Source organism: Xenopus tropicalis, chromosome 8, assembly GCF_000004195.4.
Source record: "Xenopus tropicalis strain Nigerian chromosome 8, UCB_Xtro_10.0, whole genome shotgun sequence".
NCBI lineage: Eukaryota > Metazoa > Chordata > Amphibia > Anura > Pipidae > Xenopus > Xenopus tropicalis.
Window position 1 is genome coordinate 41,310,737 of NC_030684.2, and position 126,589 is coordinate 41,437,325.

Genomic DNA, 126,589 nt, shown 5'->3' on the forward strand with positions numbered 1-126,589 from the left:
TGTGAACTTTATAACCACCTTGTGTAACAGTAGAATCTATTGTGTACACATCACCAGTCCTGCATTCTAACCCATTGCTGCCCTCTAGAGTAACTGAATGTAATATACTAAGTCATCCCTCTATCAAGAAGCTAAGTTTCTATACTCAGTTCTTTATACCCAGTGGTTCAAATGAGAAGATATTAATTTTGACAAGTATAAAACCACAACAAATATTATACATCAACTGACCCTTATTTTAAATGATATATAGTAATAATATTTCTAACATGTAAGGTTAGCAAATGACCTGTTTGTCATATAAAGCTTGCTGCCATTTAAATGTGAGCATAGCTTTATCCATGTCCTCATTTATCCCCTTATTACAGCAGAACACACAAAAATGGATTTACTAAAGTATTGCAGCAAGGTTGTCTTTCCAGTGGAAATTTTACAGATCTTTGCCAGAATATATTTATTAAATGGTGAAAATGTACCTGAACAAATATGACACCAAATATTCTATACAGGTTAACAATGGTCTGTGAAATTTCCATTTGGTGAAATGTGGTCAATTCACTTTTTATTCTCTAATAAATATGCCCCTTTCTAGAGCGATACTATTTATAATAGTGTTCAACCTTCTCTTCTCCAACTGTCATAAGAACTAAAACTCCAAACACTGCCTGATAGCCATCTGCTCTGAGGGTCCTTGCAGGACTTCAAGAACCAAAGGGCTGCAGGTTGGACATCACTGCCACCAAAGCCTAAATGTGAATATGGACTGTAGCTGCGCTTTCCTACCTACAACTCTATGGGAAATAATGAAGGGAACAAAAAGTAAAAACAAAAAAAGGACTGGTCCACCCCATCCTGATGTTTACTTTTCAAAAGAAAAAAAAAGTCAGTCTATTTGATTAATTTGTAGGTTTCTTCCTCAAAGATCCTTTATAGCAGCATAAAAGGTACATTTGATGCACTTAATGCTTTTAGTTGTATCCATAACTTATCTTTCATGTTAGCTTTTCCAGCTTTGAAAACATCTCTTCATAAATGGTCAGATATAGCAGTGCCTAGAGTATATTACATAAACCCCAAGTCCACCCTGACATGCAAGGGGTTAACTTTGGCTCTTCATTGCACCAAAGCTACCAAAAATTGTGGAAGGCACCATTGTTGTATACACAATTGAACTGGATTTAACATAAAAAAAATATATTATCCTTTTTAAATATGATTAACCCCTTTCTACTGATGTGAAACCCCTTCCATGACCCCCGCCAGCTACTTTAAACTTTTGTTCCTTTAATCCCAAAAAGGCAGTCAAGGAGAGAAAATGTTTGAATTTAGTGCAAGCCTTTTTTCCCCAAAACAAAGCAACTTCTTGACAGCCAGATTTCAATTCTTGACATCCTCTGACGTTTTGTTAGCGGCAGTCATACGGTGCAATCCTCCTGGTTGATGGAATCACTTAGGTCTGATTACAACTATGGTGTTTCTCCTAGCTCACGGTGTTAAAGGTCAAGACCATCCAGCTGATGACAAAATAGAAGAGGAATATGGGATAGACAGCCAGAGCTCTGCGATTTGGTGGCTGACTGTCTGCTAAGAAGGCAGTGGAGGCTAAAATTAAAAAACAAATGTAAGAAAACTTAAACTTTTATATCACCACTATAATTTAGTACAACTAATGTATATTAAAGTAAACTAACGGGAATCAGGACAATAACTTTCTTATCTTTAAGGCAGTTTATTTACACAGGGGTGCCCATTTTAGCATAAAAACAAATCATAAAGGTAAATCCTGCCCTCTGGGCACTACCTTCACACATTAGATTAGTTCCCTCACTAACCTGGGCCCCTTGTGGACTACCAGTGGGAAAACACAAATGTTGGGGGTCACCCCTGTACTCACAACACGTCTGGGGGATTAGCTCAGCCTCCTGGCTTTCCTTTCAGCTCCTTTGATCCTCAGTCTCTTGGCAGCTTTCTCAAGTCTGGGCTCCCTCTGCTCCTTGCAGTGGCAGGAAGCACCCCCAGCCCCTCTGGGAGTCCTAACACAGAGAAGTATCCTTCCTGCTCTGTGAGAGTGCTACACACCTTTCTATACAATTAAATACCTTTCCACAGGACAGCCTTCCTGTGGAAAGTAAGCTCCAATAGGTGAGCTGGACTACTGGAATGGATCGCCTGATCCACTTGTTCCTTCCAGAACACTATAGCTTTCAGGACCAGGCAGCAAAACCCTTTAAACAGAGAAAACAATCTGTTTATCAACCTCTCCCTTAAAGGAGAAGGAAAGTCTAAGTCACTTGGGGGTGCCAAAATGTTAGGCACCCCCCAAGTGACTTAAATCGCTTACCTTTTACCCTGGGCTGGTGCCCCTGTACGGAGAACAGCACCAGCCAGGGTAGCAGCGATTGCTTCCTTGTTTGCTGCGCGCGCATGCGCAGTAGAGTGAAAAGCCGAACTTTGAACATAGAAGTCGGCGTTTAACTCTACTGAGCATGCGTCTGTCCTGGACTTTTGCCAGCAGGGCGAATAGGGAAGAAGGAAGCGCTCGCTACAGTTACCCGGGCTGGTGCTGTTTTCTCCTAACAGGGGCACCAGCCCGGGGTACAAGGTAAGTTATTTAAGTCACTTGGGGGTGCCTAACATTTTGGCACCCCCAAGTGACTTAGACTTTCCTTGTCCTTTAAAGCCTACCTCTCCCACTATGGAGAACTTAAAGGGAAAACTCACATTTTCTCTCATTTGTTGGGCCATTCTACCACAAAAGATACACATAGTAAGCATCCCCACACAGAAAAGAGTTACTACTAGCACAAATTGGTAGTTTAGTGAAGAGTTGGTACGCTCCTTTATTATATATATGTACTTACCAAAAGTGGACCAGGCAAACATGACTGTCACTACAACTAGTCTAACAATGAAACTTGCTGTTGTGTGACTCAATAGAAGCACAAGCCTGCACACCAGCATGGCCACAGTTAAGGGCAAGATGCAATAACCCAACACACACAGGCTTTGGAAGAAGGAGCTGTAAGGAAAAAACATGACAGTCATTAAATCATATTTCTTATTCAACTAAAAAGCTAGAAAATGAAGAGCCCTAAAAGCATTTACTTCCAATAATCACTTAATCTGAACGTTTGAAAATGTGGAATTGTTTCTAGAAAGCAGAAGTTTTTTTTTTTTTTAATCTGAATCTACCTGTACTTTTTCTGGTAGGACTCCTGAGAGTAATTGACAACTGCTATGTTTAGACAATTGATAATTTAAGGCAGAATACTGCAGTATTATTAGTATGCAGCAATATCAGAAACCAAAACACTAAAGAAAAGAAAATGGTTCTAAAGGTGTGCAAAGCATCCTCGTGTGCCATTATGCTTAAAAGTAAAACAAATAAGCAACAACATGCTGAAATTCACTGCAAACTAGGTTTGCAGTACTCATGACTAAATACACTGAATTAAACAATCAACCTCTGGTTAATAAAGAAAAAAAATAAATAATAATACTGCCCTAGATAACAGACAAACCATAGATTTTGTCATCAGGCAGTAGCTCAGGTTGGCTGGTGGTCATAAACTCTTGCCAATGATCAACTAAGAAGCTGGTTAATTAGGAGGTAATGATTTATAAATCAGAGTGCAATTATATTTAAGAAGTAAGGTTACTGTCACAGTATTTTAAGTATTGATAACAGACAAACCATAGATTTTGTCATCAGGCAGTAGCTCAGGTTGGCTGAGTTCCTTCAATATATTCTCTTATTTCACCCGTGTATTTAATTTAGATTGCCTCCTGTTATATTTTACCCAGATCAATCAACCTTTATTGTATTTTAACAAAGTTAACTTTTCTACTTACATTGTGGCCTAGTCTAGTACTTACATGGTTCCGCCAAGCAATTTGGAGTTTAGAGTGATAACTACGGCCCCAAACCAGATGATGACAAACACTTCGGCAAACTGAGGTCCTCCATCATCTTTGCTATCAGCATTGCCACCCTGTAGCATTCTGTGACAGAGAAAGACATAAACATTCAATTAAAGTGGCCCACTTACACAGTATTTTACTTTAGGCAAAACATATTAACTTAGGTATAATTCTCTTTACGTGGCTCCAAGATCCAAAGTTGTAAACACAGCGAGAGAAGCCTGGAGAAAGCTGGAAGGTGAGCTCTCAGGCCATCAGTGCAAATGTAGTGGTGTATATTTTTTTAACTGCCAGTAAGAAAATCTCCCTAGCTAGATACACAATTGAGAATTTCAACTGATACACTCATGTGTCATAATTGATTTGAGGATACTGTGGAACTTGTTCCCTTTAGCAATATCGTACCAAATACGTCAAATGTGGTAACATCACAAAATATCACATAACATTGTAAATATTTTTTCCTTATTCTTTAAGTTAGGCTCAAAATATTTGAGCAAAACATTGAACTTGATGTACAGGGTCTTTTTTTTCATCCTGAAATAAAATGCAATTATTTAAATTATTTCAGAGATTTCTTTGTATTAAAAAAAACTGTCACTCATAGCTATAATTCTCACTTGGCTTTTACGGCTGTGCACAAAGCATCAGGAAGAGACTATACTGAACCCATTATAGGATTTTGTGCATGTCATGAATATGTGTAGTTACTGGGAGAAACAGTTAAGTACTTACAAGGCAAGTGAGACACATAGCACCAGAGGACCCCACAAATCCCCTAAAATAAAAGAAAAGAACACGGACATTAGACTATAACAATGTGAAAAGTTTACTATTCTTGCTTAAAATATCGAACTGCTGATTTGAGTTTTTTGCCTAAACTCATTTTGCTGTGATCAACACATTTTAGTGCATGTAACTCTGTGGTGCAAACCAAACAGCTGTAATAAGGGCCTCTTTAGTTGTACCAAGGTGCCAACTGGCATGCTCACTGCCTCTGCTCCAATTAAAATTAGTCAGTCATACGCATCAAGCACCTCTTTGAGGTCATCATAATCGAAGAGAAGCAGTGTCCAAAAGCAAACAGGGGCAGAGCATCATGCTAGACAAGAAAAAAAGTAAGTAAAAGAACTGCAGTTATTTTATCTGCATGTAGGGAGAAAGGTATGTTATTCTGTGGGCTGTACAGAGTAAATAAAAAAAAAAAAAACTTGCTTTTTAGGAATTTTGATTTTACAGAGTTCCTGTCCATTAACAAAAGGTCACTTTTTTTTTTCCTTTGTGTCCATACGTAATGGCAAAGCATTCTAAATCCTAATAATACATAAATCAGCACTGGCCGATCTCAGCACTCTGAATTGTGCTGCACCTTATGATTTGTCTTGTGTGGCTCCATTGTAGCATTTCAAAATGAAATACTGTATGTAGCTTATGTGAATTGGAGAATGGATTCCAATAATTATTGTGTGTGTGTGTACTGGAAATAATGATTCTGCATACTTACAGTCTCTAAGAAGTGTTGTGCTCTTTTTAGGATACATAACATGAAGAAACTTGTTGCCAACAGCCTTCAGGTCCCGCATCTAGAAAGGAATTTAATAGGCTAATTTAATAATGTTTTTGTATGTACATTTCATTTCAATTAGAGAAACATGATAATTGAATACATTGTACATACTATGGTATCCTTAACTGGCTCATCCAGTGTGGAAAGATCATCCTCTTGTGAGGTTGAGGCCATTGGGACAGTGATCTCCCCCTCCACCGGAATATCTCCAGATATTGACACATTTGATAATCCTGCAAACTGGAAAAGTTCCACTTGTCACAGAGTATTCATTTTACATACCTTCAAAACATTTTAAAAAGCTCTTCATGCTAAAAACAGTGATAATGAATGCACAGGTCGGTCACCAGAATATGATGGGTATTGAGAACCTAGGCTATCCTGCAGTTAAGCAGTAAAAATTAGGAGGGCTTCACCAACATCCAGGGGGCAGTGAATATTGCCTTCTGGGCTGAACATCATGGGGGTACTACATATGAGATTTTGGTCAGACAGACTTTTCTGTCCCATAAAATCTCCTGCAACTGCACAAAATTTTGTGGGATGCTGCAAAATCGAATCCACGATCCTGTAATGTAAAATTGGAAGAGCTTTACATACATAACACAATTCATATCAATCCTTGCCCCAGTGGAATTTACGGCCTATGGCCCCTATTGCATTCACACACAGTAGGGCCAATTTCATCAGGAACCAATTAAACCCCCCATATGTTTTCAGAGTGTGGAAAGAAACCAAAGTACCCAGAGGAAACCCATGAAAGCACTGGGAGAACATACAAACTCCGTGCGGATGGTGTTCAGTATGGAATCAAACTCAGAACCACAGTGGTGCAAGGCAGCAGTACTAATCAAAAATGTAGCATCCTCTGTTTCCTGCTGACAGTCAGGTAGAGTCCAATGGCAAATCATAAATGCTGTTTACAGCTTAACTTTAAATATAAGTTATATTTTGAAAACTACATCCAACTGGAAGCAGATCTGTTAAAGCAAGGACAGCAAGTTCCATTTAGTTCTACCTGTAGTTCAGTAACTAGGGCTGAAATATATTCTGCTCTAACTTCAGCAGTGGATCATTTTTCCTGGGCCTTTTTATAGGTCTTCTTTGCTTTTCAGGGTTCTTCTTGCATGGTCATGTCAGGTATTGCTAATGATTAGGCCTGTATAGTGATTTTTTTTTTAATTTTGTAACAATAATATAACATTTAATTAAGGACAAGAAATATCTCAAAGCATCTATTTCAACTGTGCACACTCTTCAACTCAACTGCAGGGATCAGTCCAAAAACATACAGGCAGGTTAATGGGTTCCTTATATATTGATCATAGTGTGTGTAACTGTGATAGGACTGTAAGCTTCACTGGAGCAATGGTTCATGTGAATGATATATAATCTCTGTAATGTGCTGCAGATTGTCAGCACTATGGAAATAAATAAAAGGTGACAATAAGAAACTGAAGGGTGCAGCTGCTTTCAGTATCCAGTAAGTTGATTAGTTTACTACACAGTTAGGAAATGAAAGCAGAGATCTGATTGGGTGCTACAGTTCTATGCACTGGAGCAATTTAGCACCAATCAGCAGCTCCTACGAGCAGGCTACAGATGTTACTGATTTGTGTTTACTGTCGTTTTAAAGCAACTAATCGCTCAAAAATATACCAGGCAAAACGACAAAGTACTGAGGTAGACAATCTGGGGCCCTGCAGTAAGTGTCGAACTAATGCCACCCTCATATAAACAGACTCGGCAGATGCTCAAAATTTCCTATTACCCATGGTATTAGTTATTAACAATAATAATAGGGGTCGGACACTCATCCGATCGCTCCTGTTCGGTTCTCACCAGCTGCTTACTGCCACTGTCTCCAAATCCCTCTGTTTCCGCCATGTTTTCCTCCGCTTCCCTTTCTTCCTGCCTGGCAGCTGAGACGTGGAGTCAGATGTAACCACGTCACCTCGATGCGTCAAGCACTTCTTCCGCCTTTCTGTCGCTTGCTTTACACGTCACGTTCGACGCTTCCACGTTTCTATGGCAACGCAAGGGCAGGGATTGGGTTTAGCCGGCGCCTGCGCAGTTGTTCGAAATTTCTCGAGGCTATTTAGGAGACATTAGTTTAGGTATTTAGGCGTTGCGCTGTTTATAGGGAGTAGCGCTGCGCCGGTGTTTATGTATGTTTCTGCAAATCCACCTGGTTTTATTCTAGAAATCGAGGGTACTGAAGTGATATAGTGTATACATAAAACAATGGGCTGGACACTATTCGTACGTGTTACAGAAACAGAAAAAAACTCAGGAAAGGAGACCGATAAAAGGAAAAATGAGAAAGTTGAAAAAGAAAAGGGTAGAAAAGGACAAGAATATATAAGTAGAGAAGACCAAGGGGTTTGAGGAAAAGAAAACAAGGGTAATGGGTTGAAATAGTAGAAAAAAAGGTACTTGTAGAGGGGAGAATAATATTTAGAAAATAGGAATCTTTTCTGTGCTTCCTGGTGGGATTTTTGCACCTGACTATTCAGACTTTTTTTGTAACTTAAATTTCGTCTTTTACCATAAAGTATATGAAAAGTAAAACAGTGCATTGCGTTGTTTGTACAATAATGGTTATTATAGTAAATATTGATGTTAAACCAAGATTGCAATGATCGCAAAAAAGGAACAAATATTAAAGACTAAAAAGAACGTGCATTATAGTATCCTTATAGAATAGGGACCTTGTCCCTATCATTGGCTCCTTACTAAATATCCTGCAGAGGCCTTAGATTTGTCTAGGCCAGTGATCCCCAACCAGTGGCTCAGGGGCAACATGTTGCTCCCCAACCCCTTGGATGTTGCTCTCAGTGCCCCCAAACCAGGTAGTTATTTTTTAATTCCTGACTTGGGGGCAAGTGTTGGTTGAATAAAAGCACGATTTACTACCAAATAAAGCCTCCTATAAGATGATAGTGTGCGTAGAGGCTCCCTAATAGCCAATCTTAGCCCTTATTTGGCACCTCCATGAACTTTTATGATGCTTGTGTTGCTCTCCAAGGCTTTTTACATTTGATTATGGCTCATGAGTAAGAAAGGTTGGGGACTCCTGGTCTAGGCCCTCGTGTGTTAGATGGTTACAGTGAGAGTCTCAAAAGGGTCTCTGGTCCACATTAGGGGTATTCTGAAGTGGGAAATATGTGGTATCTGTTGTAACAGATTGGGCCCCCTGTTTAGATACCATGTAATATTCCCAGTTACCCCAAGTGTATTCATACTGTTGAAGCGTTAGTTATTTAGGCTGTTGTTTCCTTGTATTTTTTGTTACCTTTAATTCTAGAAATTAATTTCTGAATTGTTGGAGTATTTGTGGATTTACATATGGAAGTAATAGCCAATAGTGCAGCAGTTGTAATTTGGTTGACCATTTTCTAGACTAAGATTCAGAAGGGGGAGGGCTAGCAGCAGATGGGGATTCTTAGTATTAATATCTTTAGGACTGTTGTGGTAAGGTTGCTTACTGCTGACCTGTCTTGGGGCAGGACCCAAGGATGTGGATTATTGTAGCTTTTTGTATGCAACCTCTCCAGCACATGGGGCTGGGGAGATTCACCTGTGTCTGCTGCCCTATAATGCTTAATTTGAAGGTAGTCTATACCTTTATCAAAATCCTTATTTACATCTATTCTATGTTTATCATAAGTGTACAGTTACCGTTTCATGGGGTGATTCTAGACAAAGAATGAGTGGCACAATCTATTGGAAATGTTTTCTGTCAAACTGATAGGCTTTGGGTCTTAGTATGACAGTTGGTCTTTGGGTGAGTCAAACAGTAGAAGAGATATCATACAGACGGGTCCAGTGTTCTAGCTTTGCCCATTTTGTGGGAGCCCATGCTTGTAGCCAAGCTAAGGTTTGGCCAAGATGGCCCGCCAATATCTGGGACTGCTAGGCCATCATATCATTGGCCACTAGAGTCCCTTAAGCCTATACAGATTGTCCTTTACTTAGCAGTAGCATAGTTTTATGTTACTCTTAGTTTTAGGAGCACTTTCAAGACCGCGTAGCCCATGGCTGCAAAACTAAGTTGGCACAATACTGCATAATGCCATCACATTCAAAATAAAAAGATGCCAGAGACTCAGGTTCAGTAGTGGAATTTAGGTCTTTCCTTGTGAAGTTCCTGAGTGCGTATACATTACTTTTTTGGCTTGATCTACCAGTTCCTGACTTTCTGCTTTGTTCCTGACTACACTGATTGCCGCCAGCTGCAGTCTTTTGAATTCAAGAGACCCCATGGATACTGTGTACTGAATTTTCTGAACTCAGCTTCCTCCTTGGTCCTGACCTCAACCTTCAGCTAGCTGTTAAATAGCTGTTACCTGTCAGCAGAGGGCAACATTCATACCTGAGTGGGTGTTGAGTCTAGACAGGGCTAGTTAAACATGAGTTGTAAGTCTTAAAGCTGTGGGTGGTTTCTTCCATGTCTTCTGGGAATGCCCAATAATACAGGGGTTCTGGCAAGAAGTACTTAACTATACTGAATCAGCCCTTGCACTTCCCAATATACTGTCACCCAGACTATGCCTCTTGGGCATCACGGACACTTTGATGCTGAGATCCCCATGAAACTGTGTAATTTACAATTATTTTACTATGCCAAGAAAGCAATATTGCTACCTGCGCTGAACTTTTGGAAAAAGCTTATAAATTACTTTTTACCCAAACAGAAACTTGTATACTAATTGTGTCTCAGACTAGAATGGAAACTTCAGTCAGTGACGTAACTGCTTTAATGTAATGCTGATAACCTTGACACCTTTATGGTCCCAAATACAGGCCAATGAACTAGTGAATCAGTCAAGCAAGGCAAAGTTATTCCCAAATATCTCATGGTTGAGGTTCTAGACTGGGGTGAAATTATGTAGTGGTCTAGTTACAATTGAAAAGGCTTTGCATTCCAACAAACACATTAAATAGATATTTTACTTTTGAAAAAGCTTTGGCAAACCACGTTAAGGCAAATTCCTGTAACTGAATTTTAACTTTTTATACAATTTGTAGCCTTTTTAGATGTGCTGATATCTGTAGTCATAATGGTAGGTGTCAGCAGTACTTGGTTCTTTTGCTTTAACTCTTGGTTTAATTAAAAAGAAATTAAGTAATTGTGCTAAAAGGAAAGTAAACACCTAAAAACATCTTTGTGTATAATTAGCACTTGTACTTGTACTGAAATTACATTCTGCCTGTAGCTTTAGTTTAATACATTTCCTTTATAACGGGGCAGTTTGTTCAAAGCTCCCTGTCTACCTTTGAACAAACAAACCCCTTCCGTTTTTAAGCAACAACCTTTGAACCTTCTTTATTTAATTTAATGACATTAAAATGAATATCAGAAATACTATCTGGGACATACATACACTATTTCAAATTAAATAATCAATTCATATGTGTTTAGTTGCACCATGCCCTTTGTATATTTAATTCAGTTTTAATTAGTCTTCAGTGAACTCAGATTCCTAATCAATTCACTTTTCAGCACAAGTCAGTTTTTTTTAGCATTGTGGAATGTGGTAAAGAGGTTGTTTCCAGGTCTCTGTAAGACTCAAACTCAATATCAGCTGTAGACTAAAGCCATTTAGCAGGAAGTATATTAGTAATCTCAAAGATGGTGTTTTTTTCAGCTTTTTTGTCAGCTTGCTGAAGTTTTTGTTTGGCTTAGTATCTAACAGCTACAAACAGATGGGTGCTCTTAATGGAGAGAATGGGTTCCTCTTACAGGGAGAGAAGGAAGTTATTTTACATACTGACAGACCAAAGGCATGTAGTGTATGGTGATAATATAATGGACTTTGTCCTAAACGTTACCTTGGTTAGGAACGCTAACAATCAGAGTTCTTTATATCAGTTGACATACCAGTTACTTCAATCTTCTACATGTAAAAAAAAGTCTTCTGATAAGGAGAAGTCTTTGTTGTTTTGTGTCATATTATATCATTCCCTTTATCCTCTTCGAAGGCTAATTATGCAGACTAAATCAAGGTTTGACAGCATGCAAGACCTCCAGATGTTCAAATACAGCCCCATACACCTCTCATCTCTCATCCCATTCCCGACTGCAAGACTTCTGTCAAGCTTCTGCCTGTTTCTGGAACTCTCTGCCTCGACCGATCAGACTCTCCCCTTCCTTCCAAAGTTTCTAATCTTTCCAAACGCTGCTAAAAGACCCATCTGCTTAGGGAAGCATATTCAATGTATCTAAACTGATCAGACATTTATATATGTTTCATAAATCATCAATCAATATCCTTTTGTTTCAGTACCCTTAACCCCTGTAGATTGTAAGCTCTTGCGAGCAGGGCACTCCAATCCTATTGTTACTCTAAGGGGCTGATTTACTAATCCACGAATTTGAATCCGAATGGGAATAATTCGGATTGGAAACGAATATTTTGCGACTTTTTTGTATTTTTTGCAATTTTTTCGTCGCCGTTATGACTTTATCGTAAATTGTCGCAACTTTTTCGTAGCCGTTACGATTTGCTCGTATATTGTCATGACTTTTTTGTATTGAGCGCTCGTAAATGGCGGGCAAAACTTTTAGACTTTGCATGATTTTGGAAGTCTCCCATAGGGCTCAATGGCACTCTGCAGCTCCAACCTGGCTCAAGAAAAGTCACGATACTGAAGCTTGAATGAATCCGAAACTTTCGTACTCGGCACGAAGGCTACGAAAAAGTCGCGACAATTCGCGCAAGTCGTGACACTACGAAAAGTCGCGACAATTTACGAAAAAATCGCAAAATACCGATCATTATGAAAAAAACGCATTCAGACGCCTTTGGACCGTTCGTGGATTAGTAAATCAGCCCCTAAATGTCCTTGTTTGTTAAATGTTTTAAGATCCCTGTTTGTTTAAAGTTGTGAACTGATGCGTAATTTGCTATAAATAAATTATGATGATGATGAAACACCCTCCCTTTCATTTTTTGTGCATCTGGAGGGTCATAGCTTCGCCATCCCTTATTTAAATGAATATAGGGTATATTAATTTTCTGATGTTATTAGCTCTGTGAAAGGAATTGATTAACAGCAAAGCATTATTTACCCTTCTGAAGGCATGCAGGCTTATTTTATAATGAAAATAGTTGCCCTCATATTTTTATACAAGTACATTGCTTTAAAATGTTAGATTAATAATCTAAAGCAAAATAATTACCTGTTTCCCTGAAAGCATTGTCAGCCTCTGTTTGTCAGTACACTTTTGTGTTTGTGCCTCCAACACTTGTCTCAAAGTTAGGAATTTAAAAATAAGCACCTGATTTGAGAACATTCAGAGCAACATGAAAGAGGGTGGCGCGCAACATCTTGCTCACAAGCCATTGGTTGGGGATCACTGATTAGATGGTGTTTTAGTTGCTGTGTGAGCACCAGCTATAATTTCTTTTTAGGTGTAATTCCTTTTTCATCTAATAGTGGGCCAGTGTTGAACATTACCAGGACAAGGCTCAAATCAAAATATAAGAATCTAATAGGAACAGCAACAAAAGGTATGGAAACACCTGAATATGAATTGTAGTTCATACATCCAGCTTGCAGTACGGATTTTCAGTGATTTTCATTTATTCTTCATCTCCATGACTGAATCTTTAAAACATAGTTTCTTGTTTTTGTTTTTTAATTTAATTTTGCTATAATTGCCTTCCTGTATGGCACATTCCCAACATTTTTGTAAAATATGTGCAAAATATTTATTCTGCAAGAATTTATGGGGGACATGCAAAATTCGACAACTTTTATATATAGCATCTGTTCTGACCTCTCTTACTGAAGATGAAAGTCACCTAAACTAAACTTGATTTCCTATACATGTGACAAGACAAACAGAAGCTACATGTTCTAAATATTTGGAATAAGTGATATCCTTTCAGCTGTCAGAGACATGTGGCACCGATAAACTGATATAACTGATATAACCCTCACTCACCAAGTGATTCTAAAAAGGACCATCAAAACATTTCTCAAGACTAAAGTTGGAAGACACACTTGTTTGAGATTAGTTGTAAATAAACTATCAATTGCTAAACACCCCTATAGAATTTCACCATCCAGAATGTTTGATTCCAGTAGGTGTTATCACTCGTTTTCTGTAAGTCTGCCCATATGTTGTATCTTTTTATCAAAGTAGTGTCCCTTATTTTTTACCAGTAAGAAAATAAGCTTTCTGGAAACACCTGGCTTGTACTGAAATAGTTTATTCTATGGGGATTCCTGGTACAATTTTCTCTGCATGATGAGGTATATACCTGTATGCTATTTAGCATTTGCCCTTATTGCAATACATAATGACAATAAGTTTATTGAAAGCTAACGCAGAGCAGAAAATATTCTTTAAAAATAAATTGTCATGGAAACACAGACAGGAAAAGAAATAAGGAAATGTAAATTCTAAGTGGAACTGGAGGAGGAAGAAAGAGAAGAAAGTGTAGTGCCCAAGCGATTGTTACTCAATATTAACCAGAACAGTTAACTTTAGATTAATGAACTTTTAAGACACTTGTGTTTATAAATTTGGTCTTTTAGAGAATGTCAAGTAAAAATGTGACATAAAATAATGTGTGCTTGGGCTACTTTATTTTGCACTGGCAAAACAGCAATAGACTGCAGGTAGCTATGTCTGATTTGGGGTGAATATGTATTTGCTGTCCTAGATTCTTGAAACTATGACTGATACACCAATATTTTCCTATATCTGTACTCATTTTATTTGCTAAGGGGGGCTAAGGTTGGACCTTCAAATGGTGCTACAACCCCTGGCTTTGCAACAAAAGCAAAAAATAAGAATCAGTAGAAAATTCCATTATCACTGACTACATTACATTTATTTTATTTTTAGCATACAGGGTTGTAGAAAGGGTATAGACTTGTAAAATGCTATAAAACACAAATAGAAATAGATAATTTTGCAAGCTGCTTAGAGAGTGAAGGTTACTAAAGGATGAGGATCAAAAGGTTAGCTTGGTAAACATAATAGAAAAGATGATTGAGCTCTTTAGTACCATTATGCTAGCTAAACATCAAGTAATCATCAGAGAGACACCATAAAAATAAAATATAGCTCTTGATTTATATATGTATAAGAAGAGTAATAGACGAATAGTTATCTGCTTACGTTCATGACAAACAAGGCTATTGACTGCCGTAATGCTCAGATGGAAAACAGTATTGATAAAAAAAAGTCTGTCTGGTTCTTATAGAGCTATATGGGAAACACACTACTTAAGGCACACTTGGCAAGGACAGACAGACCACCTCTAAACATTAAGGGATGTATTTATTAACATTGGTGACATTGCCCATAGCAACCAATCGCAATTAGATTTGAACGGTTAGAGAACGAAAGCAAAGATCTAATTGGTTGCTAGGGTCAACATCACCAGTGATGTTTGTCTCCAGTGTTAATAAATACACCATTTAGTATTTCTGACTAGGGGACCAACTGCAACATCTGTTTTAGGCAGTGCATTTCCATTATATAAGTGCATAAACTTAAAACATATAAGGGGCTTCATAGTGTTGCTGGTAGCAAACTATATTTATAAATGCATGTTGAAAAGATGAACACAAAATTAGTTTAAGAACCCCATTTTAGGTAAAAAACGAGTGATTATTGTGTTCCTAAAAACTTCCTTATTTGCTTGCACCCAGAGCCATTGCATTGGGCCGGGTGAAGACACACAGAGCGCATTTTGACCCGGAAGCAGTTTCACCCTAAAATCCAATCCATGTGCCTGCACCTGGGCCGACACAATGGTAAACTCTTGACCTGTGTTTATCCACAGGCAGAGGATTGTCTGTATGTGGCAGTAGCTTAAAAATGTTGGCATAATTATCTGGACTGTGCAGACCAATAGAGAAAGAACTGCATTGACAGTGTAGAGCAGAGCAGTAATCACCCAGTTGGATTTAACAGCCCTCTTAATCCTTATCTGACCAAGCACAGATTAGATACCAGTAAAGGAGGCCACATGGACAGTCAGTATCTATTGTGGCATCATTAGTGCAAGCTGCAATGTTGTATGAGGTGTAGAGGGCAATGGCTTTTATCAGTTTTATAGGTATACAAACCAAGATATTATTCCAAGATAGAGTGGAGACCTACTACTGACAATTCTATATTATTATGTGGCATTACTCAACTAATATGAATGATATAAAGATAGATAGAAATAGTAACATAGTAGGTAAAGTTGAAAAATGACACACCCATTAAGTATAAATTAAGTCTTAGTAAAACCTGCCTAACTGCTACTTGATCCATGGGAATAGAGATAAGGATTGCCTCCTGACTGCACAATGGCAAATGGACCAGTCTCTGGATGTGCTTTGAGTTCATTTCAAAACATTTGTATTTCTTAATAAAAAGGCACCAACCCTCTTTTGCAGTCATTGAATGCATCTGCTAGTACAAATGCTTTGGGGAGTTCTGCAATTTCACAACTCTCGATCTCGGTGAAACCGGCTTTGACCTCTTCACAGACAATGAAGGAGAGCTCAACTCGCTCAATAATTCACTGCTTTAAGCATTGGGTGCTTTGCCGAAACACTACTGGGATGGCATACACAGCAGCGCGATTTGCGGAAATCGCCAAAGTTGCCTCGAGAGGCAACTTCAGGGATCGCGTCGCCGTGTATGCCATCCCACTGGCTATTTACATTTTTGCCGGTGGGATGGCATATCGGGGAGATTAGTCACCCGCAACAAGGGAGATTTGTTGCGGGCGACTAATCTCCCCGTGTAACAGAGCCCTAAGGGGCAAAGTTTTAGACAGGCCCTTTATCAAGTCTTTTGATCAAGCCTCTTCAGGTCTGCTGGAAGGACCTACATCAGAGTTTGTGTTCCTTGATAATTTATTTATTTTAGTTATCACACCTCACTGCCTCTTCTCTGTGGTAAACAATCTCATCTTGGACAACCTTTTCTATGAGACCTTCCATACCCTTTACAAGCTTAGTCACTATTTGTTGGACTGCATACTCTACATGTTCTCTTCATTTCTATTAAGTTCTTTACATCTGAGTTAAGCCACTAGGGGATCTTTTAATGCTTTTAGATTTATATCCTAAAGGGAATACATTTAGAATAGTAATGGTTTAATATTATTTTAAATTACAAGTATTTCAGGGAACGAGCGACAAATCTCCTTGTTTGCCATAACCCTAATGCTTCAACCATCTTTATCAACTAAAACTTCTTCCTTTATACTTCAAAAATCATGCTAAGCTTATTGGAATCCCAATAGTAGTAGGCCTTTTAAACAAGAATAGCCATCCACTGTTTATATATATATATTTTTTTTTTTTATAGTTTACAATAATGTGATGGGATGTGATGGGATGTTGGGAGATACAGGTGTAGGTGTAATATGTTTACCTCTTGCCAGAACCAGATTATATTTTATTAATAAATCTTCATAACTTTTTTCCACAGCCAGGAGTTGGGTGCCCCCATACTAATTACAATTTTGGGAACACAGAAAAGTACTTAATTCACTTTAATTTACCATCCGAGTAGCGAAGCATCAGCCTATACCACCCTGTACATGGCTGCCTTGGTACCGTCTTTTATCAGTAATTAAATTGACATTGACATTTTTCCCCAAAATTTTTAAATCACCTATTAAATCAACTTTTTGGATATTTTCTTAGTTGTTATAGACCAGAATCTCTATATTTGACTGCATTCTCCTGGAAAAAGCATGCCATGAACAATGATCCTAGAGGCAAATCCAGTGTCAAGATCCACGTAGTATTTAGACACTGTCATACAGTTGTTGGGATCATATCCCCAGAGGAGCCATAAGTAGGTACAGGCAGTTCAACTATAGGGAACCCACTCATTACTGGCGCCCTAAAAGATATATTAAATACTGTATGTTACAGATGTTGTATTTGTATTAGAATGTTGTTTTTTTATTAGATCCAAGTAAAGAGAGTGGAGTTGGCCATACATGCACCAATATTATCATTTGTGAGATCTGAATTATTGTCTATCAGGTTTTGTACCATGGCAATTGGTAGTCGATCAGACAAGTTAGAAAGTTTAGGTTGGTAATGATAATATCTGTGCATGTATTGTGTATCTGGTGATAGCTATGGGAGACCTACAATGCTAATCCTAACATTCATCATAAAAATCATATTTTTTCTCATTTATAGAACTATTCATAATGTCTACAATAATTTCATTAATATTCCACAACTTTTTTGTGGTTTTTGTTAATTTCCACAAAAAAGTTGTATTTTTCACTACAACTACGTCCATTCGGAATTCGTTCAAACTTTGGTATTGTGACTATCTTTTGGCCAGGTTGGATCCGTAGAGTGCCATTGAGTCCTATGGAAGGATACCAAAATCATACATTAAAGGTTTCAAAGCCAGAAAGGTTTTCGTGCCGCCTATGAACGTTCAGATCCGAAAAATTTTGTGCCTTGTGGAACGCAACCACAATATTTTCATGACATTTTCAAACATCAGAAATTATCGTGGTTACTATGAATTTTTTCCAATTGTGATTTTAACCACCCAAAAATCATGGTTTAATGAATGGGACCCCTAGGGGCTGATTTACTAACCCACAAATTCGAATCCGAATGGGAAAAATTCCAATTGGAAAACGAACATTTTGCGACTTTTTCGTATTTTTTGCGTTTTTTTCGTCACCATTACGACTTTTTCGTAAATTGTCGCGATTTTTTCATAGCCGTTACGACTTGCGCGAATTGTTGCGACTTTTTCTGAACCGTTACGATTTGCTCGTATCTTGTTGCGACTTTTTCGTATTGAGCGCTCGTAAACTGCGGGCAAAACTTTCAGACTTAGCATGATTTTGGAAGCCTCCCATAGGACTCAATGGCACCCTGCAGCTCCAACCTGGCCCAAGGAAAGTCTCCCATAGGACTCAATGGCACCCTGCAGCTCCAACCTGGCCCAAGGAAAGCCTCCCATAGGGCTCAATGGCACTCTGCAGCTCCAACCTGGCCCAAGGAAAGTCTCCCATAGGGCTCAATGGCACTCTGCAGCTCCAACCCGGCCCAAGGAAAGTCTCCCATAGGGCTCAATGGCTCTCTACAGCTCCAACCCGGCCCAAGGAAAGTCTCCCACAGGACTCAATGGCACTCTGCAGCTCCAACCTGGCCCAAGGAAAGTCTCCCATAGGGCTCAATGGCACTCTGCAGCTCCAACCTGGCCCAAGGAAAGTCACGATACTGAAGCTTGAATGAATCCGAAACTTTCGTACTCGGCGCAACGGCTACGAAAAAGTCGCGACAATTTCCGAAAAAATTGCAAAATACTGATCATTGCGAAAAAAACGCATTCGGACGCTTTTCGGACGTTCGTGGATTAGTAAATCAGCCCCATAGACTCTGTGTTAGACCATAGTACACCGGGGCACTGCTACCATGAGGTGAGAATCTTGCCTTAGGCAGCAGCACCCTACATGTTACAAGGGGTGGCAAAAGGCTGCTTCTAGTAACTTTAAGAGCTTACATTTTAGTTATTAAACCAGAACTTCTAGTGCAGGCAGAGCTCTGCACTAGTAATGTAGCCCCCTCCACCTGCTCCCATGCTAAATTTGTGGGCATAAGGTAGACCTAATATGGATCATATTACTGTAGAAAAGGTAATAAAAGTATAGTGGGGAGGTGGCTGGCATACAAAAGCAGGCACTAATAGATTGAAAAGAATTCTTTTAATGAGGTGATTTGGCAGTTCACCTAGTCATCTGTCACATACTTTTGCTGATAGAATTAAAATGGAGGAGTGACCTGAAAGTAAAGAATGTGTCAATGTGGTTTAGGCTGTGTTGGCTTTGTAAGCAAGTTATATTTCATTTAACTGTGAGAGAGTGAGAAAGCCTGACTGAGAGAGAGTCAGAAAGCCCAGTCTGGCCAGGGTGGAATAATAACAATAATAACAAAGCTCTTTCCCTTTCAGAGCAATCAGCGTAGATAACTCTGATCAGTACCATATCAAATGTCTTCTCTGATCTGTTAAATGTGCAGCAAAAGGATGGAGTATTCTTATTACAAGACGTAATATGGGTGCAACAATATGTCAGTATTTTTCTGAACTCTGCTAGTTAATCTGTTTGTGTTGTAGGAGTCTTCCAAACCTCTACCTCCTGTTTAAGATTTGGCCACTGCTTCTGAAAACTTTTGGCCATATTCACTTGTGGCTTGCTTGCAAATCTGGTGAAGTTTAAGTAGATTCCTTGCTCCACGAAAAGACCAATATCTGCTACTGTTTCTACATAGAACATATGAAATTAGTCTAAGCAGTTCATTCTAAGGTCACTGATTACAGAAGACAATGTTTAACAATATGGTTATCGGTTATTGTTTATACATTATTGTTTTGATTGGTTTATGTTAAATGTTTGAGATGTAAAGTTGATTATATAGGGTTGACACTATTTGTGTGATAACTAATAATTTAAGGTAGTGATCCCCAACCTTTTTTTTTTACTTGCTGGCCACACTTAGATGCAAAAAGTGTTGGTGAGACACACAAGCATGAAAAGAGTTCTTTGGGGATGCCAAATAAGGCCTGTAATTGGCTATTAGGTAGGCACTGCTTGAAGTAAAACTGCATCTCTCTGCTTCAAAAACATATCTCCAAACAAGCCATACATGCTAAGAACTATGTGCCAGACAGGAGAGCTTAAAGAAGAATGTCTGTTTGTGGGGGGCACAGAGTGGGAACTGAAGGTAGACTGGGGGTATACATGAAGCCCTATCCTGGCCTGAACTTTTTGGTCAGAGGCTACTTCTACCTTTCTTACCTGAGATTTACCCACCACCAGGTTAGATGGCAGTTTGGGAGTCCTCCCAATTCTCTCCTGTGTAGTGATGAGCGAATCTGTCCCATTTCGCTTCGCCATAAAATTTGTGAAACAACAAGAACATTTTTGAAATGGCAAAAAATCTACGAAACACATTTTTCACACGTCTTTTTTGTGCATGCAACAAATTTTTTCGCAGCAAATTTTCATGGAAGTTTTGTGAAACAATTCGCCTATGGCGAAATGCAGCAATTTGCTGTGAATCCATTTTTTCCTCGTGACATGGCTCTTTCCTCCACTGCTGGTTTATCTTGTACTCTCTTCCTGGCCTGCAGCTTGTCTTCATAGCTGTCAGCAGCTTGCTACAAAACAAAGAAACAGGTTAGACAAATTCCTTTGAAGTCTTTGGTAATGGCAGGCAGGGAGATTTCAAGCATTTTGTCACTGGCAAGGTATGATTCTGACCACCAACAGCCCTGAGATGGCCTTTCCTCTGTTCCCCCCAACTATTAATTTTTGCATTTCTACAAGGGTTGCATCTTGAGTGCAGAGAGGGCAGTTATGGCTCTTAAAGTTATCAGGAGTGATTTTTGCCACTGCTGGTAATCTGTAGATTACCACTGCCACCAGTGAAAGTGATTTACCTGAAAGGGGACTGTGGGAAAAGCATCTATCACTTAGCTGCACTGGATGCTTGCAGGTAATTCTGAGGAGCCACAAAATAAATACATACATTTACATGGCTGGAGCAAGTGCATTATTAGTCTGTGTGTGAAGGGGATTTCAGGCACTTTAATTTTATATTTTTTTTTTCAAAGGTAATTTTTTGTTACAACATCATAAAACAATAAAATTCAAAACAGTGTTTAATATACCGACATTGGAATGGTGTCAGTCGAGTTTAGGTCAATACAAGCAAGGATACTATTGCTAGGCATTGCAGTTGTCACTGTTTAGGTGGTTGTGTTTAGTTCTGTCAGGTCAGTCACACTTGATATGAGGGGGGTGAGCTATGTGTCCAGATTATCTTGGTTGTACCAGTTTCCCCAGATCTTATCATATGCACCCCTTGTTTTGTAAGTTAATTTAATAAGTGGAAGAGCTCCATCCACCAGCCTTCTCCAGAATGTTAGGGAGGGAAGGGTATCTCCCTAATATTGTATTTTTAAGCTACTAAAAAAGCTGCCTTTAAAGTGCCCCTTGCCCTATTACTCTTAAACCCAGCCAGGTTCACCACCTTACCCTGCCAGTAACTCCCTTTCTCAGATTACTATCCCTCCCTGCCAAGCTTGTCTATTGTTCAGCCTGAATTAGGGGCCCATCCCCACCCTGCTTACTGGTTCCCTCACTATTCACTATTTGCAAGCTGTGCTTCTGGATATAGCACTGTCTAGGAAGTGGCGCTTCCCTGAAGAAAGGAGTGGAAAGGAAAACTGTACTGTCCCTTTAAGAGGAGAGAAAGGCAGGAGAGGCTGAGAAGGAGGAGGAGGAGGAAGCTTCACAGTCAGTACAGCCACGAGCCAAGGAAGGAGGCACAAGGAAATCTGGCTGCAAGGACAGGGGACTGACTGCTGCTATCCTGCCACTGTCACTGAGGGATCCCTGAGCTTTGCCTTTCAGAGCGGCGAGCAGGACCTGAGGCACAGGGATGAGAGTAGAACATCAGGATTCCCCTTCCTCCCACAGCACTGTACTGCCAGCCTGAAACACAAAGAGCCATAGGGCAAGCCCTCTATCCCATCTGTTCCCTGCTCAAACAGCAATCAGGTAGGCACTTTGAATTATACATTTGAATAATATTCCTATCAAATTCATCTCAGCACCCCCGGGTTAACCCATTCTGTGCCAGGAAGCTGCAGTCCACACAATCTGAGCCATTGAATGACATTTGGTAAAAGCTTGTCCCTGATACATTGGTAACGGTGGCTTCTAATCCCCCTGCTGTACAGCCTGCCCCATTGATTGATGCTGCCGTACAAAAGGAAGCCATCCTGTGGTTCTCACTCTTGTTTGTTTATAATGTGATGATCCCTGTGGTGCTGCTTCTGTGTCACAGCTCAGCCTGCTCATATCCCCAGGAAGCTCAGGGTCTGCTCCTGCCTGGGCTTTCTGATAACCCCCTTATTCCAGAATAGCCTTCAGCTAGTGTGGGTGTATGCACGCCTGTTAGAAAAGATATGCTGGTTTATGGACAGGTCACATGACATAGGGGGGAATTCTAAATTTATTCACCAGATATCCCAATAGTTTTCTGTCAAAATAGTGCAGGATATGACAGTGCTGCCAAAGTCAAATATTATCTCCTTCCTTATGTAGTGTACATTTCATTCTGGTGCAGACAGCTTCTTCTGTGTATCCTTCTCCAGCGATTAGATTGTAAGTTCTTAGACATAAAGGGTTGTTGGGATTTGTAAAAAATTTAATATATGATATATATATATATATAGAGAGAGAAAGAGAAAGAGACATTTTTGCTAGGTTATACAACTGGTTGTATGTTTATAGTACAGTACATGGCAATAGACAGATAGATAAAGAGAAATAGATAAATAGTCTATATATTTGAATGTGGTTTATGAGGTAAGTCTAGTGTTCTTTCACAGTCTAGGTTTATGTACTGTTAAATATTATTCAAAGTATAATGGTCATGTTTCTCTGTCTTACTTCCCTTGATAAGGTTATTCATTGTTTAATTTTCTGTGCCCTTGGCAGGCAAATATGGGTCACTCACCTCTGGAGTTCAGCGACTGTTACCTGGATAGCCCCATCTTCCGAGAGAGCCTAAAAGGTTACGAGCAAGAGCTGGAGAGGACCAACAAGTTTATCAAAGATGTTATAAAAGATGGGAATGCGTTGATCAGTGCTATAAAAGGTAAGGAAGAAAAGGCTACATTGTGATTTCCAAACCCTAATTGACCAGGATAGGTACTAAAGGTATGGGATCTATTATCTAGGAAGTTCCAAATTACGGGAAGGCCCTCTCCCATAGACTTCATTTTAAACAAAAAAACTCTAATTTTTAAAAATGATTTCTCTTTATAATAATAAAACAGTAACTAGTATTTGATCCTAAGATACGATTAATCCTTACTGGAGCTGAAACAATCACATTGAGTTTATTTATTGTTTAAAATAATTTTTTAGTAGACTTAAAGTAATTGTGGATAGACCCCATATCCGGAACACCTCAGGTCCTAAGCATTCTGGATAATGTTCCATACCTGTAGTATGCATATTTCTCTAGATGGCATTTCGCAAATTCTAAAAACAACAATAAATGAAAAGACACCGGTAGTACTAGCCAAAACCACCCATACCTCTGGCTAGTGACTTTAGCAGCATCTGGCTGTCACTATCCACAACAGATACCAATGTGCTATTGACTTTTTAGGCAGTGACAGAAATTTAGGTCAGTGGTAACAAGGTGGTATTGGTGTTTTCTCTGCCAGAGGGGGAAACACCAAGTATGAAAAAGCCCAAGCTTACTCTAAATGTAGATGTTTTACCACAAATATTTTGTGTATTAAAAACAGGATCACAGGATGGAGATCCTTGGTAATTTCCCTTATAACAGTTGTATTTAAAGTGATATGTGAGTACAGCTATATTACATATATGTTGCTGGGCACACTTAACCAAAATCTCTTTATAAAGAGATATACAGTATTATTATTTTATATTACTATATTAATATATTCTATATATTTTTGCTCGTTACTATTCAGCAGTGGTCTCCAACCTTTTTTACCTGTGAGCAACATTTAAATGTAAAAATTGTTGGGGAGCAACACAAGCATGAAAACATTTCTTAGGGGGTGACCAATAAGGGCTGTGATTGGTTATTTGATAGCCCAATGATGACTGGCAGACTACAGGAGGCTCTGCTTTGACAGTACACATGGTCTTTATGCCTCCAAATCTTGTCTTTAAGTCAGAAATTCAAAAATGAAAACCTGCTTTGAAGCCACTGGGAGCAACATCAGAGGGGTTGGTGAGCAACATGTTGCTCACAAGACACTGGTTGGGGATCATGGCTATACAGTTATACAGTTATACACAGAGCAGTATGAGTAATAAAGAAATTCATCCCTCAGAGTTTAAAAACAAAGTATTGTGAAAGTGTGGCGACTGAAAGTGATTTGCATGATTCCCTCTCATATATACTAATCTTTTCTTTAATTACCCATGTTTGTTTTGATGGCGCTTTAGAGGTTTTTTGACAACTCCAGCTCTTCTTCAACTCTTAAGCTGGCCATATACATACTAATACAATAAAATCTTTCGTAACGATTTTCGCACAGTTTTTTAACTCAGAATTATTGTTTCGATAATTTTCATACCATGGCGATCGATCATTTATTTGACCCGTAAGGTTAAAAAATCTTGATCGGATAGCAATATACTCTGGGCATTTATTATGTATCGGATGATATCCTTGGGGGACCTATAATGAAAGTCACTTTAGTAAGATTGGTGTCTGCCAACTATTTCCTGTTCAGAACATCCTCCGATTTGTTACTTTTATGGCTTTATTGTACAATTTCAGTCTGAATGTTAGTTTTAGATTGTTGCATTTAAACGTTCGACTGATATCCGAATGCTTGTCGGAAGAAGACTAAAATCTGAATGTGTATGGCCAACTTTATTTGTACTATCGTAGGTGACACATTATGGAATATGCGATATCTACAACCAAGCAATGATAAAAATTGCATCTGTACTATTTACATTTTGAGGTGAAGCATTATGGCACATGGGGCATTTTCTCTTCTTGTGTATTTATCTGTTGCCTAGGATTGACATTATTGGAAACAACATGACAATGCAGGTACATGCAGTTATTGGCCAGAAAATGGTATTTAAAACAATTTTAGCCAGTGGGGTTAGCCTGTTTTCATTAACTTTCTGAGAGTTCCCCTATTTGGCCAATTATCCTATTAATGGCCAGTGCAGGCCCATCAGGAGACGGCCATTTGCACAACCCAATGCACTTCTTGCTCCCATCAGGATTTTCTCACCAGCACAGTAGATATCTGGCCAATCCCATGCTATATATTGGTCAGGAAGGCCATTGTTTTGGCCCCATACAGAGACCAGTAAGCTGCAGCTTCAGTCTGGTAGGCAACATTGTCCAGTGTAAGGCCAGCTTTACTTCCAGTTTTTAGTATGCAGTAGATTGGTATATGATTAGGTTTGTGGGTCAGATTATATTGAAAGTAATATGTGTGTGGTACCAATGAGTAGAATGGTTCATCAGAATTCCTCTGAGTAATTTCTGTAAATGAACGGGAGAGCTGGGTGTTACTCTGTAGGTGGAGCAAACTGCATACCTCAGGCTTTATTCACAGTGCAATTTTTTCTTTATTGCTCATAATTGGGCAGATAATCTTGTTAAATGAGCTGACTATTGCCCAGTTTTGCAGCAAAAATAGTTGTCTTTTTGGAGAGATGGTGCCTATAGTAGCAGTGGGAATAATAGCCTCTTGGAAGGAACTGTGGCTGTGGGATAGCAGGTATAGTAGGGAGAGATGGTGCCTATAGTAGCAGTGGGGATAATAGCCTCTGGGAAGGAACTGTGGCTGTGGGATAGCAGGTATAGTAGGGAGAGATGGTGCTTATAGTAGCAGTGGGAATAATAGCCTCTTGGAAGGAACTGTGGCTGTGGGATAGCAGGTATAGTAGGGAGAGATGGTGCCTATAGTAGCAGTGGGGATAATAGCCTCTGGGAAGGGACTGTGGCTGTGGGATAGCAGGTATAGTAGGGAGAGATGGTGCCTATAGTAGCAGTGGGATAATAGCCTCTGAGAAGGGACTGTGGCTGTAGGATAGCAGGTATAGTAGGGAGAGAGGGTGCCTATAGTAGCAGTGGGGGGGATAATAGCCTCTGGGAAGGGACTGGGGCTGTGGAATAGCAGGAATAGTAGGGAGAGATGGTGCCTATAGTAGCAGTGGGATAATAGCCTCTGGGAAGGGACTGTGGCTATGGGATAGCAGGTATAGTAGGGAGAGATGGTTCCTATAGTAGCAGTGGGGATAATAGCCTATGGGAAGGGACTGTGGCTGTGTCATAGCAGGTATAGTAGGGAGAGATGGTGCCTATAGTAGCAGTGGGATAATAGCCTCTGGGAAGGCACTGTGGCTGTGTCATAGCAGGTATAGTAGGGAGAGATGGTGCCTATAGTAGCAGTGGGATAATAGCCTCTGGGAAGGGACTGTGGCTGTGGGATAGCAGGTATAGTAGGGAGAGATGGTGCCTATAGTAGCAGTGGGATAATAGCCTCTGGGAAGGGACTGTGGCTGTGGGATAGCATGTATTGTCTGGTGAACTGGTTCCTATAGTAGCAGTGGAACTGTGGGAAGAAATCGGCTATCACATGGAATTGAGATCTGCTGATTGCTATAACAGCAGTACATAGGCACATGAGAAATGTGTTGTAATTATGGATCATGGTGTTCTGTTGCTCATTGTGGGGGCTGAAAAGCAGGTGGCAAGAATCATTGTTTTCCATCTGGGCTTTTGTTTTTGTTTTTTTTTTTGAGAAATATCACAGGCACAGGCATTTTATGTTGAATGCTTGAAATATTGCCTGTTATGTTAAATCCTGTAACAGAATCTGTTGGGATATCTGTTCTGCTATTGACATATAGACACCTGTAATAGGCATGGGCCCTTCAAGAAAAGGTTCACTGATTGACAGACTTCATCTTGTGAGCGGTTTGTGAATGGTCCCTATGAGAGGTGAAATGCCAAGAATCTTTTATTTAGTGCAGCACAGGGTGCAAAGTGGAAAAACAGATGCAATCCAACATATTTACTTCATTTTGTGTCCTACTGTGCAATTTAAACAATTGCTGAGGGTTTTTGTGCTTCAATTCAGAGTCCAACATTTGCCCAATGGATACAGGTCTGCCAGCGATACATGTTAGTACCCCCCCACCTGTACCCTGACTTGTGCATCATTCAGATTATCTATAATATGGTCCCATGTGAACTTGTCAGGAGAGGATTGCATCAAAAGCACAATGTTATTTTATTTATCAAAAGGACCAGCAGTGTTGCACAGTATTATCACAATAAAGGTGCATGCTATAAATAAATGCAAGGTTAAATTGCAACAGGCCTAAAGATCACTAACACACATTGGAGCCTCATAAAGGGATTACACACGGTGTACAAATTATGGGCAGCCTTTATGTATACTGCCAAGAAATCTGATACCGACACAACTCAGAGAGAAAGCGTGGGAAACCCCATGCACTTTATTATGTCACAAGGCATAGTTTGGGGTGGCCTTTTTATTTAGTTTTAATAGTACTTGCTGAGTTAAATTGCTACAGACCTAAAGATCACTAACACACACAAGGCCTCATAAAGGGATTACACACAGTGTAGAAATTACTGGCAGCTTTTATGTATACTGCCAAGAAAACTGATACCGGCACAACACAGAGAGTGAAAGTGGGGGAAACCCCATGCACTTTATTATGTTACAAGGTGTAGTTTGGGGCTGGCCTCTTCATTTAGTTTTAAAAGCACTTGTTGGGTTAACATCAAATCACTGCTTGGTTTCTTTCCAGAGCTACATTAAGTCACAGAAGCAAACAATGAGAATTATTTTATGACATGCGGGCTGCTTATGTTTTGTGTAGGCATCTTGTAGGAGGCTGAGTGGGATTCAGGCTGGCAGTGATTCCAAGAACTCATGTGCAGAAGAGGAGAGAAACATAGGCATAAACATAGGCCATATATACATATGGCAGTTGTCCTCTTTTTGGCAGGTAGTAGTGTCAAAAATAACCCTTCATTGCTAAAAGTTGCTAGCATCTTGGGAGCTCTGAGTAATTGCGTCCAAATCAGGAGTTCATTGGCACTGTGGCCAAGGATTTTGCATGTTCTTCTCATGTGTTTGTGGGTTTCTTGGTGGTAGTCTGGTTTCCTTCCACACTCCAAAAACATATAGGCAGATTAATTGGCTTCTGCAAAAATTGGTAATAAAGTATGTGATTGTGATAAGATCCATTGAGGCAGGGACTTTTATGTAATCCGTGTAAAGATTGCCATACAGTGCAATAGGGGACATTTTTTTATCTCCACTTTGAAGCTATTACTGTGAGGCCAAGATGCAATACCCATAGCAAACTATTAGGAACATTTACTGATCAGCTATTTAAAAACAAACATCTTACTGGTTGCTCTATTCTAAGTAACTATTGCTTTGGTCTTCCTTTTTTATAGTTTTCAAATGACGAGCCTTTCTATTTCTCCTCTTTCTTGTCTGCAAAATGTTGTCTGGGTCACTAACCCCAGCAACTAAAAAAAAACTGATTGACTGTAAGTCTAAGGTTATTATCATTCTTATTTTTTAATTATTTTATCTATGCTGTTCAGGCCTTCTCATATTCAATTATGATATCCCAGTTGCTATGTGTTTGCTGGGGTAATTAAGCCATAGCAATCAGCCCACTCTTCAACAAACTACTACTACTGTCTATATCACAATAAAGGTTAATTTAAAGATAAACTACCCTTTACTGCTTAAGTAGACTCTGATGAATCTCAAAACATTCTTAAACGATAAAAATATCTACAATTTGAATGGAGTAAAAAAAGGTCTGTAGGGAAATAACATTGTTTTTTCATGGAAAAATCCAGGCTAACATATTTTGGGAAGCACTTAAGCAGAAAGCCAGAGTTTGCTTCACATGTAAATAAAGGGTAAGTTAGGTATTAGATATTTAACTGATTTACCGACAACACTGTAATTTCAATTAAGATCAAACAATTACTGGAACAATAAGGAATTATTATATTCCCTCCTGCTAATGTTTTGGGGATTTCCAACTGTATTGTCCCATTAATACGTTTCCAATAATTTCCTGACCTTCACTGAGCTTTGAGTACAGGGGGATAATCCAGGCAAGCAAAGGAAATCTGTGTGGTTTTCTAGCAACAGAAACCTGCATTTAATGATACAAACTTCCTTCCTAACCCCAGAAAAATGAGTTCAGCATTTATTTTGCTTCTTACTGAAAAATGTTATTGGGAAAAATAGCAAAAAATATGTTCATATTATAGAATTCAAGGACCATTTTTTGCTGCCACATATTAAAAAAAGTGTTTTTTAAAATTTAGTTAAAAAAAGGAAAAAAGAGCCTTTATGTTTTCTATCCTATTTACTCATAGAAACTTTTGATCCATTACATTACTCCCCATCTATGATCTGCCGATGGCATTTACCTGTCACTGCACACCATTTTCAGAGGGTAAAGTCATACAGGTTTAGATATATTATCTGGAGTGCTTGGGACCTGTGGTTTTTTGGATAAGGGACCTATTATACCTTAAGTCTGCTAAAAATAATTGAAACATTAAATAAACTCAATAGGGTTCTTCTGCCACCAATATGGATTCATGCAGTTTAGTTCCCACCAAGTATAAGGTACTGTTTTATTAATACAGAGAAACAGGAAATTGGTTTTAAAAATTAGAATTATTTGCTTAAAATGGACTCTATGGGAGAGGGTCCCCACAATTCAGAGCTTTCTGGATAACGGGTTGATGGATAAGGGATCCAATGCCTGTATTTTCAAGCTGAAAAGCACCCCACGAATGCTATTCCTATCAAGCAATTGAAGGCTACATATTGGCAGCATATTTACTAGAAACACCATGTGTGACACAAGCTTAAGGGCTCAACTACACAAGTTTTATCATCAACCCCCTCTTGTATTTTTTTTGTCACACAGGTATCTGAAGATAGAGTGCTGGTACAGGTTAAACACAGTAATTATGCCAGGTGCAGCAGAATGGTTAGAACTTGTACCAGTATACCCAGACACCCTTTGGCACTGTGGGTGGCTGGGGCAGGCTAAATTACTGGTATAGATAAATGAGTATACACTCCTCCTGTGTATTTCAACTTACCGAAAAGAGCCCAAAACAACCACTGGCATCTCCCAGTGACATGAACAGGAAACATGCAACAGTCATTAATTTTCCATTCAATAGATGAGACTATGATGAGTTTTTGGTCTTCCTCTGCCAGCTTATATACACCAGCAGAGAATATGCTCTATGTGCCCATGGATACAGCTTAAGCCAGGCCTGGACTGGGATTCAAAGTGGGCTCTGGCATTTAATGTACACAGAGGCCCAAACAGCCCCAAGCTATACCACTAAAAATGATTGTCTATGGCATCTTACAGCAGCCCCTCTGGCAAATCCACCGATTGTCAGTATGGACTTGGCTTAAGCTCAGGAGAGCCCCTCTGTATACTCTTCATTACAGGCTGCAGCTCTGGAGCAGTAACTATACCCTGTTTTCTATTTTCCAGTGGCAGGCAAAAAAAGATAGAAGTGCACAATGGACCCTAGTGTGTGATTGTATAATAGAAACCTAAGATTATTAGCGCCACTGGGGCAGGGACTGATGTGAATGATGTGTGTTTTCTCTGATTATACATGTGGAATATCTAGGTGTTATATAAATAAAGCATGATAAAAACAATAATAAATAAGACTAGCTTTATCGTGCAGTGATAAGCCTTGTGTATACGTGTACATTCTGGATATATGGATCAGATATTTTCCTATGCTTGCTTAAAAGAGCCACATTTCTTAAAGAAATGACTGATGTTCCATATTTGGCATCAAGGAAATACATGAGCTGAGCATTTGTTGCATAAGATACTTGAAGAAATACAGACCTGTGTAATGTTCAAACGAATAGAAGAAGAGGTTACACATATGCTTCTATGGTATTTCCCCCTTTTATGCTTTTTTCCTGTGTGATCATTGCAACTACTGGATTCATCTGCAGACTCGTCTTTGAAATATCTGGGTTAAAGTAATCACAACTTTGTAGCTGAATTGCAGCACCCTTTCTTCTTCTCACTCCCTACTGTGACAGTCAAATCTTGCCACTATTGCCCATGCTATATCAGTGAGGCATTGGTCTGTGTGCCCAGCTGGAGATCTTGGGGCTGACCACTCATGAAGAAAGATTTGCAGCTAGTGAGAACCTGCTGGTGTGTCCCCATATATGACTCACTCTTGTTTTAATACCGTTTTTTCAAGTCACTTTTGATGCATTCAGTCATATCAAGAGTCATGTTTCCAAGACTTGGGTGTATTTATTTACCCACAGTGCAATTTTGCCATGCTTTTTCTCTGCAACGCACCATTTTTGACCCGCGTCATTACAGGCACAATGCGGGGAAATTGCCCACTGTGTCTGTGGATGTAAATGAGCCCTTCTCATTGAACCTTTCTTCTTCACTTGGTTCTATCATGTAACAATGTCCTTAACTTTCCCTTGCCCTCAGGTACTTGCTGAAAATACACCAGCTCATCTGTCTATTTTCTTGCCTGAAATACAGCCTTGTGCTTTGTGCTTTAATATGGCCATGGAACTCCTTTGTGACTTTTTATATCCTTATATTGTACAATAGGGGTACATTAATTCCAATATAATACACAAGACCAGGTCAAACCTAATCTTATATATTTTGTGTATACGTATTGCTCCTGCAAACTGCAAAGAGTAAATTTAGAAATAGGGCTTTATTGTGTTGTCATTTATAATCGATTATTACATAATTTGTATCTGTGACACTTGTGTCACATGACTCATTTAAGTGTGCTGATTGTAAAAAAACAATCTACTTCCAAATGCAAAATATAATATGTTTCAAGTATAAAAGTACTCAGTTTGCAGCCTTCAAGGTCATGGAACCTTATGTGTTCCCATAGAGGGTGTATTACTGCATATATGTGTGTTTGCATGTACATATATTGCAAAAGCAAAAATATATAGTTTTTTACCAGAATGTGTGTGCCAGTACTGATGCCTTGTAATGCTGTGCTTGCATATCCAGTTTTCCCTCTGATGAAACATGCAAGCAGCCTTAGTCAGCTACATTGGTTTTCTAAAAACATTGTGAATAATATAGTCCGGACCAACCACATGCACTTAGAACTTCCTTGTTTGGGGTTTTTTTGGGCACATTCCAGTGCAAGCAGCTATATTTATTTCCCTATACATGTGCTGAGTTGGTCTGAGTTTGTTTTTAAAGTATCATTGTGTGTATGTGAAGGAAAGAATTAACCTATGATTTGCCTATTTGGAGGGATTTCATATGTTTCAGAGCTGGGATCTGACACTTCTGGAGGGCCCTAAACAACTCAAACAAATGTTTCTTTTTTAAAAAACTGATTATGTTATAACTGATATGTCAGACTACACTGCCCTTGTACCAGAGGAGCTCCCAGTAGGGCCCACTGGGATTCCTATCAAAGGCCTATATAATACATTTAGTACTGTCTAAGGGCCCTGGATGCCAGGTCGTCTTGTGGGCTTTAGGAAGCTGAGTTTGATGCTCTATAAACCTAACTGACTACACTTTTACCGCATCATGTGTCATGTGGTCAAAGTTAAAAAAAAAAAAAGGAAGAAAGTTTTCTTGAAGAGATGAACAGATTGCAGGGTTTCAGATCTTCTTTTTGTTCCAATGCAACAAAAAGGCATATTTATAAATTCCCATTTCTTAACATTGCCAGGTGATACAGTAACTGTTGCTATACATAGTTTTACAAACTCATATTTTGATTATTTATTTCCTGTTGGCTATATAGCACTGACACATTTTACCCAGTGATTTACAGACATTATTCATTGTTCCCTATCCCAGTGGAGCTTACAGTCGTCTCTTATTTCCATGAGATGAAGCGCATAGAAAATAAACCTCTTCATGATAGTTCCTGATAACTCCCTGTTCGCGGGCGACTAATCTCCCCCATGTGCCAGAGCCCTTAAGCTACCATCAGGTTGGACAATATGTGAAATTTTGTATTATTGTGAAAACAGATTTGTTTGTCAAGAATGCTGTTTTTTTTTGTATGCTTTGCCCTTGCAGTACAGCAACGTAGCTAATGTCAGGTTTGTGTTTTACGAACAGGTCATTTGGCCACTATCTATATTGGTAATGCCGGTAACATTGCCCAAAAACCACTTGTATTTGACCTCTTTAGCAGAGGAGGAATTGTTCCATAAATGGCTCTAGCAGTGAAAGAGTTACCATTTCGAAAGGAGCCCCCTTGTTGGCGTCATTGCTGTGGAAGAGAGCGCCCTTTCAAACTTTACACTTGGAAAAGTGTGCTCTTATCAGAGTTGCAGGAAGATCAGGGAACCAACAAAGGGGATGCTGTATGTAGGGCACTCGCTGTCTGCTCTTGTCGCCTGCTAACAAGCAGAGCCTTGTTTACCTTCACCCAAGAAAAAAAGTTTTGGCCAGCAGAGTAACTGTGTGAGCAACTGGCTTCTCATTCACTGCAAGACCAGATGTGTTGTGACATGAACAGAATATGCAGCAGCAGACAGTGAGGGGCTACAGTCTGCCAGCTTCCTGCTGCCTTCGTCAGCATGCACTTTGCTATTATATATAATTACACATGCAAACAGGTTTCTCTTACAATCAAACTGACAGTTTTAGAAAGTCTAAATCCAGGCATGTGCTATTAAAATCTTTGCACATAGCTTTCCTTAGTATCCTGACGGTAGTGACCTTCTGCACTTATTGATGCCAAGATATGGTTATGCATGTGTGCAAAAAAGAACTGCTAATCACAGGAGCGGTCAACCATTGTAACACAACATGAGACCTACAGTATGGAAGCTGATAAAAAATGCTGGTACCACTATCTAACACCTTTGTAAAATCTAAGGTAACAAAGCCAGGCTAATGTCAGACGAGACATCTGGCGTATATTTTCGGCAAGCTGAAAATCGATTGCCGAAAATAGCGCCATCCGCCTTCTAACTGTGTCTGCACCCGAATGAATGAAATATGCTCGGGTGCAGGCACATGTAGCCGATATCTGCCGAAGATACGAAGTCTCATGTTTTTTGGCGGATATCGGCTACATGTCCTGCACCTGAGCGTATTCCATTCATTTGGGTGCAGGCCCAGGTAGGAGGCGGATGGCGCTATTTTCGGCTAGTGATTTTCAGCTTGCCGAAATATACGCCAGGCGCCTCGTCTGACATTAGCCTTAGAAAGAAATAACTCAATATTTAGCCCTCAATATTTTTTTATATGAAGGGAATGTTAATGAAATAAATCTAGAGTTGACCTTCGAAAAGGAATTGGTAATGTAGATTCTTGTGGATAATGGTAATAAATGGTGTTTTGTCTTCCCTTCTAATAATAATGCTTCAGTCATTAAATTATCCCCATCTCCCGGCATGAAATGACACAATTATAGCTCTGCTATCTTGGTGCCAAGGGTTTACAGGGTTAAGCAGCCAAAGGAACCTGAATTTCCTCCCTGGGCAGTAAATTGCAGAGCTCTGTCACGATGTGTGGAAAATCATGCGGCATTGTTCCTGTGAGACAGGTTTGAGGTTCTTGAGATACACAGCTTGTGGAGCTGGAAAAATGGCACCCGTCCATCAGGTTTAACCTTTTCTGTATGAGGGTGGGGGGCATGAACAGGCAAGCAAAAAATCCCCAAGCCTACACTATTGATTGCAAGCAGAAAATACTCTCAATTCCTTCCTGAGTCCAAACAGTAGTCGTATAATTTCCCGACACATTCTGTGCCCCTAAATACATCTCACTTGAAAGGTATAGGTGCAATTTATGCTGCTAGTATAATCAGTTTAAAACAACAGCTCTGTCTGGTATTCATTTGATGTGCTGACCACAGTTGGCAAAAATGTGGGTAAAAAGAGTAAAGTCCTGTTTTTAATTTCATAAATATATTCTGCCATTGTGGACCTTGAAAAAAACACCTGTTTGATACATATTTCTTAGGTATTTAGAGTGAATATAAAGCAAGCCTCTATACACATTGCCTACGTATACTGGCCCACAGGACAGTTGGTCTGATACCAGTATAGCTGACTTGTATGTCTTTCTTTTATGTATATTTGTTTAAATATATTAGTGTGAATGTACTTGTTCTCAGGCTACACCTCCTGATTTTGCAGTACCCCCCTCTTCTCTGATCTGAAAGGGGTGGCACTTTTTGGGTAGTGTAGATGACATAGACATATATGCATGCATATGTTTATTCATATGTCACTACTGGTCAGTGCAGCTCTGTACTTTTTGACAATAGAGTAATAGCACAGAGTAGATCAGTGACTGGCCTGAAATGATTCAGGTTTTTCAATGAAACGTTGATAGCTTTTGGCTTGACTTGAGTAAGACTGAATGCATGGACTGGGTAACCTATACCCAAATACACCAACAATAGCTTGTCTGAAAAGACTGTAGTTTGATTTATTCACATGTATGCTACATTAACATAATATAAACTCTCCTAACCAGAAAGAACCTACACCCTTGTAACATTTGAATAGCTTGGTGAACATATGTGCAAAGGCTGCTGAAGGCTACATTAACAGTTATCATGACTTACAATAACATTACTCCCCAACCAAAACCCAGCCTCAAGTCTGAGGCTAAGCCTTATTATTCCCCTTCCTGTTCTTTCACCACAACTACAAAACCCATAATACAGAAAGAAATCGCCAGCGCTCGGTCTAACCCACGCTGTAGTGTAGACCAGCTGCTAGAAACACACAATTGTGCCAGCGCTCGGTCTAACAAAACCCATAATGCCTATCACACTACCCAACCTAATGTCCATTTTTTGTCCCTCCGTCATGCCCCTTTACATGCTCTCTACATAGGGCTTCTTTCTTTATTAATAGGATAAGGAAATCTATGACTAGATTTTCCTGCTAAGGCAGGGATCCCCAACATTTTATACCCGTGAGCCACATTTAAATGGAAAAAGTGTTGGGGAGCAACACATGCATGAAAAAGGTTCCTGGGGGTGCCAAAAGAGCTATAGTTGGCTACTTAATAGCCCTTATGTGGACTGGCAGCCTAGAAAAGGCTGTTTGGCATTTTACTTGGTTTTTATGCAACCAAAACTTTCCCTTCTTACCAGGAATTCAAAAATGGGCACCTGATTTAAGGCCATGGAGAGCAACACCCAAGGGGTTGGGGAGCAACATGTTGCTCATGAGCCACTGGTTGGGGATCACTGTGCTAAGGTCTGTGGCTAATGACTCTTCCCTTTAAAGCAGAGATCCCCAACCTTTTATACCCATGAGCCACATTCTAATGGAAAATGTGTTGGGGAGCAACACAAGCATAGAAAAAGTTAATGGGAGTGAAAATAGGAGCTATAACTGGCCATTTGGTAGCCCCTATGTGGACTGGCAGCCTACAGAAGGCTCTGTTTGGTTTTACACTGGGTTTTAAGCAATCAACACTTGCCTCCCAGCCAGAAATGTAAAAATAAGCACCTACTTTGAGGCCACTGGGAGCAACATCCAAGGGGTTGGTGAGCAACATGTTGCTCACGAACCACTGGTTGGGGATCACTGCCTTTAAAGTATCCCACCTTCCCCCACTATTGTATAGAACTGCAGAGAAGAAAACATCTGAGCCCCATGTCTTGATAGCTGACTGAATTAGAGAGGTAATTAACAGAACAGAGCTGGTTACATTATGCTGTGTATATACTATGGAGGCTGAATTGTGCATGCATTTTGCCGTCTTAAATCTAAAATAAAGACCACGCTACTAAGGAGGATTATGTTTAGTTACAATATTTTATCTTGGAAAAACACAAAACTCCCTTTCTTATAAATCGCTGCACTAATCTGTAGATAAACAACCTCTCCATTTATGACTATCAGTCACTGCATTAGTCAGCTACCTGGGATAACTTCAGTGGTTATGCATTCATTTTTAACAGACACTTAATTTTCTTTTTTCTGTGTTTTGGGAGCTGCACTTCTGCAACAGCTGGAGGGTGCAACAGCCGCGATGCTTTTGCTCTTACCCTAAAAGCAGTTTGGATCGCTTAATTTATTGTATATTCACTGATATAGTGCATTTTGTTGTCCTGAGCAAAAATTGGGGTGCAGTTATGTTATTAACATTACAAAAACATTCCTATCAAAGTAGCTGGTTTAGGTATTAAATTACAGCCAGTGTCCGTGGTCCGTGGCAGTCTGTGGTTCCTCCCAGCCTTCAGAAGGGGAACCCTATATCTCAGAGACCCTTGGAGCAAATACAATGGCAAAGACTGTAACACGTCAGTAATAAAGTGCATGGCAGCCTTCTCTGCTAGGGAAAGTGTTCAGAGTTCTCAGAGAACCACCCAGAGCTCTCTGGAGAGGAGTCGATTATATGAGCACAACCCTTGGCCCCCAGTATCTGTGTGTATGCGTGTGTGTGTGTGTGTGTGTGTGTGTGTCAGAGCATGTGCTGCCCATATGTTCCAACTCCAGACTGCATTTGGAAAACTTCACATCCTTGGAAATCCTATTAACGCTTTCACTGCCAGAGAGGCACGTGTGCAAGCTGGTCACACCTTAGTGGAGTATAGGTGAACTAACAGGAATATATACAGAAAGGCATTGCCAGTTTGGAATGTGCTTAGTATATGGCATTGCTAAGCAGTTTGCAATAACCCAGGTGTTCATGTACAGTACAGGTGTGGGATCCCTTATCCAGAAAACCGTTATCCAGAAAGTTCCAAATTACGGAATGGCTATCTCCCATAGACTCCATTATAAGCAAATGATTCTAATTTTTAAAAATGATTACCTTTTTCTCTGTAATTATAAAACAGTACCTTGTACTAACTAAGATATAATTAATCCTTATTGAAGGCATAACAAGCCTATTGGGTTTATTCAATATTTAAATTATTTTTAGCAGACCAGTTATGGAGATCCAAATTACAGAAAGATCCCTTATCTGGAAAACCCCAGGTTCCTAGCATTCTGAATAACAGGTCCCATACCTGTAGAACTACTCTAGAACTCTCATTGTCCCAGCTGACAAATGGAAGGTGCAAAGTTGCATCAAGTCTAATAACATATAGCACCTAGGGTTGCCATGTATTTTGCAGTCTAATAATGGTCTGTGTGTGAGAGGGTCGGAAAATAGGCAGGCCAGGGATGGGTCCATTGTGGAGAGCAGGAACCGAGCCCTTTTAAGAGGTTATAGGGTAGCAGAGCAGGTCAGGGAAGGGAGGGATTTACGGAGTATTATAAATTTAAAGGTATTTACATTGTCAGTAAATTTGTAATCCCAGTCCTAGCTGGTGACTTGTACACAAAAAGAAGAATGATTGTCAACGCACAGTTTCTGCCTTTAAAAATAATATTTACAAAAAATGAGGTGTTAGTACCACACTTTGGGCAAAATATATAAGCTCAAATACTATGTCAGTCAAGGCGTTTCATTATATGTAACTGCTACACTGCTTATTAGCTATGGGGCTATGCAATTAAAGGCACTCATTTTCCTCAGGACCAATGGATGCTATGGGGTTACTACTACTGGGCAAATGTATTGCTTTTTATGACATATGGAGAGTGGTAGTCACTGTGGGGTAACACTGTGACTTAGTAAGACCATGCTGCACTTCTGTTACATTGTTTCAGGAGTCAGAAGCATCAGTGCAGAGAACAGCCAGATACTGCTTTTAATAGCAATTAGCTTTTGTAGGGATCCCCTTTCGTTGTGCCTGTATTCCTGGTAACGGAGATGCCACTGGTTAGTTTCTGTCTGCTAGATCCAGCTAACACCAACTTCCCTGTCTTGGCAAAGTCTCCCATTTTCTGTAAACTTACACTTTTTTAGTAAGTAAATGATATAATGTCCCTTTGGCATAGTGCAGTTCCTAAAATCAATACAAACTATCCTCCTGGTGAGTGTGAGCTGTCCTGATACATACTAATCCCTGAGCTTTTCCTGTAACTCTCCTGGAAGCTCTGGGAATCTCCCTGTGTGCAGAGGCAGACAGCTGGCCATCCTGAGGGGGAATCCCACTAGGCATGCCTGGTATGTGTGAAGCATCGGATCTGGCCGTAGCCAATATTAAGGCATTCCGGGAGCTCCCATTAACGGGCCCTCCTCCTTACAACACTGAGATAAATGAGTCTCTGAATGGCATTTGTTCCTGTTCCCAGGAGAATAGAGCACCAATCCTAGTGATTATAGTGTAATATTTATATTACACTGTATTGTAGCGTGTTGTATACACCTATAAAGCACTGTACATTTTCCAGTCAGCTGCTTCCTTGTGGCACTTCCCATTAAAGTCAGTGGGTACCAGCATGTAAATTGCAGGTACAGTACTAAGCAGTGACAAACTGCCCTACAGGCATATTACATGTTCCTTAGCATTTTTTTCACAACATACATTCTAGTTAACGGATAATGTTGTTAAAAGAAACATTATATAAAATGATACATGTGTAGTTTTTGTTTAGGAAAATGTGATGGTGCTGACGAGCCGAGGGATTTGCGGTACAGATTATGTGGTTTGGGTGGGGGATATGTGCCTAACTTATAAACATAGTAGGAAAATTCAAGGTTTACATGTCCTTAAATGCTGCAACCCTGAAAGGAGATGCTCCAGCAACAAAAAATAATCAGTTAATTAACTACAGGGCTGGCATGCTGTCAAGGTGGGAAGGTAACCAGTTCTGGGATAGCTATAGACATGCTGCATGGCAGAGCTTCCACCTACTAACAGTAAGCTTATTTACATTAAAGAACAGCCACTGCAGCCAATACTATTTTTACATTTTGGGTAATACACCTCTTTCTTTATTTGCATATTTACAGCTGAGGTGCTACAGCTTGGCCTTAAGCTTGCATTGGCATCTGCAACTGGATGTTCTGGTTTTAGGAGGCGCATCAGGTTTTTCAGCTATTTTTACCTACATAAAAGAGCCCAGTGTGTAATCACAGCAGTAAGTAAGAAATACTGTTCCTGTTTCCTTAGAGCTGTGCTGCCATACTGTGCTTTGCCTCTCCCAGAATTCATTAGCTTTGAAGGATATTACTGTAGCGCATTATACAAGCTGCACACATGGAGCATTGTTAGACACAAACACACATATACTGCTTAACAAAGCAGACCATTAACATGAGGTAAATATGATATGTTATCTGGAATGTCATCTCAGCTGACCCTACTGAAATCAGTAATATGTACACTATAGCTGATTAACAGGTCCGAGGCATCAGAGTCCAGACCATTAATACAAGACTTACATTTCCATGCAGAGGCCTGTCATTGTCCTCCTCTAGAAAACTAATAGGAAGACCCACAGCCTCAGTGTTGTATACTGTATATTCTGTCAAGTATTAGTTCCATTGTTGGAAAGCAAGGGTGTGGCAACTGGCTGATGCTAAAGGGCCTTGGAGTTTAGATGACCCAGCAGAGGCATAGGCTGATGAACAATTACAACCTATGGGCTGTTTGTAATACAGAGAGAGTTTGTTACATTCACTGAACATTTGATCATCTTCCCACATGCTTAACCAGGGCCCAGGTTGGCTGGGTTATTATTTTCGACTGGGGGAGGTTGCGGTTTGAAAAAATTAGCAGTGCTGGTAGACTTCCTTTTCTCTATATTAAAGAATTCATTGGTGCTAGTGCAAAAGAAGGGTCTAATGCTGCCCAAGTGCAACTTGGATGTACTTTCACCTTAGCTTTAGACTAATGTGGAAGGATTATTGGTTCACTTATGTTCAGTTATAGATGCAAACAAAAGTTAATTGACTCATCATTCCCTTTCGCCAAAATACAAGAATTGTACTATAATTCATCAACAAAATGGTAGATATACCAAACAAAACTCACCAAAATATAAACATTGGTCTCGCCTCTATGCTGGAGATGCATAGACGCCCAGGGACCCTAACACATCACTTTGAGCAAATCACTACCAAAAAGAATTACTTTCGGTTATGCTTAATAAAGCAAAAGCTCAAATTTCCCTAAAATGTAAACACACAGAAAGCACAACAATTAGCAATTTGTACAAAAAACTTGATGAGAACTATAGATTTGAGATGATTAAATGTAAAATATTAATTAAAAATTGTTGCCTCTAATTTAAAGAATTCATATACAGGTACATCCCTTATCCGGAAACCTGTTATCCAGAAAGTTCCGAATTACAGAAAGGCCATCTCCCATAGACTCCATTTTAAGATTTCCTTTTTCTCTGCACTTGATCCCTGATCCGGAAAACCCCAGGTCCCAAGCATTCTGGATAACAGGTCTCATACCTGTACCAGCAAATATGAGATTGCTCAATCAAATACAGCAAAGTCTTTCTTGGTTTCGCTGAAAAAAATGTGTTAGACATTATGAACCCACTTGATATTATTAATTTGCAGCATTCATGGCCTAAATATTAGGTTGAAACTTGCAATAGGACTAGACGTGTGCCATAAGTGGCAAAAAACATTAGGTAGGGATATAGCACTATTTAAAGGTTACCTGTTATTGTTTCTCTCTTTCATCTATTTTTCCTTATTCCTTTTTATAACCCTATTATCCTTAGGCTAGCAGCACACAGGGCATCTTGTCCGCTGCTGTAGTTCATCAGGAAACAGTGATAGACAAAACTTCTCTCTCTACCTATCACTGCTCCTAATGGTACTTAATGACAAGCTCCATGGCTGGCACACAGAGCAGTGATATGTTAGAACCAGGGGGATTGTCATTAGCGAAAAAGTAGCAGCCATGACAGGTGGAGAGTTTTTTGTCCCCTGTTTTCTGCTGGAAGGTAAGGACGGACAAAAAGCCACAAAATGTGCCACTAACCTTACTGTTTAAAAAAATTGGTATTATGTGAGTCTGTGTATGTGCAGGAACAAGATTAAGTATGTTTCATTATCCTATTAATTTAATGTGTACACATGCCTTCCATGGTAAAAGAGCATAAGCAGATCTAGGATAACTGCAGATTGCGTTAAGCTTGGAATCAGCTTAAACATATGTTGATTTTGGCATAATATATCATAATTGACATTCAGGGAAAATCTGTTCTGGGCTACAGAAACCTTGGGACTTTGAATCCTTTGATTATTCAGAACTGCCAAAGGGAGGCTGCAGTGCATTGTGGATCAGCTTGGCACAGGCACCCATAGTATGGAAGAGAGAGTTACTCTTCTCCTGCTGTCGTTATGTCTGTGGCTGGGAAGCGGCTCCTAATTTAGACATAAAGCTGTGTTTCTCTGAATGTTTCTATTCAGTGCTTCTCGCCTTCCGGAGGCTGAGGCTCAATGAAGCTTTTGAGCGCTATGTTTGCGATGTAACTCAGGGGTCCCCTCCATGTGAGGGAGGTATTATCCCCCGCATCTTGATTCACTTAGCAACACTGTGTGAGGCCTCTGTGATCTCCTGCCTGTAGGGCAGCAGAGTGGGTGTGGAGAGGGATGTAACCCTTTCCTTCTCAGAGAAGGCTGGAACAGTTGAAAGCAAGGTCACTGTCAGAGATCTGTTAAATAGTGGGGATCTGACCTATGCGGTTTGCTTATGTCATTGCTGCTTACTCATTCATGTAGGCAGGATGTGGTAGCTGCTAACATTACCCTGGGCCTAATCCCTCAGAAGGCAGTGCTGCTTGTGGCACTCTCAGGCGAGGCAGGTTCATTAGTCAGAGTATTTATGTATACCCAGTGCAGCCTTACTTGCCCCTGCCTATTTATACACAAACGGATTCAGCCATTTTGAACAGGAAGTAAAAAAATCTTTTTATGGCAGCACCAATAATAGCCTTTCTGTGGGCCGTACAGCTGTCCATGATATGGACTTTCAACAACAACAACAACTTTTTACACCTCCAACATCATTTGGCTGTCAAAAGGTGCTGGAAGCTATACGTTGGCAACTGAAGGGCAACAGTTCTCAAACAGTAAAGCTTTACTTTAAATAATAATAGTAATCATTTATTCTAGCCATCTTACTCTACAATACATTTCCTTTGCCTCTGTTACTCAGTTTTGTAAATAAAAGTGCAAAACTTGGTCAGGTTTAGTAATCAATAACAACTACAGAGTTTATGCTACCTGATGATTGCTTGCTATAGGCTACTAGACAGTAGCAGAATTTGGACCTTTTGTTACATTAACCCACAACAAACTTCAGCCTCTGCAATGTTGGTCTTCACCTTGTGTCACAAAAGCAAGTCGCACCTGTATGCCTTCCCCAAGACAGTGAAGCCTTTCCATCCAAATGCACCATAAACTACAGGAGTATAAATACCCATCTGTGTGCCCTCTTCCACACTACGAGGCCTGATCTTGGTACGCTGAGCCTATGGTATGGCTCGAAAAGGTTAATGATACAGTAGAAGCAATTCACACTGATTTGTGAGTAGATTATGTTCACATTATAAATGATTTTTCATTGACATATAGATCGATCACACTACTGTTTTTAGCCTGGAACATAATGTTACTGAGCACTTAGGAGCAAAAGAGCATACAACCACTAACCACCATCATGCTTAATGGTTAGAAGTGCATACATAATCTCAGTAATTTAACAAACCATGAAGGAATGGCTGCTTACCTTTCATAGGCACATGCTACAGTTAGCATAATTATACAGATACATTAGTGCTGTACAGAAGCGTGGAATGGGCTACAGCTGCACCTTTTAATAAAGTAAGGGGGCCCTCCTTACTTAGATTATTATCAAATCATTACCTTTATGCCAAAATATTTTAGTTTGTGTCTTAGAGAGCTTGCCATTTTAACCCTAGTGTTTTTGGCAGAGGGGAATAAAATGTGTACTGTTTGCTGAATATATAGTATTCACATTACCCGTATAGCAATTTTACTTAAAATTCATATTGTATATATGTACAGGTATGGAACCCTTATCTGGAAACCTGTTATACAAAAATTACGGGAAGGAAATCTCCCATAGACTCCATGATAAGCACATTATTCTAATTTTTAAAAATGATTTCCTTTTATTCTGTAATGATAAAACAGTATGTTGTACTTGATGGCAACTAAGATATAATTAACAAAACAATCCTAGTGGGATACATTTATGTTTACATGAGTTTTTTTAGTAGACTCAAAGTATGGAGATCCAAATTACAGAAAAAAACCCTTATCTGGAAAATTCCAGATACCAAGCATTCTGGATAACAGGTCCCACACCTGTATGACCTAGATATAACTGTTTAGCTATATGTTACTACTTGTATGCTTGGTGCCATGCATTTTTACAATACAGGTATGGGACCTGTTATCCAGAATGCTTGGCACCTGGGGTTTGTTTTCTGGATAAGGAGTAATTTTGTAATTTGGATTTCCATAGCCCAAGTCTACAAAAAAATCATTTAAACATTAAATATTCCAATAGTGCTGTGTATCCAGGGCAGCACACCTGAGAATCATGTAAGCTCAGTCCATTTCTTCACTGCCTGCCTTACTATATTGAATTTCATGCGCATGAAGGTTATTCTATCACAAATCTCTTGGGCCAGTGGGACCGACCAATGAAATTTTGCCCAGGGCCCACTGGTACCTTAAAGCTACAGAATAATATAATGACAGGTGCATTGGTTGCTCCTGTCCTGGTTACCCATAGCATCCAATTGATACATTACTGTTCAGTAAATATTGTCAGCTGATTGGTTGCAATTGGTTAGTAGAACAGAAGAAAGCTTTTAATTTTTATTAAGCTCCTCTGTCTTTTACTGTAATGCATGGGCTATTATTTTTCTAACTCTCCTAATAAAAATATTTTACATTATTTTCCATTTTTTTAAATGTCATTGAATAAAATGTTTGACCTTTAAATGAGCTTTTGTTATATTGTAGATGAAACCACATCTGTATATCTCTATGCAGGAGTCAAATTCAGAGAGGGGGATGCTGCTGAAGAGTAACTTGATTCTTTCATTAATGGTGCAGCAGCTTTTATCGACCTGTGTATGGCCAGCTTAAGCCTGTAGTTTTCAAGTTGGGTTAGAACATCAACGCAACTGAAGCCTATAACTTGAAAATAATTTCGTTGGGCATCCCTGGAAGGCCTCTGTGGCACTGCAGGCCAATATTCAACAGCTAAATCAGTTTATTGTTGCAGTAGATACCATAGGAATAGTACAGATCAGTATGCATTTTTAAATTATCGTTGCATATAACTTTTAGCATATCTTTAACCTTTAGCTTTCTCTCTCTCTTGCTAGGTTACTCCAGTGCAGTACAGAAATTCTCTCAAACCTTGCAAAGCTACCAGTTTGACTTTATTGGGGACACCATGACAGACGATGAAATAAATATTGGTAAGATCCAGTGGTTAACATCATCTTGGCCAAAATGGCTGATCCAACTATCGATTGGAAATGGATTAAAGATAGTTAGGCCCTGCTAGTGATTGCTTTTTTTTTTTTTACCACAAACTGACCTGGCACAGGGTCCTTCTCAGTGAGCACCATGGAGTAATTCTATTCTTCCACTTCATCATTCTTTACTACCTCAGGGTAGACAAATGTACAATAAAGTGAAAATTCTGGCTTTATTGTTAAAGTTCAGCTCTTTACATTACTGCCCATGCACATGAAAAGAGCAGGAAAAAGATTGCTCCACCTTACTCGCTGAGAAAAACCCTGGGCCAGGTCAATTTAATGCTAACAGGAGCACCAGCCCAGGGTTTCAGGTAAGTAAATACAATCACGAGGAATGCCTAACTTTTGGTACCCCTAATGATTTTAGTGTTTTTTCTCCTTTAAAATAAAGGACAAGGTGCCTGAATTTCTACACGAGTGCTGTTCCTGTTACTTCCTATTACTAAAATTCCCAGGCTAGCCAGGCGTAATGGTGAACTAACATGAAAATGAAAATTTTACATAAGCTTCATCTCATGGAAATAAGAAATGTCCTAAATATAATCAATATGTATAATCTGCACCATTCTTTATGGGATGTGGGAAGCTGGGCATGTATATGCATATGCGTTGGGATTGCCCTGATGTAAAAACAATATGGGACCTTACATTTCAGAAGATTGCCAAAATAAATACGCTACCTTTGGCACCATGCACCAAATAGCATTACTTAATGTATTCCCTCCAGATCATGCTTTCAGTGCATCCCAAATGCACCTAACCCTTACAATATGCACAGTATAAACTCTGTTTATATGTCTGTACACAATGTACCCAATATATTTGTTTTCTGTGTAACAATAAGAAAACCTCGAATGAACATTTCAGCACCATTTCTGACAGAATCAAGTTAGTCTCAAGAACCCATCTGTCAGCAATCTGCCTCTCTACATGCAGCTTTGTTTGTAACTTATTCTGAAAGACAGCACTAATACATTGTCCGTGAGATGAGTTTATATTATTATTTTATTTCATTGTCATGCTAGTTCCTCTTAAAAGAATAAAATTATTCTTTATAATATTTACAACATTTTTGCTCTATTGCCAATCGCTACACAGACACCTAAAGAACATATGATGATTAATGGCTACAACCAATACCAGTCCTGGGACCACCTCTTCTGTCTGTTATTTAGAGGCACTTTGTGGAATGAGTTAGAAGTTTTCATAAGCAATCACATTAGTGTAATTCATGGTCCAGCAAGTAAATAACATCATCTTGTGGTTCCCAATCTGTAAGACTGGCCTGGGGGGGGCAGGATCAGTGGTTGGGGGACTAAAGGTGGCCATACACGCTAAGATCCGCTCGCTTGGCGTGGGCGATATTGGGCTAATTCGATCAAATTAGAACGACGGGTATAGGTATCCGTCGGTCCGGGGAAAGCATCAACGAGCCCATGCGGTCCCCGATCCGACTAAATTTCAAAACTGCCCGATTGAGATCTGGCTGATTTTAGGCCAGATGTCAGTCGGGTAGGCCCGTTGTTAGTGCCCCTACACATGCCGATAAGCAGCCAATATCGGCAGCTAGAATTGGCCACCTTTATGGCCACCTTTAGCCTGAATTCCAGATTAGACTAGAGAATTCCTATTCAATGTCCTACTACTGCTGTAATCCATCGTTTATGAAAAAAAATACCTATGGAAGCTTTTTCTAGTTTTCAAGTTTATATTTTCACCAGTGATAAAGAGTTATTAGCTTTTAAGCTGCTGAACTCCCTGACCTGATGCTCAGCCTCTTTGCCCTTAGCCAAGGATTGCCCCTGCATTGTGGGCTTTGTAGCCATCAACATTTCCACAAGTGATTCATGATTCATACTTATACAAGGAGTGAATCATCTGGTCTGTAATTCAGTGGCTAAATTAGCACATTATATGTAGGAGCCTGTTGTATCATTACAATGACACTTTATATGAAGTAAAGAGCAAGTGTCCCATCATTTCAAAGCAGGTGTTACTTCTATTTATTGCTTTTTTATTGGGCAGTTATATTTAAAGACATCATTTGCTGAGGATGCAGATTATTCCTTCTCTCTATAATTGCATTCATTCTTTACATATGAGTGTGAGCTGCCATATTGCTTGCCTTCCATAGAAATGTGGGGGTAAACCCAAACATTACAATATATAATAATATTATAACCTATGTATTAAAATGATGTTGATGGCTAAAGCCTTTTTCCTTTCTTCTGTGCCTGTTTACAGTTCATACCTATTAGATCCCTATATTATATATTCTGCCTGGCACTTCCTTCTTTACAGAGAAAATAAGCAATTTCTCGTATCCTGGTTTATTTGTAAGTACAGTAGTAGTACTCACACTGTGTACAGTATATGGCTGCTGACACATAAGCAGAGTAAAATGTAACTGTGTGCTGGTATTACTACCTACAAATGCAACATGGTGAAAGAAATAGCTTAGGATCTGAAGAAGGGGCATCCATCAAATATCAAATAGTAAAACCATATACAGGACTAGCGCATTCCTAAAGTGTTGAAGAACTTCATTCTGATTGCTGGTCATAGTACGAATATTAAATAGGTGCATCTGCTAACTGCAGGTTGGAGTAATGATGATTAAAATTATTACAAGTACACAGGAAAGAATATTAAAATTTGTATTTTCCCTTCTTTTTCCTTTAGTTCCTGATAACTGATCCACACACACACCCCCTTATGTACTACACATGGCTGCTGTGGTGTATATTTTCTGGCGTGAACAGAGTGGGTTAAAGATGCTTGTGGCTCTGTACCTACGCCAAACTGTGACTCACAAACACACAGTTCAGCTGCACATCTCACATCCTAGCAAGGGGCCCGGCCTGGGTTTTCTGTCAGGGTGCCTCCCCAGTAAGCCTCAGCATGATATCGCACACATGAACAACTCTTGCAGTTTCTGAAATCCTCCAGAAATCCCAGAAATTCAGCAAATGTTTTGTTTCCATTTTACAGCTGCCGTATCAGATAAAGAAATTAGTTTTTTTAATCCCCCCCTTCCTTAATAGGGAACTGAGACCCTGCTAGATACTCAGCAAGCACACAACTCTTCGGGGAAGAACCAAAGACCAAGGCTTAGCAAATTGATTCCTAACTAGCATTTGACAATATTTAATTCATTATTTCTGACCAAATTGTCCACTGGTGCAATAATCCATCAGCAATTAGCGTTTGAGTAATTGAAATAAGATGAAACTACATTTCTTGTTGGCTGCTTTAGGTTACTGCACAGGCACAATGGCATTAGATGGGTGGACCCTTGTTTCACACACCTGTAAAGCTGTGCAAATCATCAACAATTAAATCCATTGTTGGTCAGTATAGTGTTCCTTTGATTTGACAACATGCACACAGATCATGCCAAAGGTTTGATTATACTGATTATATTACTTTCCATCCCAGCTTCTTAGCCATTTAGGAGGAGCAGGGTAGGCACACAGTTAGAAAATAAGGCAGTGGTTGCACACAATAACTCTATTGTACACTCTTTTATGGTGCTGAGATACTTTTATGTCCCTGACAGTAAGAAATGGGGTACCAGATGGGTCTGCAAATCCACCATTGCTAGACTTCAATTAAACATGCTGTAGAAGGTGATAGCTTACAACAGATGCTCCCAAACAATGAGGTTGGACACCCTATGGTGGTACAAAACCAAGGTGGGGCCCAGACTGAGCATCTGATAAGTTTTAATTTGCTAATTGATAAGAACTCTGGGCATCTAACCATATGTCGGATTGTTAAAGGGGTGGATCACCTTTATGTTAACTTTTAGTATGTAATAGAATGCCTTATTCCTAGTAACTTTTCATTATTTATTTTTTGTTATTTTTTAATTATTTGCCTTTTTCTTCTGACACTTTCCAACTTTCAAATGGGGGTCACTGACTCCCAGCAGCCAAAAACTGTTGCTCTGTGAGCCTACATTTTTATTATCATTGTTTATTTTTATTTCTTTCTGTGCAGGCCCTCTACTATTCATATTCCTATTTCTCATTAAACCACTGCCTGGTTACTTTAGTAAAAAAAGACCCTAGCATCCAGATAGCTTGCTAAAATACCAAATGGAGAGCTGCTACACAAAAAAAGCTAACTGATACACCCCGAAAAAATAAAAAATGAAGACCAATTGCTAATTGTCTTAGAATACCAATGTCTACAACATATTAAAAGTTGATGTAAAGGTGAACTACCACTTTAAAAAACGTTTTACACCCATTGTACTTTTAGTGGCTTGTGGCCAGTGCCCAAATACAAGCCAAGGCAGAGCATATTTAGGTCACTTCTTTTGAATGACAGGTTAAAAATCTAGTTTAATGCCCTGTAGTATCTTGCCCTCTTTTTCTGGGGCCTCTCTGTGCAGAAACAATTCAGGAACACAAAGATTTCACAGCCTGTTGGAGAATGCTGAATGCAACATCCAGCTATGTCATTAAATGGCCTGGGAAAACCAATAAAGCTTTTCCATTACAAATTTATGCTAGACTCAGCCAGTGTTCAAACTGGGAAGGGCAGCACCCGAAGGCATTACTAAATTGTATGTTTGTTGAGATAACAAATGTTGAGAAACATTTACCTCCTACTAAGACTCATAAGTCAAAGTCAATATATACAGAAAAAACAAATAGTGTACAAATGAATTAAAATAAACAAAATACAGTCATGTAACAAGAGAGGCTTAGAAGTCTTGCAATATGCAGTGTAGGCTACCTGCCTTATACCCAAAGGTTTTCTAATCGACCCTTCGCTTTTTTTCTCTTCACAGCCGAGTCCTTTAAAGAGTTTGCTGACCTGCTGCAGGAAGTGGAGAATGAGAGGATGATGATGGTATGATATTTCTCAATTTCCACCCAGAATAGAAAAGTCACTGAGGGCTTGATATAATAACATCTGTATCATGGTCCCCATATCATTGTATGTATGTAAGTTGCTTGGAAGAATTTCAGAATCTGGAGAATTCAATTGGGGCTGTAACTACAGAAGAAGCAGACTATGCAGGGGGCCCAATAAGGCTCTAATTTGAGCAATTTCAGTATACCTTGATAGAATAGATCAACTTTAGGGTCCCCAAACTGAATTTGCTGTGGGGCCCAGTAACATCTAGTTATGCCACTGAATACAATTATTCTACTAGTTAAGATTTAAAGAAACAGGTAAAAATGATCTGGCCCATTATGTGCAGCCACCTACCACTCCTTTACGTATACCATATACTGTGCTTCTTGTATACCATTCTTTTCTTGGTCTCATGCCTACTAAGGTACCTTTCATTGCTAACATTATTCATAGTTCCCCTACATCTCCAAGGCATTACCTCCTACATCAACCACTTGCATGGCAATTTCTTCCTTTGTCTGTATCCTAAAAGACAGTTTCTTCCAAGTCTTACATTTTCACTACATCCTCTCCTTTTTGAAAGTCATTTCCTCCTGCATCTTCTTCTGATTCTTCTTCTTGCAAGCCATCTTCTTTTGTTTTTTTTTGCAAGGTAAACTCTACTGTATGTCCTACTTGTAATCATCCTGTTCTACCTCATCCTCCTTCAAGGCATCCTCTCACCTGCCTGCAAATTATCCTTTGCTACATTTCCAATTTGTAAGCCATCCTTTCATACCTATTTGCATGAAATCATACTAACAAGTAACATAGTTATTAGGGGGAATGATGCTGAATCTATAATTGAATTCCTTGTTTTTATGCCATAGCTTCAAAATGCTGATGATCTACTGATCAAACCTCTGGAGAGTTTTCGCAAGGATCAAATTGGACTCACAAAGGTACACCCTAACTCTCGATAAGGCTGGGAAGCTAAGAGTGTATAACATGCCTTTAGCGCTTAGATAGTTGCTCTTATCTGATAAAGAGTAGGTAATACATTAAAAACTGTGGAGTATTAATGAGGTTAGAATATAAAACCTTTGAAAATCTTAGTGGCTCAGTCCCACATGCAGACTGGACTCACTGACCTCCAGGAATAGTCTACAGGAAAACCTATGGGAAAAATTATTTTGACAGCTGCCTCTTCAAAACTGGGAAACTTCACCACTGGAAATCAGTCGTCAATGGAATATGTCTTAAATACCAGTTTAGTGTACATTCATGGAGACTGTTACAGGGGTTATTTTTGCATTCTTTGCATTTTTAGGCTTCATGTGTGTCTAAATGTAAAACCTTGGCTTGACAGGAGATTATCATGCTCTTCTAAATAAAGGTATCTGAAACTGTAGGGTTCACGTAAGGCCCAGCAAGGCTTTAAGGTGGCCATACACACACCGATATTATAATAAACTTTGTTTAATACAATAATCGTTGCATGTATGGTGGGAGATGAGGCACTGATTTTGGTAAAAGCCTTGTATATCGGTTGCCTTGTTGACAGGGCAGGACTGTAATTTTTTATCGGACACCTTTGAAGGTGCCCAAACATTGTAGCGGTAATGCGGAATCATCAGATAGGGGTAAATAATTCCTTTGTTTCTACGTACATATGATGCTTGCTTGTGTACCCACCATGGGCTGACACTGGAAACTGGCAGTCATGGGTGGCACTGTTAGATTAACCAAGAAGCAGATTATCTGAAGGGTCTCTTGCTGACATGCTCCTGGTCTGCCCCCGTTTGGCCTCACACTGCAGTAGCAAGTCTGGCAAGAAAGTAGTCATGGAAGTTATTATCACTGCTTTTTATAATTGCTTTTGCCTTTTTTTTACTCTTTGCATGTATGCAGAACATACACATTTTTAACTTTTAGTAACCAAATGTATATTATACCAGGTGTTCCCTGGAAATCCAGTTTGCTGATACTATTTAAAAAAAAAAAATATAACATTCATATAAAGCAATATTATGCTGGTGGTAAAATTAAGTTATTTTGATGAGATCTTAAACTGTCAAGGCTGCAGCAATGCCAATCATTTCGCCACTCCTATGTTGGCATTCAGCCAGTCGCCATATCAAAATCAGAAACAGGTCAACAGTAATTCATAAACAGTTTGGAAAGTGGGGAAGTAGAGTTTATGGGACAAAAGCAAGCATATACCATATTGTACATTATGTAAACACACTTGCAGTGGCCATATATTAGCAGCAATAGATACAAAATGATTTGAAGCAAAAGGTTCATTAGGCAGAGTATAGATTTAATTTTTTCAATAGAAGTTATATACTTCAGTCAGGGTCAGACTGGGCCAGGGGGGGAACTGGGAAAGGTATGTATTATGTATGTGCACTTGGGGGGGTGGAGGCCCCTGGTGTGGCAGCCCCGGTGGGCCCTACAACCTCCCGGTCCGACCCTGACAGTAGTTATGTCTTTATTAGATCTTATCTGGGCGGGGTAGGATTTCTGATCGAGCCAATACTACAGTAGAACAATTTCTGCAGATACACACACATTTTCCCCTAGACTGCACAAGATGTATGAGATCATGTTCATATTCAGTTAAAGGGAAAACATCTCATGCTGCCTCATAACTACATACACGCCTTCCATGGGACAGCTGGTAGTAAACATAAAATAAGTTTAAAAAAACAAGTTTGAAGACATGATCAGTACTGTGCATTTAAAGTGGACCTGTCACCCAGACATAAAAAGCTGTATAATAAAAGTCCTTTTCAAATTAAACATGTAACCCAAAGTAATTTTTTTATTAACACATCTAGACCCATTATATAAGCATTTAAATGTCCCAGCTGTCAATCATATATTGCCTGACCCGCCTCTATGCCTAGGCATAGGGGTGGGGCAGCCAGTTACTTTCACTTTCAATTCAGAACTTTTTAGATGTCACTGCTCTCCTCACATTCCCCCTCCCTCCTCCCCATCTAATTGTGTAACCAGTGCATGGACATGGGTATCAGGTCCCCCCATACTGGCACAGAAACAAGATTTTGGCAGGATGCACAGCTTGCCTTAATAACAGTGTACACAAAATGGAGCCTGCCTGTTTTCTGCATTTGTGAATTCCAGGGCTAAAGGAAATAAGTTTAAAATAACTTATATAGTGTAACTGAAGTTTATTTTGCTTGACAAACACAATATAAAACAATTTGTAATCATTTCTTAGGGTGACAGGTCCCCTTTAAGGTGGCAGCAGGCCTTGTTTCATGGCACCACCAGGTATCATTGCTGAAGTTCAGACGTTGGTGCAAGAGCCAGGAGCATTCTTAAAAGTATGGTTTACAGATCATGATCCCCATGGAAGCGTTGTTTCCCTGTTTTGCTCTTTTTTGCCTCTCATACTGGGCCACCTGGAATTGGGTCCTGTCGAGACTCTGGCTTTGTTTGTATCTGAGAGTTGGAAAGCCGAAGATCCCTCCCTAATTAAGCTAGTGCTACAGAGCTGAGGGGAAAGGGAGAGGGCCACGTGTTGTAGTGAGGGTCTGGATCCTCTGTCAGGCCATCTGGAGGTTGCCAGAATGACTGATCAGGGAATTCACAACAGCCAAGAAATGCTGGAATTTGCACAAAATAATCTCCCACCTCCTCCAGCTTCATAACCCTTTCATTACCAGACACACACTATTCTGCTTCATGCATAGGCACCTATAAATAAAATGGGAAACAGAAGGTAGATGCTACATAGGACATGCTGCTTGGTTATAATTATGCATATTCTTTTATTGCACTGCTTGTCATATGTAATGTTATTCCTAGATTCTTTCAAGCACAGTGAATTTTTGACCATTGGAGATTAAAATGTTAACTTTTGTGCCTGGAGCAGGGTGCTTAGGTTACTTACCCAAGGACACAAGTTGTACCGGAATCAATACCAGGACCCAGAAGGGCAGAGTCCTCTGTAGACTTGCTCCACCCTTTTAATAAACTCAAGATATGTGGCATTATGTAGTACTGGACTGAATGTCTAAAAACTTTCCCATTAAAATGCTTCTTGTCTGCATGTGCTCAAAATCGGTTTTGTTGATTTTGTTCAGGATTAGACACTAGGGGCTGTGTCAACTTATAAATGTATTATCTAATCCAAGCCCCCATCACTTACCCTAGCAACAACATTTCTCTTTAAATCCCATATGGTTTACATCCATCTACAGATTTCTGAACTTTAATTTAAACGTAAGCAACCAGAAAAGAGGAATCAAGCATAACTGATTTCTGTGGTATCTGTTTCTCAACACAATCAAACCACATTTTTCGGCAAAAATATGTAATGCTAAAATAATGGATTTGTACCAACAACACCACCTGCTGGCCAGTTTTTCAACTGTGATGCAGTTGGGAGAACATGTCTGAAAAAAGAAAGAGAACTGTCCAGATTTCGCCGTGTTTAGGAAAGGAATCAGAAAACCTGGCTGACTTTTCTAATGTGTTTCCCAAACAGAGCAGCATTGGAACAGTTCTCTTAATTTCTTATGGCATGTTCTCCCGACCAGAGTCGGAAAATTGACCTGCAAGTGGTGCTATTGGTTTAAAATTCAATTTATTATAAAATGACTGTAAATTTCAAATGTGATTAGAATTTCTAAATGTTTCTTTCATACTGGGGCAGCGTGTACTTTTTACAAGTGATTGATGGGCAGATAACAGGGTATATGACAGTTTTAGCAATACAGATTGGCGAGTATAAGCTAGTGTCTTCCTCCATTACTGTTTCTTTGGCCCATTCAAACCCTTATGGTCAATTTTGTTTGATTGTTCAATTATAGGTGCTGACAATGCTGTTTTCTCATTAAGACTAGATCCAAAGCATTCCAGCAGCTTTCATTAACTGTAATAGCCAATTTAGCCATAGGATGTAAATAGGTAGGTCTGTGCACAATGTTCTTTTCCATTTCATAGGAACTGGAACACATATGTAAATTGTTATCAGCCTTGCATTGTTGAAATCCCTCCCTGCCCCTAAGGTGACATTAACTGGACAGAATGTCTGCTGTCTTCCAAAGACAATCTTATGATTTGTGTTCTATAATCTGTTAACTCTCTGTTGCTTGAGTAAAGTAATACTCATTGTTAGTTAGAAGTACACCAGTATCCATCTGGCAATGATTAGCTAATATTAATGTCAGCCATATGCAATGACAGGCTTTCTCTTGGATCCTTAATATTGCAGGAGCGAAAGAAGAAGTTCGACAAAGACGGTGAGAAGTATTATTCACTTCTGGATCGACATGTAAACTTATCATCTAAAAAGAAAGAGGTCCAACTTAATGAGGTGAGACACCATAAAATCTTATATAAGATCTGATAAAGTTTTATTTTATATAGACATCAGCTATGAACATACAGTAAAACAGGCCAATCATTTAATCTTTTTGAGTAGAATGGACTTTATCACACAAAATCACAAGATGTAGGCATAAGGACTAACTAGTTTAAGTAAGAGATTATCAAGGGCACAACATAAAGAACATAATGGTCAGACATTCAGTAATTCAAGTTGTTTTTGAGATATTGGGGTGCAGATTCTTTGGATGAGATGTAGGTAAAAGAAATGTTAATCCTGAAGACAAATCATTGGTAGATACATACGGTGCTTTTGTTGGTTTTATTACAGAGAAGAGACGTTCTGTCAGTCATGAATACTGAATTTGTAACTCATGCCTAATTTTTTCTTTCCTATAGGCTGACCAGCAAGTGGACAGAGAGAAGCAGAATTTCTATGAATCTTCCCTAGAATATGTTTACCAGATTCAAGAAGTACAGGAAAGCAAGAAATTCTGCATTGTAGAACCAGTGAGTAGATTCTGTCTTCACATTCATCAAGGGCTGTCATTGGAACAACCTTTTTAATTTTTGGATTAGGTTGTAATTTTTATAATATCTAAAGTCATCATTGGACCAATGGTTGCTGCCTACTGGGCAAGTTTCATGCTACATTAGACATACACATTTCATCATAATTTGTTAATGTTAATTCTCTCACCATCTGATCTTAGTGCACATGATCAATGGGATTCTGATGTGGACATCATGTTTTAACACAAAAAATACATGTTACAGTTTGCTTAGGTGACAGTGCTAGGCCCCTCTAAACCCCTGTTTAGTCCAGGTTGCCTGTTGCTCTCAACATTTATAAAACTCATTGTCTACTATTGATTGATCTAAGACAATTCCATTATGATTAACAAATAATTGATTAAGTTATTCCAAGTTAAATTCAAGAAGACACCGAGGGACTATTTTATAAACACTTGGCAACCAATCAAATGTTTGCTTCCATAACTAAGCCTGCAGCTGCCTGGAAAAAGCCAGACATTGATTAGTAGCTATGAGTTACTGCCCATGTTCAAATTTGTGTTTCTAAATGAGCCCCACAAACTTGTATCCTTGGTTACAGTTTATTTTCTTTGAAACTCAGACTCTCTAACATTTTTTCATTATATCTTGCATCTCAACTGTATGATGTATTGCTACTTATGTATTGTGGTTTCTGTGAGTAATGGACTAGACAAATTGGACAAGAAGGGACTTTTCTAGTGTTGCAGTAAAGTGTGTATTATTGTGTTCTTCCGTATTACCTTAAGTAAAGTCTAGGTGTTTGTCAGATTGAAGCATATTACTTTTTGTTATTATTAGCCATTCATCACTGTGGTTGGCGTGTTTCTATTCATTTTTTTGTGTATGCTATTTATGTTTTTAGGTACTGACGTTCCTGCACTGTCTCTTCACTTCCAACAATCTCACCTTTGAACTGACTCAGGATTTTCTTCCCTACAAACAGCAGCTGCAACTCAGTCTTCAGAATGTACGTGCTACACAGTGAATGGTGCAGCCAAGGGAGGGTCAGCATGGCATATCCAGGGCACAGCCTGAGAAGGCACAAATGTGACACAAGTGAAAGTGTCATGATTGATTTGGAAACAGTATACTTTCCTTAATGAGTAAAATCAGTGCAAAGTATATTACCATTTCCTCCGTCTGGTGCAGGTAGTAGTTTAAAGGAAATCTAAAGAAAAATTTAGGCTAGAAATGCTAGATCTTGTGTCTTGGGCTTTGGTTCCAGTCCAGGCCACCACAGACCAAACATTTAGCAGGGAAGATCTTTGCCTCTGAAGATACCCCCCCATCCCCCAGTAGCTCCACATCTTCCTATCTGCTGATTCACGTGTCAGGGGCTGCTCTCAGTTGCCTGAGAATAGGGACAGGCAATATACAGTATATATACTTATACAATTCCAAGGCTAATTAGTAATGAATTCAGATTAACATTTCATGGCAGCAGGAAACCAATCCATTCAGTATCAGAAATGATTAATAACTGACCCCGTCATTAGCTTTTATGAAAGATGCAACCCTACTTTCTACTTACTTAGCTTCTCAACAGCAGCCCAGAGCATACGGAACATGTGCCAAGTCACTCAAAAAGTGGCCTAATAATATCAGATAATGGGGAGTTGCAATGGACAGCTATGAAGGCATTAAGCATTAGTGTTATACAGCTGCTGAACCTCTAACCTGGTACAGTAAGTTCAGTAAAATAGCAACATCTTTAGCCATATTCTTTTTAGGCTATAGTTCTCCTTTAATTATACAGTCTGTGCTACCAGGCATCTGTTATACACTGAAGAAACAAGGTGAGTGCTGGAGATCTTAACACTTATGTAGTCAAGCTCTAATTCTGCAATGCCTACCCAAAGAAAATATGTGGCCAATCTACATCGCCTGCATTTTCTAACAATAACTGAAAGGAATCAGGCCATTTAGGTGACATTTTGGACAATGTTCAAAAACTTGCACTATTTACCTGGCTCGTGTGTTATATATAACTCCCTGCGGCCCAAGTGTGGATAACAGTGGTCTTATTTGTAAATATTTAAAAATGGACACATATACAGAAATAAAATGTATGCTACAATTTTGGTACAGTGCTGTATGCTTTTTACTTCCATTCACATCACCATTCCTTAGAGGCTCTTTACTTGCTTTACCCCATAGACTCGAAATCATTTCAGCAGCACCCGCGAGGAACTGGAGGATCTGAAGAAACGAATGACTGAGGCGCCCATGATGTGCAAGCTGAGGGGACAAAGCACCATTGAGGGATACTTGTACTCCCAGGAAAAACGTAATGTGGCTTTTATCCAGCACAATGATATGTATCACAAAAAAAGTACTTTAGATCTGCTGTCAGCGACCAGTTATTCCATCTCATGTGTGAGAATAGAGAGACCAACATGTTTTTTTAGGGAAAACTAATATTAGGTGCAAAGTTTCATCCATGTCTAGTAAACAATCTAGAGGTAGAATTTACTGCTCTGATGTTTCAAAGTAAATATTTGATTGGTTACTGCATTACTGAAATTGGTGCAAATGTTGTACCTGGTATTACAGTTCCCCTGGTTCAGTGTTTGCATTGGTGCAGGAGTATTAATATGTTATGGCTGTCACATGAATGATCTTTGGAAAATGTTCATATGTAAGTCAGGTGCAAAGAAGTGCAAAGTAAGCAATTGTGCTAGTTTTCGTAAATATTTGGCCAACAAAATCCACTGATTTCTTTTCAATACACATTGCTCATTTTCCAGGAACATGTAGAAGTTGTTTTGTTGAACATTCTGTTTTTTTAACTGCTTCTATGAGCTTGCAAGTGTGTTTACCCTCATTCTTGACGTTACTTCTCTCTCTTTTCTCTGTTGTTTATGCAGGGGCCCTTGGCATTACATGGGTGAAACATTACTGCAAATATGAAAAGGAGGGGAAGGTTCTAAGCATGATGCCTTTGGAGCAAAAACCAGGCTCCAGGCAGGTGAGTTTTGGATCCCTTCTATATACAAACCATAGGAGTGGAAGTCCCTCCCTTTTGAGACCATGGTATGGTGGATTTGTTTTCCTTCATTTAAAAGCACTATTGTTATGTTCATGAACATAGTAGGGGTGAAGACACAGAGTTACTTAATAGCTGCTACTTGTCACAGCTATTAAACATCAGAAAATACCCTGTCATTGACAATACTGATTATTGCTTCTGCTAAAACACATGTAGAGACAGTTTTTAGTAAATCATCAGCATTGTCTATTTCTGTAGCCGTGACAAGTAGCTGCTACTAGTAGCTCTGTGTGTCTTCACTTTAACACAGTTAGGCAGTTGTTTAACCCTTGGAAAGAAGCCGCAGTGCAGACCAGCACAATTCTGCCAATCAAGTATAGAGACCTGTGATTAGCGTAGCCTGTATATATATATATGTACAGAATAATACAATAAACTGAAGGTATAAGTCGCATTTAAAAGAGCAATTAGTTAAAATGCTCTTGTTAGGATTATATATATATAAAAAATTATTTAATTTATCTAATGGCGCTGTCTCAAACACTATTTCCAGACAGATCTTATTGAAATCCTACTGTGACCCTCAATAAGTCACTTAAAGGGGCAGTATACCCCCTTTTTCAACACTAGTTCAATGAATAGGGCTTGTGCTGAGCATACTTTTTGCCTATTGTTTTAATTAAGAAATATCTTTGGTTTTTTTTCACTGAACAGGGCAAAACCTGAAACTGAAAGTAAAGTCACATTCTATGTTTTGCTTCCAAGAAGCAGAACCAAAGCAAATCAGCAGTCCACTTAGAAGCCCTTTAAATAAACAAACCCCTCCCTTCCCCACTGCTACTACCTGACGTTTAAAGACTATAGATAAGAATATAAGAGCCATTAGACAGTGGTTTCTCAGTTGACTGCTGATTTGTTTTGACTCACTGGGAACAGAAAGTATAAAGTTGGCAACTGAGGTTCAGTACTGACAAGGTTATACACTTGGGTAGAAGTAACATGAATGCTCATTTGTTTATATCGAGGGCTTCTCAGTGGACTGCTAATTTGCACTTTAATTAAAAGGAGACATGATTACACATATTACAGGACATTATAGACAATGGCGGGATCTTTTTTTCACTTAGAAAAGAACAAGAGCCCCCAAACTTTATACTTAAGTGAAATGTATGTTCATTTGAAGCAGTGAAAAAGGAGATGGAAGCTGTATGCACGAATACAACATGTTTTAGAGAAAAATAATAGCTGCACATGTTGAACTGGCAGTGCAACTCTGTCCAAGGTTAAACTAACCTAAAATTCTAAAACATAGATAACCAAATAGCCATAATACATGATGCCTTGAGGCTGTGATGACAGATTCTATTAATACCTTTAAGAGTGGCTTGGATGATTTCTTTCATAGAAATAATATCCAATGATATTGTGATCTTAAAGGGGTGGTTCACCTTTAAGCTAATGTATACAATACACTTTTCAATTGGTCACATTATTTGTTATAGTTTTTGAATTATTTGCCTTCTTCTGCCGACTCTTTGCAGTTGTTAAATGGGGGTCACTGACCCCAGCAGTCAAAATACTATTGCTCTGTGAGGCTACAGTTTTATTTTTACTGTTCTTTTGAGTAACTTTCTTTTCTATTCAGACCCTCTCCTATTCATATAATGGTCTGTCATCCAAACCACTCCCTGGTTGCTAAGGTAACTTGGACCATAGCAACAAAATAACTGCTGAAACTCCAGACTGGATAGCTCTTGTAGTGAAAATGGAATAACTTAAAAACTACAAATAATAAAAAATGAAGACCAATTGCAAATTGTCTCAAAATATTACTCTCAAAGATGAACCACCCCTTTAAGACCTACATTTACTATAGGTATATAAATATAGTGCCTTAACTAGCGGTCACCGAATCCCCCTGCAAAAAAATTTTCAGAGACGCCTGGCGGGCTTAGCAGCACCAGCCCCCACCTACCTCCCCACCTACCTGATGTCCTTGACTGATACAGTGACCACATGAATTTTCAGTTAGAAAGTGGCTGGGAGGGGAGGATTTCGGTCCAGCAGACCCCACATTCTGCCCCCTACGACTCACCAGGGTGTGCTTCCTTTATAGTTATGTGCATGTATATATAGTTTATATATGTATAGTATATTAATATGTGTACCAATATGGACTGGGTGGTCATTTGGAGGGTTGAGCGGTTTCTTTTTTGTAAACCAAATTAATTGTGTAACTATGTGGCTTTACCTTCAATATAACATTTTAGAAATAGCAAAAAAAAAATATCTTTCCTATTTAAAACATAGGCAAAAATACTGTAGCATAATGCACATACTGAACTAATTTTGATCCCTTCTAATTGCCCCTGTTTAGGTGGGATTGTTTTATTTAGTGGCCACTAAAGGTCAGTGGCTTACCTGAAAGTGGGGAGGGGTGAAGGTAGGTTGTGAGCATGGTCATGGTAGATCCTGGGCGTTGCATAAATATCTTGATTTTTGTGCGCAAATGCATGTACATTTGCTGTGTTCCAGCAACCTATTGCAGCCTATCAGCAGTTAGATCTTACTTGTCTGTTGCAGTTACAATATTAGAATGAAACATCTTATTGGTTGCTATAAATTACAGAGCCTTGGCATACTTCCCCCCTTTTGTGCTTTACCCACAAAGATGTTTGAATTGGTTGCTTTACAGTGAATCCTATGTGAGGACAGCACCATATACTTTTGGAGTTTGTATATCCCCTAGTCAGATGATGGGTGAATCACTTGAGGTGGCTAAGTGGATCATGGCAGCCCATTGCAGATGTATACAATAACAAGATGCAGGATACATTATTGTATCTGTATTCTGTGACGCTCTAATCCTTTTTGTCTGCTGAAGAAAGCCTGACAGCTAATCCCCCTCCCCACCATCTGTCTCCTGAGCGCAGCTTCCAGGCTTCTTACTTTGGCCTTTCTCTCTCATGCAGGGGAACCAGGAGCTGACCCTCAAGTCTTGCATCAGACGGAAGAGCGATTCTATTGACAAGAGGTTTTGCTTTGATGTAGAGACCAATGAGAGGTAAGTTGTGAGGGTATTCTAATAAGGAAAGCCTTATAGTACACTCCTTGTCCGGACACGCATTCAGTCTCTTACTGTGCATCTTGCAGGGATTCCCCCCTTTCCTTTCATTGTTTTCAGTTGTTCTAGCAACAAAAAAAGATCTATGGGCCACAATATTTGGATCAGCAATATAGGTGTATGTGTTGCAATAAATGTCACCATTGTACATGTAACTCAAATCAGTGCTTATTTGTTGCAAGGAAAAAGCTAGAAGTAGTAAATCAGTTCAGCGAGAACAATGGAGCTGAGGAAGGGATATAAGTATTGTTGGTTATCTTCTGTTTGGGCTTCGTAGCTTTCCCATGACAGTATATATATAAGTTATTGTATAGGCTTATTAGGTTTTTTTCTGTTTGTTTTGTTAAACTTTCCCAATATACATTCATTATACATTTTCAATGTAAATGGAATTGCTATAGAGAGCAGTATCTGTCTAGCTACTCATATTCGCTGTGCTTCTAATTCTGACTTCTAAATCAATGAAGCAAAATCCAGCAGATTAACACACCTGGAGAAGGACTAACTATATTTTTTCAAAAGTCAGAACTAGAGAATAGAATGGGATAAACAAATACTGTGATAGCACTTTAAACCAATGAAAAGTATGCCTTAATATGTAAGGGGAAATTTGGTTAGAATTACAATTTTTTTGTTTTAGGGTCATGCTAATAAAAACTGACTTTCAATCTTTCTACAAAACTGTTGTATTTTTCAATCTGATTTAATTGAATAAAGGGATGCAATTTGTGATAATATAGGTTCCCATGTCTTGAATGACTTAGCTGAGCTTTACTTCATACTTAGCTTCGGGCCCGGACTGGCAATCTGTGGATTCTGGCAAATGACAGAGGGGCTTCTGTAAGATGCCATATATAGTCACTATTTATTGGACTGATAGGGTGCTGATTGGGCCTCTGTGTTTTTGCAAAGGCCTATTTTGAATCCCAGTCTAGAAATCCTTAGCTTTGTAAGAGACTGGTAGGAATTATTGCAGCTTCGGCAGACCATGTAGTCAATAAAAATCTAATCACACTACTGGGACAAAAATATTAAAAAAAATTGGAATCAGAAATATGCGCCTTCATTAAAACTATTAAGTTGTTAAGGTAAATGTAAACCCTCAACAAGTTCATGTAAAATTGCTCCCAGAACTCTATTATTTTGTTTCTGGTTTTGAAGATATTAGCAGTTTTTAAACTTCAAACATAATAATTATGAAACAACAACACCTGCTTTTGATTTTGGCTACACTTGGAAGGAAATTGTTAGTTGGAAAGTTTTTAGAAAGAAAGTGAAGTCAGTGAGCAAAGAATAGTCATTTGACGCTGCTGCCCAGTTTTAAGCATGGGAACACGACGAGACCTTCCTTTTCTCACTAACCTAGTTGTAATTTGACTCAAATGAACAGCAGATGGCACTGTTGATTTAGATTCATCTTATTAGCAGTCTAAAAATTGAAAATATCCTAAAAACTAAAAAAAACAACTAATGGAAATTGTTCTAAAAAGAGCCTGATTTGTGCTGGAGACATTCTTTCTCTACGTACAGATATATAACCTGTTATCTAGAATGCTCAGGACCTAGGATTTTCCAAATAATGGGTGTTTCTGTTATTTGGATCTCTATACCTTAAAGGTGGCCATACACGATTTTAGTCTTCTTTCGACGAACGTGCGGGTATCAGTCGCATGTTTAAATGCAACAATCTGAAACATTAAATTGTCGGATAAAGCCAATCAGTGGATGTTCTGAACATGAAATAATTGGCAGACACCAATCATACGAAAGTGACTGCCATTGTAGATTCCCCAAGGATACCGTCCAATACACAATATGCGCCCAGATTTTATCGTTATCCGACCAAAATTTTCTACTCTGTCCGACTGACTAAACGACCAATCGCCATGGTACGAAAATTATTGGGACGCACACGTTCCCACACAGAGTACATGTATGGCCAGTTTTAGTCTACTAAAAAATAATTGAAGTCTTACATAAACCCAATTGGATTGTTTTGCCTCCAATAAAGATTAAATATATGTTACCATCAAGTACAAGGTTTATTACTACAGAGAAAAAGAAAATCAATTTTAACATTAAAATCAGTCTATGGCATATCGCTCTCCTTTAATTTTGAGCTTTCTGGATAATGGGTTTCTGGATAACAGCTCCCATACCTGTATTTACATTTGTACCCAGAAGAGAGACAAATTTTCTTTTTTTGGCCTCAGCCTTGCTTTCATAAGAGACTATAGCAATAGTGCCATCTGCTGCATTAGTGACCTTTTGGGCACCGGCACTTTCCAAGTGATTATTGGCTGACGCATGAGTGCTCCTGCAATGTCCAGGCTTGGGCGCCTGTCTGCCAAGCTGCAAATGTTTCTTATTGTACAATATTATTTTTCAGAATATGAAATATATACATTTAGGTTTATGGTATAGGCCTGCTAGGGGGAAGGGTACCAAAGGCAGGAGATAATAAGAAATGATATGGGATGCAGCCAAACAACAGTTCTACTTTACCCACTTCTACACAAAGGGGTACATTTACTAACCCACGAATCCGAATCCGAATTGGAAAAATTCCGATTGGAAAACGAACATTTTGCGACTTTTTAGTATTTTTTGCGTTTTTTTTCGGCGCCTTTACGACTTTTTCGGAAATTGTCGCGACTTTTTCGTTACCAATACGATTTGCGGGAAAAAACGCGAGTTTTTCATAGCCATTACGATGCGCTCGTATCTTGTCGCGACTTTTTCGTATTGAGTGCTCGTAAGCGGCGGGCGAAACTTTCAGACTTAGCATGATTTTGGAAGCCTCCCATAGGACTCAATGGCACCCTGCAGCTCCAACCTGGCCCAAGGAAAGTCTCCCATAGGGCTCAATGGCACCCTGCAGCTCCAACCTGGCCCAAGAAAAGTCTCCCATAGGGCTCAATGGCACTCTGCAGCTCCAACCCGGCCCAAGGAAAGCCTCCCATAGGGCTCAATGGCACTCTGCAGCTCCAACCTGGCCCAAGGAAAGTCTCCCATAGGGCTCAATGGCACTCTGCAGCTCCAACCCAGCCCAAGGAAAGTCTCCCATAGGGCTCAATGGCACTCTGCAGCTCCAACCTGGCCCAAGAAAAGTCACCCATAGGGCTCAATGGCACTCTGCAGCTCCAACCTGGCCCAAGGAAAGCCTCCCATAGGGCTCAATGGCACTCTGCAGCTCCAACCTGGCCCAAGGAAAGTCTCCCATAGGGCTCAATGGCACTCTGCAGCTCCAACCTGGCCCAAGAAAAGTCACCCATAGGGCTCAATGGCACTCTGCAGCTCCAACCTGGCCCAAGGAAAGTCTCCCATAGGGCTCAATGGCACTCTGCAGCTCCAACCTGGCCCAAGGAAAGTCTCCCATAGGGCTCAATGGCACTCTGCAGCTCCAACCTGGCCCAAGAAAAGTCACCATACTGAAGCTTGAATGAATCCGAATCTTTCGTACTCGGCGCGAAGGCTACAAAAAAGTCGTGACTTTTCGCTCAAGTAGTAACGCTATGAAAAAATCGGCAGATTTTGCTCAACATTCGGAATGGCAACGAAAAAGTCGCCAAATACCGATCATTACGAAAAAAACGCAATCGGATGCATTCGGCCCGTTCGTGAGTAAGTAAATGTGCCCCAAAGTGTAATGGAAAGAAGTTCCTTTAATATATGAGGAAGATACATTAAAAAGTCCAATAGATCAAAGCACCTTAAGTCGGTGGGTTACTGGGGACCAGCATGGCCACTTTACATGGTCGATGCAATAGAGTTTTGCTTGAGTCCTGTGAGTTCCTTCTGCCATTAGATGTAGTGCATCTGCGCCTTCTGGGGATATTAAGGAAGATGCTGACACATTCATTGTTTGTAGAAATAAATTCATTAGGCTGTTTTTCCATCAACAGTAATTACAGAAATGGTTAGTGAGGCCAAAGAAACAGGACTTATGTCACGGCTCATAGCTCAGTAATTTGTTATGGTGGCAGGGCCAGAATAGCCAGAGGTTTAGGGTTTATGTTGTTTTGATTTGCTCCGCTTCATTACTTGCCTTGCTGGCAGCATGAAAATCTGTGTCATTCCTTCACGTGACATCATTTAACGTGTTTGTAGAGAGGGAGGGTTGTGTATTGTACAAGGCACAGAAAAGACTGTTTTTCCTTGTTTGCTTCCTGTTAGTGGCGTGGAACCACATATTGGGTGTGGGTTAGGCCTGTGTTTTGTAACTTTATGCCACTTTTTACCAGTCTGTCCCAAGGGAATTTTTTCTATAGGCTAAAGCAGAACAGTAGGCAGAGATCAGAAACAACCAGCTAAGTTTGCCTAGAGCCTGTACAATACCCCCTATATGTAATAAAGGACACACACTTTGCTCAGGAGCAGCAAACAATAAGATATTTGTTTTTAAAGGAAATATAAACCCATAAAACAAATGAATTTAAAATGGCTCAAAGTGCTCTTATAGGCACTTTTCCAATTTACATTAAAGGGGTTGTTCACCTTTGAGTTAGCTTTTAGTATGATGTAGAGAGTAATATTCTAAAACAATTTGCATTTGGTCTACATTTTTTGTTATTTGTGGATTTTTTTTTAACTATTTCATTTTTTGTTCAGCAACTCTCCAGTTTGGGGTTTCAGCAGATATCTGGTTGCTAGGGTTTAAATTACCCCACTCCAACCCAGGGAGTGGTTTGAATGAGAGACTTTAGACAACCTGAATATAAAAATAAGCTATATAAAGTAACCCTTAAGTTGAAGCCTTACAGAACAATAGTGCTTTTTGGCTGCTGGGGTCAGTGACCCCCATCTGAAAGTTGGAAAGAGATCTTTCCCCAGTATGCCCACCTTGAGGACCAGATAAGCTGCCAACCTGGTCTAAATGGATCCGATCAGCAGCTTAAATGTGCCTGTGTATAGTCACTTTATTTTTCCATGGCTTTCCTTGTTCTTTAAATCATTTTAAAAAAACAAGACAGAAAAGCAGGGTAATCCTTTTCCATTTTACATGGTAGATTATCCTAGTCAATTGCCGCCTCTTAGGAACCTGGAATTCAATGCAAGCAATATTTCCATGCTATCAGATGTTTGCACTACCAGGGCCGAAGGCCCCAACAGAGAAGGATAATTACTATTACATTGCTGAGGTGCCAGTAATAATGAATGGTCAGTTCTATGCCGTAGACCAGTGATCCCCAACCAGTGGCTCGGGGCAACATGTTGCTGACCAACCCTTTGGATGTTGCTCTCAGTGGCCCCAAACCAGGGAGTTATTTTTGAATTCCTGACTTGGTGGCAAGTTTTGGTTGAATAAAAACAAGATTTCCTACCAAATAAAGCCTCCTGTAAGCTGATAGTGTGCATAGAGGCTGCCTAATAGTCAATCTTAGCCCTTATTTGGCGCCTCCATGTACATTTATGGTGCTTGTGTTGCTCTCCAAGTCTTTTTACATTTGACTGTGGCCCACGAGTAAGAAAGGTTGGGCATCCCTGCCGTAGACAAATGGAAATGGACAAATGTCATGCAGTCAGGGGGCACTTAACAGGGGAATCTGTGATTCTGATTATATATATTTTTTATGTGCACTGACAATAAGGTTTCTTTCTACGAGAAAATGGAGAGGCATGTTTACTGTGTTAAGCACAGAAGGGGTAATTTACATTTACACGGACGCAAGTGCTGGATCCCGAAGGGGTGCAAAATGTTATCCCTACAGGTCTTAGCTCAGAACCCTTATGCCTATGGGAATGGTCAGTGAAAGCTGTTCCTTGTGCTGAATTAAAAATTCAGTTCAAAGTGCAGCACCAGCAACCATAAGGGTGAGGGAGTCCTGTACTTAACATCTGCTCCCTAGCTGCCTGGCTTATGTGCCTGAATAATGCCAGGGGCACCCATATTACTCATGCTTTGTATCTGTTTCACACACTTTTCATGCCCCCACAATTATTAGATGATTTCTTGTCTAAAGTATCTCTGTTACATAACTGTGAACTTTTCTTTCTCTCCCCAGGCCAGGAACGCTCACCTTGCAGGCTTTATCAGAGACCAATCGACGCCTGTGGATTGAAGCGATGGATGGGAAGGAGCCTGTAAGTATTAAGTACTAAGGTTTGAGTGACCTCTGCTGGTGAACATTCTACACTTACTTCACGGTTTAAAAATACAGCATTTGGCATGAGACTGAAGTACCTAAATCAATTATAAATCAGTATTTGATTCAAGGATCATATTCTATTCACATATTGGGCCAGATTCAATTCAGTAAGAAAAAGGTTTATCATTGATGGACGAGATTCAATTTGTGATGCAATTCAATTCAGATAAACGTGTCTCACGTTTTATCACATGAAAGCTCTATTGACGTCTTTGGAAAAAAACTGGAACTGAATTAGAAGAAACGTTTTTTCTCCTCTAATTTAATTTTATCCATGAGTTTTCATGTGCTAAACCATGAGATAATTTTTTCTCACCAAATTTAATCTGGCCCATTAATATAATTCCTGTAATAGCTGCTATGTATCTCATTCTCTTCTTTTGTACTGACTCAATACTGGACTGAATAACATTGCTGCCAGCAGGTAAAGCACATAGGAAACAATAACATGAATTCATATATTAGAAATGTGTGTTTCTTTCCAACAATCTACAGGGGATTAGAGAATAGTTTGTTAAACTCCACAAAAAACAGCCCCCTTACATTTTATAGACATTCCAGCTGTATATGTGCTGACTAGCCAGACTATCTTCTTCATCAGTCGCCTGGGATCCCAGTATATCAACAATACTATGTGGCTGATTTACAAAGCTTTAGTATTTTGCACTGAGCAGTGACAATGCAGTAACAATGTTTTAGCTTTTAACAGTTTCCATTAATCTTTAATCAACACATGCAATTTGCACTGGGGATTAATGTTACCGTGGGGATGCTAGAGCATGGTGCTGCTGCTGCTAGATCTCAAGCAACCTATAGAACTGACACTGGTCTGCTAGCTTAGTTATCAAGTTTAAGCTCCTGTCTAATCTATCAAAAATCAAGAATTGTTTGTTTAATGAGAACAATATAGAAAATGGTGTTGTGGTATATTAGCACTCTGGATAACGGGTTTCTAAACAATAGATCCCACAATATGTACAGATGAGCATGATGTGTACCTAACAGTGGAATATGATGTTGTCTCTTCTGCCATACCCTGCACTCTGTAATATTACTCCATGAGTGAGGCTTGCACAGGGCTGGATTACCCACTAGGCGCCCTAGGCACTTGCCCAGGGCCCACCTAGTTGTAAGGCTGGTCCTCCCCTGGCTTGAATATAAACATGGTGTACTGATTCAGTCGTGAATCGCTTAATTCACATCAGCAGCCCTTCCTGAGACTAACTCACTTGAGGGGTCTGGCTGGGGCTTCCTCTTCGACACCACGTGATGTCACATAGGGGAGTGAAAGGCCTATAAAAGGCACAGTCAGGCGAGCTGAAGCCTTCATTTGAATGCAAATGCCTGGAGTGGAACATAGCTCATTGTGCCCTCTGTCCCGCTGCATCTGTCCGTGCTACTGCCACCAATAATCCTCTCCCTCCCAAGGCTACTGTACATGCTACAGCTGAGCTGAGCAACTTAACATCATATCATTGTTCTTGCTGTCTGTGCAAGATAATTGTAAGAGCCATGATCCAAATCTGACTGGGTCTGAGAGTGGAAGGAAGTGAGGGCAGGTTGCAGGACCAAGCTACAGCTGAGCTGAGCAAAACGGCTAGTCTTCAATTATCTCATCTGGCAGCTAGATTAGAGCGATTCCATAGGAAAAATGTGCTACTGTGTCTTTTGGATATTTATTATTACTGATATGGCACAGGGCTTTATTTATAATGGGGCACCTGGGGGCCGGTGCCTAAGGGGGCAGCCCTCGGGTACATGTATTAAATACACCCCTGATATGGCGCCATTATATCCCGCAGCCCTTTAAAGAGTAAAGGGATACAAATAGTTATGTACAGTATACAGACCTATAGGGGGGAATTCACAAAAGTGGTGATATTGAGACAAAATAAAAGTGGAGATAGATTTGTCGGATTTTCCACCTAATTCACAGCCTCTATATCCACTTTTGTGAATTTGTCTTTTAAACAGTTTTCAGATTTGGTCATTTTCCCGACATTTTTTTTATGAATTTGCCTTTAGCTCTTAGTAAATCTGTCGGTGCCCCCAAACCCAGTCCCACAGCTACAGGAACCTTGGGGTAAGGATTTTACCAGCAGGATTTTGCATTTCATATGCCATTTGTCATTTCACTTTGGGACATTTCCTGAGGGGTAATTTTAGTTTGCCCAGGGAAACTATACATCATTTTTTTCAGGACAATCTGGGCTTTCTAATGTTTTCTATATTTCTGTGTAATTCAACTTCAGTAACAAGATTTAAGGGTCTAAATACCGTCTTCTCTAGTCCCAACTCATTACTGGTCAGCAGCAATTCGGCCCCCACACCAACATGCCCAGTGATAAGGGGCCCAACAGGACTAGGGCCCACTGGGTTTTTATCCAGCGCCCTGTTGGCCCAGTCCAACCCTGTACCCCAATATCCCAGTTTGGGTGCCAGTGGTCTTGTGCTGTTTGCTGATCACCAAGATGGCTGCTGGGAACAGGTGGGGGCCAATGCTGTCAGGCAGCTCTGTAGTTCAGGACATGCTATGGGGGCACAGATAAGTTGGGGCAAATGTTAGTAAAGGGATTAAAGAAGGGGCACTGCTGCTAAAACTAAAAATTTGCCTGGGAGGCTTTACTTTTCTTTTAATAAAAATGTTTACAATATATTCACACAAAATGTTATTATTGCCTTACTGATTAAGCTAAATCTAGCATAACAATGCAAATGTGAGGTAAAAACTTTTTAAATATAAGATATAAATTGCCCCTTCAACAATAGGCTGCTAATCCCCATTAATATGTTAATGATCCCCCAATGGGGCCCCTACCTTAGGTGTAAAATGGAGATGGGGTGAAACAAAACAAAAGAGCTTAGAATTGGTCTGAGAGAGTTACACTGAGCTTTACTCCATTTTAAAAATGTCTGGGAAAAATGTCAGGAAAGAATGTTGTTAAAACGTCGTATAAACGTTGTTTAAACGACAAATTCACAAAAGTGTCTGTAAACTTTCTTTCACCAAAAACAGAAAAGTGGCGGTTGAGTCGGAATTTAGGCAGATTTCTGTTTGTGAATCTGGAGAAAGTGTTTTTCACCACTTTTTCCACCACTTTTACTCCAAAAAAGGGCTATCTCCACTTTTGTGAATTCCCCCCATACAGTTACAAATTTAATCCCTATCAGTCAACATCAAGCTAAGAGGTCTCAGCCCTGGACACATCTGCCCCTTCAAGTTGTCTCAAGGCAATCCAACATCTCTTAACATGGAACACCCCTATAAAGTTGGAGTATGAGTCCTGATGGTGTTTTATAAACTGGAAGTAAAAAGTGTCAGTGTAAATTTGAAGATGAAATGACTTGATGGAATGTGACACGAGTTCAATGATTTCTGTGCATCTCTGAGGATCGCTGACTAGCGCTAGTTAGAAGTCTGATGCCATGATGAGAAAAATGAGTGGGTAGAACAGGGGGTTAAAATCTACTAACAGCACATTCCTTACATTACCATTGTCTTACTAGGAATGACTTTTTGCATTTATTTCCTTTTTAAGTTTAGTCCATGTCTTTTTGGTGCATGTGAATGGAAACTTTTGGATGAGAAAACTTTGGATTTTTCTCTGCAGAGATCATCTTAGAACTGAAGTTTTAGTGCATGGAAATTTGGAAACAAACCCACTTCAGATAAATACAAATTTGCCCTTGCCAAATCCCTTTGCTTAAATAACTTGAATATTAGTCAACTGTAGCGACACCAGCCAAAGCTATTTCTTTAACACATTATCCAGTGCCCGTGCTTTGTGTGCCAGATATCCAGTGGTCTACAGATTAGACAAATTTTTATTTAAAATCCTGATTGGCGGCATCATTTTAGATCTATTCTTTTGTCAGAAATATCTGGTTGTCTTATTAGGATGGTTATTCATCATTCAGGCACAGAGACTAGACCCATGCAAAGACTCTGACACAAAGGTTGAATAATATTAGTATTGCTGTGCCAGTATATTCGGTATTTTGTTTCCACAAAATTGTATATTTGTCATCCTCTATAGTACCAAAAATATATTGGGTAGAAAACCAGTGTTTACTTGAAACCTCACCCGTGTGTCAGTGGCAGGTGGAGTAAGTAGGGCACTTTGAATCACCCCTTGTGCCAGTGCCCAAACTTTCCTTCAAGCTCAGACTCTTGGAGTACCTATAAGAGCATTCACCCCATATGTTATACTAGTCGGTCTTCATTCTGAGCTCCCCTGTCTGTTGTTCCTTAGCCAACTTGCTGGGTTAGTCCCTGGGTCTGGTGAACTCTGCTAGACACCAATCTATGCCATGTTTTATTACATAGTTCTCTGGTGTGCTGAATCCATTGAAGAGCACATAGAATATTCAATAATCAAAGAGTGTTCAGTTATCATCTTTCTCATCTAAGTCATTCAGTTTAGAGTTCAGGTCCTTTATTACTCCTTGGCAGCAGTTTATGTTTTGTAAATAACCACATAGCCAATGGGTAATCCTTACCGTGCAAATTGCATGTGCCGATATAAGATTCTAAGTGGTTTATATCAAAACAGACTTATGCTCATCATGTTCAACTCTTAATAACCTCTCTATAAGATAAAAAAAAAACCTTACCCTACCCAAGTAGCCAAATGCCAGTGCATAAGGGTGGCATGCTGTCTCATTGGTTAGCACTGCTGCCTTGTAGTGATGGGTCTTGAGTTTGATTTGGAGTTGTAGTTTGCACATTTTGAGTGGGGCTTCACTGGCACTTTATATAAGTAGTCTCTATTTAATAGGCCAGTGTGTGTGGGGGGGTCAGTTTGGGCCTATGTGCTTGAAATGCCAAGGCCTATAGGTTTATTGGCTCCTGATGAAATTCACCCTGGTGAGTCTCTGTAAAGTTCTGAATGAACCTGGGCGCACTATATAAAGAACAATACATTAACCCTGGAGAATAAATTCCCTCCTTATCCTGGGCTCTAACAGGAGCTTTCAAAACATTTTGAGCCTCACCAACAAGTCCATCTTCTGGGCAGAGGATTTTTAAAAAACTTGGAACCCATCCTATGATGATGATGACCAATCCTTTCCTCAGTTCTAAATAGATAAAACTTTCACCAAATTGTTTAAATTGGGGTGTTTATTTGAGCAAATTGCCCTGCTTGTTATTGCTTCCCGTTTATAATCAAATAACAGGAGTCTAGACATGCTTTATTGCAGCGTTGACCTTCGCTCTCGGCGGGTCAGTTTTTGGAAGACCAGGGCTTTCCACTGTAAAATGAATAATAAAAACACTGAAGTGAAATCAAGAACAATCAATCCAGAACTAAATGGCTGAGTTATGAATGGAAGAGCTACAGTAATTCATTTAAGCTGTTATTATGCAGTAAATAGGATGCTAAACGTGTAATGAGAATATTCTTTCCCAATAGGCAGGGGAACACTAATATAAATGGAATTAAATAATACCTATTTTTTAATGTTACGCAGTCTTGCCTGCCAAAGAGCATTAGTTCTAAGATAATTAATTGACGTTTTGTTGAATAAATTATGGAAAGTTACACTCACCCAGCTTGGAAAGGCCGGACAACCTACAAATCTTAATAACCTATTGCTGTGATTAATCCATGGCAGTGCTGTTTATGGTCTGGCTGCACTTCAACATATTAAAGTTCTGATAATGGAACTGGCAGTTACATTATTCATTGTCTCTAAACTGCTAGTTGCATTATAATGAAGATTACATCTTGATCTTTTGTCGGCAGATATTCAGCCAGCACCATAAATATCTTCTGTTTTTCAGATTTGGCTGCAAATTGAAGTGGGGGGATCTTGACTTGATAATGTAACTGGCAGTATTATTACGTATTGTGCCTCTTATTATCTGTACATGAAAGCTTTTTAATCAGACTGTGAAATATAATATTGTTGGTCAGGAGTGCCAAGCAAAAGGCAGATCCAGTTTTGGACCAAAGGATAATGGAGGTTTAAAGGGTGTTGTAATAAAAGGCTCAAAGTTTTCCCATTTGTAGAAACTCATAGCAGCCAATTATATATGCAGTATGTATGACCAGTAATGCTACTTAGATAATAGGTTGCTATGGGTTACTAGGCCACTAACAAACCTTGTAACTTTTATGAAATTACCCAACTTGTTTGTCAAAGAAAAGGCCGCGGATGCAGAGTGAATCGTTTCACAAGGGAAATCGCTGCTCCATTTTGAGCCCTCCAAGCTACAAAAAGTACAGATATATAAAAAGTTTTCTGTATCAGCCATTCATAGTTCCAAAAATATCTAGATAAAGTGTGTGGGAGAGTCTGCAGGTTTTCAAAACATTTTATTTTTTATTCCAAAATTAATATTATGATAAATCATGGCTCAGCGGACCTCCTATAATAACCAAGTGCTAGGTGCTAAAAATGTCATAGAAAAAGCAGTTGTTGTATGCCACATAGTATCCTATAGCACCTATACACTGTAACCAGCACAAGACAAAACACTATATACTGTACTTCATACCTGTCAACCCAACTGGTTGACATGCAAATAAAAGAAGAAGATAAGAGCTATTTAGAATAATACCTATATCGAAAGGCACACACCTGGGCTTTAGAAACTGTGACCACAATTAATCATGCTTAAATTCTGGATTTAAAAAATCTATGCATTGTGGGTAAAAAAATGGCAGATTGCACCCATTTTTCCATTTCGTGCTGTGACTGTGTACTGTGGAAGTAAATTAAGCTTTGCGGGATCACTACTGTCTGCGTATGGTGTTGACAGGCTATTAGCTTAATTCATATTTAAAGAAATTCTAATTCAATGATGCAGTCTGTGGTGCTCTGCTATAATTAAAAACATGCAGAAATCCAGTGCTGATATCAGTGACTGACTGTGAAGGTTTATCTACTGAAATAATAAATATACTGTATGTAGTACAATAATAATCATTCTTCTAAATAGCTGTCTTTTCTGTCCATTCTGCAGATCTATCATAGCCCTATAACAAAGAGAGATGAAAGTAAGTACAATCTGCTTTCTATGTGGGCTGACAGTGCTGGACTTTCTCAGTGCCAACCAATTATCTATCATTATCCATCAGGCATTTACAGCAATAAATCTCATACTGTATTTTGTGCTGGAGTATTATCATATGTGTCACTAAATTACAATTAAAAATGGGGTTATGTGATTCCAACTGCCCACAGTCAGAGTACAGCATTCTTTATTCTCAATGACTTGTTCATGTTCTATGCACCCTATACACATTTAGGGCAGTTAATGATATACAAGCAATGGGCAATGGCAAGCCTGGGCATTGGGAAAGCTAGCGAGAAGTCATTTAATTACAAAGGGTTCATGTTTGTTGATACTAGAAAATGTCACAGAATTCCAAAGATCCCGTTTGTGTTTCTGCTGATCCAGAACAAAAGTAACCTTTAAATTAAATATGGCTCACCCTTCTTTTATGTCTGAATATGGCTTACAAGTGAAAAAAGGATGAGGAATCCTGCTTTAGAAGTAAATGGGGGTTTTTTTGGGTTTTTTTCAAATTTTTTCTTATTAAAGCTCTTTGGCTCTGCCTTTTTAATAACACGTTCTGGTTCCTGCCTATGAAGGCTTTAGAATCATGCTCTGTACATGTAACAAGGTTATATCAGCTAGACATACACATGGGGTAGTGTAAGATTTGCACAGGCATGCTTTGGGGTGCTGTCCGTTACTTGAGCTCGGGGACCAATCCACAATATACCGTATAAGTTCAATAAAAATCACAATTAAAGGCTGATTAGTAATAATTGGACATGAAAGTATTGAAATCAGTGCATTCTGATATGAGAATTGATTAATAATCAGCCCTGTAGCATCAGCCTCTATAACAGATGTAACCTTACCTTCTGCTATTGTGATTATTTCTACCAGCCCCTAAGCTTAGATTCTTAATAGCAGCCCAGATCGCATTCAAAAAGATGGCCTAACAAGATCATACGATGAGGAGCTGCCGTTGGCAAATTTAATAGCATGGATAATTAATGTATTTGGGCTGCTGAATCTCAGAACTGGTAATTTAAGTTCAGTAAAACATTTCTAGATATTTTCTTTAAGCATTGGTTCTCCTTTATGGCACAGGCTGCTTTAATCTGTATGTTACTTTATATCAGCATATCCTGACATATCAGAGACCCCAACAGTGGGCTAGATTAAAAAAATAGCTACACAGGAAAATTCTCCTAGGCAAACTGAACAACATGTAAAAATGCTTGGGCAGAACTAGGAAACATAACAGGTTGCATTTTACATTTTATACATGTATATTTGCAAAAAGATTTAGTATTAACCTACAAGTTCTAGGTTTAAACCTAGTAAATGTCTCACAAATTTTGTTGATAAAGATGTCCCAAAGCATTGGCTGATATAATGGACGTGCTTCTTACTAATGGTGGCCCAGCTGCAACATGTTAATTCGACTGCAAACTTATCGAAGTTCTCTCATTTCACAGTGGAACTAAATGAGGTGGGATTCCGGTTTGTCCGAAAGTGCATCAACGCAGTAGAGGCTACAGGTAAGGGGAAAAGAATGAATGTTACTTTGCAAAAGTAATAACATAGTATGTAGGATGGTTCTTATACAAGAATAGTAGCCTAAATATGAGAAACCTCATATGTATTCATATTCCAGTGGAATGTCTAATGGTATTATTTTTTATGCCTTCCCAAAACTTTTATAAAGATGGTACTGGCTTTATGGTTAATTCTTTTTGTAAGCAGCCATTATTTCTCAAACGTTGGACCCAACCTTCATTAGAACCTCTCTAAACTTTTTTGTTGTGCTACAGTACTCTTAGAAGAAGCCTAAAGGGGCATGTCAGGCTTGTAAAGGCCCTAAATCCAAACTGTCATAGGAAGGGCAGGTCCCTAAGGTTTGTTCTAGCTCAGAGAGATATTGATGTTTTATATAATCAATAGAATTGTGTTAGTATTACTAGTAATGAAGGGCTGCAATCTTATTTTTTAAGAAATTGCCTCTAAGCCAACCCAAGCCCTACATTACTTATATTGTATAATTCTCAAATAACGAAGAGGAGAGAGTTGCTTCTGTAGGTCACACCGAACTAGGGAGAATAAAATCCTTCCATAGGCTAGATTCCACTACTGACTCCAGGCCTGTGTCAGTGATAAAACTGACTATGTGCACCCTTAGTGCACCCCTGTTGGAAGGGGTAAGTTCTACTGGGTTTTGGTGGTTTTGAAAATGGGAACCCTTCATTTCTCATAAAAGTGGCAAATGTGAAATATAGGGCCACTTTAAAATGATGCTAGTTTAGGTATATCCCTGTTTTAACTAACAGGAAAATCTGTCCCTTTACTATACAATCCTCTCTTGATAAATAAACTTCTTTATAGATAGGACCCTAACCTCAATTTAGGATTTCTGCATATTCTCCAAATGTGGGTAACTATGCTAAAGAGTAGAGTCCAAGGCAGCCAAGTGACATGTATAAGACCCAAGCAACAAAACAGATAATCTGCATTTCTCTCTCCATATCTTTAGGGATTACATCAGAAGGAGTGTACAGAACCGTGGGGAGCAACATCCAAGTACAGAAGCTTCTCAATGCATTTTTTGGTAAGAAATGAATGAAGGGTTTATAGGATTAGGGTCCCCAATAAAGATTTGGTCATGGTTTGCAGTTACTTCTGATAATACTACTGGAATGGGCAAAAGGCAACAATCAAGGAAGCAATAATGGGAAATCCAAGCAGGTATTAATAGCAAGTATAATATGAATATAAAGCAGGCACAAAATGAGAATCAGTCAAGTTTTGCTACTTCTGTTAGTACACCCCTCATCCTAGTACTAATTTCATATAAAACACCTTATTAACATTCTAATATTTAATTATTAAAGACCATGTTTTTCAGCTATATTTCAGCTGTATGTAAATTGAGATCTTCTAAACCAGTATTACTTTAGATGAATTTATTCATTGGATTACAAAATGAGGGCCCTGCTAATATCTGGATATCTCCAGTAGTAATAAAGGCTAAGAACAAAGCATACAGGGTTATAGAGAGTGCAGCATGACTTATTAGTTGCCACAATCTTGTAAGGTTGCTGCTTGTCCTTAATACCAGTTTGGACTATGTTTTGGCCCAGTTGACTCAGAGGTGGAGTGGAACATGGCAACATGAGAAACAATTTATTTTGGATCAGTGGTCAGATTTTCATCATCACGTTGACTTCCTTCATCGTGAATCTCCTTCCATATTTCATAATGTGTTGCCAAGTCTGTTCTGGTTGTCATAGGTCTCTAATTCACTCTTAATATGTATTGGTATAGGGCCAGGTAGTAGGCCTAGATTGCACTTTTTCTCAGTCAGGCATAATTCATGATCAGACACAAGGTTACTTCCAGATTCAGTAACCCATAGTAAGCAATCAGATGTTTCCTCACAACTTCACACCAGTATATGGTTACTGCTACAGATATAGGATCCATTATCCAGAACCCCATTATCAAGAAAGCTCTGAATTACGAGAAGGCCATCTCCCAATAGACTTCGTTATAATCAAATAATTAAAAAAATAATAAAAGTACCTTGTACTTGATTCCAACTAAGATAATTAATCCTTATTGGAGGCAAAATAGTCAGTAATGAGAAGAGTTAGAAGAGTTATAGTATGGAGATCCTAATTACGGAAAGATCCCTTATTTGGAAAACACCAAACGTCCTGAGCATTCTGGATAACAGAATGGATTACTGGAACTGGGACAACATTTGTTCCTGTTTGTAGATGTGGCCACCTCACATTAAGCTTTAAAGAAGCATACAGTGTTGTTTTTGCTTAAGTACTTTACATCTTTTCTCTCAGACCCCAAATGCCCAGGGAATGTGGACCTGCAGAACAGTGAATGGGACATAAAAACAATCACCAGTTCTCTGAAGTTCTACCTCAGGTAGGCAAAGACATTAATTGCCAGCCCAGTGCACATGAAACCCATGCCTTGGTACATGCTTTCCATGGCGTGTAACACATTGCTTCCTGTAGTACAACAGGGGGTAGACATTGACCTGTTATTTCAGGTGGGGGGATGTAAAGTAAAATGGGCACAGCTGATATTTCTGCAGTATTGGTCATTGTGTTTTAAGTTAAGATTATGTAGTAAAATGCATATATATATATATATATACTGTATTTGGATTCTTCCCTTGTGTTTGTGTCAGCAAGTGGAGGAGAAGGGGGCAAGGGTTTAGGTGATCATATGCCCCCCCTCACATCATGTCAACATTTGGATAGATCCAAAAAAAAATCTCAGAACAAATCTCTCTTCTTAGAAATGGCCCATGGAATGCTGGTTGCTTAAAGTGGACCTGTCACCCAGACATGAAAATCTGTATAATAAAAGTCCTGTTCAAATTAAACAAGAAACCCAAATTAATTTTTATATTAACACATCCAAACCCATTATAAAGGCATTTAAAAATCACAGCTGTCAATCATATATTGCTTGCCCCACCTCTATGCCTTAGGCACAGAGGCGGGGCAGACAATAACTTTAGCTTTCCATTCAGCACTTCCTAGATGTCACTGCACATCTCACTTCTCCCTCCTATCCATCTAACTGTGGAGCCAGTGCATGGGCCTGGGCATCAGGCCCCCCATTCTATCACATAAACAAGATTTTGGCATGATACAAAGCTTGCCTTAATAACAGTGTCCACAAAATGGTGCCTGCCTGCTTGCTTTGATTGAGTAATTCCAAGACGGAAGGAAACAAGCTTTATATTATTTATACAGAGTAAGTAAAGTTTATTTTGCTCAACTAACAATATAGAAAATAATTTGGACTTATTTCTTAGGGTGACAGGTCCGCTTTAAGCTGACGGATAAGCAACGAGCTGGAAAAGTTGAATGATAGAGCTTCATTTCATAGAGATATACATTTGATACATCTGGTGTTGAAGAGTTTGTGTGTTTACTAACTCTTCCTTGCCTATAAATCAGTGTTCTTTGGGCTTAGCTGGGGGTTCTAATATGTTTCAGTTTATTGTATCATACTAAAATGAATAATGGATTCTTGCATGTCTGAAATTTTTCTTTTTTATCCCAGGAATCTATCAGAACCAGTCATGACCTACAAACTGCACCGAGACCTTGTGCTGGCTTCAAGTAAGGACCAACTCTTTCTCTTAGCCACTCAGTCATAGCATGGCCTAAATTTCTTATTTTATTACAGCTGGATTAGATAATCTATCTGGTAAAAATGGGTTGAATAATAATAATAATAAAATAGCCGGGATCAACATCAAATATGTAGGAGTATGGAGCTGTCTCAGAGGGTTTTTTCCCTTAAACTCCAATACATTACCCATGATGTGCACTGGGAACACCGTATAAGCTTAAAGGAACAGTAACACCAAAAAATGAAAGTGTATAAAAATAATTAATATATTATATACTATTGCCCTGCACTGGTAAAAGTTGTGTGTTTTCTTCATAAACACTACAGCAGTTTATATAAATACCCTGCTGTGTAGCCATGGGAGCAGCCATTTAAATTGAAAAAAGGAGAAAAGGCAAAGGTTACTAAGCAGATAACAGATAAGTGGCAGATTCCCATTGTATTCTACACAGTTTATCTGGTATCTTCTTACGTAACCTGTGCCTTTTCTCCTTTTTTCAATTTAAATGGCTGCCCCCATGGCTACACAGCATTTCTATTAACTAAAGTAGTCTTTCTGAAGCAAACACGCAACTTTTACCAGTGCAGGGCAACAGTACATTATATTTTAATTATTTTAAAACATTTTTTATTTTTTAGTGTTACTGTTCCTTTAAGCTTTGTCCTACACTGGATCTGTGTGATGCCTGTTTGTAGACATGATTAAAATGTACATGTAGATCTTTGCACTCACCCATGTCAATATATTTAAGGAGACTGAGATGTTTTCTATATTCTGCCCTCTCCTTCAAAGGAGAACTAAAGCTTAACAAAGAAGTAGAGGAGAAATGATGAATATTAAAGTTTGTGGTTCTGTATCACCCCACAGCCCTTTTAGCAGTAAAGATCTGTGAATCCAAACATGCCCCAATAGCTCAATATTTCCTTTTCTGCTGATTCGCCGTACATGCTCTGTGTTGCTGTCAGTTACTGAGCTTAGGGACCGACTCACAATGTTCTGTATATATAGAATATAAATGTCACAATATAAAGTTTATTTAATTTATTAAGATTCTCATTACATGACCTTTAAAAAAAACAGCTCAGTTTTCTTCAGAATTTAATAATCAACCCTGTAGCTTCAGCTTATTTGACAGGGCAGCTGCATTTTCTGCTTGATGATTTGTGGGAACTTCTAAGCTCAGTGTCTCAACAGCTGCTCAGAGCACACTGAGCATGTGCAGTGTCTCTGACATTCCTAACAAAGTCATCCTTGGTCTTGCCAGTTCTGTAGCACGCTATCTATCTATACAGTTCCCAAACCTGCATTCATATATTATCACCAGAAGACCCAAAGAAATGGGAGAGGGGTTGTTTGTTTGTGTATAATGATCCATAGAAATGAGTAGAACATTCTCTGGAGGTGACCAAGAATTAATATTTTTTGAATATATAAATATCTGTGGATTTATAAAAAGGTTAAGGTTGTTAGAGAGATTTTTAAAGACTTCACAGGCCGCTCAAATCAAGGACAGGCTGAAGGTCAGACTGAACATGGATAAGGAATAAAGTGATGGAATGAAATGTTCATCCTTCATGTTTCTTCATGTTCATCTTTATTCTGCTACTTGCACTCAGTTTCCTTCTCTAATTCTTTTATTCTATCACTTTAAAGGAGAAGTAAAGGTAAAAAGGTAATTAAGCTTTATCAGAAAGGTCTATGTAAATACCGTCATAAGCACTCACAGAAACGCTGCAATGAGTCCTCTATCAAAAGAAACACAGGAATTCTTGTCCCCTTTTTTGTAAACATGTTCTTCCGGTATCGGACTTTCTCTCTTAGAAGAAAAATCCTTCATTCCGGGAGCCAGAGTCTGTGCAGCTCTCTCCTGTCTCCCTTCTCCTGTTCCCCCCTCCCTTAAGAATTCATAAAACTCACTTCCCCCTCCCTTAGGAATGTGTGATCTGAGCTACCAGCCTCTAGAGCTGCAAGCAGGAAGCTAGGAAGACCAAACTTAAAATGGCAGCTGCAATCTTTAACAATCAGAGGGAGCTTTTAGGGCTCTTTACTCGGGTATGATAATGCTTCCTGCAGAATAAATATAGTGTATAGTAGAGAGAAAAAGAGTGTGAATAGCAGACTGAGGATAATCATGGATTAGGACTAAAATGAAATAATTAAAATATTAGAGAGGTGGAAACTTAGTGCAAGTAGCAGACTGAGGATGGGCATGGAACAGGAATCAAGTGATAGAATGAAAAGATTAGGGAGAGAAGGAATCTCAGTATAAGTGGCAGACTGAGGACAGACATGGATCAGGAACAAAGTGAACAATAGCCTAGAATTACTGGGTTGCCTTAGTTACTGATTACTCATTAGCATTTAAAATAGCTTTTGTTTGTGCTTTTCAGAAGACATATCTAAATAATTATAGCCACCAAAGAATAATATCTAATTTCTTGCCCATTTAATGTGATCCCTGTGTGCTTACGCTTGCTATATACAAGTGTGTTGAGCACAGCAAAAGTAAGAAGTTCATCATTGTAAGGCTAATGCAGTGGAACTATTCTATTAGCATGCAAAAATGTATCCTATCTGATTGCATTTAGGGAGTGCAATGTGTTTAGGATGCAATGCAATTTCTCTTCCTTGCCTTGGCAACTACACACCTATGAAAAGATTTATATGGAATTCTGAAGAAAAGCATATTTTGGCTGCATTAAATTAGCATTTGGAATAGCTTTAGCGGCTTATGGTATCTATGGTTGCCACTTGGGCAGTGACGTCCGGGGTAAGGTTATTACATGGCAATCAGCGATAAAGGAGTCAATTTTTAAGCGAAACGGAAAAATCAGAAGCAACTGCACCAGATATTTTCTAAGTGTTTGGTGTGTAAATGATGTATGTGCCTTATTCTTTCGGTGCAAGAATGCTTTACCTACTGCCACAGGACTTTGAGGGAACCCTAGAGCTAATGCCTGGTCCGGAGGTGGCAGTAGCTTCAGGGTTTCACTCAGTTTAGAATGGAAGGCTGGAAGGACTGAGGGGTACCAGCTGCAACTATATGGAAGTGCAAGGAGCGCATTTTAATGCAGGTACCTTTAAAGGGGTGGCTCACCTTTACATTAACTTTTAATAGCATGCCCTATTCCTAGCAACTTTGCAATTGGTTTTTATTATTTATTTTTTTTATAGTTTTCTAATTATTTGCCTTTCTCTTTTGCCACTTTCCAGCTTTTAAATGGGGGTCACTTACCCCGACAGCCAAAAACTATTGCTCTGTAAGGCTACGTTTTTATTATTGTTGTTAATTTTTTTTTACTTGTCTTTCTGTGCAGGCCCTCTACTATTCATCTCTCATTTAATCCACTGCCTGGTTACTAGGGTAAAAAAGACCCTAGCAACCAGATAGCTGCTATAATACCAAATGGAGAGCTGCTACACAAAAAGCTAAATAACTGAATCACCAAAAAAAAAATGAAGACCAATTACCAATGTCTGCAACATATTAAAAGTTAATGTAAAGGTGAACTACCTCTTTGTTGAAAGAGATTTTACAAACAACTCACTGTGGGTAAAAGTGTACGTTGCTGCACTTGCGGATGTAAATGAACAACTTTAGTGCCCCGTTTAAAACTCTTCTGATTTTGAAGTATCCTGACATGTTTTTATTTTTTCTTTAATCAGCAGACCCTGGTTATATAACAACTAGAAAGAGTAGGAGCCAGCAATACCAAAATGATATTATCTGCAAATTAAAACCCCTTTGTAAATGATTTTCCATTTCCATAATGTCTTCGGCTGGGCTATTGTGCAAAACTGCAGCGTTCAAATGTGACCCCACCAAATGTCTAGATACTAATATATATTTTTGCAAGACTTCACTAGCAACACTGCATTAAGGCAATTTAGCACCTGCTCATATATAATAATAAATCGGGGCAAAGACATCCACCACGGTGACAGTAAATATGGTGTGACGGTCATCAATATCATGCGGTTTTCCCTGTACAAGCTAAGTGCAGTGCATTTATGGCTCTCTGACTTATTTATTCAAAGTAGACGAAGCCTTTCTATAAAATATTTCCCATGTTATTTGTTTTCCAAACTGTCTGGCTGCCCCGGGGGGAGAGGTTGGTTTATATTTTTTATTCAGCAGCAAAATGTATGCTTCTGTGCTTCTTCAGTATGCTTCTAATTTATTTTGTGCTCTAATCCACAATGCATTTGCGTATTTAAGGGCAGATCATCTTTTCCGGTACACCTAAAGAATTTTTTAAGGAAGGTTCTGTCTCTTTTCATAATATTCCAGTTATTATGGCAGCACGGATGAGGGCATGCCATATTTTAGATTCATAGTAATAATGTCCTTTTGTGCCCCATGGCTAGTGTGTTCTTCATTAAGAACTGGCTGAAGGATGTAAGATTTGATAAATTGTGTTCATCTGCACCCTATTTTCATGAAATAGACATTGGGGGTCTGTTAGTTAAAAAAAATTGCATTAAAACTTGAAAAGCCTTTTTGTTTTATAGCTGAAATGTACAAATTGGACATGCCTGGGCTTTCAAAACCTTGGGTAATTAAAGAGCCTGTAATGGTTGTGCTGAAATTCCCTTTGGGGGCTTTTCACATGTGTCTGCAATTGGGCGGTCTACATTCGCTCGCCTTGGCAAATGCTTTATGGGGAGACCTGTCAAAACAGACTGAAAGAACGGACAAGTAATGATACATTTTAAAAGCGAAACATTTGTTCATCGGCTTAAAAACACTCGGCCTTCACTCTTGTGCTTTTATATGCTCTTGGAACTCCTTGGTGTAATATTCTAATATCTTACAGTGGGGGGGTACAGTATTTCCTATATAATGCATGAGTCATGTGACATAAGTTACAATCATCATTAGTGTATAGAACTGATGACATCACTGAGCATTGTGCATGGGATGGAATCAAAGTGCCAGGCAAGTAACTTTCAGGTTAATGTAATAAAAGTCACAAGGTATTTGCTTTAAAATAGACAAACAGTAATTCCTACCAGCTGACTTATTGGTATGGGTTACTAGACCTAATTCCTACCAACTGACTTGTTGCTATGGGTTACTAGACCTGCGTCAAACCTTAACATTTATTACATTAATCTTATGGTACCCCAGCATAATGTGTGCCCGTTTAGAAATGACTAACTTGATTAATCTCAGGTTATATTGTTTAGTATAATAAAAGGTTAAAATGAGCCTAGGTCCAGTTGCATGATTGCTTACTATGTTTTACAATAGCAATTGAATACATTGCGCCTTTTATTACATTGCCTATTAATCAGTGATGGCTACATTGCAGCCATTGTTCTACTTGCAGGAATAATGGGATACAGTCATATGATAAAACTTATCTTTTTGCAGAGTCTGAGAATCTGGATTATCGCTTAGGAGCCATTCACTGCCTGGTGTATAGACTGCCAGAAAACCACAGGGAAATGCTGGAGCTCATCATACGTCACCTGTCCAGGTAGTTATACCAAACGCAAGGTCATGGGTAGCAATGCAGTCTGGGTCATTTATAAACAAGGAGCAAACTAACAGTAGCTATGGCAACCAATCAGATTTTTTTTTACTTTCAGCTGGTTGGGAAAATAGCTATCATTTATAAAAATAGCTAGTTATTATGGATTACTGCCCAGGTGCAGATTAGCCCAGTGCAAAGCTCTAGAATGTACTAATTTAGCACAAGTGCAATGTACAGGCCCTAAAGACACAAGTGATCCCTGGAATTAACATCAGCATCAGCCTTGAATTGCCAGTAATTTCAGGGTTACCTGTGTTGCATCCACACACACAACTTGTTCAGTGAATTCGGCATTAACAATTTATTGACCCAATATTCAAGAGGTGATACCAATGGACTCCATTTAATTTTAAATGTGCCCTGAAAAAATGAAATGTAAAAAGAAAAAAACAACATTTAGACAGAAGAGGGAGCCAAAGTACATTAGTATTAAAAGTCCTAAAGAAATCTAGTAGTATAGCTTTACTTTATAATATTGGCCCCACTTGTGGGTTCAGTTACATAGCATCAACATATATATATATCATATTTGCTACAATATCATAAACAATATATTCTGTACACTTCATACACTTTGGGGCACATTTACTAAGATAATGTGACACGATATGGTATAAATTCAGAGTAACCACGATCATTTCTGAAGTTCTAAAATGTTTTGAAAATGCTTTTATCGTTCGTACAAAAATATCTCAATTGTGTTTCGAAAAGTCACAATATTTTCATGCCGAAAATTTGTTAAGCCACGAAAACCTTTCTGGCTTTGATGCCTTCCATGTCTGGCTTTGGAAGCCGTCCATAGGACTCAATGGTACTCGACAGATCAAACCTAGTGAAAAGACAGTCCCGAAGAAAATGTAACCAAACCGTTAACGAATTCCAAAATGTTCATATTCTTTGTGCATAGTTTTTAGTGGGACTTTAACGAAAACCACAAAAAACTCGTGAAATTTTAACAAACTTTTTGCATACATTCCAAAATGTTCTATAAGTTAGAAAAATAGGCCCCTTAGTGTATTATATAGGACAGGGTGCTGTAAGAAAAAATGTTTATTATACATACATACTGGGTTCCCCTCTTCTGAAATACTTATACTGCTACACGTCCATGGAGTTATTCAAATACAATAAAAACATCACAATTATACATCACTTACATCAGTTCCTGTCCCAGTGGAGCTTACAATGTCCCTATCACGTACACACTGTGTAGGCAGATTTATCAGGAGCCAATTAACCACATTCATATCCCAAGGCACCAGGACTCGGGACAATATTCACTTGCTCTGCCGGCACTAAAGTTATTTCCAGAGCTCCATAAAGGCTGTTTGGGTTAGATGAGTAGGGCCTGCACATTGCTGCCTCTAGCATATTGTTGTGTCTGCATCCACTGAATAAAACACCATTCTTTTTTATGGGAATGATAGATCTCCTTAAACATCTGTGTCTTATGGTCTGGTTTTCTCCTTTAAATGTTTTATACTTTTATACCTTTTTGCTGGCAATGACTTTCACTAAGTGATGATATAACAATATTATATATTAACATTCCCCCAGTTTTTATTAAAAACAAAAAACTGCATAGAGTGCCATGTACTTGTAAATAGGAGATTTTACTGCAGTAATATGGCATTTGCCATGGTAGTTCTTCACCAATTCTCAATGCAGTCAGTTTTAGGCTTGGCCAAATATACTCAGATTTGATCAGGCAGTGTATCCGACTTCAACCGTACTGCCCAACCATCAATACTTCCTGCAGTTCAGACAGCCTGACAAGCAGAACAATAGTTAGATGGCTATACACAGGCTGACTGGGCAGATGCTGTAGAGGTTCAGCATGTAGGGTTGCCTTTAGACCCATTGCCACTGGGGAAAACTACAAATGTTTCTGCATCCCATGCGTAGTCTTTTAGCATATCTAAATGGTGCTCCAAACACTCTCTTCTCCCATGTAACTGATCCAACACATATTTTGTAATCTCTGATGTTTAATTTAAGTTCCAAACCCTTTGTCCAAGAGCTGAGCTATAACTACTGTCTCCAGAGAACTCCCAAATAACAACAGTAGAATGCTCTAATTGCCTGCTTAAGAAATTCAAAATAAACATGACATAAACAAGGCCCTGTATATGATGCCCCATGTCATTTTAAGCAAATATAAGTATAATTGCCACCAAGAAAACAAGACTGTTTTTTTTTCTTGAGAATTGACTTCACTATCACTCAATATTTAGGTTACCTTGCGTCTGCCTTCTCTTCTCGTATATCCTTTTCGCTTCAGCCACTACTTAATGACCTTTCCATCCAGCCCTTATCTCATGATCGAGTTAGTTATCTCTGCTGTTCCACACGTCTGTCCTGAATTTGAATCTACATTACATTAGTTTTTAGTTCATAGTCTGAAGGTAAAAACAGCGATGCACTCCGGGAAGGTCAAGTCTGGACTATGACTCCAAAAAGGCCCTGGCATTTCAATTACACAGAAGCCCAAACAGCCCCCACAGGCACACTAATTAGTGACTGTCTATGGCATCTTACAGCAGCCCCTCTGGCATTTGCTAAAATGTACAGATTACCAGTCTTGTCTTAGACCAGTGATCCCCAACTAGTGGCTCGGGGGCAACATGTTGCTCACCAACCCCTTTGATGTTGCTCTCAGTGCCCCAAAACCAGGGAGTTATTTTTGACTTGGGGGCAAGTTTTCGTTGAATAAAAACACGATTTACTACCAAATAAAGCCCCCTGTAAGCGGATAGTGTGCATAGAGGCTGCCTAATAGCAAATCACAGCCCTTATTTGGCTCCTCCATTAACTATTATGGTGCTTGTGTTGCTCTCCAAGTCTTTTTACATTTGATTGTGGCCCACAAGTAAGAAAGGCTGGGGACCCCTGTCCTAGAGAATGAATTGGAATAGGAGTAAAACTTATCCCTACTAGCATTTGTACATTGGCTGGGATGCAATTAGACCTCTCTTTTCCTTATTGTATTAAATATATTGCCTTGCTCACTATGCACTGTCATTCTCCTTTCCAGGGTGTGTGAATTTAGCAGAGAGAACCTCATGTCCCCATCTAACATGGGTGTGATATTTGGCCCAACCTTGATGAGGGCTCAGGAGGACACAGTGGCTGCCATGATGAACATCAAGTTTCAGAATATAGTGGTAGAACTTCTCATTGAAAACTGCAAGAAGGTATGTAATCTATTGGAAACCAAAGCCTGTGCACCCATGGAATTAGATAAGGCCAATTCATGCACCCAGGGAACCACATTCATCCAAAAACTGTGTGGAAACCATGGATTTGCAGTAATGCATTTTACGTTGGATTTTTCTTGCACCATTCAGTGCACGTGTGTATATGTATTGCACCTATCCTTTTATACCTTTTTATACCCTTTGTACCTATCCATTTAAATCTTGGCATTACATGTTCAACCACCCACCATACCACTATGATAGGTTTCAATATTCACTAGAGTGGGCAGTGACACCATACGACAACATGGTAAGCGACGACTACGTGCTTATTTGCCTAAGTAACAGGTGCCCTTGTAATGTAACTAGAAGCAAAGCATATTGTCAGTATGGATCTATGAATAAATCAATAAATATTATTATATACGATTAATAAAGGAGAGGCTGGGGTAGAGAGTGTCTCTCTGTTTTTTTATAGATCATCAAATGTGCCAAACCTCTCATTTTCTTGGGTGTGAACATTAAGCTATGACATTCTTCTCTTATAGAGGTATTGTTTCAATATGCAACCTTAGGAGCCAGTTGTTACCAACCAACAGATATACAAGTTGCTTTCTTATTACAAGTCTGAATTAAGGCAAGGAACTTCTTCTTCTTCCTGCTTTTCTTTTCCTGCAACATTCAGCAGATGAATCTATGTCAGAGACTTTCTTTCTCTTATTTGTTACAATGAACAGGCAAACAGTGCCACTGACCTTCCAGTCTGCAGCTCATCAGCATCGCCATGTACTGTGAGGGAATGTTCATTTTGGGGTGGCCGCTCCCTCCCTTTGTCAGATGATACAGCATTCTGTTTCTCTTCACCTTCTGCCAATGAATAGGACTTGATTTCCCCATACAGGTATCGGACCCCTTATCCGGAAACCCATTATCCAGAAAGCTCCGAATTACGGAATGCCTGTCTCCCATAGACTCCATTTTAATCAAATAATTCAGAATTTTAAAACTGATTTCCTTTTTCTATGTAGAAATAAAACAGTACCTTGTAATTGATCCCAACTAAGATAGAAATAATCCTTATTGGATGCAAAACATTCCTATTGGGTTTAATTAATGTTTTATTGATTTTTTAGTAGACTTAAGGTGTGGAGATCCAAATTACGGAAAGATCCCTTATCCGGAATGCCCTTGGTCCCATGCATTCTGGATAATTGGTCCTATACCTGTATTAGGAAACACCTGCATGAAGGCTTGTGTGGTTTGTTTGTAGCAAAGCCCAGGATCTCTTGCTGGAACCGACACTTATCCTAACATGCAGTAGAAATTCTGGTCCTAGACAAGTCCTCAGGTCAATTAACCTGTTACCTACAGACATCATATTCTGTGGCTTTGGCAAACTCACGGTATTACTCCAGACAACAGAGTGATCATACACTTAATATGTATTCATGTGTACGGTATGCTGGTATTTCTGTTCCACTGTGTATTTTTACTCTTAATAGTTCTGCTTAAAAAGTTCCAAAATGTACAGGTTGGCAGAAAAACCAGACTCTTGAGGCAGACTTTATTTAGTGTCATCTCAAGAGGACAAGCCTTATGCATTCTGTGCCTTATAGCATATGGCATAATTAATTCTCCACTACCTCTTGCCCCATCTGCACACCACCTGCATTGGGTCAGATACCCGGGGGTACCAGCAAGGTGCTCGATTTTCAGGCAGAAAGTACCTGATTCCCTGAATTTACGGGTGGTGCACAGGTACCCTGGCTGGGATTGCAGACTGGCATCCACCCCCCACCTTCCAAGGTTAAAAGTAATTTTTTCTCCCTGACCTGGCTGATCCACCTCCACAGTAAGGCCCCCGGGTAGCAATAAAAGTTTGGGTAGTGGGTGTAGGGTTGGGTAGCGGAGATAGGGGTGCTTGATAGCAGGTCTGGATTGGGCACAGGTCTCTACACCACCATTTATCTTTTACGGAACTACCGGGCCAGATAGACTTCCAGCCCATCCAAAGACAAATATTATCTCTAAAGGTGGCCACACACGTGGCGATCTGACGATGTTTTGTGCGACCATCGGTCGCACGAAACATCGTCAGATCCGCCACACACCGTTCAGGGCTGAAACAGCAGATAAGGAGGTAGAAACAATAGGATTTCTACCTCCTTCTGCCGATTCAGCCCTGACGGCAGATTTTGGTCAGGCACCTTCTATGGCGCCTGATCAAAATTTTCTAACCTGGCCGATCGGCGAGTCGACCGATTTCAACAGCTTCCTGCGATATCGGTCGACTCGCCGACATGCCATACACGCACTGAATATCGTACGAAACGAGGTTTCGTACGATATTATCGGTGCGTGTATGGCCAACTTAAGTCCCAAAATGCTAGATTTGTAATCAAATGTTGTAGAACCATTTCTCTGCGCTTAAACTATTTCCCATGCCTGATTCCATTTAAGAAGTGGAAAGTTCATCCTCTTTCACTCTTTACATAAGCATGAATTAAGCAACAGATGGAAGGCCGCAGGTCTCCCATTTCTGCTTTAAACAAATTAGAAAGAAATATATAATTTTGTGAGAAAAGATCTACTTAGCAGCACTAAGCAAGCCATGGGGGATTTCAGCTTCACAAGCCTTTAACTAACAATAATGCTGGAGAATTCTGCTTTAGCCGTCCTCTGTGCCTTTTGTGCAGTCTAATGAATACGGAAGTTTCTTATTTTATAATTTGTTACCAAACCAGCGGTATATTTTGATCTAACACTGCTTTGCCTGGGCATTTTTCCAGTACTAATACAGTAGAACAGACTCTCAGAATGTGCTATGCAATCTATTATGGATACATCAAGGGAGAGTTAAGCTAACAACCTATTTTTAATAGAATTTAAAAAAGCGTTTGAAGCGGATACAGTTAGTGATCATAGAGGGTAATCTACTATGTTGACACATCCCTGCTTTGGCTGCAAAGAGGATATTACTTTGATAGCAAAACCAGTTGTATTTGGGGTTAGGATGCAGAAAAAACAGGATTTGCAACTGGCTACAGCCAAATTGGCCACATTTTTAAGGGCTTATTTACCATTGAAAGTTCTTTTGAGCAGCTGTATTTCTATATGTGCACTGTATATACCTAATTATTGTACAGCGCTGCATAATATGTTAGCACTTTATAAATACATGTTAGTAAAATAATAGGCATAGTTCTCATCAAAATGCTATCCACTATGTTCTTCCTCCTACTCGCACTTATCTATAGTAGTACAGGTATGGAACTCGTTATCCAGAATGCTCGCAACCTGAGGTTTTCCGGATAAGGGGTCTTTCCGTAATTTGGATCTCCCACCTTAAGTCTGCTAGAAAATTATTTAAACAGTAATTGAACCCAATAGGATGTTTTGGCTCCAATAAGGATTAATTATATCTTAGTTGGGATCAAGTACAAGGTACTGTTTTATTGTTAGAGAGATAAATGAAATCATTTTTAAAAATGTGAATTATTTAATTAAAATGGATTCTATGGGAGATGCCATTTCCGTAATTCGGAACTTTCTAGATAATGGATTTCCGGATAAGGGGTCCGATACCTGTACCAGCATAAGCTTTTTTTTTTTGGTGTGCCTTCCAGTGGCATAACTTGAAGCCACTATGTTTGGGCGCAACTTGAATGACGGCTAGAATCTCAGCCATAAAGCTGGACAGAGCTGCTGCTTATACATGGTGTTCAGGGGTGCTGCTACTATGAGGTGCCAGCGCCCTGCAAGTTACCAGGGGCGAAAAAAAGCTGTTCCTAGTAACTTTGACAGCCAAACTTGCGGTTTTTAAATCTAGTGCAGATTTTGGGGGACCCAGGAATGCCCCTGATGGTGTTTTTGCTACAATATGAGAATACAGGCACTGGTGGCATCTGCTCTTTTTCATTCCTGCTGTCTCTATGCACATGAGGGTGCTCATCCATTTGCATGCAGTTTTATCCCGCACAGAATTTTACCTTTGCATGCAGTGGGCATTAATATGCTTTATATTTTGGAAGCAATGCTGCATTTTTTAAAAATGTGTGAAAGTGAATTCACATTTCCCAACAAATCTTCAGAACTTTTTGATATACAATACATTCATAAGTCCATATGTTCATAAGTTCATGTGAAAATGTCCTGTTACTTACATATGATTAAAAAATTATCATTTGTAACGTATAAAGGTCAGATTTGAAGCAATTTATAGTATATTCATATCCACGACAGTCTATATTTTATTTAAAGGAGTTACTGTGCGAATAGGAATCCTGACAAGAGGCAACCATCTGAATGAACCAAAATCAAGAGCAACTTGCTAAAGCATAGTCAGTGAGAATGAACAGCCAAATGAACTATGGGAAATGTCAAAGTACTATGCCCCTTCTAATGGTTTGTGCTGTTATGCCATGATGTATATGTATGTATGTATGTATATCTTTATTTATAAAGCTCTACTTATGTAGGCAGCGCTGTACAGTTGAATGCTTATAATCATGTAAAAAACAGAACTGTACCCAAAACAAATGTCATCTCTGCTCAGTGCATTACTCCGGCACTACTACTACTATGAGAAATGGAAGTAAAATGTGCATGGTTCCACACACTCCCCTTCTTGCATCTTGGGATCTCCCCACAGAGACTGTATTTTCGGTAACAATGTCATTTTGTCTTCTACAGATATTCTCCGGACCTCTTGATGATAACTGCGGCCCCCCTGTACCACCTCCCAGAATAACTCCCCGAACCCACATACCTATAACCATCTCTAAGCGGCAGGCTAGAGGAAGGAGTGGACTGCAGCTTGGTCAGAGCGAAGAAGAAGGTAACCTGGATTTCCTATTTGAATGATACTGTAATTTTATACAAATATATTAAATATTTGCAGTGGGATTTCTAGTGGACACCTAGGGGACTTTAGGATTGTTAATTTAGCCACTTTTTACTAAATTGTTTTGTTGTGAGTTACTAAGGTAACTGCCAGCCACACTACAATCTATGAGAATAACCCATAAATGATCCCAGTTAAACAGCTTGGGGGTGTAATGTAGCAAAAATGGCAATGTTTGCGCAAGGGCTAGGATCCCATAGCAATTAGTCATCTACTGGCCACTTATAATAAGCAAATATCTTATTGGTTTATGTGGATTTACTAGACTTGATGTGAATATTGTATTTTTTAACATACTTGTGTTAGAATCCCTGGCCAGGTATTTAACCTAGACCAGTAGCATGAAGAGCATGACCAGGATGGCTACTTGTCTGGTCCATGGTTCAGCGAATAGGAACATACAGTGTATAGCCATTAAGTGTTATTAGGCAACAACATATAAAAGGGCCTATAGCTTTCATTTACTCTCTTTTCATTCTACTTAAATACTCTTGGTTTGGTATTATATATTTGCATGTTTATATGGGTGAATTATGTTGAAGTGCTTCTCTCAGCTAAAGCATTCTATATAGATAATCGTCGGATGCCAAGACTTATAATTTGGCTAATATAATCTGAATTATTGTATTATCATATTGCTGTGTGACTTTATATTTATGCTGAAAACAGAGAAACTAAAAAATTGAATGCTGAGTTTGGATTTGGTATTGAATCTAGATCATATCCGCTACACAGGGAAGAATATTCAGTTTCATTTTAAAGATATTTCTTTGGAGCATCATTTTCATGAGTCATATACAGTATATAGAGTATTTAAGGGTTTAAGTTTCAGTCTTTCAGTCTGTGTAGATTCATGGAGGCAGATGCAGCCTGGGGCTCCTGGTATTACTCTCTGTATGACAAACATCAGAATATGGAGAGTTATTTGGAGTGACTGTTGTGGGGAATAGGAAAGACCTGCTTTTTTACATTGGACACCAGTAAGGAAGGGGAGGCATCAGTGTATGGCCCATACAAATAAATATTTTAGGTAGGGTTTCCCATACCAGTAGTGCTGGAGATAGAATAGAGTCACTGATATCCTCTGTGGAGCTATAAACCCAGCCTCTGTGAAGGAACTGGACCAGTAGCATTATGAGGATATCATTTAAAAAAAAAGAAAAGAAAGTACCCCTCTTATTGACATGAGTTCATTCAGTTGGATTTATGTGAAAAAATACATTAACAGTATATCAACTTTAAGATATTATATAATATCTTTCTATATATTTTTTATACAGACATACATGAGTCCTCAGATTTAGCGAAAACCATCTGCCTCTGACTCGTAAGAAGGAGCTTTTGACTTCTCCTAAAGGCGAGGAGTTAAAAGTAATCTTTCTGCACTCTATACAATGCAAGTTTCCATAAGCACACCCTTATTAGGGCCTAGAAGGATTGTGGTGAGTGCAAGGAAACACTGGAACAATGAAAAACACTGGAAACCCCATACTTACCCCCTAGTGCAGGCAAGGGTTAAGGGAGGGCTGCCCTGAATGTCAGTGCACTGCATCAGGGACAGGGCCAAGTACAAGATGCATGCCTCTTACTAATTATTAAATGCCTGTAATAAAAATATCACATTTTTACAGAGCGCTGGTAAGGCCCCATCTAGAATATGCTGTTCAGATTTGGTCTCCAGTGCTCAAACGGGACATTATTGAATTAGAAAGGGTCCAGAGAAGGGAAACTGAGCTGGTAAAGGGAATGGAAAGTCTCAGTTATGAAGAAACACTGGCCAAGTTGGGTCTGTATAAAAATATAAGGGGATCATATAATAACTTCTCTAGAAGAAGGGAGGTTCCATTTAAATATTCAGAAAGGATTTTTTACTCCCTCCCTGAATCAGTCGTACTGGCTGATACATTAGATAGCTTTAAGAAGGGGTTGGATAGCATTTTAGCAAGTGAGGGACTGGTCCAATTGCCACCTTTTCCCCTCTGCGGCAAATTAAAGAGGCTTCAGATAGGTTTTTTGCCTCCTCTGGATCAACTAGAAGTTAGGCAGGTTATATATAGTCATTATGTTTGAACATGATGGACGTACATCTTTTTTCAACCTAACTTACTATGTTACTATGAAGCTACCTACTGCAAAGTATTATTCTGGCAAGAACAATATAATACACTCAGTATTAGATGCAAATACATACCGTTGGAACAATTGTATTGTTCATTGCTTATATCATGTCCTTGAATCCCATGTCATTAATTTCTTAATTTATTCCCAGCCTTTGTGCTCTGTTTGTCAGCAGAATGCTGGAAATTGTAATTAATTCAGCAACATTTAATGAACCGCAAGTTGGATATCCCTGTCCTACCTTATTTTGAACAGGGTAACATCTCTGATAATAAAGTGGGTGGGTGTTCCTGGAAGGCAACGTTCCCACTAATTTTTTTGTAGGATGTTGCCTAAATGATCTTTGTGTACATTTTTTTTGGAAAAATGCGCACACAGCAGAGGGTAGATCAAAACCTGAACTAGATTTTGTCAGTGGCGCAGTTTTTATTGGCTGTGCTGGAGTCATGTGAGTGCTGGACTTGTAGAAAACATTGCTGCATTGCTAGAAACTTGCTGTTAGACCTGAATCTTAAACACAAACACTGACCGTGAAATGATTGGATCCACGGGGTTGAGTTGAGGATGTGCTGATGGGCGTAACCACATGCCTGCTTCTGATTAATGGCTCCCCTTTAAATGACCTGATTTTATAATGACTGATGGCTCATTTTACAAGTCTCATCATCTACTGTCTGTCTCTTGTAAATTTTACAAACCCTCATCATTTTTTTCCTCTCGTTCCTGTATACTGGATGAAGATTTGCGCCCTTCTAGTCCTATAAAAATTAAACATTTTGGAAAGTTTTGACAGACTGCAAGACCTTGGGGAACAAGGCATACATTTTTGTGATCAGAAGATGGAATATATTCATATTTAAATTTGTATTTAAATCAGTATTATACCGCAGCTTTGTAAAATGCTATAGGCAGAAGGTGCTCAGTTAATGAAGAAATGGAGATGTGGTTAACGCTTTGTCAGCTGGCAAGGCTGCTAATAGTATGGTATGGAATAGAAGCAAGCAGGCTGACTGTAAGTACAAATGTTTTGTTGGGTGTCAAAGAACAATGGACAAAGCTATACAAACGACAGACCATGGTATTAGTATTGATGTTGGTATATATGGTTTATGTATATGAGTGTATAGATAGGTCAGTATAGGTCTGTATGTGAGTGGATAGATAGGTCAGTATGGGTCTGTATGTGAGTGGATAGATAGGTCAGTATGGGTCTGTATGTGAGTGGATAGATAGGTCAGTATGGGTCTGTATGTGAGCGTATAGATAGGTCAGTATGGGTCTGTATGTGAGTGTATAGATAGGTCAGTATGGGTCTGTATGTGAGTGGATAGATAGGTCAGTATGGGTCTGTATGTGAGTGTATAGATAGGTCAGTATGGGTCTGTATGTGAGTGTATAGATAGGTCAGTATGGGTCTGTATGTGAGTGTATAGATAGGTCAGTGTGGGTCTGTATGTGAGTGTATAGATAGGTCAGTGTGGGTCTGTATGTGAGTGGATAGATAGGTCAGTATGGGTCTGTATGTGAGTGGATAGATAGGTCAGTATGGGTCTGTATGTGAGTGGATAGATAGGTCAGTGTGGGCCTGTATGTGAGTGTATAGATAGGTCAGTATGGGTCTGTATGTGAGTGTATAGATAGGTCAGTGTGGGTATGTATGTGAGTGGATAGATAGGGCAGTATGGGTCTGTATGTGAGTGGATAGATAGGTCAGTATGGGTCTGTATGTGAGTGGATAGATAGGTCAGTATGGGTCTGTATGTGAGTGTATAGATAGGTCAGTATGGGTCTGTATGTGAGTGTATAGATAGGTCAGTATGGGTCTGTATGTGAGTGTATAGATAGGTCAGTATGGGTCTGTATGTGAGTGGATAGATAGGTCAGTGTGGGTCTGTATGTGAGTGGATAGATAGGTCAGTGTGGGTCTGTATGTGAGTGGATAGATAGGTCAGTATGGGTCTGTATGTGAGTGGATAGATAGGTCAGTATGGGTCTGTATGTGAGTGTATAGATAGGTCAGTATGTGTCTGTATGTGAGTGTATAGATAGGTCAGTATGGATCTGTATGTGAGTGTATAGATAGGTCAGTGTGGGTCTGTATGTGAGTGGATAGATAGGTCAGTATGGGTCTGTATGTGAGTGTATAGATAGGTCAGTATGGGTCTGTATGTGAGTGTATAGATAGGTCAGTATGGGTCTGTATGTGAGTGTATAGATAGGTCAGTATGGGTCTGTATGTGAGTGTATAAATAGGTCAGTATGGGGCTGTATGTGAGTGTATAGATAGGTCAGTATGGGTCTGTGTGTGAGTGTATAGATAGGTCAGTATGGGTCTGTATGTGAGTGGATAGATAGGTGAGTGTGGGTCTGTATGTGAGTGTATAGATAGGTCAGTGTGGGTCTGTATGTGAGTGGATAGATAGGTCAGTATGGGTCTGTATGTGAGTGGATAGATAGGTGAGTGTGGGTCTGTATGTGAGTGTATAGATAGGTCAGTGTGGGTCTGTATGTGAGTGGATAGATAGGTCAGTATGGGTCTGTATGTGAGTGGATAGATAGGTCAGTATGGGTCTGTATGTGAGTGTATAGATAGGTCAGTGTGGGTCTGTATGTGAGTGTATAGATAGCTCAGTATGGGTCTGTATGTGAGTGTATAGATAGGTCAGTATGGGTCTGTATGTGAGTGGATAGATAGGTCAGTATGGGTCTGTATGTGAGTGGATAGATAGGCCAGTATGGGTCTGTATGTGAGTGGATAGATAGGTCAGTATGGGTCTGTATGTGAGTGGGCCTGCAGCAGAACTTTTAAAGCCATAATGTTAGTTCACACAGTCATCTGCTTGTATTGCTTCAGAAAACTGAAGATCAGGCTGCCTGCATTTCTGAAGTAATTTCATAGGAACTGTCTGAAACCACCTGCCTGCCCCAAGGAGTGTTCCATGTCCATCTGAAAACATGGCACCTTATGGCTCCTTTTCTGGAGCAAGCTGGTGGGGATGTGTCACATGACTAATGATGTGCGATAGAACCCAGTATGTTATTAAATGATCCACTTTGTCTTCAAACCTGAGGGTTTCAGAAATAAACAACCATTTGCAATTTTAATTTTTTGCCTGTTTAGGAGGCAGTTCAACACATAAAAATCTATTTCAATAGCTCTGTAGAAAGCAAGCATGCAAAATGCCCATATAAGTATGCACATTTTATAATGTCATGTCTCAAAATCAGTCAGTAGCACAGTGCAATACTTATTAGACTTATTTTTCATACATTTACTGAAAAATGCTGTTCTGTGCTGGACTTGTGAAGTCCAGGTGTCCAGCGAAGTGTACAAAAATGGGACCAATCCACCATATTTTTTGCACTTTGCATCCTGTCCTGCACTTTTAAAAATTGCTGAGGTCTCTGTGCCCCAAAACATGCTCCCCCCCCTTGGATACATCTCTGCTTGCATTTGCCAGCACTGTATTCATGAAAGAGAGAGGCATCTAGGTATCCTAGCACCAGATTTTTAAATAAGGACCACTTTTGCATCCTTAGGGCTCTTGTTGGGGTCATGTAGTGACCATTAAACTGTTGTACAGTAGAGTTCTCATTGAAACACCTAAAACTGGTAAATGTGTAAGCTGCATCTTGTTTGCAATTGGTGCGGTTCACGGGGAGGCAGTTCATTGTGGGTAAAAATATGTAAATTTGAGCCTGTTCTTTGCACTTTACACCTTGAACACCCCCAATGCATTTTGATAAATGAGCTGTAATGTGTTATACATACCTCTAGTTTTAAACCCTGTATGATAAATGCGATGGTTTTCTTTCAAGATCCTCCAACCAAAACATGGTGTGCTTGCCCAAATGCCTGGAACAGCAAAATAACCCCTTAAAATATGTATTACTTGAACGTAAACAGCCTAATATGCTCAGATTTGCTCAGAAGATGAAATAACCAACTTCTAATACTTATATTGTTTTTCAGAAAGTTGTCCAAATCTCCAGAAAGTTTAGATATATTTTTCAGAACCAGATCTCACATAGGTTCTGGCAAACTGAGGAAACTCGGCGCCTATGAATGAAATTTATCTAAAGTCATTAAATTCCGCACATAAAAATATTTTTAGAACTGTGCAATATGCAAACAGTACATTTCTGTTTTCTGATTTGTCCTATTGAAAAGACACTAAGCATGTATTTACTCCTAAGGTTCATAGTGCCCACAGCATTGAAAAGCTTGAAAAGCACTTCAAAGCCACCACCCTCCACTCCCTATCCATTTGAATAGCTTCTTTACATGGACAGAGACACAGCAGCCCTGAGCTCATGAACACATAGGGGTGAAAGCCAGGTTGCTGGTCAGTGGCGTAACTAGGTGTCACTGGGCCCCGCAGCTAATTCATTTGACCTATTCTTCCAAGATATATTGAAAATGCTTTATAATTAGAGTCTTACTGGGCCCCCTACACTCCTGAGCCCCCTGCAAATGCAGATTCTGCTTCCTCTATAGTTACACCCCTGTTGCTGGTTGCCCAACACTGTCCTACAGAAAGCCTCCATCAAACTTGCCATTGTCGCAGTTCCCTGTAATATCCATACATGGTTAATCATCATCATCTTCCCTGTGCTTCAGACACTATTTATTAATTTACTTGGCCAGCATGCATGCATAAATGTAGAGGGAGCCAGACTTACAGACTGTCTGAAAATGGCATTTTTGTTTCCAGCATTACTGCACAAAGCACCGGGGCCAATGAAAACACAAATTATTTACTTCCTCGTCTAAATGTTTTGTTGAGCCTCTGATGCCTTATTTGCTCAGAGTAGCTTCCCCCTGCATTGGTTAAAATGACCATGATTGTTCTTTCTCAGGATCACTGACCTGTTGTATTCTCCCATTCCTTTGTATTTATTTGTTTCCATTTATTAACTGCCTAATGTTCTGCATTGTGGAGACTCCAAATGCCAGGAAGAAACATTTTTATGTCTTATCTTGTTAACCTTATCCTTGGTGGTTTGGAGTTATTTAAATGGATTTGCAGATATTAATCGAGTTATGTAATATAATGTTTAGAGACCTGCAAAATGTGCGTTAATGTGCGTTAGTCAATGCTTCATTCAGTAGAGGCAGGTGGGGGGAAGCACATAGGCATAATCCCTTCTGCTCTGGCTACCTGTCCCATACCTTGTGTGTCATTCAGAAGCTTGTAGTTTGGAATCCCTGCCGACAGAGAGACCAGCAGACAATGAAATGGATAAAAGTAATAGATGGAAATTAAGAGGCAGGCCAGAGCAATAATAGCAAAGGGCTGGCTGTAATTAAAGCTGTGCCATCTACTGAAAAGAAGAAGAATTGCAGTTAGGTTGCAAACCCATTACAATGCTGGTCTTGTAAATAACTTGACAGATGCCTGACCTTGCCCATTTCCATTATCCATATAGCAGCTTGCTTTATCTATTATATTTTACTATATTGTGGGTTTAAGAGCTATAGTAAACTTAGACCAAAGATTTTTATAAAATGTAAAAGGTCCTTTTAGCAATATTAGTGCAAAATCTCACAGGTGTAGTAAATAACAAACCCTGCCTAAATCATTTTCAGTTTGTCCATTTTCAGTTTCTTCCATCCTCATCAGACATAGCCTCCTAAATCAGAAGCCTGGTTATGCATTTTATTCCTCCTCTCTCCAGTAATGTCATTCTTGCTGCTCATTGGGAGCGATTATTTCCAGCTCTACCACATTTCTCGTCAAGCTTCTTGCATTACTGTACATGTATTTAATTGTGCTGACACTGCAGTATTTCTTTTAGCACTGAAAAATCTCCTATGCAGCTGTTACTTAGGGTCCTCCGTGCCAGGATTTCTCCTAAGCCCCCGCCCCTGTTCCTCTTACTGACTGATCCTTTTTACATTTTTTTCCCTAATTTGGTTTCTGGTTTAGAATCTTATACTGAAACAGTTTGGCTTATTTATGAAAGTAATACTGTTGCAGCCATGATGTGCCACCACCTTTATGACCCTGGCTCAATTACTCGCCTAATCTTTATACCAGGTATTCTTAATTTTTGGTTAGTTTGATAGTCTATGATAGGCTTAACACCTCTGATTCTTCACCTCAGATTCTTGGTAACTTCACACATACAAACCACCATGTTAACGTACATGCCACCTTTTTAGTAAACCCCTATATATTCCTTAATGAATCACATATGGTCAAAATCAGGGGTCCTGCATTTTTATAATAAGCAACCAAACTTTAATATGGTCTTAGCAGGCGTCTTTGCTCAAAATGGAATATCTTCTTGGTTGACCATAAGATGGATGAGGCGGCACCTCTCTGGTAGTTCAGTGCATGATCTTGGCCATAAATAGAGGTGTGAAATACAAATGAGCTCTTCACCTGGTGAAAAAATATTTCAAATAAAGTAATAATCATGTGAACTGCCAAACATAGGCTCGTGTAGCCTGCCAGTTGACATATGGGGTGCCAAATTGCCAATCAGAGCCCCAGGAACATGTTTCATGCTTGTGTTGCACCCCAACTCTTTTTTACATTTGAATGTGGCTCACGGGTGAAAAAAGTTGGGGATCTGTTTTCTAGAAAATTGGTGACACACCTATAATACATAAGTGATACAGTTATTCCATTTACAATTTGTTCTCCTTATCAGATGAGCTTCCAGGACATGCATTGAACGGTTCCGTCACAAACAACCATGAGTACCCGCTTCCCTTGCAGAGGAAAAAACTCCTTCCCAATCTTCAAAGGGTGGATACACCAAGTCAGTCAGATTCTAGTTCTGATGTGGATGTGGCCAAGATGGTTTCCAGGATTCAAGATGGAAGTGGAAAGGCTAACACTAAGCAATTAAATGGAGATCTGCCTGTATACTCAACAGCGACTAAACCTTCTGCTCTTCATCCTAAAAGAGGTCCAACCCGTCCAGCAGTTCCCAGAGAAGGTACAACAGCTCATGATATAATAACCGTGATATGATATTTGATAAATCTGACACTAATGTAGGTAACAGAGTTCAAAGGATTGTCAGGTTTTACTGTAACTGGATTGTTTTACTTTGCAGCTGAAGGAGATAATGTTAATAAAGTGCGAAGCCCAGGAGAAAGGCCAGTGATTTCCCGCCCACCAACCAGACCTCCAGATCCTCCATGTAGGGTAGCGCTACAAAAACAGGAGCCAAGGACGGACAACTCATCGCTAGTGAAGGAGGACACCCCTTCATCTGTGTGAGTGTTCCATCTCTCATAGAACCTTGATACAGAGTAAATTGACCATTTTAAATGAATTCTGCACTGGCAATGTAAAGAATCACTACATCAAACGGAGGTGTGATCCAGCATACTGAGCACTGCTTAGCTACAACACCATGTATTATATTACATATTCCAAATAATAGATCAGTTTCCTAATTTTTATCTTTCAGGGTGGCCTCCCGCACAAAATTCTTTGAGAATGCCTCGAGACCCAGAGTAAGGTAAGAAATAGAACAAGTAAAGTTTTTTACACATTTCCTTTGTATAAATATCCTTACCGCTAAATGGAAGACAGTTTTCAATCTTAAATGACTAGAGCAGAAAGTAGAAAACAAAAAAAAAGATTTGAAATGAAGGAACTTGTTCAACAGCACAGGCCTGGTGTCTTATTCTTGTACCCAGTGAGGCCCAAGGTGAGCACAAACGGGACTGGTATCACATCTATGCTCTATTTATGGAAACCAAATTTATTTCAGTTGTTGTGCAGCCAGTTCGAGACCTTTAAAATAATAGCAGGCTGCTTGTAACAGAAGATTGTAATGTTACCTAGGAGATGTAGGTCCTTCATGATTACAAATTGGCATGTGTTTAGGGAATTAAAATCCCAGTCCCACAGTAAGAGGCCGTTTAGGTTCCTATCAGCCCTGATACATAACCTGATCCTTCCAAGTATTTTTTAGTAAAATCACCCTAAAATCTTGATCATAAATCTAAAACTAGATTTTATTTAGCCCCTGCCCTTTGAAGTCCTTCTAAATAATACCAAAAACCCCTAATCATTTTTCTGTTCCGCACAGCCCACCATCCCCTCCCAGCCGTATCCTCACAGAAGAAAGCTGAAGACCAAGGTAATTACCTTTATTTGTAAGTTGGAAAACCATAGTTTGTGTAAATGCTATGAAGTTTCCCTATTACAGATACATCATAGGGTATTGCTTTGTGTCTTTTCCTACAAGTCTGTTCTTATACATATGACTAGGTACTGTTGTAGAGAGTAAATCTGACAAATCTGACAAGAATAGGAGCAGGAAACTCCTAGTACAAAACTGCTTACACAGACCAACCTTACATTGTCTAATCAATCATTCTATGGGTAGAATGGTCGCATATTTTGTCATTTGACCATCCATTAGGGGGACTAAAGAGAATTCAATATGTGTTTGGGCCAAATATCATCAATCAGACCTGAGCAGTTTTGGCTTCTCTACTTCTATATTTGCTGAGGGTCCATTCACCAATGCAGATTCATTTTTTTGCTTACTCACTTGTATGTTAAGACAGATTATTGAAACTTTCAAGCACATTTGTTGCCAAAGGAAATACGTGAAAATTCAGTTGCTAAGAACAGCTTCTGTTTTATATTGATTTATTTATATCGCCAGTTTGTTCACATGCATGTGACTGAGCTTGAAGAGCTCTAAAAGTCTTTGAGAACCAAGGGTTTATTTTTATCATGATATTCAAACTTGAATGAACCTTTACTGCAGTTGCCTTTTGGAATACAGCAAGGCTCACGAGTTCTTCTTAGCACATGATTTGGCATGATTGTGTTCATGAATGGTGCCCCATGTGATCCTTTTATCATCTATAGCATTGATCCCCAACCAGTGGCTCCAGGGGCAACATGTTGCTCACCAACCCCTTGGATGTTGCTCTCTGTGCCCCCAAACCAGGTAGTTTTTTTGAATTCCTGACTTGGGGGCAAGTTTTGGTTGAATAAAAACAAGATTTACTACCAAATAAAGCCTCCTGTAAGCTGATAGTGTGCATATAGGCTGCCTAATAGCCAATCTTAGCCCTTATTTGGCTCTTTTATGGTGCTTGTGTTGCTCTCCAAGTCTTTTTACATTTGACTGTTGCTCACGAGTAAGAAAGGTTGGGGGCCTCTGATCTATAGTAATTCCCTTTCTCCTGTCAGTTACCAGCACCAATAGTAATTGGGGTTTCATACATTTCTGTTCAGGTTTGAAATAGGCTGGGCTAAATCAACTTTGTAGCCTATATGAGCAATAGAACTTCTAGTTAGTCCAACCTGTAGCCAAACAGAGCAGGTCCAGTGATTTAGATTGTACTGTGTTTTCTGTTTTTAATTTTTGGTTTCTTTATTTGTTAGTTAGGTCTTCTGGCTTCATCTTCTTCCTATTCTTTTAGAACAAAAAATGTTTTTATTTATGCAATCAACTTCATCTAGAAACAAGTTTGACACAATTTTTCTGTTGTTGTACCATTGTTGACTCACAGTTGACCTATGTATTGTCAACATTCTGATTGGCTGCAAATTGTTTCTTGCTCAATGAACTTCAAAATTGGTAATGGAAAGATGTTCTTTTCCTTAGGAGTGGATGTACATTGTCCCTGGCTGGTCCAAGGAAGGATGGCAACCTGTTCAACATTGACCCCTGCTGGCTCCAGTGGATGTAAATAAAATATATATTGTCCACCAATATGTCCTTTAGGAAGTTATTCTCCTGAATGCCTAAAGGTGTTACAAGGAAACAAATACATTCTAAAAGCTCGAGTGTTGCAGCGGAAATCATTAAGACTACAGCATGTTCTTTTCAGTGGGTTACTGCCCTGTGCACTAGCGGAACCCAAGTTGGCCTTCATGGTTGGACAGGTTTGGAATACAAGGGAAGAGTAAAACGGAAGAAAGCAATTATTCATGTCCTGTGCTCTAGTACACAAGAAGAAACGTTTTATACTTGAACATTCCAGCCATGCTTTCATATTATTAGTGCATATGCTAAAAGCTACTCCATACAACAGCATCAAGTAGGCAACAGCCCTCATCATTTGTTGCTTGGTCTTCTGAAAGAACTGTCTATGGAAATCAGACCAAATAGGACAAATGAAAGGACTATGTCTTCAATTTTGTTGTCCTGAGAACTTCTAGAACTTTTTTCTGTGGAGCCAATACAGGCTCTATGTTTCAATGAAGGAGAAACAAACATTTGTAAATAACTGAGGCAAGTATTTTTCTGAGACTTTAGTTGTTGTCTGGCAGACAGAAACAAGCCTAAAGTTCTTTCCGTTTACCTATTCTTGCAGTTAAATCAGAGGTTCCCTTTTCCTGCATTGGTCTCTTGGTTTTATTCAGCAGCCAATCAGAATATTTTTATTTTTTTCTGATTGAGTACAGATTTCAATCACCAAGAATACTGCTATTTTGACTTGTATTGTGCCTTAGTAATATTGTAGATTGTGTGCACACTTGGGACATTTTACATTTGGGACCAAAATATTACTATTAGTAGTACATGCCTCAACCTCTTGTTTTTGATAGGGCCACCCTAAGCTTTTCAGTGCATATTCAATTTGTGATATTTTATAACATCACGTTTACAGTCATTTGTGAGTGTTACATGTACATAATACTTAGAAGCAAGATGGTTTTCCTGCACAACCCACTGTGCCCTGAAAGCTAGCCATGCAATTGGCTGAAGTCCTTCCTCAGGAATGCAGACAGGCCATTGGTCTTAACTAGGAATGGTAGATTTTTTTTCTTCTTTAGCACACCTTTTCATAACAAGTTCACAGTTTACTTACTTAATGCTTATTAGCAATTTTTAAAGTTTTTTAAAAATGCTTCCAAAAACAGAATTCCTAACCGCTTACAGGAGAATCCCCCAGAGTGATTCCCGCAGCTTATAAAGACATCCCTTACTTTCCCGACATATGTAAAAGCACCACACACGATTACAGTCTCCCTCTGTCCTTGGGAATCACTGAAAGGAGTTTATATAAACTGTGAAAAAAAAATCACTTTCCCTTTAGCCATCTGTAAATATATCAAGGCTGGCAGTAAGTCTGCCGTGAGGTTACAATTCTTTAGCAAAAATAATATTAAGGCAAAGGACAGACATACTGTAGATAGTACCAAATACCCCGTTTCATATCTAATGTCTGTCTGACATTTCATCATTTACATTGGTATATAAAGCATCTCACTTATGAGATTATTTAGAAAACAAAAGGTTTGTGGACCAAAAAAGCAAAAATATACTTTAGTTATAAGTGGGGTTTATCTTAGAAGACAAAGCAGGATGAACATGGCTAGTACATAATATTTGCTCCTTACCTATTTGTATTGGTACAAAGATGCTCTGATACTCTACAGCTTAATAAAGAAATATAAATGAAGGCTAAATTATGATTGCAAAGAGAAGGACTTTCAGAATCCAGCACAATAATGCTGCTTTTTTTTTTTAATGTGGATAGAGCCAGAATGAATTTTCCAGTGCTCTTTGTCTGCCCTGATCGGCAGCCATTTTATTCTTGTTGCTTTTCAGTGCACTTTTCTTGCATTGTAACAGTTCTGTGAATAGTTGTGTAAAATTTCCTTTGTACATTTTTTTAGTGTTTTGTCGTTTTTATGAAGGGTCGGGGTTTTCAGATGGTTTTAATGGAGCACGTGAAGGATAAACTAAATAAACCGACTGTTCCCTGGAAGTGTGAGTGTGTGATATTTGTAGCAGTGAGTAGTCCTTGAGACTGCATAGCATTTAGCATTGGCTACACACTAATGAAAATAGCTCAGACAACTAAAACAAACTGAAAGAAATATACAATGTTTTGTTTTATACCTAATGGCCATTTTTATTACAGAACTTGAATTCTTGAGTCACCGATCCAAAAAATGGTGGGGGGTGCCAGAATACAGCTGCAGCTCTGGGCAGATCTGTACTTTGTTCTGCATAAGTGGGTGTGGTTAGAGCAGACAGGGGAGTGGCAGAATTCATCTTGTATTTCTTTTTTAATAAAAGGGGTACATTAACTTCTAATTGTACAGTAGAATAATGCTTTGTACTTTGGAATACCTGTGCTGCCATAGCATTTGGGTATCACCGTGAATGGGCTATAAGAACATTTTGGATTTTCTTTGGTCATCTAGCAATGCCAATGCTCCATGAACTGACATGCCTTTTCTGGCTTCTTATTAGTGGATTATAACAATAATAAGGGAGGAAATGTAATGTTTGTGACCGGACAACATGAAATATTCAACCTAAATAGGGATCTTATGAAAAGAAACTCACATCATTTATATAAGTTTAATAAATAACCTGGGGAAGTTTTGAATGTGCCTTTGGGGGTTTAGACAAGCCTTACCTATCAAAATGGCCAATAACTGAAGCATTCTTCAAAGACAGCAAGCAGAGTGCTATGGGTTATGTTCTATGCTCCATGGTAATGGATGTATACATTCCTACCTCCCAAGGGGGATCAGTTTGCCTCCCCAGGCAAGTCCATATGCCCAAACACACCCTTAATCCGTCTGAAATTTGGCATACCAAATAGTGGCCATTGGGCAATAAGCTCATCCAGATAGAAAGTTGGTGAACCAGGCTTCGGCACTCCAAGCCTCTCTTTTTTAATACAAAACAATATGATCGTGGCACAGTTGGTAGATAAACACCATGTATGTCAGGGTTGGTATTCTGCATACCTAGCACAATTCTGCAGAGAGGCAGTTTGCTGTGCTAAAAGGTTGTAGGTGTTCTTATTTTACATTTTTTGGAATGTTCCCGCTTGAGTCCTTATCAACCACTGCCTCCAAATTGTTAATGGCCTTAGAGGTATTAATGGAGATAGATCTGATTAATGATTAGTCTAACCCTAAGAAGTGGGGCAGCCAGCAGACCACAGGACAGCTGTCAGAATGCAGCAGGTTAAAGGAGAAATAAATGGGAGCTACTAATATTTTGTCTCTACTGAGTATGTTTTCACTTATAATGATCTCTCCTCAGGTTTCACCATTATAATAAGTTCTGCCTTCTCTCTCCAGTTCAGCTGAGTCAGTGCACACACATATATCACTCTACAGAGCCTGTTAGGTCACGGACACAAACAATGTTAAACACTAATAATTCTGTTTGCCCGGGCTGCCAACTGTGTTCTAGATGACTAAACTCATCAGCGGAACAGAAAAGATCTCTCATCATGACTTCTCTGAACTTAAGGGAACCCTACCGCCCTTGCTCCATAAGCAATGAATTACTGTAAGGCAAAACCGGATGAACATGCCACACGTCTCCTGGTGCCAGTTAGAGTTATGCAGTAAGGAGATAGGTTTGTTTCATAGGAGCACTTGAACCATGAGAACAATGGTACCAACCAACAATATCTGAACTACAATGCCCAGCGAATCTTCTGTAAAATGAAAACTACATGCAGGCGAAATGGTATGTTATATATATATATGCAATGATGCAGACCCTGAATAAGAAATGTCTGATACCATATAGATTGGTACCTTTGACTCATAGGTACTGCTATTTCTAGACAAGTAAGGCTCCACACATTCTATCTTTATACTCCATGCTTGCATTGAGTGGTTATTCTCTTACACCTCTATTCCATTTATTACACAGTGGTTACTACAAGGGCAGATGAAGCCTGAAAGTGCAAAAGGTTGGACCATTGCTATTTCAATCACAACATCAAATCAGCTGGGCATAGGTGGTGATGGGATATATGTAGCAAAAGCAAAGTCATCAGTGAAGTTGTAGAATTATCTCCAAGAAGCAACTCTACAGGCAGATACAGAGGATAGATTCAAGAAAGAGTGGCTAGTGTTTTGTACTTTGGTGACAGGAAGGAAATTATGAAGACAGTATCTGGGTGATCAAAAAGAAATTAGCTAGGAATGATTAGAGTTGGACCTGACCTCATCCTCATATTAACATCAGCTATTATATAAAGGCATACGTTGCGTAGTATTGCTGGACTGCAGCTATACTAAATTAAAGAGGATCCAAATAAGGGTAACTAAGCTGATAAAGGCATACAAAAGATAGAAAACAGGGGACTGGAGAATGTGCATTGATCAAATCTCTAAGTAATGATGTATCTACAAAAGAAAGGGGTTTCGTTAATGCAGATTCGCTCATCCCCTGTTTTCTAAGTAGGTATCTATGCAAGTGCATGTATTTTCAAAAATGGTTTTTTTGTTACAAAGTTATGATCATAAAGGTGTCAGCCTTAGAAAATATGACAGGAGGAAAAAGTTAGGGCCACCATATGGGGTTTACCTTCACGTGGTATGGTGGCTTGTCAATGTTATGGTCAGAACTTTGTATCTAAAAACCCCGGCTTTTGTAAATATATGCACTTGCATAGATACTTACTTAGAAAACAGGGGACAAGTGAATCTGCATTAATGAAACCCCTTTCTTTTGTATGTTAGAAGCTAATTTGCCCAGATCATTTGCACTTCCAATGTACTTGTTTTTACTTGGCCTTGGAGTGCTCCCACAGCCCCCTCTTTTTCAGCTGGTAAAGGGTAAGCAAAGTCTCAGTTAAGAAGAAAGACTGGCCAAGTTGGGGTTGTTTACACTGGAGAAGAGACACTCAAGGGGATATGGCAACTATGTATAACTATATATACACATATTAAGGGATCATATAATAATGTAACTTATGCTTTATTTACCACAACTCCTCCCAGCAGACACAAGGCCGCCCATTCTGATTAGAAGAAAGGAGCCTCCATCTAGGTATTCGGAAAGGGATTTCTACAGTGAGAGCTGTGAAGTTGTGGAATTCTCTCCCTTAATCAGTTGTACTGGCTGATACATTAGATAACTTCAAGAAGGGGTTGGATGGCTTTTTAGCAAGTGAGGAAATACAGGGTTATTGAAAATTCCACTTAGTACAAGTTGATCTAGAGACTGGTCCAATAAAAGGGTTTTTTTTGCCTTCCTCTGGATCAAAGGCAAAGATAGAAATTCCTGAATGGAACAGTTTTAGATCCATCAGTTGAGGCATAGGCATATTCTGACAATATGGTCACAGCTGAGATAAAGCTGGTTCCAGGTTGCCTTACCCTTCACAATAGGCCATAATTTTGCACTGCCCTTTTCTCACCTATGTTTTGGGGATCAAAGTGCTGGAATTGTTTGCCATTATAAGGTGTCAGAAGAACTTAGATTTGGATCATTCTGCGCAAAGGGTTCTGTGGCCATTATCCCTGGCTTTGTTTTATGGGCTTATACTTAGCCCAAGGCATTCTCTATACAAAGCCAAGTACCCTTTGCCATACAGTAAAACGTCCAGATTCCCATCCAAGGCAACAAAATACTGTATATGTGTGACATACACAAGCAACGTTACACTTGCTATGGGCTAATAAGCTCCATGAATTCAGGTGCTGCTATTTTAAAGAAATTCTTTCACCTCATAAAGAGTTTTCCCAAATTAAATATGTCGAAGAGCTTGTCCAATTAATTAACTTTTTACCTGTGGTAGCTCACAGCAACACTGGATGTCAAGAACCTGAGTGCCAGTGCCATAGAATCTATGTATTCAGTGTTTAGTCTTGTTAGTCCAGCACACATGGCCTGGCAAGATAAAAGACTGCTGGCAGCAAAAGGGTTAAACAAAGTGTCAGCCCTCCAAAAGTAATTGCACCTTTAGCGGGTCACCTGGCGGCAGATAGTAGCCGCAGGCCAGACTTGGCGCTGCAGACAAAGCAACCAGTGTTTTGTACTGAATACATTAATGAATTACCCAGGGATTAATGCACAGTCCTGTTTATAAGAAGGTTTTGCCCTTTACTGATTTTTTCCCTTAGACCAAGAAGTATGTTTGCTAAGTTCTTTAATACATTAATGAGGGAGCTGCCGTGTCATTTGCCTTGAATAAATGAAAATTAAAGAACAAACAAATTAAAGGGCTTTGTATACATTTTAATAGAAAGGACTGTTAACTCCAAATCTATTTGCTTCAGAAGCTCTTATATACAGTTTTTAGAAACCAAATTGACTGTAGCAATGTAAGCAGCCATGTTGGGCCCAGTAGTGCTGTAGGGCCTGCACTTGTGTTACTACATTTACTGCACAGATATAAGGGGTCATTTATTCTTAGTAGCTCATTCAAAAAGAGCTTTTGTCCAGGGTCTAAGGTCTGCATCTAGTGCCGCATTGTGCTGGCAGAAGGGAAAGGCTCCATTGTGGGCAGCGTCTGCCAGTGCTCCCTAACTGAATTGGATGAAACACAAGTTAGGAAGGAAATGGAAAAACACCTAAATACTAGAGTGCTGTGTGGAACTCTTGAAACCCAACCCAGACTCCCGACCTGGACCCGAAACCCGCACTTCTATCCGCTTGGACCCACTACCTGACCGAACCTGCAACTGCCTTGATCCATGACCCCCCGACCACCATTAAACAGTAAGCACTGGTGCTTCAAACTGGAAGTAAAATCATCAGAAGTAGGCGGGGGTAGTAAAAAATGTTTTAAAAAACTAAAAAAAGGAGCAAAATATAGATAATATAATGTAGAATAAGAAATACAGATAAGATCCGCAACTATACCTGCATCCAGAAATCCTACCCACATCCCGCAGGGTACCCACTTTCCTTACGAGTAACCTGTGGGTACCTGACCAACTGCAGGACCCATCATGGCTGCTGAATGGATGCAACTTGATATTGATGGGACACGTGTAGGTCTTTGCATTCTATTTTGGAGCATAGAGACCTGTGGCAATTGTACAAATTGCCCAGTTGTACAAAAGTAACTGCAGTTTGTACCCTGCCCTGCTGTTATTAAATGATCTATGTGATTTCTATATTTACTGCATATCTTGTATTTTCAGTTGTCAGTGTCACGAGTTTTCCATAGAAAAGCAATCCTAGTAACGATCCAATGTGAAAAAGGGCTAATTAGAAATCGCTGTTCTGTAGGACCCTAATACTTTTTAGCAATAACATTGAATTAAATAAGTATCAAAAAAATGTCAAACTGACAGCAGCCAGTGTTTGTGTGAAGCAGTTTGCTGTCGGGACTCCCACGCATTCCATGTCAGATCTATTGTGCTCAGCAGGACTTTGGTTAATAAATATTCATGGCTCGGGACAGGGACCACTGTGCAAGGAATCACATATGGGAATGATGTGTTCAACTGATGCAGAATGTTTACATGTCAAAGTGACCATTTTCTATAAATGCATATTAGGTATGTTATTTTCTGTTATAACCAACCGTGACCTTGCTTTTAAAACCTTTAATAAAAAGGGTACAATTTCTCTTTAATTGAAAAGTCCTGCATTGATAATGGAAGTTGCCCCCTTTTTAAAGACCTTGTATTTATATTAACATTGAATTCTGCAATAATGTCCTCCAAACCATATATTCCTCTGCTCCCCTGGCACCCCAAGTGGCACAGTAGGGCTGAGTGTAGCAGGAAGCCAGCTGAATGGCTGTATATGACTTTGTGGCGGGCAGAGGGCACTGTGCAGTGATATTTTCCTATTCCTTGATTAGTTTTTCCTATCTGTGTTAACGCTCCCTGTAAACAGTTCTGACCCTGAACTTTCTTAGCATTTTATGAGAACAATTATAACAAAAATGATAATACACGACTGGAGAGCTGAAAGCGTGCTTGTGGGAGCGAGCTGCTGTCATGCTGGGAATGTCTGTCTAGCCAATGTCTCACATCCCACGGTTCCTTTAACCAGGGTCTCTCGGCTGATTTTTAAGCCCAGCAGCTAAAATGGCAATCATTCTCAGACTGCAAGGGCAACTATACCATCATTTTCTAAAGGATAGGAATGAAGTATTGTTTTCCCTTGGTTTCTATAAAGATGTTAGTGACCCAGCTTGCAGTTCTAGCCTTTCCAAAGTCTCTCAGACTGAGTGATCATGAGAGCCATACCTTTGAATCCCCATATAATAATCCCGACCTACAATAATATCAAACTCCCCTTGTAAGAAACCATTAGTGACTAGCACTGGGGTACAACCTGGTATCACTAGGGGCAGATTTAATAGAAAACAGTATATAGGACTCCAAGTTTGCTCATAGACAATAAGGAGGGATACCGTATATATATTTTGTGCATAATGTCTCTTTAATGCTTTTCCTTTTCATTTTTTCCATCCTACCAACCACTCACATAACTAGTTTCACTGAAAAAAGCAATACTATGCAGTGTATAGAGCTCAGTCCCATGGCTGAAAAGGGAAGGATCACTGAAGATAGGAAGAATGGATTATGGGTAGGTGAAAGTAAAGTGTCACAGTCTGTGAAATTTCTGGAAGACAAATTTCCTAAAGAGTGATAGAGACAGTGATAGATCAGGTTAATCTGGTTTGAACGAAAATGCAAAAATGATGGGAAATATTGCCTTTTATTAAAATGCTCTTTGTAGCCAGGAAACACCCACCAGCCATCTGCTAAGCAGTGCTTACCAACTGTATGGTTGGAACAATGGGGGACCAGTCTTAAGGGCAGTTGAAATGTGGCATTAACGCCTCTGTTAGGGGCTAAGGGGAAATCTAACCAAATGTCTTACAAAAAAGGAGTCTGAAGACATCTATGCTAAGGAGCAGACTGGGTAACTATAATAAAAGTGAGAAGAACATAATAAGTTGCGCAGAGGTTTCAGAGCACCCATGTGTTGTTCCTAATTGCCTTACATGACATGGCGCTGTGCCATCTCCATATGTTCAGCCTAGCAGTTGTACAAGTTGCTGCCAATGTTACATACCCAGCGTATATAATAAATAGCAATTGCTGCCTTTTTCTGTCCTAAAAAGTCACAAAGACTATGCTTATCTTTATTTCAATAAAAAAAAAATTTTCTAAACTCCTTTCTTCCCATTCTTTTCAGTCCATGTATCATTGCACTCCTCCCTCATTAGTCTGTACCTTTAACATCCGCTACATATTGCAGAGGCTCAACCCCATTATGTGAGCAGAGACTTTTGTAACTTGCGCCTTGCTCCATAAGAACTGCATTGGGAAGGATAATGTTGTTGCATTCGCAAAAGGCATTAGTCAGGGTCTCCCTGATATTAACACCTCTGTCTCTGCACCAACCATAGCTGTTTGAATGTTGGAGACTGCTGAGGGCAGTAGGAGAGTGTCGGAATAAAAAGGTAAATAATTCCCAAACCACCAAAGAAAAACAAATATCAATTTTACAGTAACTACAGTATACACCAAATAAAAAGATAATTCTTAGGTGGATATCCACTTTAATAAAATTGCTGGAATGCATCTGACCACCTTTCCTACCCAAGCACAAGAAGGCCATTGAGTGTACTGTATCCATATACATAAATACACAGACTTCATCTGAATCAGGCCCAACATTTGTAAAATAAAAAGCCTGACAAACTTGGCTAGTGTGTTTTTCTAAAAAAGACCAAACAAGGCGGGAAGCGCTCAGTATCCTATTGAAGCCCTCCATCCATGTCAGTGCGGAACCCAGGCTACTTTGGTTCTTAACTGGACACCTAGGGGGGAGAATTCCCAAAAATTTATGTAAAGGAAAATGTCATAAAAATTAACAATTTAAAAAAAAATGTAAAAGTGCTATTGTGTACAATGTTTTTGAGATATAGTCATACCCACAACATTTGTACAGACATTTTAATGCTAAAATGTAGGGGAAAAATCTCAGTCTGCACAGAGAAGATTTTTTGGCAATTTCTAAACAGAGATCTGTTCATATCTATTATAGAGCAGTTCAAAGTATGCTGGATCTGGAGGGGGAATACCCCCCTGATGGAATGTCTAAGTGATAAAGTGGAAAATTGGCAAATATTTGAAAAAAAATGGTGAATTGGGTCAAACTTCTGTTCTGAAGGAAGTAGTTAGAGCTATTCCTAATCATTTAATATCCTTATCTTGGCAGTGGAAATCAAGGTTAGCTTGTACCTGGATACATTTTAGGTTGCAGTGCCTGAGATGTGGAACTATTTATCTTATATCATGATACAAACTTGAGCTGATCTAGAAATTGACTGAAATACAAGGCAAGAAGGTCTTGGATGAGCTCAGTAAGGAGGGCATAGTCTGCACACATGCACCAAGTTTATGCTCTACTCCCCTCTGCTCTACTTTTATGTCCTTTATCCGTGGATAATATCATATAGCATTTGCCAGAGAGTCCTATAAAAGCTAACTCCATTAGCACACCCCTAATGACAATCTTTTGGGTACGCTATCAAAGCCCATGAAGAATCTGTAGGGTCACATTCCTGATATGTTTGCTCAAGCCATGTTGACAAAATAGCAGTACTTGTATCTTTTTACAATAATTCATTTATCTTATTTATTTGCTTATTTTTTATTTGCAGGCAAGTTCCTCTGAATCAAAATCGCCCATTGGATACTATGAATTTATTTGCTTTAATTAGCCTCCCCAAAGAAAAATCACCCTCTGCCAATGCAAGGGGCACATTTGATCAAGCAGACTCTTCCATTCTCTCACGACCATCTTTCATTAACTTGAAGACCTGACCACCCCAACCTATTATTCTCTGTTCTTCTCCAATTTTCCAAGTTATTTGGCTACTCTGCTCTGAGCCTTTTGGATAATGTTTCATGGTTGTTCTTGTATAACGTGGTTGCGTGGTGTCAGTTGTGAAAACCTCCAAAACGTGGCAGCCATCTTGGAAGCTATCACTATATGGCCAAAAAGATGGAGCTGATATCTGTGACTCAATGTGCTTCTGAATAAACTAATGATGCATTTAGAACCCATGTGGTTATTGTGCAACATGATTGGCTACTTTAAAATGAAGCATTAATGTTTTCTTTGTAAAGCTAGTAAGCCATACAAAATACATTCCTCTCCAATTAAACAAGAACATTATGGAACTGGAGAAAGTCCAGAGGTCTCCAGCAACAAAACCTCTCATCAAATATCCCAATAAAATAGCACTTAGGGAATAATGACCATAGTATGCCCTCATTTGTAATCAGCCTAAAGTAATAAATGAAAGGGGAATCGCCAATAACTCTATAACTACATTTTAAGGAAGTGGATTTCAACAAGATAAAGAAAGTGTCTGCCATACATAGCTGGGAATCTGAAAAGATAAATACTAAAGATAGGGACAAGGCATTTAAATGACAGTTGACAAAGAACATCAGTTATGCATATTTAGCTTAGACGTATATAAATGAACAAAAGCAAAATGGCTTCAAATGGACTTATAACAATGTGATATAAGGTATTATTTATAGAGATCAGAAATAAGAAGTTCCACAAAGTGGCAAGTCTCTATGTTAAACCTGTGCATATAGAGTTGGGCAGTTAAGAGACCTGGTAGATAAATGTGCTAAGGCATACATCTTAGTCTTCTCTCCCTTGGCTGTACTGGCCCATATCCCTCTGCTCTCAGGCAGAATAGCATTACATTTGTGATCCTCTCCCTCAGATCTTGCAAGGTGGAGCAAGGGGTAAGGTGACAGATAGTAGCAAATATTCCTCATATGCTGAACACTGAGTTCTCTGTGGGTTGATGCACACCCCAGGTGTTTCTCCCAGTGTCTGGGGCTGCCTCAGTGGTGCTCCATGGGATTGTACAGAATCCTTATCCACTAGGGGCTAGACCTTCTTAGTGGAGCATAGGCTGCTCTTTTTAGATATCCCTGTCTAACACCAGTTTGGGGTTAGGTAATAAAAGGCACTATGGCAACCAATCAGCAGGCAGAATTTATTGATCACCTGTTCCTGGGCAAACTTAGTGCCTTTTATGACATAAGGGTTCTGGAGTGGTAACTTACAGAATCTGCTATCCACTGTCCCACTATTCATGGGATCCTTTTTCACAACATCACTAAGGGTCCTCCTTTCCTTAGAACACAGACCTTTTTACTGGGGCACTATGGTCCAGGCTCCCCAGTAACCTCCACTCCCTTCTGAAGTTTAAAGAAAAAGAACACATAGGGGCTGATTTACTAAGACACGATTTCGAATCCGAATTGGAAAAATTCCGATTGGAAACGAACATTTTGCGACTTTTTCGGTAATTTTGCGATTTTTTCGTATTTTTTGCGATTTTTTTCGGCGTCTTTACGATTTTTCGTAAAAACGCGAGTTTTTCGTAGCCATTACGAAAGTTGCGCAAAGTCGCGATTTTTTCGTAGCGTTAAAACTTGCGTGAAACGTCGCGCCTTTTAAGTTTTAACGCTACGAAAAAGGCGCGACTTTGCGCGCAAGTGTTAACGCTACGAAAAAATCGCGACTTTGCGCAACTTTCGTAATGGCTACGAAAAACTCGCGTTTTTACGCAAAAATCATAAAGACGCCGAAAAAATCGCAAAAGATACGAAAAAAATCGCAAAATTACCGATCATTACGAAAAAAACGCAATCGGACGCATTCGGCCCGTTCGTGGGTTAGTAAATGTGCCCCATAGTGACTACCCTTCTTAAAGACTAAGGACACCTGACCCCACTGACCAATTAGAGAACTGCCAGAGAAATGTTAACCTGGAAAGGCAAACAACTCCCATTTTCTAACTATGAACAGTCCCAGCCCTAAACTTGATTAACACTTCAGGGGAGGATTTAAAGAGGTGTACAAGACCTTTACCCTCATAGAGTCACAATAACAAACATATTACAGATTATCATACAAAACCTATGGTGTTCAAGTGTATAACAAGGGCATTTGATTCAAGGGAGGCAAATATTATTTTGCTTCTTTATAAATTATATTTTGGTGACGCCATGACTAAAAAAAGGAGAGAGGGTTATTTAGCCTATAATGAATGGCTGGATAAACCGGAGTTCATCATTTTTACAACAGAGGTGCCTTGGAAGGATTTTAATGAAGCTATACACAATTAAATAACAACAATACAAAAATGTGTCCTTAGGCTATTGGTGCCATTATGCCCCAAAACTTGCTTGATACAGTTGTGACCTAAATACACACCTTTAATCACAGACTTGCATTGCTCACAGGAACTGAAATTCATTAAGAAATACTTTATTTTTGTACATAGTATTATTTTGGCTCCAGCAAGAAGTAAGGAAGGGTCCAGTGCTCCTGTGGAACCTCACCGGCCAGGGACCCAGAGAAAGAGGTAAGTAGTACCTTGCAGCAAGGCTGTCCCTGTGCCCAGACTCTGTATAGTAAGAGCAGGAAGGTAGGCAACAGGCGTACCCAGTGGCCTGGGAAACCTGGTTCTGTTTTAATGATGATAACGTTAGGAATTGTAAGATTGCTGGAGAAGCTATACTGGTTGCATAATTCCTATGTCCCTTTCATATAAGTAGTTAGACCACCTTAGGCCACACATATATGCCTTTTTGCCATATCTCTATCAATAACTGTTTCCTGTCCATGAAATGAAAGATACACAAGTTCTCTGCAACCCTGCTTGTCACCTTATTTACACCTTCTTCTATACCAGCCAGCCTTGCACATGGTCATATGTCCATATATTCTTATCTCCCAAACAGTAATCAGCCCCTCTGATCCAATCACACTCCTTTGCCAGGATGCTCCCTAGAGTGGCTAATTTACTAAACCACTTTGCCACAAAGGAACAATAGTCCAATTACATTTACATTATGTGCCAGTGTCGCCCACTAAATGGCTAGTATTGTTCTGGTCCATATGATAAAAAAGCTATAACAAAGCATCCAAAAACCTAAAAACAATCTTCCTCAAAAATCATAAATCTTATCTGAACTCTTGAAACACTTGGGCATCGTATGGCTAGTCACTGCCTCAATTTAGCCAGACCAAGCTCTTGTCTGGCTTCTTGTATCAACTCCCACAGTAGAAGCTCTGTGGGAGTTGAATGTGGCCAGCCTGCCAGTTAGACAATGGTTCTGTTGGTTAAGTATTCATTCTGAAGGTATAGTTTTCCTATAATGTATTTCTGTTTTCCTCACCTGAAGGCTCCTGAGGGGACAGGCATTCCAGCAAATCCACCACCCCTGCTAAGATGGGGCTCATAGAGGAAGAACTATGGGATCCCTTCCCTTTTATAGACCAGGGAACTGAGATGGAAAAGCAAATTTTTCTGTTACCGACTTACATTACATTCCCCCCTTATAACTCTATGTTATACACAGGTAATAAGCCTAATTTTTTGCATAGGGGCTTGGAGCGTCAGCACCACCTGCCTCATTGTTAGTCCCAACCTGTGAAACCCCCAAGGCTACAGGATAAATGTGCTTAATGTATGTGGCAGTGGAAAGTGTTCCAATAATTCACACTATATTCACATTTAATATTAGATCCCATTTTAAGTTTAAATATAATTTCAGAATATTTTATCATCTTCTTCGTTGCTTAAATGTATTTATTACAATTTAGTGAATTGCCTGGAGACAGGAACGGAGAATGTGCTGAAACCCAATCCTGGCCAATGGGATTTGTAAGTTATTAAGATTCCAGCAGCGGCAAAAGGATGAGAAACACGTCAGTCTGAGTACATTGCTATCCCTTTGCTTATCCCTATTGTTACTACAGTACAGATGCATCCAGTCTGGGGGAACAAGAGTTAATAAGAACTTCTGCCTAAATAAACTTTTCTTTGGGTCTTACAGGGACACGTCCTCTCCATGTCCTGCCTGTCCCCTTCCCTTGCATTCCCCGTGCCCACTGATCGGATCTCAGAGGTGGACATTTAATAATGGCAATTCACTTTTATTTTCATTTCCACAGAAAATCAGGGCCAAATCTGTCAGTGAGTCAAAAAGGGACTTAATTTACTACCCCAACTGGAGGAAGGCAGGGAAGGGAGTGTTTCTGGCGTCCGGAACCCCATCATAATTAATTGGAAAGAAAATTGCTTTAATATTCTAGGAAAGCGAAATGAAAAAGATTCCAGTTTTATCTCCGAGATCCATTTATGGCCCCGAAATAGAGATTAAATGACATGAAATGGTTATTGTTGCTAATAACTCAGGCGTGCAACTTTTAATTGATGGATGAAAAAACTACGCTTTTAATGTTTTCTTTTTGGCAGAGCAACAAACATTTAATTTTTTTTTTCAATTTTATTCTTTTTTTTTTTTCTGACATGCCAGAAACAGAGCCGGAGCCAAGAGCATCTCCATAAAATTGCTTGTGACCTACAAATATCAAGTTCTCGTTCCGCCGGCAGTGAGTATGGGGAGGGCATCACCGTGGGGAGAGAGGGTTGGCGTGTGGATTAAAACTCCAGCGTTCATTAAGGAAAGCTCAGCGGAGCCGGCATTAAAACCAACAAAAGCACATTTTCTTCAGGATCAATGCTGTTTATCTTCATGCAGTTAGCTGCCTTTATCTGAATAGAATATTCAATTACGCCTGACAGAGCTCACAGACAGGAATAAGTGTATAAAACCCCTCCTTTCTTCATTTCAACAGCAAATATTTTTCACTTTTGTGAATTTATGACAGGTTTGTTGAGGACTGATGGTAGGGCTATGCCCAGGTCTTGACTGGGATCCGAAATAGGCCCTGGCATCTCAAGTACACAGAGGCCCAAACAGCCCCCAGCAGCCCAATAAATAGTGACTGTCTATGGCATCTTCAGCAGCCCCTCTGGCATTTGCCAGAACCCACAGATTGCCAGTCCGGGCCTCACAGAATACAGTAGCCTTATCATTTTTCTTTAAAAATGTTTGTCCGCACTCTAAACATAGTTATGCATGATGTCTAAGTGCGGACACACAATTGACTATTATATATATATATATATAAGCACGTGTCATCTTGCATGAAGTTTTGGATTCATAATGTGCAGACATTACATCCACGGGGGCTTAATAGGGAATATGACCTGTATACATTTATCTAAAAGGAAGCATTGCTTAAGGAAAGTATTTCTAGTATTATATAACCATTTTTTCTTAAAGGGGATGGCTATGGTGTTGTAAAGAGGTTATAAGCACATGTGTCATCTTTCATGTTGTTTCCAAGATGGATACCCTATATTTAAGATTGTGTGATTTTCTTTTTTCTTGTTGTTACAAATGTGTTTATATTAGGAATGTTACATGTTATGCACTTATTTTCTGAAGGGGGAACCCTGGTCGATGGGTATTCTATAAGTAGGATTGTGGAATGTCCCTACTTGGATCCAGTAATTGTTGGAGGAGTGACCTTTGGACTTGCCCCTATTGATACCTTGTGTGCTTTGTGTTCATTATCTTTCTACTTGATAAAGAGGCGGAAGCCTCGAAACGTTGTAATGCAATTGTTCTGCACAATGCAGTAAAGATTTTTTCTTTTTTCATTTAAACGAGTCTGGACCTTTTTGTTTCTTTCTATATATATATATATATACAGACCTCTCAATACACTTACATATATCTTTGTAAATCTATATACCAATATCTATACAGGTATGGGACCTGTTATCCAGAATTCTTGGGACCTGGGGTTATCGGGACCTGGGATAAGGGATCTTTCCGTAATTTGGATCTCCATAACTTAAGTCTACTAAAAATCATTCAAACATTTATTAAACCCAATAGGATTGTTTTGCCTCCAATAAGGATTAATTATATCTTAGTTGGGATCAAGTACATGGTACTGTTTTATTATTACAGAGAAAAAGGAAATTATTTTTAAAAATTAGAATTTTTTGCTTATAATGTCTATGGGAGACGGCCTTTCCGTAATGTGGAACTTTCTGGATAATGGGTTTCCAGATAAGGGATCCCATACCTGTACTAACTAGCTGTAGATCTCGTGCATTGTTTTTTTCAATTGTAAAATAGATCCCCCATTATCTCCCTATAATCCCCTCTAATGTACTTGTACAGAGTAATCATGTCCCCTCGCAAGCACCAAACAACCCTAATCTTGACAGTCTTTTACATTGTCATGGGCAAGTTTCCATTAACCTATAATTTTATTCTGAGGTTATTATATGTTCTGATCCACATTACCCATAAAATTAGTATTACATTTATCCTGCATAATATATTAAATTTGCACAACATTTATCATACCCAATATTCAGGGGGCATTCTACATAAAACTCAAATTTAATTTTAATTTTAATTCATCTACCTTATCCTAATATTTTACTGCATCTGATTTCATATAATGGGCCTGGTGAGTCAGTCAGTGCCAGCGCCAGCTGTGCTGGGGGTCAGTAACCTGTAACTGCCTTTCTCTACAATGTGCTTGGGGTGTTAGTACCCACTGACTCTCACTCTATATAATGAAGGGTGAAGTGACAATTAGGCCCTTCAACCACATCTTTATTAGGGTAAAGATGACAGGTTGAGTTGCGGTAAGTGGTACAATCCAAAGTACCTGATAGGCCAGGGAGTGGTGAGAATAGTGAGTAGTGGGAAAGTAGGATATAAATAGAGGTGCACAAATGAGCTGAGGGCTAGCTGTTCCCTTGGCTGAAGGGAGGTTCTCCCAAATTAAAAAAAAAATAAAAGCTATAGGAAAGTGGAGAGAGCATTTAGTTATTATCCCATGGCTGGGAAAAAAAGATTGGGATTACTATAAAACTATATAGGCAGCCTCCTGGGTAATGAGCAGGGGTTGGCTAGGTGGTTATGAAAGTAATGATTATATGGTTATGTGGTTAATTCTAGTTATTGGATTAAATAAAGCTGGGGCCTGTCTCCTACCTAATTATTGGTGCGTTGTGTTTATTGGGAGTGGTTTAATATGGATCAGCTAGCAGTTAGGTAGGTTTCATTTAGACAGAAGGCTGAATGTGATGGACATGTGTCTTTTTTTTAACCTAAAATTCCTGTGTCCCAGCATATAATGTGCCTGAGGTGTGAGCAATGCCTCTTACAGTATGCAATGTATTTTGGGTACCAGTTTCTCTAAGGGCTCTGGCACACTGGGGAGATTAGTCGCCCGCGATAAAACTCCCTGTTCGCGGGCGACTAATCTCCCCCGTGTGCCAGAGCCCTAAGTGTGCACAATGTCCTTGGGGAGTCAGGATGGACAGCCTTTCATTTTATATAACTGCTAAATGCTAGGGCTGCAGGGCACACTACTCTCATTGTATAATGTGATTGTTGTGCTATTACCCATTTCTTTCATGGTATGACAACACAATAGTTTTATGCCTGTAAGTGAATGCTACTGGGACACACTGCATGTCAGTAGTGGGGTGCAACACCCTTTGATATGCTGTGTCCTTATATGTGGGCAGGCAACAAAATGCCCAAAACTATTTTTATTTAGATTGCCTGACTTTGGATTCACTCTGTCTCTGCCATAGCACTTAAAACCACTCATGGCTGAAAATGCACTACCAGGACTACAGTGATCCTCATGTTGGGAAATTAGAAGGAATTTTTGGAAAGCATCCCCACCTGCACTTTTGCAACTAAAGTCAATTGGAACTGTGAGAGGGGTTTTGGCACCAGTTGCAAACCTGCTACATCTCCCTATGTATCCCCAACTTTAGCCCCCCGGACAAAAAACTCACCCTCCACCAATGGGGTTTCACAGTAGCCAGAGGTATGTGGGTGGGACCATATTTTTGCTTTTGAGGCATATTTACTGTATTTGCTGATATGGGGGCCCTCTGGCTGTAATATGTACTTACTGTAGGTGAAACTATTGGGTCCAGTTGGGCTGAATGCAATGTCATTTATTGTACTTCCTGTGGATCTGAAAGTCGCACCTTCTTCCATGTGGAATTCACTTCCTTCTGGGAGATGTAGCTCAGTAAGGGGCAGAGGGAAAGTGTTATATGTAGATGCATTTATGGTGATTTGGGGGCCCTTAGGGTATGCTGAGTACTTTGTGCAACTGTGCAGCACATGGCGAAAAATTGTCTACTTCCATGTTGACAAAAAGTCACATAATTTTAAGGAGTTGGATTCGGTTCTGCCAGGAGCGTGGATTCGGCTGAATCCTGGTGAAAAAGGCAGAATCTTGGCTGAATCCTGCATTCGGTGCATCCCTAATTAAACAACTGTATGAAATAAAGTATGAGTTATTGGTATAGCAGAGACTTACTGAGATATCTTGCTGTATTTAGGCTACTTTAGAAACCCTAAGAGCCTCTGTTTTACACTATAAAAGGGAATTATTTTGTTGGTTTTCTGCGCAGAAAAATATTGTGCTGTCGAATCTGTTTCCCTACATCTGTACTGTGTGTATTACGTGTATGCAGTGCTGCTGGGATTGTCAGGCACAGGGAGTTACACCCATAGGGCTAACCATATGATTTGTCCTTCTGTTATTTCTCAGGATTAAACCACAACTTGGGGGAACCAGGAATTACAACTGCACCTTTAGGGCTATGGCACACATGGTGATTTTGTCCCTTTGCATACATTTTTAATTAGCCCTAACACATATGGGCAAAGCGCCTAAAAATTCTCCCACAGACTAATGTGTAAATCAATTGTTGCCTGGAAGGGCAGACCACACAAGTGCTTGTAAGTGATTTCCACAGAAGAGCATAGGGGGGTGCAAGACACTTTGGCGCCATGTTTGGTCTATATAAGCATAGTGCTCACCTGGTGTGCCATTGCACCCCACAACACTCTCCATTTGCTAGAAGTTCAGTGGTGCAAAGGCTTGTGAACATGGCTGCCACCAGCAGATTTGGGGCCCCATGTGTAGGCAAACAGTAGCTCTAAAGAGGCTAAAGAGGAGGGGCACTGCTGGTGGAACTGCGGCTAAAGAGGAGGGGCACTGCTGGTGGAACTGCGGTGGAAGAGGAGGAGCACTGCTGGTGGAACTGCGGCTAAAGAGGAGGGGCACTGCTGGTGGAACTGCGGCTAAAGAGGAGGGGCACTGCTGGTGGAACTGCGGCTAAAGAGGAGGGGCACTGCTGGTGGAACTGCGGCTAAAGAGGAGGGGCACTGCTGGTGGAACTGCGGTGGAAGAGGAGGAGCACTGCTGGTGGAACTGCGGCTAAAGAGGAGGGGCACCGCTGGTGGAACTGCGGTGGAAGAGGAGGGGCACTGCTGGTGGAACTGCGGCTAAAGTGGAGGGGCACCGCTGGTGGAACTCCGGCTAAAGAGGAGGGGCACCGCTGGTGGAACTGCCGCTAAAGAGGAGGGGCACCGCTGGTGGAACTGCGTTGGAAGAGGAGGGGCACCACTGGTGGAACTGCGGCTAAAGAGGAGGGGCACCACTGGTGGAACTGCGGCTAAAGAGGAGGGG

The 126,589-nt window shown here is 39.5% G+C and overlaps 2 protein-coding genes and 1 long non-coding RNA gene across 3 annotated transcripts in view; 2 read left to right on the forward strand and 1 right to left on the reverse strand.

Moving 5' to 3' along the window:
- The window catches only part of yipf6 (Yip1 domain family member 6), an 8,205-nt gene extending 821 nt beyond the window's left edge, over nt 1-7,384 (reverse strand). The window contains 7 exon segments of the mRNA NM_001015932.3: nt 1-1,602; nt 2,862-3,019; nt 3,877-4,002; nt 4,657-4,699; nt 5,426-5,504; nt 5,600-5,728; nt 7,331-7,384. The exon segment at nt 1-1,602 is cut by the window's left edge and continues 821 nt beyond it. Coding sequence (NP_001015932.1) covers nt 1,481-1,602; nt 2,862-3,019; nt 3,877-4,002; nt 4,657-4,699; nt 5,426-5,504; nt 5,600-5,728; nt 7,331-7,375 — 702 coding nt within the window. The 5' untranslated portion in view covers nt 7,376-7,384 and the 3' untranslated portion in view covers nt 1-1,480.
- Nucleotides 7,385-21,845: 14,461 nt separating this feature from the next.
- Nucleotides 21,846-108,182, forward strand: ophn1 (oligophrenin 1). Its single transcript, NM_001079012.1, is given in 25 exon segments — nt 21,846-22,068; nt 23,014-23,173; nt 45,354-45,449; nt 50,314-50,375; nt 51,254-51,325; nt 55,612-55,713; nt 56,124-56,234; nt 57,142-57,246; nt 58,437-58,566; nt 59,147-59,247; nt 62,241-62,332; nt 68,398-68,476; nt 75,512-75,545; nt 77,026-77,088; nt 78,078-78,152; nt 79,402-79,486; nt 80,642-80,700; nt 86,092-86,197; nt 89,289-89,448; nt 94,144-94,288; nt 103,133-103,423; nt 103,544-103,706; nt 103,904-103,954; nt 104,531-104,581; nt 106,070-108,182. Coding segments are annotated over 23 exon segments (2,379 nt in total). The 5' UTR covers nt 21,846-22,068; nt 23,014-23,019; the 3' UTR covers nt 104,574-104,581; nt 106,070-108,182.
- Nucleotides 108,183-114,693: 6,511 nt separating this feature from the next.
- Nucleotides 114,694-117,221, forward strand: LOC116407058. The gene is made up of 2 exons (XR_004220031.1): nt 114,694-114,733; nt 116,823-117,221. It is a non-coding gene; the product is annotated as an uncharacterized LOC116407058 (long non-coding RNA).
- Nucleotides 117,222-126,589: the final 9,368 nt, after the last annotated feature.